The 144,179-nt window shown below is 39.8% G+C and overlaps 3 protein-coding genes across 6 annotated transcripts; all 3 read right to left on the bottom strand.

The window, feature by feature from the left end:
- Positions 1-1,549: 1,549 nt before the first annotated feature.
- Positions 1,550-7,963, bottom strand: LOC109986187 (NDUFA4 mitochondrial complex associated like 2). Of its 2 annotated transcripts, XM_065955520.1 has the most exons (5): positions 7,769-7,963; positions 4,139-4,224; positions 2,757-2,820; positions 2,268-2,342; positions 1,550-1,799 (listed from the first exon to the last, which is right to left on the bottom strand). In XM_065955520.1, the coding sequence occupies exons 1-5, from the start codon at positions 7,808-7,810 to the stop codon at positions 1,743-1,745; spliced, it is 324 nt and encodes a 107-aa protein (XP_065811592.1). In that variant the 5' UTR covers positions 7,811-7,963; the 3' UTR covers positions 1,550-1,742. The 2 variants fall into 2 exon arrangements, with proteins under 2 accessions (XP_065811592.1, XP_020492370.1); XM_020636714.3 differs by lacking the exon at positions 2,268-2,342 and having other exon boundaries at positions 1,555-1,799.
- An 18,047-nt stretch (positions 7,964-26,010) lies between these two features.
- Positions 26,011-36,868, bottom strand: fam210b (family with sequence similarity 210 member B). The gene is made up of 3 exons (XM_020636772.3): positions 36,192-36,868; positions 30,737-30,936; positions 26,011-27,017 (listed from the first exon to the last, which is right to left on the bottom strand). The coding sequence occupies exons 1-3, from the start codon at positions 36,696-36,698 to the stop codon at positions 26,801-26,803; spliced, it is 924 nt and encodes a 307-aa protein (XP_020492428.2). The 5' UTR covers positions 36,699-36,868; the 3' UTR covers positions 26,011-26,800.
- Positions 36,869-44,513: 7,645 nt separating this feature from the next.
- On the bottom strand, positions 44,514-135,756 carry ppp1r16b (protein phosphatase 1, regulatory subunit 16B). Of its 3 annotated transcripts, none has more exons than XM_029277864.2 (11): positions 135,564-135,756; positions 105,067-105,513; positions 76,009-76,079; positions 64,456-64,601; positions 61,975-62,078; positions 55,794-55,918; positions 50,198-50,323; positions 49,926-50,001; positions 49,388-49,517; positions 48,835-48,982; positions 44,514-47,985 (listed from the first exon to the last, which is right to left on the bottom strand). In XM_029277864.2, the coding sequence occupies exons 2-11, from the start codon at positions 105,332-105,334 to the stop codon at positions 47,521-47,523; spliced, it is 1,659 nt and encodes a 552-aa protein (XP_029133697.2). In that variant the 5' UTR covers positions 105,335-105,513; positions 135,564-135,756; the 3' UTR covers positions 44,514-47,520. The 3 variants fall into 3 exon arrangements, with proteins under 3 accessions (XP_029133697.2, XP_029133698.2, XP_020492445.2); XM_029277865.2 differs by lacking the exon at positions 135,564-135,756 and adding an exon at positions 106,795-107,018; XM_020636789.3 differs by lacking the exon at positions 135,564-135,756 and adding an exon at positions 106,799-107,018.
- Between the last annotated feature and the right edge of the window lie 8,423 nt (positions 135,757-144,179).

Raw genomic sequence — 144,179 nt, 5'->3', positions numbered from 1 at the left:
TGGAGAAAATACCAGTTCCGCAACTTAACACCATTCTGCTTTATACTGGAGTTAGAGTCATATTTTAGTTTCAACATATGAGCTTTGATCAAAACGTTAAGTCATTGGTCTGTTTGGACTAGCATGTTTGAAGTCTGGTCTATCACCCATGCAGACATTCATCACTCACGATTTCTATTTTTGTCCTCTTCATGTGCAACTTCATATCTCTGCATGATGTGTGTATGTGTAACTTACATGTCACTGCAGCACTGAATTCTAATGTGATGAGCTCGGTTAATGTTTTTTTTTTTTTTGTTTTTTTTTTTACCCTGGAATCCAAAAGCTAGATTTTGTCTTTTTATCACCTCTTTGAGTTTGTTGACCATCTTAGCTTCACTTTTCTAGGTTATATATTGAGTTTTTCTATATAAATATCTATATATTTTCAAACAAGATATAGTGTAAGACAATATCATTTTTATTGATCTAGTTTACGTTGCATTAAAGATATATTATAGTTTCCTTCCGAAGTACGCCAGTTTGACTTTTTCTCTTCTCACTGTTTGTTCCTCTTCACTCTGTCCCGCCTCTCTGCCTCTCTGAGCCAAACTTGAAAATTGCGAGCATTACAAAATACAAAGCTGTATGTATCTTTGTTATTTCTTTTGTTTTATTTAAGATGGATTTTTTTTTTATAATTTTTTTTTTTCACAAAGAGCTATTCTTTTTGTATGGCATTCAGCCCAAGTAGATTTGACTCAGATCTGACATAAATAAATATTGCGATATATAATTTTCATCACCAGCTAAAAAATACCAAAATATGATTTTTGGTCCATATTGCCCAGCCCTTATGTTTGGTAGCAGGGTTGAAAAGTGAGCATTGAGATTTCAGTGTTTCCCACGCAAAGAAAATACCTGGGCAGGCTGCCCAAGTTTATCTGTGGCTGCCCACGTATTGTTCCGAACTGTTTTTTATTCATTCATAAAATTGATGCGTGCACAAGAGATTGAGAGGGTGACCGGGAGAGAGAGAGAGCGCGGTGTTCTGGTGTGTGTGCGTTTGTGAAGCAATGTAATGTTGGTGTTTCTTGCTTGTTTGGTATAAAAATTTACCCGCCATATGGCAGAGAGCTCTATGAAAGTTACTCACCAAAAGGGAAAATCTGCCTTCATTAGACACGGATGTACATTTTGGACCCTGGTCAAAAGCGTTAAGTGTATCATCACTTTTAATTAGGCTATACTTTCATGTTTATATAATTAGTTCCATACCGCTCTGTTTGTTACCGTCAGGTCTGCAGCTAAAATATTAAGTCTTTAACTGTCAGACACACCTAAAGAATATATCTCTGCAACAAATTAACGGAAGGGAATAAACGGCAGATATAACTCAGATCTAGTAGATGAATGATGGACTCTCAGATGGCAGGGTTATTGAAATAAAAAGGGAAAAATGCAAATATTCCCAGAAATAAACTTGGCTATTCTCCCAAAGTGAAGCATTTCAATGCATACCCTGTATGTAAGTAGCAAATGAACTTCCCTTATGCTTTTTAACGACAGTAGTGCATTGACGAACCAGTCTTTTGTCTCATGCGGTCTTTAATAGTTTTGTTTCACTATCTTACAATGTTCATTTATTTCTTTTCTGCATTTTGTGAGAAAGACAAAATGTCCAGGAAGACGTTTTTACATCTCTGAGGTGACAGAAGGAGTTCATTCCAAACTTGGTGTCCCTGCAGTTGCGTGGAGGACCTTTAGAAGTCAGGGCCCTCTTTCTTCAGGTTCTTGTAGTCAGTGCTGACGGCCACAAACTGTGGAAAGCAGGAGGAATACATTTAAATCTGCTTTGCTTAAATTATATTCATCAGTGCTGTCTTAAGAAGACTGCATGGTGAAAAAAGTGGCAGGGCTTAACATTTCTCCCAATACAAACACAAATACACATAAGCAACACAAACATTTTTGCCTATGATTTCATTTCTTTATACTTCCTCCAGAACAGTTTGCACACTGAATGATTTTTTGTGACAGCATGTATGTGTTCTTCAGACATTAAAGCCCTCCGACCATGAAAATCCTACATTTTTGCCCTGGCAGTGACTATTTCCTCCCTGTGTATTTTCTTTAAATGGTCTTCCATTAATATCATCGCCTCACTCCTTCTCCCACCCCTCTCTCACACTTCCCCCTCCTCATTAGGATCATTGTTTGGACTTCAGTGGAATTTCTATGCGAGACCTTTGCCTTGCTATCGAGAATTAAACATCCCGTGTCCTGACCTTTTGTCGGCAGCGACTTTCATTCCACTGGCAAGCAAGGCGGCCTTGAAACCCTTCGGAAAATCCTCTTTTTCTCTGAAAAACATATCATTCACACCTCTTCAGGGAGCTGTCAGTTGGTTGTTTTTCTGCTCTATTTTGGGTCAGCGTTGTTAATATTTTCATTAGTCTGTCTGCAGCTCTGGCCTTGTTCAAGAGGTACAGCAAATTATTACAGATCTCTAAAAGCTCCTGGTTCCATCTGCCTTAATTTGCTTTGATATACACTTTGTTTTTCTTTTGTTTGGACAGGAGGGAGCTAGATAGCAGACATGTTGATTTGAGATTATTTCTCCACTATTTGTTCGTCCAAATCTATTTTGGTAGGTTTTAAGGTTGTTGATGATGAATGTGAGATTGTCAGGGACATGTCAAAATTACTTCCCTGGTCGACATAGTTGCTGTAAGCAGGCGTGTGCTGTGATGTATTGTTTAAAGGAGATACAGTACCTTGTATTGGTAGGTTGGATCGAGTTTAGTCCAAGGCTCTGGGTTGTTCTTTTTATCCCAGAGGCTGCACGTGTAGAAAGATTAAAGACATGAGGAAGAGGAAAAAAAAGAATAAAAAAAGAATGATAGACAGAAATACAGATGAGCAAGTCAAAGAATGGAAAGAGCAACACAGAGAGAAATAAGACTTGTAAAAACAAAAAAATGAGTTAGATGTTACCAATTAGGAGTGAAAAGAGGACAAAGGAGCAGAAGGACAGAGACAAATGGAAATAAATTCATACATGCTGGATGGAGACTCAAGTTTGAAAAAAATAAAGTGAGGTGATTATGAGAGGAGGTGAACTCAGCCCAGTGACTTGGCAGTGCTCCTCTGTTCATTAACCAAAGTCTGGATTTCACAGCTCTCCACTGTGTCTGTCCACCCCCCCTACTCCCCCTTCCACCCCCCCTCTCTTCCTCCCCCTCTGGCAGCACATCACGCAGCAAATGCACAAACAAAGAGACCGGGAGGCTGATGGCGAGGCGGGCACGTCTCCCTCTCTCCCTCCATTACCACAAACACTGGCCGGTCTTTGAGGGAGAGGAAACCACTGACCACAGCACTCATCCTCAGCTGGTGATGAGGTCAGGCATTATGGCTGCCCCTTAGAACAAGTGCCTCTGTGTGGCCCACAATAGGATATGAACAGTACATATGTACTGTTTATGTTCAGTCACTGAGTTCACTGTTCATTTTAAGTATTACAGCTTCTGAAATATGGTAATTTTTTAGAAGTTTGTTACAAACTACAATACAATACAATGAGGAAAGATTTTTTTCAGTATTCAGTATTCAGTTTCCTTTTCTACAAAATCTTTAAAACAGTAATGGTACAGCCTTGAATTTATGTTCTCAATCAGTAATATAGAATTAGTATGCAGTGGTACTTATAAACTTATAAAGCTTTGATTATTCATACACAATAAAAGCTTTGTTTTGGTGTATACCTTACTTCTCACACACTAATTGCTAAAATGACAATAAGTCCTGATTCAAAACTGCTTCACTAAAAAGCGTCTCCCGCAGTTTCCACATAGTCTGTGTGCGCTGCGTACTACAGTGCCGTTTGTTCCCACGCTAGTCAATCAGCGCTACTCTGCTCCATATGAGATTGGTTTATCAAGGAGATTCTGGTGCTGCTTGGCTGGTCTTGATGAACTACCAACACCCTTTGCAAATGAAAATATATCTTTGAGAAATTAAGTTCAGTTCAGTTTGTTGCAGTCACTAAACATTTTTGTGTTTGGCGTCATGTTCGACTGTGTCAAATCTGACAATAACATTGACAAGTTGGAGGATTACCATAATAACTCTAACTGTAGACAAATGACAGTCTTACGTGACATGAGGTCCTCTTGCCAGACGAATCAGATAAAGACTGGCCCCTGTGATGCCGAGAGTCAGGAAGAAAAATTGCGGGATTAACTGTGAAAAAGAAGAGAGCAGCAGAGGAGAGGAGAGAGGAGGGGGGAGAAGAGAGCAGTTGAATACGTTAGTCCCAGACCACAGAGACTCATAAAGGTAAACAAACATATTCCATCAAGTGGTTGGATGTGATATGTACCATGAACATACACCTGTGAGAGAACCCCCCCCCCCACACACACACACACACACACACAGACACAGACACACATAGTTGTTATTCCTGTTTTTCTTCTCCCTGCCCTCCTCCATATGCATGAGGTCCAGGCCATGTGTGCGGCGGCTCACTGTCAGCCTGGGTTGAATGGGCAAGGACACGGTGGAAGAAAGAGCTGCTGTATGACTTTGTGTGTGTGTGTGTGTGTGTGTGTGTGTGTGTGTGTGTGTGTGTGTGTGTGTGTTTGTTTGTGTGTGTGTGTGTGTGCGCCAGTCTCTCCTCTTCTACACTATACCTGTCAGACTGAGCGACAGCATCACACACACACATGCACACACTCTCTCTCACACACACGCACACACAAAGCGAGACACACAAACATGCAGGTCTGAAAGCATGCACAATCGCTCACATGCACACAAGAAGACACACTTTTATTTGATGTTCTGGGATGTGATGATGACAGGAATTAAAATAGAAAAGCACATTAAGGGGACAGGGGGATAATGTGATATGTCATCTTAAACAGCCAAAGCTTAGCCGCGTCAATCCTCTCACTGCGTAGCATCTATTCATCAACACATATTTGCTATTAGAGACTCAGTGTATGAGACAGAGAGAGAGAGAGAGGGGGAGAGTGAGTCATGCCACCACTGAACAGCTGTTCTCAGCCCACACAGATCCAGTGAAGCTGTAGAGAGATGACAGTTTGATCAGGTTGAACTGAAGGATGTCACTGCTCAGCTGTATCCAGACATCTGTCTTCTGTCTGATTGCGTTGCCACTTGCTTTGTTGTTGATTAAGAGAACGTCTTGTGATAAAACTTTGATATTCACAATCTTAAAGCTGCTGCTAAGAGATGAAGAAAATTCTCGTCCCTCTGCTACACACTCATATACTCAAAAACAACTATTCGACAACTCTTGGACTGAAAAAATCAGATGCCAAAATATATTTTGATAGCAAGCTGCTGCTCATATCAGATTGGTTGAGATTCTGAATAAGGATGCCACTAACCATTTTTTTGATTGCGGACTGGGGCGCTTACAATTCAAATCCCCCAAAACTTCCTGTGTACTTTCTATTGATGTTTTTTTCCCCTTACCTCTGAATTCTTGATTTATTTCCTGTGAACATGAAAAAGGAAGCAAAGCACACCAAAGCTAGTGAAAAAATTGGTACTGCAGTCCAAATTCAAAACATTAGAAAGAGCTGTCTCCCTCCCCGCCTCCTCCTGCTTAGAGTCCATGTGCACGCAGGTTGCCATGTCCGAACACTGAAGCTTCAGTATTTAACCAGCTCTGTATCAGTCTTGAAACCTTTCTGTGTTCTAACCTGTCTATTTTTCAAATGGATCTCAAATATTCATCTCAGTTTGATCACGTTTCTGGTTGTGGAGCTTATTAGAAAAATACTGAGTCCTTTTAGGTCGGTTAAATCTGTTGTATCTGAACCACTTTGCTTGCCCGCTTCCATTGCTGTAACTCTGCCGTTTGCCTGGCAGACCGAGGGGCGTCCAAAACGGCTATTGGGGGGTTGCCTTAAAACTGCCTACTCTGCCATCCATCCATTTTCTTCTGCGTATCTCTTCTGAGGTTGGGTAGCAGGACCCAGACTTTCCTCTCCATAGCAACGTTTTCCAGCTGGATCTACCCCGGGGTCAACATTTTGAGTCCCCCAAACTGGAAACCCTCCTCCCCAGGCTGCTCCTTGAGATCCTGACAGAACCAGTTAAACAGCCCCGGGATCCCATATTCCCGCAGTACCCCCCCACATGATCCATCGAGGGACATGGTCATAAGCCTTCTCCAAGTCCACAAAACACTTGTAGACTTGGCAAGAATCGTCACCTCAACGTGGTGCAGGAGTTTGCGTGTCCTGGTGAACCCGGGAGCTGTGTTGTCGGGGGCACTAGCCCCTTGTAGGTTCTCCCAAGGCAAAGTGGTCCCGGGGGATGGACCAGACTAAGAGCGGTTCACAAAACCCCATATGAAGCAGAAAAATGGGAGCCAGTCACCTCGCCCGGGAGAGGGAAAGCGGGGCTCCGGAACAACATAGATCCGCCGCCCTGTAATGCCCACCACCCGCAGGGAGAGACATGGGAGTCGGGTACATGACAAGCCGGGTGGCAGGCGTAGGTGAATTCCTGGGCATGCTAATCCCCAACAGTGCAGACTAGAAAAACGTCCCTACGTCTCTGGTCAAAACAAATACAGACCATTCAGGACATGGACTGTATCTAAACTCAGAAGGAGGACATACTGATGCTGCACTGCTGTCAGAGAAGCCAGCACATAATTATATGTTTCCTTAATGTCAGATATCTTACATATTGCTCCATAAATAAGCCTCCGAAAATAAAGTTTACAATGCATACACACACACACAAACATATTAACATAAACACTCATACACCTACAATACACACATGTTATACCCTGACAGCAGACCCCCAATTTCCTTAATTGAAACCGTAAACAGCCAAGCTTTAACACACACAAACAACTCAGCTTGGATGACTGACACATGCCTACACACACCAACTCTTTCTCACACACACGCGCACGCGCACGCACGCACACACGCACACACACACACACACACACACACACACATACACACACAATCACACACCTCACACATGCAAACTGACACACTCTAAGTAAACAGCAGGACAGGCCTGTGCAGGGAGCTGTCTACTCTCTGGTTCGAATATCTTCATATCCCTCCACACAAGTGTGTTTTTCACCTTCTACAACTCAGCCTGACCGATATAGAAGGTGTTTTATACTTGCTGGAGTTCGATACTGTTGCTGCCCTTATTACTTTTCTGGTGCTCTGCCAAGCCAACTCTGTCAATCCATGAATTTGGGTCATCCTCCACATAGCTCTGAGGCAAGAGGAAAAACAAGCACTGACAGCTTATTATGTGACTTTCTTTTCCTTTCTTTCTTCATTCATTACAAAGCAAATTAACAGTCCTATGATACAATTAAATAATGTGAAGGCTTGGTACTTTTGTATTAGATTCAGACAACCAGTATTTATAGTTATTTAAATTTGTATAAAATGAAAACGCAAAGATCCACTTTCTTGTTTGAAAGCTTTCAGCTCCAGCTCTGTGTTTTCATTCAATTAACAGAGTTTTATATTACTGTCAATAGCTAGTCTGCCTGAATAATATTTTTTCAATGTCTGATCTGATTAAAAAAATATTATTTCATGACCTGCCAGTCTGGGTTAGGGTTCGAAAAAGTTTTGTTTGTACATTAAATTAATTTAGTTGCAATCTCGTATTATATCCTCTGGAAACACAACAAACATTTTTGAACACTAGACCACAAAATCCATTCACATTACACATTACATAAATGAAGTGAACCTACCCCTGGATGCTTCTTCGCATGTTGAAACATCATCCTTATCATCTTTGGTATTCTTCAAAGAAATCAATGGAATATACTTGAAAAACGTGACATCTAAAGTGTTATTAAATGAATACCTCTGTGCACATATAAAGAAAGAGCTGTTTGTAAGCTGGAGTAAATTATGTTGTCCAGTGAAACCTGTTGCCAACTGCCCTCTCCGCTCCATCCCTCCCTCCCTCTGATGACTGAGAGGGTCAGAGGGGACGGGGAGGATTGGGGGGAGATAGGGTGAGACAGTACTAATCCTCATAATCACATTTGTTGAGGACAGTCTATGTTTCCTCTGAGGCTCAATGGGTACTCAGTGTCCCAAACTGTTTAGTTGCACAACTAAAACAAAACAGTAGATGCTGAAATTCAGCTTTGTGCTGCCACAACAGATGCACACTAACATTTTTCAAACAGTTCCTCCTGAAAGTGCAGCAGTAGAGGAACCTTAAAATATCCCATAATGGCTTCATATTTAGACTTCACATCCAGAGTGAAGCCTTTGTGTCATGTTATATTGATGATTCTAAACAACAAGACCATTTTTGTAGATAACCATCACTAAAAATCTTTAAAATAATCCCTCAGCTGCAATTCAACAGTGCTGTGTCTGCAGAGCATCTTCAGTCTAAATAGGAGGAAACTAATAGCAGCGTCCAACACGTCCCTGGGGTCGAGACCTTTGTACAGTACATGATAATAGCAATTGATTAGCCAGTGATGCGGCACCTGCAGACCTTTCAGGTTCCTTAACAGCACTTTGCAACCTAATGCAATTAACACCAAAATGCTACGCTGTGCAAAACAGAGGTCATTACTATTCCTTACTTAAGGTGCCCGGCGTGTTCTCATCATTTATCACGCTTAAGTGGATGAGACAAAGTGGTTGCATTTTTAGAAAGAAAGTGTTATCGCTCCAGGGACGGCAAATCAGTCCACATGTCACTTTGATCCGGACTGAAATGGCTCAACAATTAGTGGACAGATTGCCATGAACTTTGTATGTTGACATTCAAGGGTGATCTTCTGACTCTTGTGGTCTTCTTCTAAATTTTGATTTTGTGAAATGTCTCAACAGCACATGTAAGTATTGGCATGGAATTTGGTAGAAAACAAGATGATAAAGGATCCTAATCATAACCCTCTCAGTGTTAAAGTTAAACATATCCACCAAAATATGTACCATGTGGATCAAAACTAAATTATGTAGACGACGCCAGATGATGTTACTTCTAGTTTTACTTTAAAATAGTGTATTGTGTGAAATTTTACATCAGCAATTGGTAGCATTGGCATTATACCATAATGCTCGATCTTATAAAGGATTACTATGATTATATAGAAAATCGTAAGTGTTTTTATTAAGGGCTATTCCAAATTAAATGAAATAGCATTTACTTGAGAAATTAACAATCTTTTTTTTCTGAATTAACAAGATCGCTACCTCGGAATCACAAGAAAAGTATTTATTGAATCTGCTCAGTTTCTTCTGAAATATAGAAATACCAGTATCTCAAAATCCAAACAGACCCTGTCCTTCAGGCTACTTAAGGAAACACTTGCCCCAAATGTTTAGAGTAATCCAATGTTATGGGTTTGAGACATTTGGAGATACTGGTGTCATTAGGTAATATGGATGGTATTGTGTTTGCAGACTTTGCACAGGCTCCTTAAGAATCGCCAGGATCAGCTGAGCCAATATGGCATGCTTCTTGGAGAAAAGATGACATTGCTTTTATAAAATTATCATAGTCTGAGGCGCATTCAAGCTCAGGACACTTTGGATTGTCGAGAATAAGAGCCTTGATAAAAGAAGTTAATTTCTCTAAAGAGAATCCCAGTTATTTTATATTAAAAAGAGCATTTCAAACTACCGTGGGTCACAACTACATGTCTGACATTTGTGAAAAACTAAACTGCTTTACATTGTTGTGTTGTGGACATGCTAACAATAGCTTTTAGCTGACTTAACAGCCTTCTTGGAAACAACTGCACAAGTGTGTTTTAGACCTAGCAATGATAAACTCTTAAAGTTATCACAAAGTCATTTAAAAATGAGAAGTCAAACGATTCTCTTATGAATTGTCTTAAAATGATTTAAGTGGTACAACATTTAAAGGGCCGCTATAGTACCTTCGGTATTTATCTATCCAAACACTAAACACACCGTTATCTCCAGCAGCAGCCTGTGGGATGAATGCTTCAGAGTAAAGAGGATAACCATCCTTCAGCCATGTGTAGAGGCTCGGTTTACACAGTTTGTATTGTTCAGGATGTGCACACGTTTCCCCAAACTTTTACATTCTGTTTGCAATGTGAAAACTGTCTGATATATGGGATTGAAAATGCCTCAGTACTGTCATTCTGTAGTCATACAGGCAACCTTACTTGCTTTCCCTCATGTATGTCAGTGTAAAGAATTATAGTTCTGTATACTACATGACAAAGGTAATGGATGCCATTTTTCTCCAGCAAGGATAGAGATTGTTGAAGGTTGATGGGGAAGGAAAGGTGTTCAACAAAAGCGGATGAGGGGGAATGAGATGCATTAAGATGAAAGAGGAGAGAGAAAAAGTCAATACATGCTCCCCCCCCTCCCCCAGTAATCTCTTCCATTGTTCCCACTAAAAGATCACAGACAGAGGGTTTAAAAAGAAGAGGCAGAGTGCAACATCCAAATCTGCTTACCTCTGGTGATGTAGCTAAGAGGCAGAGTGGCTTTTAATGAGATTTTCAGTGTAAAAACGGATACAGTAGGCTGGGCCATCCCTTGTCCTGACCCCACCCCTAATCTGCACCACATGTATACTCTTCATCTTTAGGTACACTTGGAGAAGCTTAAATGAGCATTTTACAAAAAATATTTTTTTCAGTCCCTCTCTTGCTCCTGTCACACAGACAGTCAAACACTAGTGCAAGTATACTCGTGGATAACTACACACTTCCCTATACTTAGGTCATGATACCTGATATCCCAGAAATCCGCCCCATGACCAGACACACAAACTCAGGACTCCTATACATTTTCAACAAGTTTTCCTTTCATTCCCTCGAGAGTGGTGAACAGTCCCAAGATCCTTTGGTGACATGACTTTGAAACATCCTGGGAGTAAAGCAGTGTTCTCTAAGCTCACAGTGCCACCCCTAACATGTTCGTGGTGACCCGACGTGATCCCAACAGGATAGCTTCAGAATAATAGATGACTGTGTTACAGATTTCCGTCTCTTGGAATTTTGGCTCGTGATTGTACAGAGATTGACTCTTGGGTGTTTATTTTGAACTTCAACCTCTATTTCCACCTCAGATATAGGACATATGACCACAGGTTCAACTATTGAATCCTACACACAATTACAACTCTGCTACACATGTGTGAACTGAATATACAAATATGAGGAATAGCTTTCTTCTTAAGTGGCAACTTATCTTAAAGATTAAAAGATTTCAAAGTTTATTTTTTCAATTAATTAACTTGCTTGGAAATCAATAAGAGAATTTGGGTCTTTACCTGCACTAACTTCAAGAAAAGAGTCAATGGGCCTCATTCACAAACAGTGCGTACGCATGAATCTGTTCTTAAACCGTTCGTACGAACGTTTGCCACACAAATCTGGGATTCATCAATATGTTTTTACTTGAATTATTCTTAATCTGTGAACCAAAATAGAACTTCCTCAGACCATGTGTACACACAAATTATTGACCAGCTTTCTCAGAAAATGTTAGCATAACTCATTTAACTAAATGCATGACATATTATAATCCGTCATGAATCCAAAGGTTTTGCGTATGCACTTATTTTATGTGCAGTGAGAATATTTCTACGCACATATTAGTGAACGAGGCCAAATGTTTTTAGCACTCTGTGAATTTAGTGTGGAACAGTTGCACCTTACATTTTCACCCAAAGGAGTATTTTTACTTTTGTCTTGCCACTGATGAAAAAGATGTGAAATTTTACACTGTGTGATGTTTCTTTATTTCACTCAGGTGTTACATTTCCCAAAGCTGCAATATAATCAGTACAGACTAATTACGCTTAAGTCTTAAAGATCATACACTTGTTGTCTCCTTAGGAATAGTAAATCCAAATACACGGTTTATATAACTATATAAAAAAGATCTGGGTTACTGAATTAGTTGAGTTGTGTACACAGTAAAACAACATGTAGGATTTTGGTCTGGTGCGCTTTGGCGCCCACTGAAGGTCTCTGAGTGCAACTGCACTGTTATAAAAAAGTGCTGTTCTGCCTCCCCGCTACTCCCCCTCACAGACGATGTGCATTTTCTGACAAGCAGAGAAGCGGTGTTGTGAAAAGCCAAAGACCCATGTCGACAGACGAGGTACAGTAATATTACAAGATTTATTTTTTTATATATATTTTTTTTTATCAGGGAGGTCATACATAATCCAGAATTCAAAAGATCTGCACAAATCACTTCACACACAGATGTATAACAAATATATGATGATAAAGACATCATACAGGTAAGTGTATCAGGCCATCTCTCAACAAAAATATATCTTCCAGCTGTTGCTCTCCCTTTCATTTTACTTTACAACAAAATATAAACATCAGAACAAAAGAAACAAAAGATGTCACACTCACTCATTTATCCACAAAGATGCATTCACGACAGTCTCCTCAGTAGGCAATTTAACGAGGTAACTAAAGCGTATCGGGTCTCCGTGGGCTATTGTACTTGACCCATTTTGACCACAATCCCTTAAATTTCTATATTACAATATTTTGTGCAAATATGACTGCTAGAGTCTACAGCCTGTTGTAGAGACAACTCTTGATGTAAGATGGATTTATTTATTTATTTCTTTGTATGCAAGCCTGACACATTACTTTGGTTAGATTAATTTCTGCACCTGGTAAAGCTACTAAACATGCGACCATGATGACACAGATAAAACGGCCCAACGTTACATCACAGCCTGTTATGAATGATATCTGCAGAGATGTACACTCGACTTCTTGCTCCATCACTCTCTCTTTTTTCTCCTCTTGGCTTCATCTGTCACCGTCCTCTGTTGTTTCTTAGTCTCAGCCATCAAACAGTACAGAGACAGGCTAACTGTAACATGGAAAAGTTGCATATTATTGTTGCTTCAACTTAAAATATTCCCAACAATGTTTACACCCAAAGCAATGACTTGCAGTTGAAAAGTCAGTTTAATTCTAATAAGATAATATAAGGCGAATAAAGGAGATTAATAGAAATAAGTAAAAGAAATTACCACCATTACTTCATTTGTGAACATTATTTCTGCTCAAATCACCACATTTAATTATTTAGCAATGAAAACAACAACTCCAGGGCAACATGGGAAGCTACTATAACTTGTGTTTTTTTGATTGAAACATATATAACACACTGTTACCTCATCTGTAGCTAGACAGATGCACAATATGTATGTCACAAAAATGCAACTGAAACTATTTCCTGCATGCCAAACTGGCCCTTTGTCATAAGGACCTTTTGATTTCCTTTTCATTGTTTATTGAGGCTCAGTAGGAATCAATGACCTACTTGAGAGTGAGAGTAACATTAACATCTCTGGCTCTTGAACTTGAATGTTACTAACATGTATAGAGAAGTATAAAATGCTCAGGTTGATTTAGAACAGAACTCAGTCCACATCATTTATATAAACAGAGCAGTAGCTTGTGGCTTTATTAAAAATACGATACACACTGTGTTGCAAAGTGAGTCTTTAAATAGATCAGCAGAGCAGGGGGTGTGATGGTGATGATTGGCTACTGGCTTGACATGACATATTGTCCTGCAAGAACTAGTTCATTATAATTAAAGCTGATACATCAGCATGGCTGATGTTATCAGCTAACTTTAGCTTGTCACTGATTCACTGGTGTTGGCTATTCAGCTGCTAATTTAAAAAAACATACAGGGGAGGAAACTATGCAGAAAGCTCATTGAGGTAACAATCAAACAAACACATTTTTTAATTTGTTTTTTCTACTTCCTGCTGACTGCATCTTGGCCCTAATTCATTAATAACCAAATAAAGATTTTCATCTTTAAAGGTGATAAACCCTTAAAGTTTTTTCTTTATGTTGTCTTTATTAACAAAATATCTTTAGAGCTTTCAAGATAAGTCGATTGTATGGTTGAGTAATTCATAAGGAATTAGCAGCAACTTGACGATTGATACTTGTTTGTATTCATTTTCACATTTTCTAGATCATAAATGGATAAAGGTTCATTTCATTCTAATATATAATTGTAAACTGAAAGGGATTGTCAGGCACTGTAAGGGGAGAATACATTTAATTAATTTGATTAAAAAACAACAATCCAGCAGGATGATTAAAAACAGTTATCATATCAATCGATCATGAAAATATATGAAATATAGATACTTGCAGTCCTGCATGCAGTCAAAATGTCTGATTAGGCCGGCTTAACGAGAGCAGGCGTAATAATAGTAGCTGTAGTAGTAGCAGCATGAGCTTTGCTGCTTTAAACACTCTGAGAAACAAACTTATTTTTTTCCAAGTCTTGGCCAAGAAACACGAAGCAGAAGACGAGTGAAGAGTGCTGTATCTGTGGGGAATTATCCATCTGCAAGTGATTTCGTTTCAATTCCTAACCATCAGTGCACATGTTAAAAAAAAAAAAAAGAAAAAAAAAGTCATAGTCATAGTCATGCTGTAGCCGTCCTTATTTGCGATTTCTCCGAGCAGAAGGTGGAAGAGAGAGTTTTTCTTAAAGCAGACGGAATTTCGGCTAATAACCATGTGTGAGTGTAAGCATGAAAAACAACACAATCTGTTTCCAAGTTTTTCGAGAGGAATAAAAAACACCAAGCACCACCGACGACAAATTGTTTCTGTACACAGCGGCACATGTTCACGCTCATACACACACAGATCAACACACACACATACACACATTTTACATCTAGCAACATGCACATCAACAGAAATTACAGGCATCTGTGTTAGCATGGTCTGGCAGGGCACTTGTTTTTATTATTAAGTGGCACAGTAGCGCGTCTGTAACCCTCCACTCCGTTCCATCCTCACCACTGAGGTTTGGATGATGGTCACGACTTTGTGTGCCCAAACACAGTCCCACGAGCTCTGCAATTGCTTTGATACATTTTTTAAAAGGGCTGTGACATGAATGCCAAAAAACACACACAGCTCCCAATTCCTCCAGACAGCACACAGTATCCTCCCCATTCCTCCTTTGTCACATTTTCTTTGCAATACTGGAATTGTTGTAACAGTAATATAAGTTCTTTAGAGAAAGCCCTATACTTTACCTCCACACACTGCCAGCCGGCAGAGCAGTAGATGTGCTGGAGTTCTGTTTTGGTACACTTTGTAATGGCACTCTCTCTCTCTCTCGCCCTTTCTCTCTCTCTCTCTCTCTCTCTCCTCCTGCTCTGCTTTTCTCTTTATCTCTGACTCTATAATGTTTTGTAGGTTAGACCTTATTTTCTAGGATGGTTTTTATCCAGGGCCAGACAGAAATACAGCTGGAATATCTGGATACTTCACAATATCCATGTTTATTTACAGTAGTATATAAGGGTTTATCAATCAATATTTTTTTTGTATAGCTCCAATTCATAACAAATGTTATCTCGGGACACTTTACAAAAAGCAGTGGTCCATAGCAGCAGGCCGTCCCCACCAACAATCCAGAAGAACCTACAAGACCTGAGAGCTCAGGAGCTCCCAGGAAAATATGTGGTTAATATCTAAGGCAAGGCAAGTTTATTTATATAGCACATTTCAACAACAAGGCAATTCAAAGTGCTTCACACAAGACAAAAGCATCATGAGGAGAGAAAAGAAAAGAAACATTCAAATAGAAAATGTAAAAATCACTGAAATTATTAAATCTGAAAATATGTTAAAATAAAAATAATTAAAATGAAATTAATTTGAATAAAAAAAAATAATAAAAGTAAAGTAAATAAATTAAAAGAGTTAAACAAATAATAATAATTACAGTGCAGAGTAAAAGTTTAAAATCTATTAAAGCTGTTTAATTTCAACCTCGATTTAAAAGAGCTGAGAGTTTCAGCAGACATGCAGTTTTCTGGGAGTTTGTTCTAGATATAAGGAGCATAGAAACTGAATGCTGTTTCTCTGTGTTTGGTTCTGACTCTGGGGACAGAGAGCAGACCTGTCCCAGACGACCTGAGCGGTCTGGATGGTTCGTAATTAATCAGGAGGTCACTGATGTATTTTGACCCTTAACCTTCAAGCGCTTTATAAACCAGCAGCAGGATTTTAAAGTCTATTCTCTGACAGACTGAGAGCCAGTGTAAAGACCTCAGAACTGGACTGATGTGATCCATTTTCTTGGTTTTGGTGAGGACTCTAGCAGCAGCGTTCTGGATCAGCTGCAGTTGTCTAAGATTTACAGATAGCGACATGCAGTAATATGATGTGAATGCACAGGGAGAGGGAGAGATAGGTGCCTGTTCCCCTGGTGGTAATAATAATAATAATAATAATAATTTATACTTTATTGATCCCGCGAGGGGAAATTCGTAGTCTAAGCCTACTGTATAGCAGCATAACTAGGAGCTGGTCCGAAACCTGCGCCAGCCCTAACTATAAGCTTTATCAAAAAGGAATGTTTTAAAGTCTATTCCTAAAAGTATTAAAGAGAGTGTCTGCCTCCCGGACCCTGACTGGTAGATGATTCCAAAGGAGAGGAACACTCATAACCCAAGGCTCTACCTCCCATAGTACATTTAGAGACCGTAGGTACCACGAGCAGGCCTGCGTTCTGGGAGTGTAATGTCCTCGAAGAGTAAAACAAAACTATCAGCTCTTTAAGACGAGGTGGTGCCTGACCATTAAGAGCGTAAGGAGAACGAGTTTAAATTCCCTTATGATTTATTGCATTTTTTTATTGATCTACTACCACAGCTTGGTAGCTTGATGGCCTTTGGACTATGACTGTTTTTTTTTTAAAGTTGACACTCTTAGCGAAGAACCAAACTAGCAGTTCCAAAAGGTTTTCTGTGCTCAGTCACAGACCGCTGTTTTCCTCCAAAAATAACACATATCAAACAAAACAAGAGTTGTGTAATCTGCTTTACTTCTAAGAGGAAAACAACCATTCAAGTCTTTTTTTTCAGTGTGTTTGGAAATGGTGACTTCATCTCCTTGGTAAGAATGCTGCAATCCATTGCAAGTCAGAAGTTATGTTTTGAACAGCAAGTTTTAATATTCTTGAAAAAAAAAAAGTGCGATCACACTGTCTCAGGGCACTGTTTTACACCTTTGCACACTTCTGCAGGTACATTATTTGCTTGCAAATTCCTCGCTAACAGGAATGTCACACCTGCGTTAGCTGTTATAAGGAAAGGCAAATCTGAATGTGTACAATGTGGAGGGGGTTGAGAAGAGGTATCCTCGTATGAAACCTTTCACTTTCTTCTAACAGAAGGATCCAAGAAAAACAGAAGTCTTCATAAAAGTTTGTGAAATCTACCTCCACAGATACTTCCTCATCCATGGACGCAGCACACCGCACGTCGGAAGTGTCTGGTATTATCAGTGGGGAAACTCTCCACAAGCATTATGGATTGACTTGAGTGTCATAAATTCTGCCAAATAGCCTCATATCATAATATTAGAGGGGACGTCATATCTGAATATGAGAGGAATAATAGCTTTTCCTCCCTCTGTCTGCCCGTCTTGATGAAAACCTCATTTTATTGCCACAATCATAATGGAATTATCTCCAGGTGTGATGAGGGCATTTAATGAAATCATTACAAAGGATTACTTGCTCTTTTTCATGGGCTTATTAAAAGGGCCTTTGAGATAGGAGGCTGAGTAGGAGAGAGGCTGTGTGTGTGTGTTTTTTTTTCTTCCTTTTATTTTTTTCTTTCCTCGTCACTCTGAGTGATTGCGTGCTTGTCAGGCTGGCAGTCGCACCATTTGTGGCTGGCATAAAAGCCTGCAGGGAGCCTTAAGATCTGATTGGGAATCTTAGGGAGTTAAAAAAAGAAAATAAAGGGGGAAAAATACATTGGCCGCTGCAGCGTTGTATTGATGTGTTTTAACATAGGGCTCTCATTTTCATGCCCTCAAAGCACACATAAAAATGGTTTTTCAATAAACGCTACACTTTGATGCATAGTTTATCTGCCCTGGCTGTAATAATGGCATTTCTCTTTCTTGTTCCCTTCCTTTCCGTCTCTCTTTATGTGCGCATCCTCCTCTCCTTTTTCCTCTTTCCTCCTTTTTTTTTTAACTGTTTCACTTCCTCCCTCTGCTTTCTCTTCCTTTCCTTCCCTTCTTCTAACTAACCCACCTTTATAAGCCATCATGTGACTTCACCTCTCTTAAGTATTGAACTGTGTTTAACCTGCCTCTGTAAATCTTATTCCTACATCGCCTGCGGTGGAGACATACTCTATGGATGTTAAGCTTAATGAGCAGCACAGGCAAATCACAGCAGTACTATTGCCATCCATAATTCTCTTTGATTGAGTCCTGAATTGTAAAATCGATGTCTCCATGCCCCCCGTTCACTTGTAGTTAATATTTCTCTCCATGACAAAGCAACTTTGTTTCTTCCCTCATCAACGAGCGGTGGCCTCAGGATCCTCCATACATCAGTGTGTGATGGCAGACAGAGCTCAAATCATTCATCTTTATTGTTGTTATTGGCATTGCTGTTATGTCAGGTTTTCTAAGAGGAAAAGTGGTGTCCAGTATTTTCTTAATGCTTATTTCTTCTCATCTAAACTAAAACCAGTTGTTAAAGACAGAAATAAATAAGATCATCAGCTGAAGGTACTTGTTCACTTTAGTTGTGAAGTTTGACACTACTGTACACTTTAGTTATTACTGCATTTTAGAGGGAAATGTTGAGCTTTATTTGGCAGACATCGTTGCAACCTTTAATCTAAAAAGACATTTGTTATAGATGAAAAAATAAATGTGCTGCCAACGCTTAGTAAAGGCAAATTCCACTTGAAAACGTAGGTACGTAAAACGTTCTGTATGATAATCTAACAATCATGTTTACTGCTCAATCAGTACTTTTGATCCCTTTTTTTAATACTTAGTGAAACCCCCGATATTATGCATTTATAAGACATCATTTACATTATTAATCCTCTTCTATGACATCCTTTGACGTAATCTAAATGGATATTGGTGTTAATATGTACATTTCAACCTAAGTGGTGTTTGCTTTAAAAGTAGAATTGATTACAATAAAGTAAAACAGCCTTGTATTATTATTCAATATGTATTCAAAAGATAAAACATTTGCTGAAAAATTCTGTGACTTGAATTCTAACGAATAGTTTACATTTAGTTTAGTCTCTCAAGGATTTTATCACTGATTTTATAAACTACTTTTTTGTCAATAACTTTTCTGCACTCTTGTTAAGCACTTTGAACTGCAATTTAATTTGTCTGAAAGGTGCTATATAAATAAAGTTTAATTGAGTGATTGAAATGTTGTATAAAATAAAAAGTAGTTCTTTGTAACTTGTAAATACAATTTGTAATCAAACAATTATTAAATTGAATTATAATATTTGTATTTTTGTGAGATATTCTAAATAAGAGAATCTGTAATAGAGCCCTTTACACCTTTTTTTTTTTAACAAAATGCTGAAATAAAAATGTTAAAGTTTCTCAGAGGTACAGGATCTTAATGCTTCTCTCTCTAAACACCGTCACAGAAAAAAAGACTGGAAGATATTAACCCTCTACACTCAGTTTTAAATCTAAATTGCAGTCCTCCACTACATGACACAGACTTTAGATTAAAAGAAATCTGGAAGGTGTTCAGCAGCGAGCTGAGTGTCTGAGTCTCACTCTGCAGGCCATCACTGGAGCTGACATCGAGGGTGAACAATGGTTCCGTTCACAGCTGTTGTCAAGCTGTGATGAATAGCTCGCCTTACTACTAATGCTTAAAACAGAAAATGAATCCAAGTCGTGAATAAATGTATTAAATATTTGTGTTGTGCCTGGTCAGCACTGACTCCGGTTAGCTTAAAGAGGAAGGAAAAAAACAAAACAAGGAGCGGACGAGTGGTACAAAATCAAGCACTCAGCAGCTCCACAACACCCCATTAGTCTTCATTTCAGCAGGACATGCAACAGGGCCCTTACGTCTTCAGGAACAAACTACAATTTATTGGGTCGGCCGTTTCGAGCTAATTGAAAGAAATTGTGTGTCTGTTTTCTTTCCATTAGGTTTGTAGAGGGTGGTGGGCCGAGGCGGGGCGCTGATCTGGGGCCCAAGCTTGTTGAACTCGGTTCGTCACTCCGACCTGCTTCCCTGTTAATAGTTTGATCCATGAGCGCCCTCCACTGAGCAGACAGTCTGAGCTGTGGGTATCATTTAAGGAGGAATCGTTAAGGGAGGATTTATGAGATGCATTCATTATGAAGTGTGTACAAGCGAACACTCTTCGATCGGTAATGGCAGCTCAGCGGTGGTTTACAGCGCTGCTTCTGCACTTGCTGTAGTTTTGGTTCATTCCTCTCTCCCAGAGTGCAAACATACTGATTACAACTGATCATCAGGGCTCTTTGGGTTTGACATTTTGCTCTAGATTTCACACCACGATCCTCAATAAATGTTGATTTGGGATTATCGCCGCTTTTACTGCAAGTTGTTAGCGACATGTAGCATTTCATTGTTATATGGTCCAAGCAATTAGAGGGAACCATGATCTTTGTGGACTTGAAATCTGAAGGTCACACATGCAGTTTCCATCTTTGTCACGGTCCTTGAGCAACACAGTGCAAACCTTTGACCTCATCTTAATGAGCATCTATTGTCCCTCTGTCAAGGAGTAAGGTAGTGTGATTTATAAGAATGGAATAATTGAAGATAGAAGACAAAGAAATCCATCCTCATGTTTTCTTTATGTTGGCCATAATATGAAATTTGATTCCCTGAGACCTTTTCTGTCATGAAGATGACGTTAAAGACGTACAATTTTATCTGCAGCTTTAAAATCCAAACAAAAAATCGGTCAACATATAAAACATATACTCACCTCTGTAATGACTGATTTTATATCATTGCTCTTAACATATTCTTGCTGCAGATGTGTGTGATGTAACGCTCTGTGTTACTTTGTGGTATTTGTGTGTTGTCTCGTTTATCCAGTTCTAACTGCAACCTGCCAATGGTCTCTTCACATATAAATATAACATAAATAAATTAAAAAGAACATCTGCAGACATTTGTATAATGCACCCGATACATAAATAAAAACAAAATGACAGCATTCAATACTCATCCAAAATAATGTTTTCAGCTTTAAATGTTCCTTGAAGTTTTCATATCAGCGCATGTTGGAAATCATCCACTTAATACCAATATTACTTGTTTATTTTTTGATAGCCCCACATAGGCTGACAGTATGGACATATGACATATTCATGTTGATCAGAGTCCAAACAAAGACGCATTTCACCAAAGAATATCTATAAGAGCTCGTTCTTGATGAGATGCACTTATTTTTGAATCACGTTTTATTTCATAGCACTTTAATGACCATTAAAAGAGATGTCAGTTCAACGTATTCTGGATGGAAACATTACCATGTGCTTTTTGGCAAAAAGCCGATCTTCATGAACTAGCGGTTTTAAAAACCCTGTTGTGTGATTTAGAGAAAATTCTTCTTATAATTTGAGGTGAGGTGAGTTGTAGCATGTGATACGATGTCTGTGGCATTAATTGGACTGAGAAGGATTGAGAAGCTCTTTATTATTGCTTGTCTCGGTTCACTTTATCTACTATAAAGTGAAGTATTGCATTAGCAAAGCACAAACTGAATGACTCAGCTGCCTGTTAGATGGCTGACAGGCATTCAACTAAGTTACAGTAACAGACAGTAAAAAACATAATCCACAACTGCCAGCAACACTTTGACGACTTATACCTGCTCCCTCCTCCACCTCCTCTTCCTCCTACTCCTCCTTCACCAGCTAGATCCACTCCCTGCCTCTCCATCTCCACCTTCACCTCCCTCTCTGCTCCATTATAATTGCTCACATTTAACAGTTGAGCTTCTGAATCCTGAGGAGCAGAGAAAATAAGGAGGGGGCGGCATGTACAAAAAAAGAATTAAATATATAAAAGCACGCATCTCTGGTGGAAATTGACTGGCACCGATGTTTAAAATAATAAGATGCAGCTGTTGATAGTAGCGACTGTCTCCAGGTTTACTTCCCCGTTGCCCCTGTGGCAGCAGAGGAGCCGTGATGAAGGAAGACAGCTGACAGGTGCTCCAGGATGATGCTGCCATCAGGTGCATCTGCTAAACCTAACTCGGAGACAGGAGAGGAGAAGTGGAGAGGAGGGGAGAGAGAGAGAGGGAGAGAGCGAGAGGGAGAGAGCGAGAGGGAGGCGAAGAGAGCGAAAGGAAAAAGATGCTCAACGTCTTAGTGAGAGTGGAGGAGGAGAGGAGTGGCCAAAAAAAAAAGAAGAGGGATAAGAGGTTTAAAGCATCAAAAAAAAAAGGGGGGGGGGGGGGGGTGGAGGAGGATGAGTATGTAAGAGAAGCAATAAGTGTGTGTGCAGTGTTTGATTGCATGCACCTTGAAACTTTATGCCAGCCCTTTCCTGTAAAGAAATTCACAGGGTGTCTTTGAACCTGTGAGGTTGACAGGATAGGTCCCTCTCCGTCTAGACTGACACACACTCTGAAGGGCTAACACGTTTGCAGAGCAGGTCAGGAGATTGAGAGGAAAGGTGGATGAAAAGGTAATAAGTGGAAATAATAAGCCGGTGAAGGAAATGACAGAGAAGTTGTAGGAACAATTAAAGAAATAAATACAAAGTGCATAGGGAAAAAAGGCAGCGAGTCAGGAAGCGAGTTTGAGCTAGTGTGCTGTTGCGATATGTATATATCCCTGCATGCATCAGCACTTTGCAGCTACGATACATACACACACACATGCCTTCCAACTCCTGTGTCAAAAATGCAGCCTGAATATACAGGCATAATGGATTCACTCTGACAGTGGCGCCACTGACGGTGTTTCTGACTTTAATGAAAAATGGTGCAGCAGGCAGAAGTCAGGAGCTGAGTTAGGGATTTGAACCCCCTTGAACCCCTCATGCTGGGGGAGGAAAGAAGGATGGAAGGCACACCACCCCCAATCCCCCTCCCTCCTCATCAACACGATGAAGTGCTCACTTGTATCATGACTCCGTTCTAGGCCAAGCAAAAAGGGACGAGGGAGTGTGACCAAGTAGCCCTCTCTTTTCCTTTTAACATGTGCATCTGGCTTTATTCAACACACACACACACACACACACACACACACACACACACACACTGTCCACACAGCCTGACAGAGACCAGTGCATCGCAGGTAGCCCGACAGAGTGGCTGGGAGCGCTGTCACCAATTTGTTCCTAGCCATGGGGGACATGCAGGGGATGGAGAGGCGATGGCAGCTCCCTGTCCTCATCATGGCTAATGAGGCCCAGGCTTCTCCTGCTTCCTGTGTGTGTGTGTGTGTGTGTGTGTGTGTGTGTGTGTGTGTGTGTGTGTGTGTGTGTGTGTGTGTGTGTGTGTGTGTGTGTGTGTGTGTCTGTATGTATGGGTGTGGGTGTGTGAGATCAGTTTGTATCAACTTGTGTCAGTGCTGCTAAAGCTCCTATTCCTGAAAACACCAGGGTTGTTATCTTGGCACAAACCACCACACACTCTTAGTTCTCATCACAAAAATGTCCTGGCTGTATTATTCACCAGGCCAAGAAACACTAAATACACACACACACACACACACACACACACACACACACACACACACACACACACACACACACACACGCATGCACGCACTCACGCGCTCACACGCACACGTGCGCGCACTCACACAGAAAGAGAGAGAGGAGATAAAGTCTTGTTCATGGCAGCTACCATACAATGAACTGCAGATCTTCAGGGGCACCGCTCCAGCTGAGGGTTGCCTGCTGTGCTGGCTGACTGGAGGCAGGACAGGAGAGAGAGGAGAGCGAAAGCACCAATACTTGCTGTTTTAAATTCAGCCAGAAATCATGAATTGGTATGAAATGATGACCTAACCACTCAGGAAACAATCAGCATCGCCATAACAGAGCTTTAGTTAAGCTTCTTTGGCAATATGGCACATGTTTGAGGTTAAAGTATTATAGAGCATTCTTTATGGCTTCGTGTTTAAGGTAACTTGACACAGTTTAAAAGATGACTTTGTGTTTTCTTCATAGTTACATTTCTGTGTAATGAAAAAAAAAATGAAGCAAGTTTAACATTTGACTTTATCATTTATGTGAGATTTATTCAAAGAGCTGGTGTTTGTTTTGAGGACATTAAACGTACACAGACATTCTATCTCATATAAGAAGTGAATGAAGTGGTCGATGAAAGTAATGTAGAAAGAACAGCGTTGCATTTGTAGTTCAGGAGCTCCTCAGTGTGGTTTATGAGGAGAAGTGCAACCGAAGGGAGGCTTGTGTTCTCCCACACACCTTCACGTGCATGCTTAAACATAGAGTCATTAGCTTTAAAAAAAAAAAATTATATATATATATATATAAACTTATACAAAGTCATGCTGCTCAATCATCACTTATGGGCCACCATACATATGTGGTGATGACTGTGTGTGCAGATACACTTTCCATTTTGATGTTTTATGTGTCTTGGTTTACTCAGAATGTTTCTGGGCGAGGAGCCCGGGTGTGTTTCCCCCAGCAAATAAATATTGCTGATGCGGACATAAAAGAGAAAACATAATCATAGTGAGGTAAAAAAAAACAAAAAAACAAGTGGATTGTTCAAAAATGAGGATCCTTGTGTAAGCTTTCAGCCGTGGAGTTGGTCTGCTTTCTGTTAGACAGACAGATGCCAAACACTGGCAGTTAGCTTGTGCTAGCTTGCTAAATGATGGCATTTCCCATAACAACATGTGTAATATTCTCAGGTAGCTTGCAGTGTAGCTACAGGCAGTATTTAAGTACATGCCAATCCTGTGGTTGGCGTGCATTTTGGTGGCGGTGAGCCCAGGAGGAGGATCCAATTTACAAGCTGCAGCAACATTTTTTACTGATTCTACTTTTAAGTTTGAAAAATAAAGTAAAGTGTCATAAGAATATTTGAAAACTGAAAAAATATATTTATTTCCCTCTCTATTTAGTTATTGGCAAAGCCTGCACAAATGTGTTCTCACTTGTGTTTACTTTTGGATAAATATAGAATGAACTACAAACTTAACTTTGCTAAAAAAAAATCTTTTAGGTTTACTTCCATTTCTACTAAAAAGAGAGATATTATCAGATTGGAGTTTACAGCAGGGTTGGACGGCCACCAGCCAGATAAAAAGTATGATAACCTTTAAATATGGCTGGAATGTAAGATAGGTGTTTTTTTTCTACCATGACATAAAAAGACCAACATTTGTTCATTTAGAGGAGTGTATCTGGTCAATATTGTCACTTTATTCGACTGTATGCTTTAATCTCTACCTGCTGCAGAAGAGCTTGTCACTACTTTTCTATATCTATGGTTTTGTGTTGGGTTGGTAGTGTACAGTGTGTTTAGTACACATATCTCACATACTGTATTGAAATATGGGGAAGTGCTTGTAAAACATTCACCCATTCAATTTTCATTTTGCAAAAAAGAGCCATAAGAATCATCAGTAGAAGTCGGTATAGAGATCAATCAAACCCGCTATTCATTCAGTTAAAGTTGTTAAAATTTCATGAGTTAGTTGATTACAGTATTGTGCAAATTATGTTTAAAGCTAATCAGAAAACATTACCAAAGAAAATCCAAAACAGATTTGAAAAAAGGGAAAGCCATTATAATTTAAAAGGAACAAAGATATTTAATACACCGAGGTTCAGAACCACTGTTTGTTTGTTTTTTTCCTAACTTTATTGTTTGTTTGAATGAAATAAAATTTACAAATAAACAAAAAAATAGTAGAGCCAAAATAATTCCTGAGTGTAGTGAGGGTGAATCTGAACAGTTCAGATGCGGGTTGTTGAACTCCCAAAAGTGTAGTTAAAGGGTGAAGCTGAGGGAACTTCAGAGGCCATCATTTGCAGTGGGTTTGTCACAACAAGCTGTTTTGCCACTTGAAACTTATTTGGAGCCAAATTAACTTATCAAATATAACCTTAATGAGTGATGATGGTATTCATAAGAAAAACACACCAAATATAAAAGACAACATTCCTTTTTTAATAGTTAAATAAGGTCCATTCAATCTGAAAAAAAACCATCACAGACCATTTTTTTTTATCCAAAACCTGCAATAAACCACAGTCAGCTTCACTCATTGATTCATGTGCTTGAAGTAACTCCTTGGCCAGTTTCATTTTTAGAAATCAGGAATAAGAGGGAGGGGAAATAGAGATATAGGAAGGGAGCAGCGGCAGGGAGATATAAGGGGAAGAAAATAGATGCTGAGGAGAGATATAGGAGGAGGGTAAAAACAACAGCAGGAAATAACAACAGGGTAGGAGAGAGAGGAAAAGAGAGACAGTTCAGAGACAGAAAGAACCCGATATATTCTGCTGACTCATAACATCTGAACATGGACGAGTCAGCTATCGGCAACAGTGGAGGAGGAGAGATCAGCTTTTCCCACTTGCCCCTACAGAGAACTTTCACAGCATTAAAAGAAAAACCTGCCTACTCACAGAAACAAAAAAAATCCCTGATCGCAACTTCTGATTGTAAATAAATACTTTGGCTTTTTCTACCCTTGTTTTATGGACTTTTAAAACCTACAGTAAAACAATTTAAAACTTTGATTATGTTACAACTGATACTAATGCAGGAACTGTTTCACCTGGATTCACAACAACAACAACAACAACAACAACAACAACAACAACAGACGAGGCATCTCAAGATGAAGGCAATGAGTAAAGATGTACAGGCGGTTTAATTATGGCCATTAACAGTCAGAATGTTTGTTGTTTAATGAGGCAGACGAGGGGGACCATCAGGGCGCAGGTGTGGGAGGTTTAAAGAGACCAGTCTTTCTGAAGTAGCGCACTATGAGAGGCACACACACCAGAGTGACGCTCATGCGAACTGGCGCAAAGAGCTTGTGGACGGCGTAGGCCAAGACGAACGTGCTCGTCCCTGCCGCCATTTTTGAGCGGACGATGGCTTCACTGAAGCCCACTTTGCACAGCAGAGCCGCCATGTCGATCCCGCTGAGGAGACAGAGGACACAGAAAGCAGGTTAGTATTCACATGTTTGGCAATCACTCGTTCTTCTCTTCCTATATTTTATTAAATGATCGACTGCCCATAATCACACACATGCAGCTGTAAAAACTAAAAATATTTAATGACCATCCCTCAATAATTCACTCTTGTTTACATCTTATCTGAATGCACTAAGTAAAAATAAGTCTACAACTACTTTGGAAAGGATGAAATAGGATAATACAAACTTAAAAGTGAATAATTTTTTTAATGCCACAATGAGATTTTCTAATTACAAGAAGCTATTTGTGTCTTATAACAAAAATAAAAATCACATTAAAATACATTTGTACAACCTAAACACAGAGGATATAGTTACATAAAATCAAAAATAGGATTTTGTTCCTCCCATTCGTCCCTTTCTGCTGAAATGGCTAGAGGAGCAAGTCTCTTCATGTCCACCAGAGGGAGCTGCGATCAACAGAGAATGTTGTATAATAGTTTATTTTGCAGCATTTTGACCCATTTAAAATCATCAGCATGGGAAGCTCTGCAAGAACGAAATCACATAAATCAAAGAGGTTTCAACTACAGCTTCTTTGTGAGACACTTTAGGAGAGTTGTGTCGTTTATCTGAGCTATTCAAGGAAAAGGTCTATAAAGAATATGCTAACATGAGGCTTAGATCTGCTTACATCAATACAGCATCTCTCTCCTCTCTCTCTTTCACACACACATTCACAGCTCTGTTAGCAAACTCAAGTCAGCTAAATATAAAGATCCATCTGCCCCCTGACAACTGTTTACACAGCACACAGCTCTGTATTAGCAGGCCGCATGCCTGGGCTCTGTGGACACACAGTGCTAATGCTCTATGGTGGATAGCTACAGAATCACTTTTCACTTCAAGGGTTATTATCGGCTATGAGGAAATCCCCAGGCTGTCAAATGATCCCTGCCAAGTCTCTCTGGTATTCCAGCTCCTGGCACATGGCCACACAAAGCTTGGGAAATTGTCTTGAATGATAGACTTGCTGCCCTGGTTAAATGTTTTAACTGCCTGTCACCATCAACAGAGAGTTACAATAATGGATGAGAGTTTGAAGTGTCAAAGACTTTAATCAGTTTCTCAAAATTTCTAAAACAAACTAACAAGATAAGAAAGTGGACCCATGCTTTATCTAAACTTGTTTCAAGTGTCTGATTCAGCCAGCAGCACTTTTCAACAGCAGGGCTGGTGTACTGTAGTGTCTGACAGACTTGAGTGGAAATTTTCAAGAGCCAGTACTTTATATTTCTCTTTCATAACTGCTCCATTTGCTGAGAATCTGCATCAGATGTTTTGCGTTCCTCTGTATAAAAGCAGCCCACAGTTCAGTGGCTGCATGCATTTTAAGGTCTAAAGGAAATTTCACACTCAGTTCCTCGTACATTGCTGTTTTACTGCATATCAGTGAGTCATTTTTTGAAGCATGTCAGTGTTATTTAGAGATTGAGTTTGTTGTCATTTTGCATTTCACTTATTTACCTTCAGGCTGCATCCCTCACAGCTTTTCTCAGTCGCTTTGGTACATTTCTCAGATCAGAATTGAAATTCTCAAAACTACTTGTTCAGTCTTCACATCATTGTGTCACTTGTGCACATCAAAAAAGAGCCACACTTGTAGACCACGTTCTCAATCATGGGCTTACAATGGCTGAGGCTGGTCGAAGGGTGCAGCCAAATGTTGGGAGAACAACTGTGTCCTCAATCATTCAGACTTTTCGTCGACAGAACAGGTATGTAATCTAACAATAGGCACTGTACTGTAATTCTGTATACTTTCTGTAATGCTTCATACAATATTACAGTATTCCACTGGCATTTTACAATATACAGTAAGTATACTTTATACAGTGACATTTTATCTTACTCAATTTTGTGGTTTTGCATTAGTATATTTTTTCCACATATGTAGGACTGCAAGACAACTTCACAGGGGTGGCAGAGAGCCCCTTTTCACACCTGAACAGGAGGAGGCTATTTGCACCATGGTAGAAAACAATGGCATAAGACTAAGGGAGATAAAGAGTGCCATTATAGTGGACAACAACATCTTTGAAAACATCTAAACAGTCAGCATCTCAACCATTGACAGGGTGCTGAAAAGACACCAAATGAATATGAAGCAGCTGTACACTGCTGAGAAACACTACAAGAAATGGTGAAAGAGTGAAGGAGCTGCGCTACCAGTATGTACAGGTAAAACATGTATGAGCATGCAGTAACTGTACCTCACAGTAAACAGTACATCGTATAGTGATATACAGTACAGTAAGTGTGACCTTTACACATTTGCTATGGCTGTAGAAAAGAAGATGCAATATGTGCTGTATACATTTGATGTAACTGTATCTTGTCCAAAATGAAAATGCATGTAATTCATAAAACTCTTTTTGTGTCTTCTGGATATAGCGTATAATGGAACTGGAAGCTCCGACATTATCAGGCAATGGTCTACGACCCACAACAGGATGCTGATGGAGTTCCTCTCCCCCTACCCCCCATTCCATAACAAACACATACACAGATGACCCTTCTGGCTGCCATGGATGCAACGTGTGATGACATCACAGCAGATGCCTGCAGAGGCTGGATAAGACACTCTAAAAAGATTCTTTCCACGCTGCATCGCAAGAGAAGATATTCGTTGTGATGTGGATGAGAATTTGTGGCCCAACAGACAGGAACTTCAGGAGGTGTAAGAAGACTGCACTGTAGTTCCTACAGCACTGCATGTACAGTTTTCCCTCAGGAGATTGTCTTATGTTCACATTTCTACTTTTGTTTTTTTTTCCTTTGTGCTATGCAGTGCTGTCTTTTCCTTTCTGTATCGCAATGACATGGTCTGTCAACAAATTACAGTACAAACAGTAAAAGCGTAAATGTGAATCTTGTCCAGTCTCTTGCAATCAATCTCCCACATACACTAAGGTGTAACCTACAATTTACAATAATTGTCATCAGAACTTTAGCCATAGTTTATATCAGAACACCCCTCCAGAGTACACTGTTATATTGACAACATGACTAAGCAATTTGACTGTCTTATCCGTACACAATGACACAAGGACTTGCCATTCTGATAGCACTGACATGTTCATTGACACAGATATTTACTTTTGAGAGATGAACTAAGGATTTTGAGCAAGAGACTGGCTTTTGCAGGTAATCCATGGTGCTTTGCTATTTGTACGAATTGTTTTGAGAAATGCACTTACTGTTTTGCAAATGTCGAGGATGATTCGAGAAATGTACCAAAGCGACTGAGAAAAACTGTAATATGTTTTTTCCTTCAGTCAGACATTTACTACATTTCCCACAATATTCAGCGTCACCTGTAGAGATTCAGTATATCCAGAAAGATGCCGTTTCTCTTGGGGAGTAATCCAAAATGTGTCATGATTTCTGCCACTGCTTTAGAAGCATCATGAATTCAAACAATCGATTAAAAAAACAACAGAATATTGGTCCCATTTTACCAAACGTGTTTCTGAAAGATGTGGTTTTAGTCATTTTGCACCTATAAAGTCATCTGATCTTTCTTTTATCTTAGTTTAAAAAATAAACAAGAGGAAATGTTGTCTTAAAGAATCAATCCAGCTGCTAAAAGCTGCTAATAGGAACTATTACTCACTGGTCCTCCTTCTGAAAAGAAAAACAACAACCTGATGTATTTGTTACCTGGATATGAGGAGGTAGAACATTCCAAGGGACATGAGCGAGATCGTGATGTGAAAGCTAACTCCCACCGCTCCGTACTCCTTGAAGACTTTCTTTAGCTGTTGGGCTTTGGTGGGTTTGCCCCCCTCTGGCTCTGGCTCCTCCGTGGTCTTTACAGTAGAAGAGGCGGCGCTAGAGACATCCTTTAAATTCTGTTCCTCCTGGCACAAAAATAAGTAAAAAAGAAAGTGAGCAGAACTAAATAAAGAAGGGAGGATGACTTACAAATCAATCCTTGGAGAATGTGTCTGTGAGAAGACGAACACAAACAAAGAGGAGATCTGAATGGCAAAGAGGAAGTTGATGAACACGCAGGAACGGTTTCCACCTGTCATGAATAAACTTGATATTTTTGACATTAGTATTCTGAGGACTCCCTCAAACAAACAAGCTTCACAAAGGAGTCTTCATAGCTGGTTTATTTGATGTCAAAGTCTGGGATTAAAGGGGCATCTGATGCAGAAAAGCATTTTATTAAATAAAATATGCTTAAGATGAACTGAAGAGGTTTGTGAGGTGTTAGAATACTGTACACTCTGCTGTGTTGACAGATACAAGATGTTTCATTTTGCAAAACATCTTCTGCTCAAACTGCTTTTTCTGTGAAAGGAGTAAAACCCTGAACCTTTCTACCTGATCCCCTGAACCTTACTGTGAACTTTACCGCTTTCAAGAGAGCCACCAAATCCTGGTAAGTTCAACAACAGTCTCGTACTCATGTTTATTTTTTTGTAGCTATAGTACAGCTAATTGTGTGTCTTAGTTCTTTCTGTGTCCAGTTTACTCTTTCTTATTCCTTTTTAACGGTTTTAATCTATTATTTACACAAAAGCCCTTCTAGGGACGAGTGTTGCAAATTAGCATCCGCTATAATCACTATGGCACTTGCATTGTGCTGTTTCCAGTTTGTCTATGCATAATTGTATCTGTCCACATCAAAAAACCATGAAATAAAATAAATGACAATAAGCTACCTGTGTCACCACAAAACACAGATACCATATAAATAGAGATATACATGTAAGATATATGATGTGTATTTTAAAGTAAAGCATTTAGATGTTCAGTAAACAAGAAGAACCCCTATTTTGTCCTCTGACCTGAAACATTTCAAGGTTATTGCAGGTTTTATTTCTAGGTCAGGTTTTTAGAGAAGCTCGAGTCATCAAAACATGGGGGAAACTGAGTCATGATTGTTTAAACTTGATATTGTCCATGCAGGTCCAACAAAGTCTGAATAGGAGAAACATTTTCATACGAGCTCTTTGTGTAGTCAAATCAGCTGATTACACGGGCCTGACTGCTGCTGTGTGCTTTAAGTAGTTCACTTCATCACTCACCCTTTCACACACTAACAAAGTCCAACACTCACTCAAGACACACACACACACACACACACACACACACACACACACACAAAGGGCCTCTCATAAGTACACAACCACACACTCTACTCTGCTCGTGACCCCCAGCAGACTACTCTCTAAGATGAACAAGCAGCAGACTCAATCCAGCCGTCTGACATGCAGCGGGTCACTCCAGTGCATGCTGACAGTAACACAGATTAGCTCAACAACAACAGACTAGACAACAAAAGAGCGCTACAGCAGGGGACAAATTGCAACCGAGTATGGATGGTGTAAAGGTCATGCAGAGAAGCACGAGAAGCAGATGTCTAGAATAACCACAGAAAGCCTGCAGTGTGTAAATGTTACCGCATGTAAATAAACACAATACTCTCTCTTACTGATTCCTAAAGGGCTGCTTTACAGTAGTCATATTTAATGTAGAGACTGTGCAACTGGTAGAATAGTGTATGAAGTGTCCCAATACCATTATACGTCCTAGATACAGATTCAATACCTGAACTTGAGAAACAACTGATACTGAATACCTGTGTAATCAAGAAAAGTACATATTTGTAAAACTACTAATCCTTGGCCGACCTATATTCTTACATTTATGTTTGGAAAACAAAACTATATCTAACCAGGAGATACTCGTTGAGATTAAAGATCTCTTTTTGCCCAGTTAAAGTTTGTGACAAACAACGAGCAGTCATACAGATTTCAACAAGAAAACACGTGATTATAATACATGAAAAAGACATGGAATAAGTTTAACAGTATTTGTCAAAATCACATCATCAGGCAGAACATCTACGGCCAGATGTTCCTTCCTCCAAGTGATTTTAAAACACAATGCTAATGTGACCTTTGTTTTCATGTTGGTCTATATTTGATGTTTCATTAGAGCAAATTAAGAATAAAATGAGCAATGTTAATTTAAAAAGAGGTCATTGCAGTTGTATAGTAAAACGTCTAAAGATCATACCTAGCTGTTAGTTCAAACGCTGCTGGACCACAAACAAAAGACAAACTCAATCCCTGAAGTACTTTATTAAATACTAAGACTCGGGAATTCAAACATATTTACTTTAAGAACAAAACAGCCCTGAGAGAGACTGGTGTAAAAACTGACCTGATGAAGAAGATGGACAATGTTCAGCTTCTTCTTTTGGCACAAAACAATGAAATGGACAACAAATGACTTCAATCAGGAAATATCTGATGAAAGTAAATATTAGACCAAACACTCTGAGCCACAGTTCAGTGCTTAATGTTTTTTGATGACCAGTTTTAAGAGCACGAAACTTTGGGTGCTTAACGTTCCTGCTGGTACAGCTATAACAACAAACTATCTTTTATGGAAGCTTTCAGGTTAATTAGGTTTTATTCTGATTAAAGATCCTGATGAAAAGATCATTTCAGCTTTATTGCCTTTTTAAAGGTCATTTTGAAAATAAGGGCTTTAATGAAATTAAAAGGGTAAAAAGATCAGCAGACAGGAGGTGCGTGTCTGACTGCTGAGGAAATAAAATCCTTCTGAGAAAAAAACAGGAAGTAGCTTGGGCCTTCATGGAATGATTGATTTGAGGGCGATATATTGAGATTATTGAGACATCTTAGTAAAGTGCAAAGAATATTGACTGACGTCTTAAAAGGGCTATTTCTTATTATAGTAGACTATCAAGTTAAGGTCATCTGATACAGTGAAGAGTACAAAATGCAGGCTGATGGAAATTGTCTGCATGAGCATACTTTTCCTGATGGTATACAGAGACATATGGTATGAAAATAATAATTTTTTTTTTTTTTCAAAATGGAATTTATAAAAAAAAACTACAAAGCCAAAGCACTTGGTGAAATTGTTAAATCTAAATGTCTTGACTGCATGAGGCACATCTGTTTCAAAACCTGTTCCATAGTTTGAAGTGTGGTCACTTGATTTGCAAAGTGCTGCAGGGGCTCAAACAGCCACCTTGAACAGTACCTCCACATTCAGTTGGTGTTTTGATCTTTGACATGTTTGCCTCAGTGACATTTAGCTGAAAAGATCAGAATTTGAGCCGTTTCTGAAACCAGGACTGTAAAACACAGATGAAGCCTGCTGTTGATTCTACACACTGTACAGCACTTTGGCCTAACATACAGAAATCTCTATTCATGTCCTTTAACATCCTGTTATGCTGCACTGATGTGCTGCTGGCTTCAGACAATGTTTCCTTGTAGGAATGAGACAGACAACTAATCAAGTGGATAAAACAAAGACAAAGTTGAAGTAGGGGACCAGGAGAAAACAAGATGATGTTGTGTTTTTGGGGCGATTCGTGTTGCTCAATTTAGCCAAGACCTCCAGGAAGAAGCCATAGCCTCTGTGACGTATTCACTGAGCGGCCAACAATGGACAATAGAAAGGCCAGAGTGGGCGAGGGAGCCGGCCTTTGCTATGCAAGGGCGACTCAGGCCAGGCTTAAAGAAAAAGCAGACAGCAGTGTGGGAGGGTCATGTGTGCAAGCGGCCAAAGGGAGTTGTGTCAGAAAGGCTGTTATGGGAGGGGAACAGTGAGACTGCTGTGTCTGATAACAGCTTTTCAGAGGCGGAAAACACATGTAGATCTGTAGAGTCACAGTGGCATGCAAACACGGACAAATGCACACAGACAGCAGGAGCTAAAACTTACTGCGTGTCTGGTCTTGGGGAAAAAAAAACTCTAGCAGGTTGCACACTGCAAAAGAACCTTCTGATGTTGTTTTCCTGTGAAATCATCTGCATATGTAGATTAAAGTTTGTCTTTAATGGCTCAGATAGAGTTCCCCAAAGTCTGACAAATTTCTGATGCCACTTGAGTGAGCATCTGTTGGGAAAGAGAACTACAACTTTGCAACTTTTGTTAACAATGATTTAGAAACAAGTGAGCTTGTAGACGTTTGTAGCATCAACGTTTTGGATGCATGATAGTGGCATGATGAGCAGTCCATCACTTCAGGTCAATCTGTAATATTGCAACTATGACTCAATTTAAAATACATAGCCTACATTTAAAACTGATTTTGCCTCTGGCATCAGCTACAGTTTTTAATACTTTGGTTTAGTCATATATCTTCATGGATAAACTTACAATTTTATCAGCTTGAGCTTTACTCTTTTGATGAGAAATGTTAGCATGCCAATATGTCTAAGACTATAGTGTGAAATATTCTAAGAGAAAGGGGAATTATCTGAATGCAGTTTCTAACAAAGGCTATCAGTATTTTTGTTTATGTAAAACGGCTATTGTGGCCTGAATACACTTTTTGGCAACATCATCTATGACTTAGGGAATCTCTAATCAACATTATAAGAAAATATTATATATCATATCTTTACTACAGGCTAACACATATTATAGCACGGCTTGAGACCAAGTTTTAGTGTAATATTACAAATTATAACGAGAAATGAACTACAGCTATTCCTATATAAATGAAGCAAATACAGGACACTCAGGAAGAGGGCTGTTTTTGTAACTTCTACGCCAGGCTGCTCATTGAGGTTGCATTGCCAAATTCACCCACCTTTCTTTTTTTTTTTTTTTTTCAAGTAGGCTACTAGACTGAAATGACTCAGTCCTATTCTGACTTTCTATGAAGCAGGCAGTTAGCAGCCGTGTGTGTGTGTGTGTGTGTGTGTGTGTGTGTGTGTGTGTGTGTGTGTGTGTGTGTGTGTGTGTGTGTGTGTGAGCATGTGAACGGTGACTGACACTTCTGCTTGCTCTGAGTCAACTTGAACATTTAGATCGAATAGGCAACAACTAAGTCATCTTCCCTGCACGTGCATACAGCGCACACTTACGTCACCAAACACTGTTTGTTGTGTAAGCAGCCTGCCAGCTTACATGACCAGGCCCGGGCTGCTTCTTTGCATATTTTATGATTTCGAAATGAATCCTCCCGCCGCAGGGACACAAAAACCAGTACGGGGTGTCCCCCACCAGTTGAACACCATGTAGGCATACACCTAAAGCTGTGGGCTCTTATGAACTGGGCACTGGGGTTAAACAAACACTCAAACTGAGTAAATTAGCAATAAATTACCCCTTTGTTGTTGTCACCCGTCTGCTCCTCTCCGGCGCTGCTCGTCTTCTTCGTGGCCGCGGCGGTGGACAAGGATCTGGTCTGCATGGTCCCGTTTGAAACCCTCCAGTTACCTGTAAACAAACCATTCCCCGCGGGCTCTCCTCTGCCGCTGCAGCGCCTGTCCGGGTGCCTGATAGTATCTGAAAAACCGCCTTCACTTTGCGCGCTTCTCGAAAGAGTCACAGCTATAGCAGAAACCCGGTCCGAGTGAGCCCAGTCCGTGATTACGAGACCAGCCTGCGTGTGCCATTTCTGGGCTGGTTGCGTGTCAGGTTTCTGTTTCGCCAAACGCACAGGAGTTGAAAAGACACCCTTGGCTGGTAGGCAGAAACACCGGTAGACCGTGTGGCCCTTGCGTAACGTCAAAGTGTCGTCCCCAAGCCTGTGTGCTTTGACTCGCACCAGAGACGAGCCCGCGGACTTGAAAGCTGCCGCAGACAGCCTCCCCGTGCGGCACAGAAACATCGTCTTCAGCCGTCCTGGGAAGAGTTTGGCGTCTCCGGAAAAACAAACTCTTATAACGCTTGTAATCGCAGAGGACAGCTAGTTGCGTGTGTAAGCTGTAAACATGCTGCACTGTGCCCTCCTGCCTCCCTACGCTCCGTTTGTTGACCGATTATCACCGACAGCCAATGAGGACTGACGCGCAACCGCAGATAGTATGACTGAGAAAGAGAAAGGGAGGGGGGATTTAAAGGTGTAACCGTGTTAAACACCACAATTGAGTTATATCACAGGGCATCACTCAAAGCCTGTAACCTATCCCGGTTAATGCATGTCAACAGTCACTCTATTGTCAATTAGGCTACAGCCTCAAATCACTTAGAAATCCCATGATACTTTTATAACAAGCAAGCCTAGACCGTTCATTATTTTGTACTGTATATTTTAGGACCAATATTTATCCACTAATGAGTAAGCACTTGGCAGCAATGGCGACAAACAAGTCAAATCATCAACCCAATTGCCAGTGCTTCATGCAATGCACAGTAGAGAACAGAATAGTTTTCCTTTGTTGGCCGGTGTTTCGTTGGATGTTACTGTGTGTTGTGAGGAGATAAGCCTGAACAACCAACAGAAAGAAACGATATCCAAAAGTTTTGAACTTTAACTGACCATATGCCAAGGTCAAATACATTGCAACTGTGTAGCATGCATTATTTATTGCATTACTTGTTGATTTCAAAGTTCTACTAGTTAAAGAGCTGTTGAGATAATAACTCAGAAGAAGTACGAACACATGACAAATGTTCGGAAGTTGTAGCACTGTTCTCAAAAAAGTAAGATGTACCTCAAATGTTTTTATAAAGTAGTTAAAAGTGCTCTGAAACCACTATAATACATTAACAAGGCATTACTGTTGCATTCTCAGGTCAAGCTGCCTGCAGTTGAACTAATTTAAATATGTCAAAATACTGTTGAATAATTAATTGAAAATTTTAGCATTATAATGAGTTAATCTTTATTTTATTTGTAAAATCTGATTTTACAAAATAACTTTATCTGGGTAATGAAGCTGGATGTAGAATAGCATAAAATGGAAGAAGTCAAGCACTGTTTATAAAAGTGTACTCAGGTTCTGTACTTGTGTAGTTATGCATATTTTCTTCTTTGTGTGTTTTATATAAATATCATGAGCATATTTAGTGTAGAAAACCAGACAGACGAGTTAACAAAAGCCTACCTCAAAAAGGAAGTGGTTGGAAAACACAAGATGGGAAATTTTGTTCCTTCTCCTCCTCAATATGAGAGCGAGCAGCAACATTCCTCAAAACTCACAGCTCAGCATTCCCTCACCTCAAAAAAAGTCTGTGGTTGTTTTGGCAACATGTGATGAACATGATCTGCTTTCAGATGCACAAGAGTAATTCTTTTCATTGACATTTACATCTTTTCCTCATGTACAGAAATGCATAATGTGACTTCCTGGACCTCTCTGGCTGTAAGTGGTTGGTTTTGTTTAACTTTCTGGTTCAGCAGCCAATAGGCAGAGGCAGGAAAGACATCAGAAAAGTGTGTACACCTGAGTTAATCACGCCTCATCTTATTTATGTGGCTTCCACTTTAACATATCTCTCTCCTCGCTCCAGGCCCGGTTCTAGATCAAAATGACTTAGGGTGCATTTGAAATTTAGAGGGGGTGGAGCTACAGTGACCAGCAACAGCAGTGAAAAATAGCATATTATGGGTCCTGGCATCTTGCATGTGGTCTCCAGTGGTCACAACACTACACTAATCCATACATTGCACGCATGGCTGATTTATCCAACTTGCATGATTGTGAATGTTTTAACTTTAGTTCACAATAAATAAAGTTCCTTTAAACCTGGTTTCACGTGTGATACCCTTTGTTGTCACTGACTTTGAGCCAGTTCGTGACTATAAACACAGTCAGGGTAAGACGTCAGAGAGAGAAGAGAGCAGTAAGAGTTAGGAGATGTGAGATAAAGACGAGGGTGGATGTTTGGCAGGAAGCCACAAAAAAAATGTCCCACAGTCAGCACAGCAGCAGAGACTCTGACATTTACACAGTAAAGATCACCATGTGGGCTGATTTGAAATAGCTGCTCGGTTTAATCCCTGTTTATATTTTTGGTTTTGATTTAAAAAACTAATTTTCTTAGTTCAGAATTAAACATTACTCTACCACTGGGGGAGATACTAAAAGTGAATGTTTTAAAATAGTTGAATGTTGTCTGTGAATATATTATAGCAACTAAAGGCAGCAAAGTCCATCATAAAAAATAATTGGAACAAATTCAGGTACAATCCAATATTCATGAAAAGGCATGAACCAGAGAAGAACACATTCATGTTGGAGCAGATCCTGAGTCAAAACAATAGACAGTAATCATTAATGGACAACGCCTGACTGACGTCACCCATATGTCACTGCAGAGGCCTTTCTTCCATTAATGGTGGTCACCAAGCCTCTTGACAAATGGTTAGAGTATCAGCTAGCTACCTTATTGTAAACAACTGTTCTCTTTCATAAAATCAAAACAGATGGGTTATCAAAAAAAAATCACCCCCCGTACAGTGTGTGCTGATCGAGGCATGAGCTAATCAGACCAATGTCCTTTTTTGTACTATACTGTAAACATGCTCCTTTCTACTGTAAAAATAGGCTTTTTTGAATGGGTGTGTCTGTGACTTCCGGTGCTTTTGCAACCAGCCTTAAGTGGACACTCAACAAACTGCAGGATTTTGCACTTCAGCATCAGCTTCATATTTCAACCACAGAACTTGCCTCTTGGTCAATGCCAGGACCAAGGCCTTGGCAGCAGTCTGTGCTCTCTGCGTGTCTCTCTGTTTTGTTGTGTTTGCTCTTCTGTTGCTTGTCATGTGAAACCCCTTCTACAAAGGGAAAGAAAATGGAGTCAAACATTTAGACTTCTTGGTCAAAGTTAGCCAAATCAGTCTTACATTTGAAAGTGTTTCAGGTGTTAACATTGAATTATTAAATCATGCTTCAAAACATATTAACATGTTCCGTTTAAACATATTATATAGTAACTGAAAAGCTCTTGAAAAAAGCAATTGTACAAATGTTGGTTTCACGAGACGGTAAAAATCATGTACCAGTTTTTCTATACATTTATTTTGTCAAAAAATATGAACATTCAACAACTTGTGATTGATAATGATTCTCGGTTGAACTGCTTTTTGTCTGTTGACTCTACCAGGTGTCAGAAGTAGGCCATGTAACCTAGAGTTTTCTTTTTCTACTACATTTAGCTGCATGCTGCACTTGGTGGTTACTCGCTCATAGTGAGCTGTAAAGCTGTTGGACATTTGCTTGTGATATATGCTATTATGCTGGATCATAGAGATTCTAAAAGGGTTGGCCCACTATATTGAAAACACATTTCCATTCAGTAAAGTTTTGATTTTAAAGTAGCAGAAACACAGCTGTAACATGGAGAACAGTTGTCATCACAGAAGTGTTGTGTTGACAGGCTGTTGGCTGACAGATTCCATCACCTCAGCTGTTTTCACACATGCACTCCTGAAAATTGACAACCTGTCCCTGAAATATTCCTGAGTTCCTTATTGTCCCTCACAGCCGCAGCGTACATACACAGTATGTTCATGACAACTTTAACATCATGTTGATCTTTGACTCATCAGTTTTTAATCAATCAGTCAATCAGTCTTTATTTTTATAGGGCCAATTCATAACAAATGTTATCTCAAGACACTTTACAAAAAAAGAGTAAGGACATGTAAGTCCTTACTCTTTGTTATATGATGTTACAAAAAAAGCAGGTAAAAGACCTTACTCTTTGTTATATTATCCATATAAGGACCAAACATTAATCCATCATGAGCACAAAGCAACATCTGGCAAAGTGACAGTGGCAAGAAAAAACTTTTAAGAGGCAGAAACCTCGAGCAGAACCAGATTCATGATGAACAGCCGTCTGCCAAACTGTGCTGCATGGGCTTGAAAAATTGGATAGAGGGAGATGCGGGAAGAAGGATAAGGACAAACAAAGCAGCAACAACAACAATGGATAATTTAAAGCTACAATGTCAGTAATAATGTTAAAAGTATGTGTATTAGCAGTAACATCTAAGTATGTTAATTATAGAGGTTGAAGTATGTTTCAGGTGTTATTTTCCATCAGGTCTTTAACTGCTGTTAGTTGTGGTAGTGTGACGTATCAGGATCAGCTGCACCCTGACTCAGCAGCAGGCCGTGTAGCTAAGAGTGAATGATGCAGAGAGAGGAAGACATCCTGAGAACCACACACACAGCGTCGGTTATGTATTTAGCACATTTTACAGGTCGACATGGGTTGGCCGTTGACCGTTGCAGGAAAAAAGGAAGTGTCACAGCCCTGGTGTCATACTCAGAAAACCAGTTTCTCAGGTTTGTCCACACAACTTTTAATCTATGTTTGTTCAAAATGTAATTGTTTAGAGTCAGGGCCAGTTGGTGCCTGTGGTGACTCCATCAGGTGTACCTTTAAAGTGGCTTCTCCCTTTCCCAGAATGTTACGCTTCTTTATAGGGGAGAATGAAGTTATTGAAACTAAGTGGAAATTTTCCCTTCGTGGAAAAACTTAAACTGAGTTAAAAAAATCACAAAAACATAATTTCTTACATATTTTGAAAGATAATTCTTACTAGGTAGGTTAAGTTATGTTACGATAATCCAACATATTGTGCAACTTTAATCAGAATCTGTCGAGTAAATACTGTATTCTCAGCCAGATGACAAATTTGAAATGTATTTCTATAGATCAAGACTATAAGAATACATTTAACTACAGTAGGGCTGCTCCATTTTGGCAAAAATCATTATCATGATTATTTTGATCGATAGTGAGATCACGATTATCAAAAATGATTACTCATTGACTTTACAACATCTGGATCACGCGATAAAACGTATCATATCTTAACACTTTAACCGTCTGAACACTGAAAAGAAGCATTACATTAAAATGAATATCTGAAAAAAATACATTTATAAATATAATCATATATAATAATACATAAATAAACTATACTATAAATAAATGAACTATGTTTTTGAGGTAGTGGTAATGTACTCTTGTGGCCAAAATATAACAACAAACACATCATAGTGCTAATTGATACTTTGAGACCCTTTGCACACTAGTCCCTGATACCATTTTTTGGGGGGAATTTTGTGCAATCTTGATGTAAATTTAAACTTGTATCTGCACTAAACAAGCACTGAATTGTTTAGCTGCTACAAGAACTATACTTCTGTTGCCTTGCCACTTGTGTCGCTTAAAATAACTAACATTTGATAACACTTTGAATACATTCCTCAGCATTCAGTCAAAATGTCAGTAGCTGTTGAACTGACGTTAGAGTAAGTAAATCACTTGTCTGAATGGAAATTATCCAGTGGATATACTTTTATCACAGTTAGGACAGACAGACATTGACTCGCCCCTCTCACACGTCTTAAATTCAGGTCAAACAGGACACTGACGCTTTGTTAAGTCCAGCAGATCCTGGGAACCGGGCACAGGTTCTGACCCACTGAGCCATCCCTCCATCTGTCCACTCTATTGAGCAGCTTTTCTATTCGTCTTCAGACACGCTGGCAAGATAGTCAATAGCTGTGGCTTCTTTACAACGCAATGCTTTCAGTCCCGCCATCCTGCCTTCATTTGCATGCCGTCTTTTTTTCACCCCCTGCCTTCCATCCCTCCATCACTGTCTAAAAAAACTCCTGGCACTGGTTCATTTTCCTACTTTATCCTCCTCTCTCCCCCTGACTGCTCCTCATTGCCTCCCATCAGCATCCCTCCATTTTTGTGTTTTGCATGGTGGTCAGTTTGTGTCTGTATGTTCTCCCTGGCACTGGTCCACTTCACCCTTCACTGAAGAGGACTGAAGGACTGGGACCAGAGCCAGCTGGCCTACACTCAGTGTAGCTCTGGCACAATAGTAAAGTCAGGCTATGCAGAGGAGGTTGATGCAGGCCTGATCATGTGCTTTCAGCTCTTTTGTCCTCCTCTCTGTCTATATGCTTTAGACATCCTGACCGTGCACAGAGGGGGATTCACATTAAAGAGGGGTTACTCCTTAAGTTTGCTCATGAAGCTGAGACACGAAACAGTAACCTAATGTAGATGTTTGTTGAGTTAGGTCATGATTGTACTCTTGGTGTGTTCTTTTAATCTCTGTGTCAACAAATAGTTTGGGCAAGCTGTTTTATGAAAGTGCTGGGTTATTTGAGTACTGATAAGTTTCTCCATAAAAGACAGGCAACTATATCAGAGCCAAATGGTCAGCCCCATAAAACAAACAGCAATGAAAGAGAAGATTGAAGAGACTGAGCAAACAGCCAGTGGCTTCTGATTTTCCCTGAGAAGAATGTGAAAGCAGAGGGAGTACAGTATTTTAACAAAGTTAGAAAAAGGAAAAGTCAGGTCCAAATGTCCCCAAAATGTAGCTCAGAATCAACTTTGTGAAACATCCTACTTTTACAAGACTGTCTTCTTTCCTTGTCTCTCTAACCCAACTGCTTTCATCTGAGCAATGACCGCTGGGCAGCCTGAAGAAAAACACTGACCTCACTGACCCTGCAGACAGTGAATGAGAGGAAGGAGTTCAGAAAGAGAGAGCAGCAGGAAATAAAAACAGAGAATCATTGAAGGAAGCAATTGATGCCGGGCCAAGACCCTGACAGCTGTGTGTTGAAGGACGGTCTAGCCTCTGCCTTTCAGAACAGAGAGGAACTGTAGATGTAGGACAGAGAAAGCAGACATCTCCGGGTGAAATAAAACGTAAGCGACCTTCATATGGCTGCTGATGATGCTCATGTTAACTCTTTGGTACCCTTTTTCCTTAGTTTAAATAACAAACCGGCTGAATTATGCAAAGAAAAAAACATTGGACTGGAACTCATTGTTGTGCTCATCTCATCATTTTTTTCTGTACTGTATCTTCTCTTGACCTCCTGTCCTTGTTTGGAGGACAGATGGACACCAAGGTCATCAAGAAAATTAAAGCACTAAATTATTTCTTCGTACGCAATAGGGGGGGAGCAATCAGAGGCGCTGCTTGTCAACAGGCAAGGCAGTCAACTGCTTGGGGCCCCAGACCAGTAGGGGGCCCCTGAGGGATCACCAACTTAAACCCAAGCAGTGGCCTAAAATGTGCAAATTTTGTAATGACAGAAGGAAACCTCCCTAAGGGGGCCCCATTTGACAGCACTTACTCTTGTTGCCCTGCTAAACTTTGCATGTATTATTGCTGTGAAAACCAGTTTGTCAATGAAAGTCAACAAAGAAAAATGAAGAGGAATTAGATGTCGGTAGGAGACGGAAAAAAGAAACAGGAAAAAAGATAGAGGAGTAAGCGTTGGCTGGCAGACATGATGGTCATTAACGCTGGTTGGAGGGCCCCAACAGACTCTAGAATCGCCCCTGGGAGCAAGATTTGAATGGTATATGATGTACGCCAATCATTCAAGAAGGAGCCTCTTTCTGACTTTCTTGGACTTCTTTTTGCAACCAAAATGAGTCGCCCCCCTACTGGTCATTAGAGTGATTGCAGGTTTAAGACACGTCCATATTAGCATCATCTTTCTTCACCAGAAGGCTGCGTCCACTTGTTTAATCCAATCTCTGTTTTATCCAATAAAGAGTAAAAAATCAAGCGTTTAAACAATCAAACTTAATTACAAGAATTTCTGAATTATGTTAAAGCATGCAGAGTATAGTCTTATTGTAACAAATTCATCAAACCTGCAAACAAAAATTATTTACTAACTCAGAGGAGACAATATAAAATTCTCAAAATATACAATTTATTCAAAATATGTTAATGCAACCATCAATATATTCCAGTAATTACAAAATCAGTAGTTTTTTGTCTTTTTAACACCATATCCTTATAGTCAGCAAGGCTTGCAGACAAACAAAAGCTTTGATCTGTTTATAGCATGAAAACACAGGGTACTTTTCAACAGGTGACGTTGAGCTAATACTGACCAGGTAGTAGTTAAGAATTAATACCTAATGTTATTCATTAGTAAGAAGGCAAAATTTCAATTGGCTTGATTGCAGCGGCCAGGACTTACATGAACTTGGGTAACCTCAATGAACTTCAGCTAACTCGAAACAAGATGATATCACTAACTTCTTAATACTCTTTAAAATAAAGAAGGAACCAGAAATAGGGGAAATAGAAATCTCTTTGACTGTGGCTTAATATTGAGTTGAGTAACAAAATTAACAGCAACATTTTCACAAAAATATTCAACCTCGGAAACAGAAGAGGAGGAGGGGGATTATGATCCTGACACCTGGATGCATCAATTTACTGATATACTTTAGACTGCTGGAATACTTATAGAGTCTACATAGAATCACAGTTTCCCCTCAACAACGTCACGTCTATTAACACGATTCATTGTGTTGGTCAAGTTCCTCAACAGTATCAACACAGACATGTAAATGCAGTTCATGGGAACAGATAAAGGGGATACTGATACAAACAGATTTACAAACACACCTGTACAAATATTTGACACTGTACAGTCAATGCTGTGGGGATAAAGTGGTCGTTGCATTGTGGGTAATCACATGTTTAAAAGAAACACAAATGATCTCTACACTGGGAGAGAAAGCCTTTCCCCAAAGGTTTCGAATGTCCTTCAAAGTTAATTTTGAAATCATGGAAGACTCTTTGGCACTCACAAGGAGACTGAAGAAACTGTTTGACAAAAGGAGTTCACCTTTGTAGGGAAAATGCATTCTCACTTGCAGAGCGTTAAATGAGGAGATTGACAACACAAGCGTGATCCATCAGTTAAAAATACTTAATGGAACAGAGCCATTGTTAATATTTGAAGTGTCCACTGTTTGTTCTTTCCTATAAGTAAACATTTCTGACAAGAAAAAGTATGTTATTATGTTATAAATAGCTGGTTTAATCTGTACTAACAACAGACATTTTACAGCAGGGTATGTGCCAAATGGGTTGCCAGGCAACCAGTGCAGAGTCCAGGAAGTAATTGAAGATGCAATGAAATAAGTTGATGATGCGAAGAAGAAAAAAAGTTTGTGATGTGGTCTGCAGGGTTTTTGACTTTGGGCAGCTCTTTATGCTATGCTATGCTATGCTATGCTAAGCTAAGCTAAGCTAACCAGCAACAGGCTCCATTTACATAGTTAGCATATAGGCAATAGAGTAGCATCAATCATCTCATGTAACACCGAGCAAGAGAGCAAATAGCATATTTCCCCCCAAAAAAACCAAACATTTTAATTCAGCAGAGAAGCTAATTCTGGTCCTTATTTCGGGTAATGGTAAGTCTATATTTCCTGTTGAACTCATGATGCATTCAGGGTCACAATGCTATGGGCTCACTACAACCAAATGTGTTAGCAAGCATAGAGTCTCATACTATACTTACAGTTCATTACATAACATTTACAATTTCTGTTAAAGAGACAAATACAGTGACTGGAAGAAGATAGAGCCACACAATGGCCAACAAAAAAAACAAACGAAAAATAATACATAAACAAATAACACTGTTATTTGTAGTGACACAGATCTGAATAACCATTCCAGCAGGATGGTTATTTTGTGTGATTTCATAACATGTACATTAAGCTGACTGTAACCTTTATCTACTTCATCTGTTGAACGTTTGATTCTCGCTGTCAGAAGGTGCTTCGCTGGAAGTCTCCCCAGCTCTTCTTATATTGCATTCACTCTCTCCACACACCATCCAAATAATAAATACACTCAACTTCAGGAACCATCATATGTTTTTTTTTTTTTTGTTTTTTTTACCATATTACATTAATTTCATAAATAAAGAAATGATCATTGTAACCATGTTTTGCTTAAATTATCTTAACAAGAGAGCAACATTATGCATCAAATGATCTGTCAGTTCAGCTCTGATATGAGAGGACGGTGAGGTGACATATTATACTAACTCACTACTTCTATCTTTCCTGTCATCTCTAGCTGTACAAGTACACTTCCTGAATGTTATAATACTGTTTATGGCGTTCCTTCCCTTTGCTTATGCAGGCAGCATTTCAACATGAAAAGAGACGTCACTCCTCTCCTGTTGCTTCGTTTCGTTGTCGCTGATATGATGAATAAAACAAACAAACATCTGGACCCTTGTGTGATTGCATTCCTGCTCTTCTGAAAACAATGAGAAATGTGGCTTAAAAGCAGAACAATGTGGTTTGACAAAAAACGTGAGTTTGTCTTGCAGAAAAATCTTGTTTAATTACATGATAACCATCCTTATGTGGGGTAATAAGACTCTTCCGTCATCAGTCCTGAAGGCAGATCATGCTTCTTGTACCTTTTTGCTGCTCTCTTTATCACAAATTCTTCACTGTTTCTGGGTAAAAAGTTTTAAAAAACTGTCCACATCTTGATTCTTGAAGGTGCACAGAGACAGCAGAGTAACAGTTTCTCGCACTCTTTCTATCCATTTGGCATTTCTTACAGGGAGGCTCCTTATATGAAAAGGAATTTGAATCCAGGAGTCATCTTAAAGGAAAAAAGTGGCACTGCTCCATTTCTTTCTTCTCCTCTGCTACATTGAAACATGCCTGCATTTGGGGAGAGGGTCATTTGATTCTTTGTCTTCTTCAGGCCGACCATCAGCGCCAGAAGACGTTAGAAGAAGGGGACGAGGGGACACTCAAAGATAGGAAAACACCCCCTTTTCCTTCCTTCCTCCTCACAGCATCGTCCTTGTTTCCTTCCTCTCTGTGCAAACACTTCCTGTTCTGTCTAACAGTCACATGACCAGCTATGAAATGCAGCAGCAGGTCCGCATCTTCGGAGGCTCCTCTTCTATTGGCTGTTTCAGTTTAAGCAGGGGCGGGTCGCCGCTGGCAGGCGTGTAGTAAACTGCGCTGCCATTGGAGGAGACCAGCGGCATGCGGGGGTCATCTGAGTTGATTTTGGCATCAGAGAAGGAGTCTGTGGAGCCGTTCCCTAAGTGACCATTGAACAGCGGGTGATTCAATAGTTTGGCGGCGGACCTCTGTTTCTTGAGCTCTGACAGAGTCTGAGCGCGCTCCCTAGGCAAGGCTTCCTCCTGAGTGGAGACGACCCCGGACTTATCGGACGATGGTGTGTTGCCATTGGATGGCTGCTGTGGCGGCACGGACGTCGTCGTGGAGATGAGGCCGTTCTGTTTGCCGTTGCCGTCTTTGAGGATGGTGGGCAGCATGGGCTTGTCCAGCAGCTCCACAGCTACAGCCGGCTTGACCTGCAGGACATCAATAATGATTACTTTAACCCCCTTCTCTTTAGGATGTTTAAATAACCAAAGACAGACTCTGTACAAAGAAGATCACACTTCTTCTGGTGGCAAGAATATTCAACCAAATATTTTACTGCAACTGTTACAGGGAGTCATAGTTCATTGTAATCAACAGTTTCTTACCTGAAAAAAGATTGAATTTTACAAACACAGTCCTACATGTCAGAGCTTGGTGTATTACGTTTCAAGTGTTTTTATAATCAGTCAGTAATTGCTTAACTTTGCTGCAGTCAGTCTGTGGAAGCTTAATTGAGCTGACACTCCTGACTTCATAAGAGCGAGACAGTACTTAAAGTTAAAAGTGTGAGGGTTGTCTTTCCTCTACTGGCAAGAGAAGTAAGAGACTGCGAGTAAGAGACTGCGCTGCATTCATATGTGCTGGCTCTACTGTTTGTAAAAGATTCTGTGTGAATAATTTTTCCGTTGTGGTTTCCTACTGTTTGACTTTCTTTGAGGTAGTGTTTTTTTTTTAAATCTCAAACACACCTACAGCAGAATGTGACATTTAGACTCCTGATGTGTGATGTGTGGAGGAGATGATTATATGCCGAACATTAAACACCTTTCTGCCTGTGCTAAAATGATCTCAGAGTCGTGTCAGGTCTCATAGCATGCAGGTTAAGCACAGTTGAAAAAAAAACATCAAACGGAGGATGACTTCACAAATGTAATGTATATGTAGGGTTGTCATAACAACAGGATGTTAAACTTGGATACTAGTTTGACACCTTAATATGCTTCCCTTATCCTGTGTAGAACACAAGCAACAAGAATAAATGAAATCTGAGTACTTACATTCACCACCTGGTGATTCTCCTGATCTGACTCCTTCTCTTTCTCGTACTCCTCCTCCCTCCCTCCCCTCCACACGATGGCCTCCGTCTCGTACTCTTTACGGCACAGGTTGTGTCTGTCCGACAGGCTGGCTCTCCGCACCACTTTTCTGTTGACCCAGGAAAACAAATAAATTAAAGCATTCTCTAAGCACATTAACACTTTATATGATACACATTTCTAGATTATACTAAATGAAAATACATATGGACACATTTGAAATGAATGATCTGCTCATGTATTCGCTCTTACAGAGTTTAAAGAGTGCAGATGAACAAAAAACATACACAATACAAAACAATACATAAACCAGAAGCCAGATTACATAACACACAATAACTCCCTTCACTGATAAATCATTCTGTGAGATTGATATTCTGCCCTTTTGAATTAAATTAAGGCGTAGCCATCGGTACTCTGCATATTTTTTGTTTAAAAAACGAACAAACAGAAAAACAAAGCATTACTACCAGGTGTAGTAGCAGGTGTAACACCAGCAGAGGTCAGCACTTACCCGCGGCTCCCTGCACTGGATGTTCGCCTGCATAGCGAGGTCTTGTGTTTGAGCTGTGACTTCATGATGATGTCATGTTTGTGTTTCAGGTCAAGCAGGATGGCTCTGAACTCCTCATCCTCACACAGATCTGAAGATGAGGAGGGTGAAAGCAGAACATATCAGCATGTATTACTTTCAAATGTAAACATGCATATTGTGCTTAATAAGAGATATTAATAAAAAAACTGATATATTTATATTTGTATTTTTGTAATTCCAGTCTCTCATTCTGAATATTAACTTCAGCTTAGGTTGTAAAATATCAAAAATATAAAATCTACAGCAACTAGCAGTGCAAATGGCCCAGGATAGTTTCAAGTTGTGGGTTTGTTCTGTTTAAATGATGATTTAAATTCTGTTTAGGTAAATCTAACACTTGCAATGACTGAACAAGCTGGAAATGAGACCCTGCTGGGACAAGACATGTTGTTTTCTCAGCACCCCACCAGGTGTATTGATAAGTGTGAGACTGAGGAGTGTCGAGGTGTTAATGTACCGATGGGGGTCTCCTCTAGGAAGGTCTTGGCATTGAGACTGGCTCCATGAGACACCAGCAGCTCTGCCACATGCATCTGAAACAAAACAGCAGCAAATTATATAAAGGGTTAGGAAACCTTAATGTGTGTGTGTGTGTGTGTGTGTGTGTGTGTGTGTGTGTGTGTGTGTGTGTGTGTGTGTGTGTGTGTGTGTGTGTGTGTGTGTGTGTGTGTGTGTGTGTGTGTGTGTGTGTTTTTATGTCTTTCCTGTTTCCTGTTGTGTTCACCTTACCTGACCCCAGCAGGCTGCAGCATGAAGAGGCTGCCATCCATCCGTATCTCTCAGGTCCATGCGAGCCCCCCCCTCCAGCAGCAGCTCTGCAGCCTGGACGTAGCCGTTTGCTGCCGAAATGTGGAGCTGCAAGGACAGAGCAGGAACAAGGATTAGGCTACATTTCTCCAGAGCTCAAAATCTGCTGTAGACATGCTCTATGCATAAAAGAGAGGGTGGATTTTACTCTAACGTTACAATTCAGATGTCAAATTATACTTTAAAATGTCCATATAATAAGGACATCATGCTGCACCTGCAAAAATATACTTTAGATAAACCCTTGTGTCCATGTTTGGCACATTCATTCATGGATGTTTCCTCCACAACATTGTTAAATACTCTGCAGGTTGATGAGATGCTGGATTCTGCTGGAACAGTAAATTAATACTGAGTAACTGCCATTAAAAGATATAAAGTGATCCTGCTGGCCTGAGATAATCCACTCTGCAGGTCACAGACTCACATGTACTGTATAAGGAAACAATTACACAAGGAGCTGATCAGATTAAACCACTGCAAATCTTTCTTTTTATCATATCTAGTCTATCAGATTATTAACCTCATTACTTGTTTGTACTCAAAGTCTATATTTGGTATGAAGCGGAACAACAGAAGTGAATCTGATCATATTAAAGTCTGTTACAGACATTCAAGTCTTTCTCTTACAATTCAAGTTCTGTTTTGGAATCCACACAAGGACATTTACATTTTCACTTGTTCACACAAATACATCTTTGAACCACTTGTATGTCAGCACATCATATTATCTGCATCTCCCTATATCCCATTTTCCAAACCGGCACAGTTTGGGCTGTTGGCTGTTCAACATGAGTCTGGTTCTGCTCATTCATCATTTGATTGCTGTGTCAATAACATCAAACTGATCACAAAGTAAAGATAAGGCGGTTGGAAATATTTGAAGTTTTAGCAATACTTACTCGTAAACATTAGTAGGCTAGTGAACAAACTTTTTTATATACCCTCATGGTGGCACTAGTGCAGAAGTCAGGAGGTTTATTCATTTACTTGTTGAGATATTTCTGTCTGGACCAAAGCGGAGGAATGAGGGCTAAGCTGCAAGCATCACAAATGCCAAAAACCACAAGTTTCATAATGTCTGGATTGTGTCACCATGTTATGGTTTCCTCAGGGCGATTCAGTTGCCTCTCGCAATATCACTGGCAGCCTGACTGAGAAGTATGCTGGGATAAGCTCTCTCTGACTTATCCAGTTTTTGGCTAAAAACATGTAGGTGTAGTGGAAAAGTAGAACTGTAAATAGGAGGTCTGAGGTCTGGGGTTTGGGTCTTACATGCACTTCTGAAAATTTCTAAAAGATTTCAGGACAGGCTGCCCCTGAAACCTTCCTGAGTAGCCTGATCAAATATGCACCTCCCAGCGGGAGAGTTTCCTTTTTAGGACGGCGAGGAGATCTCAGGAGGCAGCATAGAGCCTGACCCTTTGATGACATCTTTTTTGAACCTTTTTTTCAATGCTACATGCTACTGAGTACATTCACAGTCTAAAGAAATGTGAGGTTAAGAACATACTTGCTAGCAGTAAAGAGGATTAAGCACTCTTATAACATTCAAGACGATCACACGATCACACACCAGTCGCTCATCAAACCACATCTCACAGCCCTGGCAGGTCTACTCTCCAACGCACAGGACTGGTATATTATGGCCAAACTGGGCAAGCAACTTAATGTTCTGGTAGACATCACAGCAACATCATTGTGACCAGACATCATCATCTTGTCAGAGGCCTCGATAGGATTGATAGGCCCTGGAAAGACTACATAGAGGAGGCTTTTGAAAGCTAGCTTGCCAAATACCAGGGAGGAATGAAACAGGGGTGGCGAGAACACTGCCATCCAGTGGAAGTATAGGCTACACAAGCTTTGCAGGCCGCTCTCTCTACAGGCTCTCCAAACTGCTGGGAATGAGGGGGCTGTTTAAGAGAACAGCCATTAGGACTGCAATAGAGGCAGCAGAGAAAGCCTCCAGGTGGCTGTGGATAGAGAGAGGGGGGGGGGGGGGGGGGATCCATGGCCTAGCGATGCGAACCCTGGCTGGGTCACCTTGGTGAGAGTGTTTGATATTTTTTAGAGACCTGAAACATCCAGGGAACCCAGGAAACATCGCCTGATGATGCGTCCCACCTTTTTGTTTGTATCTCTTTTGTCCAATTTCTTGCAGTTTCACACCAAAACACTATATGTTATAATTCCTTATTTTCTCTCTCTCCCTGTTGAAGTGCTGGATTGTTTGTTTGCACTACAGTTTGATCAGCAACTACAAGAGATCATAATCTGTGTTCCTGGCTGCACATCAAAACTGGAACTCAGATTGTATTTGAGCAGAAAACAAAAGATTAGCTTTACATAACTTCCTACCAGTTCCAGGTCTCTTCTTCTCGTCTCTGCCAGCAGTTTTAATAAAGCATGCTCCAGTTTGCTTCATCATGCTCGAATAGAGATTATCGGGGACGGATAGCGCAGAGAAACAAGCAGCTCAATCAGACAATCTGTGGTAAGACTTTAAAGCTTAACAGGTTATTTTGGGCTACTACCATGTAATGTCCCCTGGCTATTTTGATCCAGTGATCTGTCCCTGTGTTTCTACCGCAAAGCTAAATCCCTGATAAGATAATAAAGACTTCATTAAGGCATCTATGCTTGAGAAATTTTATGCAGATGATTACTTGACTTCAAAATAATCAGGTCACTGGCCTAAAAACAAAACAAATTCACTGACCACTTTAGCATGGGGCTATTTCGAGGCTAAACGAATAATCCACACAGAAGCATGGGGCACAAAGTACTTAAATATCATCTACATATATGCCTGAGTCATTTTCTCATACACTTCTGATAAAACAAGAGGGATGAAAGCAGCCCCCAAACCAAGAACGTGATTGACCCATTGATTTGAAATGAAACTGTTTGCCAGTTTATCATGTTTGCATGTCGAAAAAGGCATCAATAATTTAGTGCATCTAAGATTGAAAGCAGATCACCATGTACACCAAGTATTGATTAACTCTATTGTTCTAGTGTGAGTCTAATTCAGATTCATGAAATAATGTGCAGAGGCCCATAGCCCCTACGCAGTAACTTTGGTACACAGGTGCACAGGGTTAGCACACAGGAAGTACCAGCATGACAAGAAGGTGATGAAGGTTGTGAGTGTGTGCAGTAGCTGGTAGCTTGTAGTGCTGGATGTTGTCAGCATCAAGCATATACAGCTACAGTAGATGAGGCCAAGATGAACAACATCTGCACTACGCAAAGATTGTTTAACTCAGTCAGAAGACACAAGTAAGTTGTAGCATTGTAATGTTTACATTTAGCTTTTTAGCAGTCTCAAAGCAGCTTGTTGCAGAAATAACTCGTGGCATAGCCACATTTTGGTGGTTTGAGCCCTGAACTCAAGAAATATTTGAAATGTCAACCAACAGCCTGTTTTTCAACTTCATTATTAACTTTTCTCTGAAAGCAGTCACTGTTAACTCTGTCACCTGCTCAACCACTTCCTGTCTACGCACTGCTGTACACAAGTAACCACAGGATGAGGGGAGACTTGATCTGGCGTTCATGTGGGACCAGCCCCCGGTTTCTTGATAAACTCATAAAAAACACAGATAATTTCCTATCAAATGTTTTGATTCTTGGTGCCATGGTGTTTTGGTGCAAAAATGATTAATTCCTGGATCATAATGTTGTAACTCTTTTGTTAATATTCTAATCTGAAGCTTTCTGCTACTTGTTGTTAATTGTGTTTTATTTCAGAAAGCTACAGCTTTCCTCAAACACAAGTTATGAAACCACTAAAAGAAACTTCAGGTAAATTTCCAATCTGATTTTTAAATTGTTTTTACATATCGTTGTAATTTTTTTTGTTTGTTATTATGGGTCTCTTTTTCTTCTTAATCTAAGCCAAGTTGATTTTAGTTATGAATCCTAAAATAACAGATCATTTTGCCTCAGACGGATCCACACTCTGTGCAGTGTTGTGCATCCATATGTATTATTAAAGATCTTTTTCAATTCCTCTTCACATAGTTTTTAAATATGACTGCAGGTGTATTCAGTGCTCAGCAACAGATCACTTTTATATCTGCAGAGCATTATGAAATCACACAGCTGATTATCCTTTAAGAAGACCATAAAGAGTTTCTTAACGCCTGATTAGCTTTCAAGATTTTATAGCCTCATAAAGCAGCCTTAGATGAGCACACACGATCATTAAAAGGTGGATCTACAATCATTAAAATCCTCTAAATATGTACAAACTATTCCCATATTTTCCTCTAACTGAATGCCTTGCATTTCTGCTGCTTTGTGTCACAGTAAACACAACATAACAACCTTAATCCCTTACAGAATCAGCCGGCCTGGAGGCAGAAATGATGGAGTAACCCAGCCGTACTTCAAGCTGTGTGGTTTTTAAACCATGTTTTTTGGTCTGATAATAAACTGATGAAAGTTTATGACTAATGATGTCATGCATGCATCAGTGAACAAAACTGCACAAATCTCAGTCAAAACAAGCAGATAGTTTTTTTCACCTCTAAATTCAGTGATGTCAACATGTTGCTACCCACGTAGGTTTCCTGTTTTACCTTTTTCAATAAACACTTTCAGTGCAATTTTTGTAATTATTGATAGTACCAATATCCTAAAGGTCACATATCATACTCCTTTTAGAGTTTAAATAAGCTCCCTAAAGCATGTCTTTGAAGTTTCTTGTTAAAAATCCTCTCTGATCCTTTATTTAAGCATGTCTATAAACCCCTCTATTTTCAGCTCAGAACAGGCTGTTTCTGTGTCTGTAGCTTTAAATGTAAATGAGCTGTGTCTGACCACGCCCCCTCTCTGGAAGGGGAGGTTGCTTGGGCTTTCTTGCACCATGCCCTATTGTTTACTGTGGAAACACAGACTCAGGGGGCAGAACCAACACCTAGCTGTGGGAGTGTCACCCACCTTGGGGAGGGGTTACTGCCCTTTGTGATGTCACAAAGGGAAAATCGGCCTGTTTGAGCACATTTTCTGAAAAGTGGAGCAGGTAAAAGACGGAGAGGATGGACTTTTGTCATAATTGGGAGGTTGGTAGAAAGGCTAGGGACACATATTAGTGTGAGAAAAAAATGACAAAGTAGATTTTGGATAATATGTGACCTTGTACTTGTTGGTACTGGTAGCTTTGTATTGGAGGAAGTAGAATAAAAGCAACACCAAGACTAAGTCCTGCAGCGGCTGCAAAGTAAAAGCAAAAACCAAGTTTGACAAGGAAACTTTGACTTTAAATGAATCATCAGGATAGGATGAGTTTGTATTTTATATAACAGTATGTACTTTTCTTTTTTAGCAAACTCAACTGTTTTTATGTTTGTTTGTGATGTTTTGCCAGTTTTCTAGAAATCCCGAGCCTATAGGAGAGGAAAGTTTGTGATTCAGCAAAACTTTCAAGTGTCTGATTTATAAAAAAGAAAAAAACATTCAGTCAGCTTATTTTAGATTAAAATTTGTAATTTTTTAAAATTTGTTTTACCAGTGTTGCTCCTTGAGAGTCCTGCTGGTTGACCTCTTCTCCCTGTCTCATCAGTTCCTGAATGTCTCCCAGCATCTTCCTCTCTGTCGATGCTCGTGTCTCGTTGATCATCTCCTGAGTGATGCCTGTCAATCAAATGCACAAGCAGAACCAACGCGTTAATCTTGAGGGAAAGAAGTGATATGTGATCTGACACATTATAAGGGAAAGATAGGCAGCTTAAATATAGTGAAGCATGGATCTTTTACATAAACCTTTGCATGAATCTTTTAGGGAGAAAAATCTTCCTTTTTGATACCAACAGCAACAATATTTTAAAATAATGTTGGAGGTTTCTTTTTTTTTTAAGCAATGGTCCATGGAGTCCTAAAAATAAAAACACCTTCTCTGTTTGTATTGAGAATTTCAAGGAAAGTAGCAACAAACATATTGCACCTAGTTATAAAGGGTACTAGTGACTCATCTAGTCTCAAAATTAGACAATAGTAATCTATAAAAGTAAAAAAAAAAAATAGTTTAAATGGTAATGGACAAGGCAGTCTTCATGCATAATTCTACCTTTCTACTCTCTCTTTGCAGACTGAACAGCTTTGTATGTCTACGCTGAGGCTCAGGTGAGTCTGTCTGTCATAACCTCTCTAAATTCCTCTTTTAATCCAACACCTTACTGTCAGGCACAACTCAACCTGCGACCAACACACTCCACTTCTTCTCTCGTAGCTCAGCAGGAACACTTTATTTTGCAGCACTGTCAGTACTGTCACTTCTCTATTATAATGTCTGTGTGAGACTAAATATGGGAGTGACTCTAAGGACGAACAAGGCCTCAAACTACCCCTGCTGTACATGTTGAAACGATTGCCTTCTTTATCCTTTATATTAAAGCAGTTGTCGGTAGAGCACATAATACTAAATCTTGCCACTTTCAATCAACACAACAAGTAGATGTACACTAGCCTCACCTGACTGTGCATGCATTAACGTCCGTATTGCAGCCCTGCTACCTTTCTCGTCTCATAAATTGAACCTGTGTGAGTGAATCTATTCACCCAGCCAACACTGCAGCCTCCAGATCATTTCAAAGTCCTGTTTCAATGTCCCCGTCTTGTTTTGGCCATGGCCCACACCGACAGGTGACGGCCTTAGATTTAGAAGGAGGTGATAAAAAATGTTGCAAAGGAACACTTATTTTCCCCTCTCTCACTCTGTATTCACAATCACAGCCAGAGGTTGTTTGAAGACACAGGAATCAGGACGATGGCAGTTCTCTTTGTCTGCTTTAATGAAGTGAAGCCCCTCCAGCTTCTGTTTTCCTCTGTGTGTGTTTTCTGTTGTTTGCGCTGAAAGCATTATTCTCTGTGGTTCTGATGCCTCACATGTTGCATACCTTGTTTCTGTCAAATTCTGATTTGGCAACATCGATGCCCCAAAGCTAAACAATGTCCTAAATTAATGAATGTGAAATTTTTCCAAGCTACCACAAATGAAGTAAAAAAAAACAGAGCAAAAGATATCAATAAATCTTTACATTAATAAAGAGACAACGGTTATTCTTAAACTGAGATTCCTTCTCTTCATGACCTGCTAAAGCAAAAGCACTGGCCTACAATAATCACTTTAGTAAAGCTGAGTTGAATAATGACCAAAATTAAATACAAATTTCAAGACACGAGGTTGCTTATCGGCGCGTTGGCAGTTCTAAGGAAGGGAACTGGCATCTCTCCAGCAACCAGTCCAAAATGTCCAAACCAGGAACTGAATCAGTGACCATCTGGTTTCTAACCCAAGTCCAAACAGACTGAGCCACTTCTGCCCCCACATCAATCATGTTCCTGGGAGTTTTGTTGATTGACAGTTGTCCTGTCTAATAGATTTAGCATCACAATAAGGCACAAATGCAATTTGGTTGCAATCTTCCATTTTCAGTCAATGATGATGTCAGTCCAAAACAAAACAACACTGATTTGACAATAATTGAGACCTTTGCTATCTGTCAAATTTAAATGAGCGCAAACAATAATTGTTTTTTTTCCGCTGAACCGACTGCCTGAACAATTGATTCACATAGTCATTTATAAAGAATGCCAACTCTTCAACAAGCATACTTCAAGCAAACTACGAGCTAAGACGACAAATGCTTTTAGTCTTCCTCCTAATTGTAATTATTTTCCCCTCCATCAGTGGGGGTAAAAATGACATTCTCTTATTTTGCTCTGTGTCCACTGGGTCTGACTCGCCTGCATTCCTGGCTCTGTTTCAACAGTTCAATCCCTGCTAGAGTTCCTCTTTATCACTGCAGCTCATTACACACGAACCGGGCTCTACAGGGGAGGATCAAGGAAGAGACGAGATCAGTCGATGCTGCATATGAGGTGCTGCGCGCGCGTGTGTGTGTGTGTGTGTGTGTGTGTGTGTGTGTGTGTGTGTGTGTGTGTGCGCGTGTGTGTGTGTGTGTGTGTGCATGTGTGTGTGTGTGTGTGTGTGTGTGAGAGGGAGCGAGATAGAAAAAAAGATTTTGTGCCAATCCCTGCAGTGTCTCTAAAGACAGAAGTGTCATCCAGCAGTACAGAGCTGGAAACATTACGGTGCAATTAGCAGCACCACGCTCCCTTTGATCGGCTTAATAATCATTCTGCTCACCTACAGTACCGCTGTCTGCAGTCTGCTGCTCCAGAGACACTATTGTACACTGAGAACATCATTTTTGTCTGTCTGTAATTTCTCTCCCCACGTCCCTCATCATCTTTGTTCATGTGGGTTTGTCATATTGTCTCACATCCAGGACAACACCCACACAACGAGGTGCCAGGTGTCTATTTGCACTTCCAAAATCTTTAACACTGAACTTGTTTATGATACAGCACATATTATAACAGGTGTTGTTTGACCTTTAATTACCAGAGGAAATGAGCACTCGTGATTCTCTCCAGCAACACCCTGCCTGCCTCCACACAGCTCCTCCTGTTAATCACTGAGCAGCTCCACTGAAGCATTTGGGATGTAGGATGAAGTCGAAGGGCACCTTGAGCAAGACGAAGTGAAATATTTCAACCTGTTTTCTGCTTTTTCTAGCCTTTAGATATCCAAATTGGACAGTTCCTCTTATTTTCACGTTTAAAAGAACCTTTGTGGAAAGCAGATCTCAGTGAGATTTGTTATAACAGTGAAAAATGGTCTTACAGCTGAAGTTAGTGCTAGTTGGTATTTTTTTAAACAATCTAACAATATAGTTTATGTAATTTTTCCGGTTTGAACAACATTTAATCCCAACCTTTAAGCCTCCACAAGACAAACGTCATGACTCATGGCTCACATACAAAGAGCAACCTATTACAGGTTTGAAGACAGCAGAAATGATGGCTGAAATCAGAAGAAGAAGAAGAAAAAGAAGTTGGAGGGGGTTTGGGGGGGCTATTGGAAATGATCTGCAAAATAAACAAGTTAATAGAGCGTATACAATCACCATGCTTGTTTATTTTAACAGGAGTTTAAAGGTGTTTTTGTGTTCAAAAGCAATTATCTTCAATTCTGTTCAATCAATCACAAAGGGCTGTGTTTCTAATGCCAGGTACCGGCTGCAGCAGGAAAAGCAGCCGATTGAGCTTATTTAGAGACAAATGAAAGAAATGCAGATCAATCGTGGGAAAAAAAGGCTTTCTATGCATTTAGCTAACAGCTAATGCAGGTAATTAGCTTCTGTTTGTACTTTCAGTCCGCCTCAGACACGACCTATAGAAATGTCAAACTCAAGTTTATTTTAAAGGCTTTAAACTGCTGGTCCAGAAACACACTGTTTAGCATATCAGGTCCTGATTTGAGCCGTCTGGCAAATTGGGATGGCAAGAGCAAAGTCTGAATAAAACTGTTATAATTCAAAAGTTAAATAATATCTGATATTTTTTCTTGTAAAAATAACAAGATCGATACTTCTAGCAGGTTAGCTTAGCTTTGCATAAAAACTAAGAAAAGTGACCAGCTAGCCTTGCTCTTTCCAAACATAACAATATTGGCTTGCTAGCACCTTAAGGCTTGCTAGCTTAAATTCTATGCTTTGTGAATGGAATTGACGATTCAGCACTTTCAATGAGGTTTCAACACTGACTACTTCATGACTTATCTTTTTTTTAAAGTATCAGCCGCAGACTGCCAAATTAACTGTCAACATAACCCAGTAAAAACAAAAAATGGAAGTTTCCGACTCATTCATCTCATCTAACGCTCAGAAAGAGCAATGAGCATGTTTTCCAAAACGTTGAGCTGTCTTTTCAAGAATCCACATTTCAGAAGCAAATCTTGGCTTTCATACTTCAGTATTTAACTCAAAGCCCCCGCAGACACAGATTTCACTGCTTCGTTGCCAACTGTGTGCTCACACGTCTGCCTCTAGATGTAACTGTTAGTCCAAACCGAAAACAAAACAGTGACAGGCGCTGATGCTGAGAAGGTTTAGTGTGATTAATTTCCAGTGTAAATAAAGCTGTGTGTCACACTGACGCTCTTGGTGTCAGTGTCTCTTTCTATCACACAAAGATGGAAATGCACACACCTCTAACCCGCAGCGGGAGTCCCCTCTTCTTCTTCACTGATGTGCATTTATGAGCCTGTCATTGCTGATCTCTTGAACTCTTTCTAATAGTTCACATCACACAGACAAACTGATATGATTCAGCTGCCAACAGTGAAACAGCTTGAATACATGCTATATTCCAATCTGTATAGGGACTGAGAGTACTGTGAATATCTCAGAGCTCCCTGAAGTGTCAATACGAAAACTGTGCGGGACACAGAGAGCTTTCTGAGGTCACAACCCTGCTGCAATCTTCCTCAGCAATTTATTCTTGTGGTTCACATAGTTTTAACTCTGCAGGAAATCACTCTTTAACGCTGCTGCAGAGGTTAAAGCACCTTAAAACTGTACGCCAAGGTGGGGAAGGAGCCAAGTGACAAGACAGAGTGTGCGTCTGGATTAAACTGTGTCTTTTATCCTCTCTAATGTAAGCTGCATTTGTAGCAAGTCCGGCTAATTAGCTTACAATCTGCTGGAGCCACCCGGCATGACAAAGCAGGCACTTGATTAAGGAACGGTATTTGGTAACAGGGTTACAGCAGAAACAACCTGTTCCCGTCCGTCAAATCCACTGCGTCATATTCGTGTTCTGTTTAGAAGCAGGACCTGGGTGCTATCACAGTTTAAGCTAATGTTGGCAGCTAGCTCTGGACCTTATTGAATATCTGGAAGTTTATATACAGATGAACAAGACAGTGTCATGTTTGGCTTAAGAATGACTTTATCTTCATCCTAAAAGGTTTTTTCACTAGTTATCAAGTCATAAAAAACATGTTACTAACAGCTAACTATTGAAGCTAAGCACTCATTCAGCACCTTTATTAAAATTAATTATTAGTCTGATCCTCCCCTTGTATAATAGGGATAAATCAAGTATAACTATTTAGCTCTACACAGTATTTTAAGGAAGAACGCTTTTATTTTTCAATATGTCTTTTACATGGAACATCAACTTTTAAGGATGGTGACTTTTCGAATCATGTACGTTGCAGTTAAGTATTATTTTAGCCTCATTGTTTTAGGGTTAGGGTTATGCCCAAGAGACATGGCTGGCTCTTGGGCATAAAACCTGCCAGTAACAAATGTTAAAATGTAGAATAATTAATGCTGGAAATGCAAAGCCTGCTTTTAAAAAAAATACTTGCCTGAATTCCAGGACATAAAACTTTATTGTAAATATTCCTGAGGGTTTTGAGAGGTGAACCTGCCCCTGCTGTCATAGAACAGCACAATGGTGCTTCTTTTAAAAGGTGCATGTTGTTCTCCTGCTCCCATCGTATTCCAGTATATGACTCAGAAACATTTTGTACAAGAACTGTGAAACTAGCGTTAAAAGAATAGCTGTATAATTTAAATAGAACTGTCATAATCTGAAATAAGGTGGATACAGCACATTCCCTACAATAACATGATTTCTGTACATGGAGCAGCTACAGTACATTATCTACTTTTATTAATGTCTGCAGACATTGTGAGGCTGATGGCTTCCTAAACTTGTTCCAGGCAGCACAGAAACTTTTTTTCTCTTATCAGCTGAGAGCAACAGACTTAATATTCTGTTCACGGAGCTCGATTTGTGCAGTCATGTTATATCTTTAAACATTTATATCCTACCTCTGTTGGCCATGGCTGTCTCAATAATGTCCAGTGTTGGGTCGTCTTCACACAGGTCGTAGGGCATGTTCCCATCAGAGTTAACCGCCAGCAAATCTGCACCGCTGTGGGAGACGAGCAGATGAATTATTAATATTCATTTTCATCCGATAATTACTGTATTAAATGTACAACATTTGCTAATGTGGTGAATATGTGAGGAGAAGTCATTAGTAACATTTAAAGGCATGTCCATTAATACAAAATGTAAACTGTGCAATAGTCTTAAAAACGTGTATATAGTCTATATTGTCCTCACTCTGCGTTTTTGTAAAGCACAACTTATTGCTTATTGCTTGATATTTTAATTTAATAACTGTTTTATTAATATTTGATTGTATATAACTATATTTTTACTGCTTGTGTTTTAGTGCAACTGCAACGACTGAATTTCCCTCCGGGATTAATAAAGTATTTTTTATTCTGATTCTGATTTGTGATTTATAAGAAAAGATCGCCAAAAGCTAAAATAATAACAGCACTGATGAGCTCTTAATCCAAAAATACAAGACAGGAAAACAGTTTGATATAGTTTGCAATATTTTTTGATTTTCTTTTTTGTTAACATCAGCCATGTTTTTACCTAACCAACAAAAAAAACCCTTCATTTTATATTTCTGATGAGAAAAAGGCCGACAAAATGCTGAGAAAAGATCTTCTAGTCAAGTCTTGGGCAGTAATGACAAAACAAATCTGAGGAAGAGCACTCACTGATGATGGTAATTAAATGATTTCTGTCCAGAACAAGTTGTCCTGCATTATTTAACAGTTTTTGATCAGTAATTTCACTCTGGAGAATGAGTCGGAGAGATATGACGTAGGGCTGTCAGGTCCTGCATGTCAACAGATGGTAGCTGTTAGTCTGCATATTTTCTGAATTTATTTGATACGTAATATAGTAATCAAGTCTTTATTATCCATGTCTTTATACCCACAGACAGAAACAACATCAGTATGTGCATGAACACTTTCTCCATCAACATGCTGTAATAGCAGAAGATAATTCAGTCTTAATTAAACATGACTACAATGTATATGCCTATGTAACTCTGTACGGGACTTACACCATATGCTCAAGTGTAAGTGAAGGCTTTTATAATTCTGGAAAAACAGGGAGAGTTTGATTAAGTTTGAATAAAATTTACTTCACAAAGATGGCTAATGACACCTCAATCATTAAAGGTCCTACAGGCAGAAGATGATTCAATATTATCCTGTAATATCTTCCACTGATATTGTACCATTGTTATGTGATCTTATCAAGTGTTATTAAATCTGCTCTCTTAATGTACGCCTCTAAGCACACTCTGGAATTACAGCTGTAGTTTTTCTTCTGTATCACAACAAGGCTGAGTAATGCTCAAATGATTTGAATACAGCTTCAATTATTTTCTTTAATACAATGGTAGTGCTTTTTCTTTCTAATACAATAAGTGTGAGTTTTGCATTTTTCTATGGCTAGGTGAATTAGCACTAAGCTAACATGTGAAGAAGTTATGCAAAACTGTCATAAAATATTGAAATACTTTTGGTTTAATCAGACAATATATAAACTGTTGAACGCAGCACAGCGGTTTATGCATGCCATGATATTTTCTCATTTATCATAGTGGATAAGTGTTTGAGGCCAGTGCAGCTTAACGACTATTATACCCATCAGGTCATCATGTAAGCAGGTACTGAAGAGAATAGATGATCAAAAAACAGTTAGATGTTACCTCTACCTCATTCTAAAAGAAATATACTGAGTTAGAGGGGAACGTTTTGTCAACGTTTCTTTTATAAAACTGGTTTTAAGGGTGTAAACAACCTCTCTCCAGAAACAATCTGTCAGCTTACTACTATTACTATTATTACTTCTATGTGTCTCTCAAAAGTCTCCAGTGGTCAAGTGTTGATAATGAACCTGTGAGCTAAAACACTCAAACAATCCATCTGGTCCATCCAGTGTATTTGTGACGTCCATGTCAAAGAGAAATCCATCTTCAATTTTAATAAACCAAACAGTGGAATCAGCACGAGGGCTACGCCGGGTGAAAACTGTAGATCACAAATGCGCAGAACTAAATTGAATCAGTCATCATTCTGAGTAAGAGGAACAGATCTGTGAAACACATTACCATCGGAAATTTAAAACAGTGGCTGAAACATAGACAAGTCTGTGAGCATTGACTTGTCTTCCGCTTTAATCTTTATTCTACTGTTTGTCCTAATTTTAGTGTCTTTCTTGTATTGCATTATAACGTCTGCATTTGTAAAGTATAGTATCACTGCTTCTGTATTTCTGTAGTCTCATGCTTTTGTTTGTGGTGGCAAATTAGCCCGGGCTAAAAACCTGTACTACTGTACACTGTAGGTGCCATGCCGTGTCTGCATGAAGCAAAGCTGTGTCCCTGTTATATAAACATATGAAATACAATAAAATAAATCGTCATGTCTTACTGTGTGATGAGGATCTTGACGAGTCCTGCGTGGCCACAGGTAGCAGCGGCGTGCAGCGGCGTCCACAGCTCGTTGTCCTGAGCGTTGACGCTGGCTCCTCGGTCCAGCAGGATCTTCACCATCTCCTCGTAGTTATCTATACAACACTGTGACAAAGAGAGAAGAAGAAACTAGTTTGATTTGTATACTTCTAGAAAGAGATAAGAACATAGGGTTAAAGGGAGTGAGAAATTCCTGGACAAAAAAGAGAAAGGAAAATATGATGTAATAAATATGAGGCTGATATGAAAATAAATATAGCATGACTTTGTTACCAACTTGCAGGACATGATTGTTTTTGTCAAGAAATGTTTTGGCAACCTGTTGAGATGCACAATTATTTTATTTTGTTGGCTGAACAAGAAATGTAAGTCTGATCATTTTCAGTCGGATGTAGCATTTTAAACACACAGGGAGCACTCAGCTTCGCTTCTATGATACTGCACGCTTCAGCTCTTTAATCACGAGGCTGACAAGAAACTAATTTGTTAAAAATAGCAAAAAGAGAAGCCAAACTGTTCCCCTACAAAAACCGTGTTATATCTTACTGCAGGGTGCAGAACTGAGAGCACATTAAACCAATTTGGACACCGTCCTCCCGACATCTCGCCCACTGTGTGGGTTGTTCCCTGGATCATAGACAAAACGAGAAATGCAGCCATATCTCACGCCCATCCACAGAGACAGACAAACAAAGACAGAGAGGGACAGAGAGTATTTTCCTCGTTAAACTTGGGTGTGATTACAGGGTGGGGAGGAAGGAGAAATGTTTCCATGAGAACCATCCTCCAATCTAGCTGCTTTCAGCGACAGCAGTTTTCTCCATCAGATCTAATTGGTGTGAATGTAGCAGCACTGTGCGAGTAAAGACACAGAGAGAGAAACTGAGATAAACATCGAGAGAAGTAGAAAGTACAAAAATAGGATGAAGTTGTCACAGTAGGAGGTCAGATAGAATCAGAAAACTGGAGGTCTTAGAGCAAAAGTCTTGTTTTGAAAGTCTGTCACAGGCATTTCAGCTGGTGTTTGTTATTAAATGTGAGTTTAATTTTTGAACATTAAAGTCATTAAATCCCTCCTTTGTTCCAGGAGACAGATGCATGTTTGTACCAAAGAGCATGGGCACAATGTGAGGCTACACTGGAGTGTTTTGAAATGAAAATGAGACATCTGCCATGCTGAAATGTTAAAATGCTCTGACAATTTAACTGCTGTTTATCACATTAATATTCCGCCCCCAGAAAAGTCATTTTATGAGGTTTTAAAAGATGTCGAGAAGGATTCGACACGATGTTCATGACAAAAAGAAGTGAAATAGGTAAAGAAAAGAACAAATTCATTCTAAAGTTTTGATTACTATTTATCCTTGTGAGGCTTATAGGGAGATGCAGTCCATTCATTTTTAAATGGTCAAGTATAACCTTGACACAGGGCTTACACACAAGAGTGTCACATTTTCAAATGACTGATTGCCAACTCAACTCAATTCCTATATTGTAAATGTTACAGCATCAATGTGAGGAGCAGTAAATTGTTCACTCATGTTTAGAGAAGTATACAAGCTTAAACTGGTTAATTATCATTCAAACCAGATGAAAATGTATTTTTTTAGGTTATTTTGGGGGGATTTTGTCTTTATTCGTGCGGGATGATATGCACCAAATAGCCTCAGGATGAAGAATCAAACCTGTGACAAGTGCAATGAGGGTTATAGTCTCTTTTTATGGTGCCTGAACTAAACAAAGGCACCACACTATGAATATGCCATTTCACAGTTGGAGGACCCTTAAGAAGTAGCTTACATGAACAACCTGTGTTAACTGCATCATGGCCCGAGTGCAACACAATGATGCACCACGTCAACACCACCTCAGCGGCAAGGAAGTGTGGACAACAGGAACGCGAGGAATACAAAGGAGAAATCCTTCCTGCATGTTATCCCATATGCTCTTTTGTAAAGCGTCTCCAGATAACATTTGTTATGATTTGGGACTATGCAAATAATGTTTGATTTATTGATTGAATGAGCAATATGAAAGCAGGGACTCCCTGAAACACAACCTTTTTTTTAAACCTATGGCTCAGCGAGCTCTGATAATGGTTGTGATGAAGGTGCTCTGAATATAAGGAAGTACACTAGTCTGGAGTTTCACTTAGTATCAATTAGCTAAATGATTTTTTACACAGTCCCAACCCTTCTGGAAAATGACAACCAACAACAGCATCCATTACTGTAACACTATAATATTAAAGTTACACACAATAATGAAGGGACTGTCAAAACTGTCATTAATAATAAATAACATGCACAGGTGAATGAAGAGATCGCAAAATGTAAACCTTGTGTAGTTCTTTCTGTCATCTTTAATGATGATCCAGAGTTTGTCTCTTTTCAGTAAAAGAAATATAAAATGACTGGCTTTTTTGCTATTTTGTCACCATGTGCCCAACTGCCTGTAGATGGTGGAAACCTGCGGTTACACTTCCTTTTCATAACAACGTCTGCCTCTTGCACCTTTCTTCAAATATTCCATCTGTGAATGCTCACCATATACACCTTCAGTAGTTGAGGTATGCATGCCAGCAAGAATTCTTCTGTTTGAGGATTTGCATAGAGGATGAGCTCAAGAGCAATCTCTAGAGGTTTCAAGTACGGTATCTGAGAGCCGGAGTGAGAGTGAGTCAGACGGTAATACAGAGAGGAGCACAAACACAAATATAAACCAACAGGATGGAAATGTGAAGAAGGAGAAGTGGAGGGCAGATTGAAAGGCAGATTAAAGTCACTTTGGAAAATGCAAACAACATCAGCATCCTGCCTTTCTCATCCTTTATGTCAGTTAGATTTATACCTTTCCTTTTAAGTGATTTAAGCAAAGTTTGTGGTCCTGTTTCAGACCGGTTTATCAAAAATGAATGAGTAGAAAATGACTCCTGTGATATATTTGTTTCAGTTGTCAGAAATCTGAGAGAGAGCGAGAGAGAGAGAGAGAGACAGAGAGAGAGAGAGAGAGAGAGAGAGAGAGAGAGAGAGAGCGAAAGAGAGAAATGACTCTTTTCATGCAGGAAAGGAGCAACAGGTGGGATTCAAACCTGGGCCTCCAGTTTGAGGACTATATTCTCCGTACATGGGCCGTGCGCACTAACCACTACTCTACCGGCGCTCTGACTCATTTCTGACCATACATTTTTCTTGTGGTAATGAGTATTAAGTGTTAATCACAAATCTCCTCTCAGTCACCTCCTCTCCAACTTCATCTTGAAAAAAAACAACTGAATGCTTAAAGATTTAAATCAAGAGACCATTGGCCCACACTGTCAAAAGGAGAAGTGAGTTGTGTGAATTCTCTGGAGTTTTGTAGCTCTGACGACCGAGGCTAGTCTGATAAGGAGTGTGGGGGAGTACATAAATTAATACACAACACAAGAGAGGAAATTAAATTACTTTACAGACGCAGAGGTAAGATAGCAGGAGGAAAGATATGAGGTGAAATGGATGCAAACACAAAAAAATAAAAACACACACCCAATGACTGACTGGAAAAACCTTCAAGGCAATTTTCTGACCCAGATAACCTTTTGAGTGTTCTTGCTAATTTATCTATTATACACATAGATTTGATCTCTATACTTTTCTTTTTTTATATATATTTATTTTAGGTTAGTTCCTTCTCTTGTCTTGTCTTGTCTTTGTTTATTTGTTTATTGTTAATATTTAATGTAATATTTTTGTACATGCAGAATACAGTTTATCAAAGTCAGTTTCCTTGTATTGGTAAGCATATATGTCCCATTTAGCGTATTCCTACTCCCCCCCTCTTTATTCTCCTCTTCTGATTGGTTGTACTGACTTTATAGCTTGTGCTTAGTTCCAACCACTTTTCTATTGATGTAGTATCACTTACTTGTTTATTAATTAATGTAACTCAGCATAGGGCTGAATGCCAGAGCTGACAATGGTCGTGATGAAGACATGAGTTGGTCACAAACTGCAGGCTGATTTTTAATATTGAAGGACATTTTGCAGTTTGCATTTTTTATTGAGCTTACTTTTTGTGCATGCAATTGCTCCTTCATAATAAGAGTTATGTAGTCTCACTTTGACAACTGGTGTACGACAGCTACTGCAACTTGTGTACAACAACTACAGCAACGGTGTACAATAAATTCCAAACAACGAACAAGAAAAAGTGTGCGCTGTTACACTGATGAGACTCTGCTATTCTATGCTTTTTGATAAATGTCTCCACAGAGCAGAGGAGGAGGTTCAGGTGTCCCTTTCTTTCTATCTGTGCTTAACATGAAATGAAATGATCTTGCACATTAGTCTCTCAATGATTTTATAAACTACTTTTTCGTCAATAACCTTTCTGCACTCTTGTTAAGCACTTTGAACTGCAATTTAATTTGTCTGAAAGGTGCTATATAAATAAAGTTTGATTGATTTGATTGATTAAAAAAAAAAAGCACACTTCCCTTTTTGTAAACAGAAAAGTAATTCAGTTGAGCTTGGCGTGAGAGGCCTGTACTGTCTGTGATGATTAGATAAGGACGGTGAGAGAGAGAATAAGCGTGTCTTTATAACCGTCTGCTTAAGCTGCAAAAAGCAGAAGTTTTACACTGTGAAGGCTGATTTATTTGTGTCAACTACTTCCTGCTTCAGTGAGTCACACATTCCCTTTAGTTTGATATTCGTGAGCTGGTGTGTATGACTGTAATACATTTGAAAATTGCACATCTTATTACACAGAGATGGTAATGCAGAGGGTGAGTTATAGATTTCAATTTGTGTCAGTGTTTGGTAATTGGCAAGCTTGATGAAAGTATTCACTAGACTTGAACCGCCTCATAAAAGTGACAAGAACAAGACCCTTAAGAGACACAAGCCCGTCAGAGATGGATTAGTTCACATCTGAAGCTAACGCCTGCAGCAGTGGCATGACAGATGTCGTCAGAAAACCCCCAGAGGCTGCAACCTACACACTAGCTAACAACAAGGCTTATCTCTTCCAACTTCCTTCTGAATAAACCCACATCCCTCGGCCCACCTGCACGCTAACTAACCCACTGAGCTAGACTCCCAGCCTTCCCCTATAGATCTGTTGTTTACCAGCCTCCACCCGACTTATCTTGGCAACAGGACAATGAGGCAAACATGGGAATAATGTGCCTTTCATGACAACTATTCACACAAAGACTGGAGCGAGGCTCTAACAAAGGCTCAGATTGTTTCTAATGTGACAGGAAAACAACAGCGACAGTCTTTCAGGGATCCAGCAGTGGGCTGAGAGGACCGTGGTCCAGGTTGAAGAGCAAAACTACACGGAACTAAGGCTGTAAGACTGTTGGGCTGGAATTTGGTTGGTGCTACTGTCATTTTTACGTAGTGATATTATTTCATATAGTTTGTTTGGTCAAATATCTTTGGCCCCTGCTTAAAAAAACAAAACAAAATCCAGCCCAACAAGTAGATTACCCAATCATAACCCCTAAAGTTGCTACTATGTGAGACTGAATTACTGAAGGGGTTAACTGAGTCCAGACCAGGACCAGGTGGCTGAGACTGCAGGAGGTTAACGGATAAAAAGGCTTGACATTTCAGCCAGCACTGATGGGATTGATGCAAATCATGAAGAAGGAAAGTGTGTAAAGGCGCACAATGACGGGTTCAGCCGTCAGGAACTAGACCTTAAAGGTTTCATAGATTGAATCCAGGCAGCAGGGACACCAGGAGGACTGTGGCTGATTTCCTGGCTCAGACATACACAGCCTGAGCCGCTGTTGCATGACATTTCTCTACCTCACTTGTCACCTTGACATACTGGCTAACAGGACCTCGATTAGGACACCTAAATGTTCAACTCATTGACATAGTAGCAAAACCTCTGAGAAACAATCAGAAAATGAGGTGATACGATTGAATGTAAAAATTAAAAGTATCCTATTATATAAATTGTGAGAAAGAAAAAGAGTTGATGAACAATACTTTTGAGAAACGATTAAAATGCATCAACATTTAATCACACTGAAAAAAATGAATCAAAGCACACTACTAAGACGAGATACGGGTCAATGCCACAGCTCCTGGGTTAATAATACTACATTTAAAGGTGAAGGGTGTAAGAAAATGGAACTGAAAGGCGTGCTGGTCTGACTTTAACATCCTCAAAGGCTAACAAACTCAAGAACTGAATGTAAAGTCTGGGCCCACACATGAATGCGGTCTCAAAACATCACAGCTGAAATCCTGCAGATGATCATTAAAGCTTGAGTTAAAAGCTCGCCTCAGTCGTCTCTGTACACTTCTCTGTCATCTCTGCATAAATATTTGAGTTGTTGAATCACTGAGGTTGATGTTTTTTAAACGTGTCGAGACGAAGTTGATGTTCTGGGTCTTTGTGCCAACTCAACCAACCACAAAATCTTGGAGCTTGGAGTAAAAATAGCAACTGCGACTCGACACAACCCTCAGACAACAGGAGGCAGGTGTGTTTGAAAAAAAAAAAACCCACAGGCAGGGTTACCGTCTCTGTCAACCTTTAAGGTCACCCTTGTCCTTGTGGTGTCACAACCCAAACAGGTGAGAAAATAAATAGTCATGGAGGCTGTATTCTTTTACCATATTTAGACAAGTTCACCACAACTCCTAAACCTTTGGCCTCACAGCAGGGGACAGACACTCAAGTCCACGGTGCTGTGGCCGCGCCAGGGAATGTAACTAACCGATCAGCTCACCAGGCAGCTATAGAGAAAGTCCTGACTTTAAAGCACCTTCACTTGTCGATTATCATCACCCAAGTCTAGACATCAAGGTCCTGGATATAAGACATATCTCAATCTTAAGACATATCTGTGCTTCATTTCAAACTCAAGCCAAACATGAATACAAACCTAACATTCCTTGTTCCTTTTGATGAACACTGTACCCTTTATTGGGGGCTTTTATTGTAGAGCAGCCATAGAGAATACAATGCACCAATGAATGATAATGAAAAGAAATAACCTGAATGCTTGATCCCTATAGTGAGAGTGACTCTGCTCTGCTGTGACCAACATATGATGCAATGTTTCTCTTCAGTTAGCAGTGGTCTCTCAGGAAGACAATTCCCCCCGTCTGAAGGACACGAGGTGTCAGCAAAGATATTGATGCACAGGAAGTAAGAGGTAATCCTGCAAAAGATCTCAATTTACCTGAAACCCTAAGTTTGATTTTGGAGCTTTTGGACCATCATCACAGCGTGTTATCCTTTCAGTAGAGTTCAGACACTGTTGACTCTTGACAACTTGCACTGAAGCTGCCCCTGCAGCACAAATCGACTCATGACCTTACCGCAAGGACTTTGTGATCGAACCATTAAACTGCATGAAGCACACGTTATCCTGCTGCAAAATTTGAACCAATGACTTTATTCTGTCATGTTTGGATCCCCCTAAAGAACTCAGTAGTGTCGTTGAAATGAATGATGGAGGAGGTTGTATTTTTTGGCCTTACACACATTCATCCAAACACACACGTGCGTGCATAACCTTGTCATTGAACACAAGGTCTCCATTCATCACTCTCTTCATCTCCAAAGTAATTCAGACAACAACAGTGAAATAAAGCTGCTAAGGTGCTTTCAAAAAGCTTTAACTTCTTCTCAAGGGCTTACCATAAATATTAAAGGTGTATAGGTGAGTTTGTGTGTGTGTGTATTTTATCACCCACAGCAGGCCATCTATTGATTAATGTGTCATATCAGTGAGGTGAGACCAATTCCGAAAAGGTAAGACATCTCATTTAGAGAAACATGGGCCCCACTTTTCTATATCTTTCTCACCCTCTGCCTCTATGTCCTTATGTGTCTGTCTGTGTGCACATGTATGAGTTCCACATGTGTGTTTCTGTCTGTATTGTATACGTGGTGCTATATTTGAAATGGTAGCAGAAGTGTAAAGGTCTCATCTCGAGGACAGTGTGCAGGCTGACCCATCCAAATAGCAGATTATCTGGTACACACACATTCAAAGCCCAAAGGTCAATCTGATCCCTTGGCAACAAACGGCCGACAGCTTTTAGAACACGAGCCACGCCGGAGGTGACTGATAGGCTTCAATTTTCTCCACCTCATGTTCATTTCTCTGCCTCCCAGCAGGAGCCTGAATATTAGGCTCTGAGCAACCGAGAGGGGAAGAGGGACAGCGGGTGTTTGTTGAGGCAAAGCGAGGAGAGGCGAGAAGGAGAGAGGACGTGAGGGGTCTACAGAGAGAGAAATAAGAAGAGAAAAAACAAAGAGGCCACAAAGGATGATCAGCAGAGAAGAAACTGAAGTATTATATGAGCATTACGTCCTTTTTAAGCTTTAATGTGAGAAGAACCTCAGAGAGTCGGATTTGTTTTTATTTTGGTTAACAGTGTGAAGTCACTAGTTTATCTCTATTTACAGATTTGCTCAAGGCCTGGATTTGCATGCTGGAAGTGAACTGGTTTTTGTTTACAGTCTGAGTAGAATGAATCACTAGTGTTTCACCCAGCGTTGGCTGTATGAAGAAAAACAGTCAGTGTTGAGAGAAAAGGGATGGAACACAATCTGCTGTAAACCTGGAACCCAACACTGAAAAGAAAGCTTCATGTCCTTTATTGTAAAGCGCTTGCTATATCTAGAAGCCCCATAAAGTAGGCTGTCCCTCCCAAGGTTATATTATTCACTATAGATATTTTTGTCCGACAATAACAGATGGGTTACGAGATTGTTTGTTCAGAATCTTTGGTGTATAGACACCATTCATCTTTTTTAATTGTCAAAAGAAACAATCCAGAGTCACACTGATGAGTTAGCAGCAGCCACAACCTCCACATTTAAAATTCACAGTTTCTCAGCCCTGTCATGGGTCTGAAACTTACTACGATTTTACACTCCTGGAAGCTCCTTTTTTTTTTTTTGTAGCGTTGCACTCTCTGCTGTATATTCCCTGTAAAATGTTCTTGTAGCTGTTGAATTCTTCCTGAAGGCAAACATTTTCTGCTGGAGCCGAGCAGAGCAGTGTGAAGCTGCTGCTCAGTCAGACGTGCTTTTTTGGGGTTTCAAAATTGTTCTTGCTACCCAGAAAACATTACAAATTAGTTCAACAGAGTAGCCAACAACTGTAGTTATAATATCTCACTATTTAAGAGTCTAAATTGGGTACATGGAGACGGAATAAAAGGCAGAATAGACATTTTAAATCAAAGGCTGAGTGATTGGTGATTAAATGAGACATGCAATGATCAATTATTTACACAGACAGCAGAGCAGTATTGGATGAAGAGTGATGTGTAGCATTGATTGCAGTGAGGTGGAAGCTTATCATTCCAGTAATGGCTCTAATTAACAAGTGATAATAGGTCTGATTTCCTCCATATATATTCCCAACATCAAAATTGACTAATTTCCCCCCAATACAGAACTCATTTCCTCCTCCATTAAAGGTCTTCTTTTTTTTTTTTCAATGTCCGAATGACTCAACACACAGGCCTTTAATTTCAGCGCTGCAGACTAATCACACAGGAAATGATTTAATTATATTTCTATTAAGGAAGAGATGCAAATGGTAAAGTTGGACTTTATTAGCAAAGTTAAAAAAAAAAGAAAAGAAAGAGAGAGTTGTCATGTCATACTGCTCAGCAGAGGCAAAAATAATGAGATGTGTTCGACAAAAATGAAACAAGTTAAAGGCAGGCTTTGCAACCTTTGAAAAAGACATTATGTTTTCTGTATTTCATATTAACTGTGAAGCAGAAGAGTACAAGGCTGTCATTGTCGGAGAAGGTGCTTTTTTCCAATTTGCAGCAAAATAACAGAGAAAATAAGTTTTGTTTTATATCCTATTGTCCTCTTACCCAGCACACCATTATCTGAATAAAATAATGCATTGATGTCATCCGCTGTACCAAACATTTAAACTTTCAGCTACTTTGAAAAAAGCCAGTGAAATGAGGGGAAAGAAACCATCAGAAAAGACAAATAAATCCTTTTAAAGAGCAGTTTCCTTATTGCTATCACGCTACTTTGTGCACAATTTGTCAAGATATTTTGTGCATAAACATCTGAATGGTATGTTTAGCTGCCTAAGGAGAATGTAATGGGATTCAAATTGGCTTCAAAACTGCATATAAATGAGAGTTCATTCACCAGGATGTGTCATGCAGAAGGTTTTAAGAGAATAAATGACTGCATTACTTTTATTTCCTTTTGCCCACAGGAGGCAGTTTCAGCTCCAGCATGCTTTGTGACTTTCAGTGAGTCACTGTGGTGCAGAGACACGGGGCTGGATTATCAGTCTGAAGAGTCTTTATTAGATGTTTAGGTTAATGAACAACAAAGTATTTAAACGCGTTTCAGTCCGTTTTTATTTCAACCAGAGCAGGCCACGGATTGGATGACGTCATGACGGCTTTGCTACTTCTTTGGTTATTATGACATACAGATCAAATTTGGAATTGGAGGTCGAACTTAACATTACGTTAAAATCATGTTTACATGGACGGGAAGGCCTTGTGTTTAAAGCTGTTTTAGTCAAGGACTAGAGAAAAGACGAATAGCATACTCACTGCTTATTTGGATGTCACCTAAGTGTTTTTATATCACGGTCATTCATTGTCAATACATGTGCAGTGTTTCCCCTAGGTTTACAGCGTTGGGGGGGGGGACATGCCGACACGAAAAACTTGAAGGAATCTTGGTGTTCATGCGTTACTTTTAATGACAGCTGTCCTTCGGAAAGGTATCCTTAAATGATTTATTTCCCTGATTTCCGACTCTATCCACTGTCCTATCTCTACAATAAAGGTGGGGCGGGCCGTCCCCCTAATATAATACATTAGCCTGCTAACACAACAATGCAGCTCGAGCAAAGGATCATTTTGTCCGCCGCTTGCACTTAATGGTGCCTAATTATGGTGCGTTCTAATTGATTACTCCTTTGTGCGAGTGGGGGGGAGTTGGAGGTGTGCTGTTGGAGGAGAGCGGAGGCTTCAGAGTAGCGGAGGGGTCGGCAAACAGTCTGTTTTGGTTTCATGCTGGGACTATATCTACTGGATCAAATAGGCCCATCATTCTTCCTCAAACAAATGAATGTTGTTGTTCCATATTTTTGGCTCTGCATGTTACCCGAACTATGTAATCACCACTAAAAAACACTAATCCTCAATTTCACTTTGAGATAAAACTCTAGACCCTTTCACAGTCCTATATGTATCCCTCACCCCTCCCCTCACAGCCGGAGATTTTTCCCTGTATATTACCTTCTGCATTCACACATCGGCTCATTCGGTCTTCTTTCCAACACTTTAATAGGGGGCTGGCAGGAAATGTTAGAAAAAGACTGGCTGAAAAATGTGGCCCTCTCTGTTCAACATGCAGCTCATCCGGAGAATTTCGGGGGGATTTTCAGAAGTGAAGCCGATGTGCCAAGGGGGATACTGATAAGCTACTGGAGCTCTAGATTCAGTGGAAAGTGCCATCTGAGAGAGTCAAAACAAAAAAAAAGTCTTACCTGATGGAGGGCGGTGAGACCATCTTCATTGCAAAGATCTGGACTCACATTGTTCTTGAGCAGGTAACGTACTGGTGGAAAGAGAGATGGAGAAATACATTAGCAAAGAGGAAGGTCTAAAAACAAAACTGGGAAGTACAAAAATAAATTCAGGATTTTGTACAGCTGGCTTGAGTGACTGCATATCCTAATATAAAATTATAGCAGATTTAGAGGCCTTGCTTTGCTGCATGAATCACTTTGTGGCTGAGAATACAAAAACATCAATTTTTCTGTCTCAGGCTGCGAGTTCAGAGACTCACATGATACGTCTGTTTGGTTATAATCAATATTTCAGAGAGAATAGGATGTTCTGGATGCTGCAAACAAACAATAGATGCAGGATAAATTAAGCATGATGAGATTCAGAACAACCCAATTCAGCCTAAATGCTCTCACAGCCTGCAGGTGCACATCAGCCTAACCTTTTGTTACCCGGTGACATCAGCAAGCAATCAATCTGCAATCCATTAATCTTCCTGCATCATTGGGATGCATCCCTGCCGAAGCTTCACTCTCTCAAATTATCAACACAGCCAGGATGTTACCTAACTGACCTTGGAACTATGGATGATTGATGAGTGAGGAAGAGGAGGAGGGTGGGGTTTTGATGACACAGGATGATGTAATAATGTTCAGGATTACACTGTTTGTCTGCCACAATGTCCAAACAGATAATCGCTCTGCCCCAGGACCCCATTTCACTAAATATCAGCTACCACAGTCTGCACACTGGCCAACTGCCTGAATGCTAACACCGCTAAACCTGCTGGCCTGAGCAGGAAGTGGCAGTGACACGTATGGCTGCTGTCCACGTTATTTTAATCCCTTGTTTTTGGCAGAGCAGCCAGATGTCCTTATTTCACAGAGACAACAAAAAATAAATAAAAACAGAACAGTGCAAGAGGATAAATCAGGTTACAGAGACGAGTGCTCAAAGGGAGATGAGAGAGATTTGGGAAGATGACTATCACATCCGTCTCTCAGACTGACAGAGAAACGGCCCAATACACATGAACTAGAAACACAAAACCACACACACTGTGACAAATAAACATACACACACTCACGCTGCTGGAGAAACAAGCAATAAATCTGAGTAGCGTGTGGATGGATTTACAACATCCCTGGTGCAGGTTTGGTTTCTACCGTACAAACCAGGAGGTGCTTTAAAGGTGATGTTACACAACATAATCACTCATTGGCTGATAGAAAGATAAGAGTTCTGAAAGTTAAGTCAACACGACTCCTCTTCATATTTGAGAAGATCTTTTGCTTTCACCTGTTTTATGCCCTGGTACATTTCATATCGCTGGATTTGGAACAACATTTTCAGACCTCACCTGGGGCTTCTGTAGGATTAAGACCTCTCTCATTATTTCTTCTCATTATATAGATCAAATGATTAATCAAGAGCATGCAGATGAACAAAAATGGATAATAATCATTAGTTTAATGCACCTCCTTCCTTTATTAAGAGCCACTGATGGCTTTTATTCGAACTTTATTAGACTTCAGGAGAACATCACTGTCTTTATCTTACTCTAACTTTTCCAAAACATTTTTCAAGCCACATGTCCATCATCAGCTTAGTCAAAATCCAAGGCCACCAAAGCAAAAGCAAACAGCTGCATGAGGCTGGACTCGTGCCCTCCTGTGAGAGGGGATGGAGAGAAAAGGTGAAATATGACCGTGAGTGCTGAGAGAATTGGACCCAAGGTTATACAGTACCACATCCGCCTGACTGCATCTAATAAAAGTCACAAACCATCTCCGCTCTCCTCTGTGTGTTCTTTTCAGTTATGTTGTAAATAAATGGTGCACCTGGATGATTGTAAACAACACATCTCTGAGGAGCTGCAGCACTAAGCTGACATAAGCTGAATCATCTGTGATTTTCTTGTAATTAGACACAGAGGTGTTTTTCCCTACTTAACAATTCTCGGGGGACCTTTAAATGTCACATCACACTTCCTAAGGAGATTATCATTTCATTTAAATTGGCTTGAGAACTCTGTTTAAATAAAACTCTTACTCAAGGAGGCATCAAGTACAAGGTTTCCAGAAACTGATGGCATTTTTTTAAATCCATTTACAGAGGAGACAAACAAATGCTCTGGACCTTCAAGACTCTAAATTAGTAACTGAATATTTTAGATTTCTTTTAACTTTATTACATGCACTATGAGGCTCTCAAAGAGGCACTGGATAATATTGACAGCTTTTTAAAACATGTCTGATATGTCAAAATGATTACTCAACGAAGTAACACATGAAAACTTGAGACAGAAGAGAATGACTTTATCTAATATTCATCTGCTCAGAAACAGTGTTAGTCAGGAAGGAATGCTGAAGATGAAAATAAATAAATGTTAAAGTTAGTTTTTAGTTTTCATAATTCTCCTAATGATGCAGCCAGGCCACTTGTTTGGGAATCAACTTCTCTTTTACATTTGGGAGTCAAGAAAAATGCCTCAGATAATCAAGACATAAATGTACTCAGGATGTAATAAGACCTTCTCATTTCCTGACACCGCTGCTTAGCACACATTACAGGCCTCTAATTGAAAGATAATTTATACAGAACTCTGCTGTTCCAACGGAAACTGATAAAACAAGGAATTAAAAGCTATTTCTTTGTTTTTCCTGCTTCTTAATTTCCTGTAGCATTTTAATAACTACACCCAGAGGTTACAGGCTTGGTGTGACTTTCTCTATATCTAAAATGAGAGGATACCAAAGGATCATGACAGTCTTCTTTGTGTATGTTTAATCTTTTTTTTTTTTCTTTCTGTCATATGGACAGTTATCAGAGTGAAGCTACAGTTAAACTATAGCTGCTGGTAGGAGCTCAGTGTTTTTAAAGGACACTTCAATAATACAGAAATCTGCTAGGACAGGAGTATAGGAATCAAATATGTTTAGAATTTCGATATTGTATAGTGTGTAATAGAAATGCAACATGCTCACTGTATTATCTGAATCTGTAATCTGTAATATCTAAACTGACCAAACTGCATGATGCTCTAAACATCTCTGTTGCTCCCCTTGTTAAAAATCTTTATTTTAACAACAACAAAGTTGTAACTCACATTGATTATCCATCCAAACCATTAGAATGTTAAATCTGTATGGATTTAGTTTCAAGGCTTGTCAGGTCTTTAAACCTTTGTATCCTTAAACATGAAGTAATTGTTTCAATGGATCCACAGCAAGAGAGATACCAGGCCCTTTAAGAGCGCAGAGGGGGGTTTAGAAACACAAGAACAAAAGAGTTTTTATCTGCTCTAATGTCAAATACAATTGTAAGAAAAAAGCATGTCTAGGTAACTACATCTGTGCCTGACAGGAAAAAGAAAGCAACCACACAAACAAATAAAAAAAGCATGAGAGAACACAGAGAATACACAAAGGCTTTAAAAGAGAGAGGATTGAAATGCCTGTTAATAGAATGTAACACCTTTATTCCCCTTTGTTCTCAGTATTTTTTGCATAGTCTTTCATGGCTGTTCATATTTGAACAACCTCAGCTTATACTAAAGAGCTAATAGATGGGTAAAATCTGACCAGGTAGTTAAGGTAAACCACAGTTAGAAGTCCTAAACACATAGTGTTTGTTTCACTTCAGTTACTGTACATTCAGAAATGCCTACAGTATGCACTGTCTGCCACAAGTTGCAGTTCCTCAAATGGACACTTAAGGCAGACTCCATAAGTGAGTCATTCCCCATTATGTGTACAAACAAACAAACAAAAAAGTGTTTAACCCCCAATAGGATGCACTTTATATAAGTTACCAGTTTAATAAGATTATGGCCTAATGCATAATTTAGTGATAGGTTATTAGTACCAAACCATTTTATCGTCCAGAGTAGGCTGAGCCTCAATAATCATTAACTCCATTCAAAGTATATAGTATAGTATATTAACAGGAAGTGTAGGATGTTGGTCAAAGGGGTTATGCTATATGTTGCTATTGAAGGACATCTGAAGAGCATATGTGCAAACTTTTACATGAAAGTTACACAATATTGATAAGTTAATGTTTATCATTGTAATGCAGTATGTTAATTCTATATACTAGAAGGATAGCAGGGCGAGGTTCAGAAGAACAGAAGAGGACAATCTAAATATATTTTAAGCCTTCAATTTGGCCAAATTAATGCACTGTGTATTTTTTTGCAATAGTCTCTGTATAATGGTTGCAATATTGCAGTGGTGGGCACATGTTTTTTTCAAAGTGTGAGACAGGTCTTTGGTATCTGAAAATCAGATCTCTCTTCTATCATTTTTGTTTCAACCAGCGTGAAAATAAACTCCATATTTCCCTATGACTGAAACGTATCCAGAGGTTTTGCAGTTCAGTGGCGTGAAAATAGAAAAATCAGTATGAGTGACAGGCTGCGTGCACAGCAGCATTACAGAACCACTACCCTGTCACTTTTCACACACCCTGCTGGACACCCGTCTATTAATCTCCATTAAGTACTGACGGATAATAAAACACAGAGCTCTGTGAGCAGCGAATGCAGACACCTGTGTGCCAACATAAGCAAACTATTGCTGAATATACCTGAATGCAGGTATATAGAAAATATCACATTTTCTTGTTGGTTCTCATTTATGTGCGTTTGTATTTGTGTAAAGATCCCCCTCTGAATGCACGATGAGAGCCATGAGGCTCTGCTCTTACATTGTTTAGGCCTGCAAAAGTAATCAGAAGGTGACAGGTGTGTAATGGCGTCTGTCAGAGGTTGAAGTCAGACAGCTGTACCCGCTCTTCAGGCTGGAAATCATTTATTTTTAAACACGAGCAGCACAATCAGGCCGCACGGACACACTTACAACCACCAAACAGATTGATGTTTGATTGGTTTTTAGGCAGTCATGCACCAAATTATATGCACTGGTGCTGAATTGTTTTCTCAGGAATGGCGGGCGGTGATGCATTATAAGAAAAAAGATCTCAGTTATGATGTGTGCTGTGAAGCAGGGGGACTGAGCTGCAGCAAAAAGAGAGACATGGCTCAATGTGGAAAAAAAGACACTTTCATATTGCTGCATTCTCACTTAATATTTATGAGTCTGTCTGTTTAGATTCTGCTCTCTTTTAATGCATATTTCATGTTCTGTTCTGTTGTTTGAATTTTTGAATGAACATTGGGAAATCTGATTATTGGTTTCAATCTTTCGTTCTGACAAAACCAATTTGGGTAAACTATGTTCAATAAGTTGCAGATGGAATTCAAATGCGTCCTACCTTTTAAGCAATTTACTGTGGTTACAATGTGATAGTGAAATGCTAAAGGCTCTGGACATTGTTGGGCTGTCTTGGCTGACACGCCTTTTCAATGTCACATGGAAATCTGGGACAGTGTTTGTGGAGTGGCAGACCGGTGTGGTGGTTCCCATTTTCAAAAACGGGGGACCGGCGGGTGTGCTCCAATTATCAGGGTATCACACTTCTCAGCCTTCCAGGGAAAGCTTACTGTAGGGTGCTGGAAAGGAGGCTCCGGCCGATTGTCGAACCTCGGATACAGGAGGAACAATGTGGATTCCGTCCCAGCCGTGGGACAGTGGACCAGCTCTTTACCCTCGCAGGGCTTCTTGGGGGAGCGTGGCAATTTGCTCATCCAGTCTACATGTGTTTTGTGGATTTGGAGAAGGCTTTTGACTGTGTCCCTCGGGGGATCATGTGGGGGGTACTGTGGTGGAATTTCTGTAGTTATTTAGATTATAATGTACAGATGTAATTAGGTGTATTCACTGTCTCTAATGTCAGTCAGACCTGACAGAGTTCAGTTGTTATTAGAACACCAAGTACAGATTAGAGAGTGTCAACTGTTCTTCCTGATATCTGCAAGGATGTTTGGTAGTCTTGTTGTCTGTTCCAGTGTTATAGACGTAACAGTTTAGTCTAGGTGGGTCAATGTGACACGACCCTGATAATGACAATGTCTTTTAGGATATATGCGATGCCTTTCGAGAAGTTCGGCAGATGTGATTGAGCAAGACACGAGTACAGAAGTGTGATGTTGAATCATGTCTCCTCATGAGTATTCATCTGATGTATAAACTTTCATCAACGAAAGCCATCTGAGTCAACTGAGTCTGATTGTGTGGAGTCAAGTCTTAGTCATTTCTTCAACAGGTACTGCAGGAATATGGGGCCCCGGGGCCGTTGGTACGAGCCATCCGGTCCCTGACCAAAGTGGGAGCTGTGTCCGCATCCTCGGCACAAAGTCAGACCCGTTGCCAGTGCGTGTTGGCCTCCTCCAGGGTTGCCCCTTGTCACCGGTCCTGTTTGTGATGTACGGGATCTCAAGGAGCAGCCAGGGGGAGGAGGGTTTCCAGTTTGGGGACCTCTAAATCTCGTCTCTGCTTTTTGCAGATGATTTTGTGGTTTTGTTGGCTTCCTCAAGCTGGGACCTCCAGCAGGCATTGGGGCGGTTTGCAGCCGAGTGCGAAGCGGCTGGGATGAGGGTTAGCACCTCCAAGTCCCAGGCCATGGTTCCAGTTGAGGTGGTTTGGGCATCTGTTAAGGATGCCTCCTGGACGCCTCCCTTTAGAGGTTTTCCAGGCACGACCAACTGGGAGGAGACCCCGGGGCAGACCCAAAATGCGCTGGAGGGATTATATATCCCGTGTAGCCTGGTAACGCCTCGGAATCCCACAGGAGGCGCTGGAAAACGTTGCTGGGGAGAGGGAAGTCAGGGTTGACTTACTGCTCCTGCTACCACTGCGACCCAACCTCGGATAAGCGGAAGAAAATGGTTGGATGGATGGACAACGTGATAGTGGTGTGTGAATGTGGATATATGTTTGAGGTGTGTGTATGACAGAGTGAGAGTGTGTGTGCAGGGTGCCAATTTTTGTTTTCATTTTTGTTCCGCCTCAGCAGACATAATCAAGAAGCAAACTGTAAACTACATTTTTTGAGTAAAAGTGTATCTCTTACATTCTGCACATCTTACAGCATAATGTGTGAGTAAAGAAAGTCCAATCCTTATTCATTCAGTTCAATGCTTTTATCTTTTTGTGTGGATTAATCCTGTCACACATTCATGTTCTGTGATCTATATCACATGTCTGTTAGAGAGTCATGGGTGCTGAAGTGACAGAATTCCTTAAATGTATGAAAATCTGTCGTAAAAATCCCTCAAGGTTGAACCTCCAGGAGGAATTTTTCACACAAACTCAAACAAACACAATCCCTGCTGAACGATCAAAGTCTAAAATAAGCCTGTTAAAATAAAATTAAAATACAAATTACAAATTATATCAAAGCAGAGAGAAGAATCAACACCGATCTTTCAGAGACATTCACTTATTAGCCAAATGTAATCAGTAGATAACTTTCTGGGCATATTAAAGGAAAGAAGAAAAAACTAAATAGAACTTCTTGTAACTCTCCAAGTGTATTTAACAACACATTCACTTAACATAATTCTGTTTTATTTTTTTGTTGTTGCCTTTTTGTCCTTTATGGAATAGGACAGCTGAAGAGAGACAGGAAATGTGTGGAGGAGAGAGTGAGCGGTTGAAAAATCCAACCAACAAAGCCCTCAAAGCTTAGTTGGTTGTTTTTACATCCAAGCATTATAATGTTCACTAAATTAGTTTACTCCATTAGTCCAATGACCTAGAGTTAGGAACAAGACACAAAGGGTCTGAAGTTCATCCCATTTTTAAATGTGAATCAGCAGGGGGTTATGTTGGCTTACATCACTCCGACACATACTACAGAAAGAGACCCAGAGAAAGAGGGAGACAGTAGAACAGGCTTTTAGCTGGTGACACGGACCATGAATGTGATCCCTATCTGTCTGTACCACCTCCCTGAGGGACCAGCGGACACATACACAAATCTTTAGAAAGCAATCCGTTACATCCGAGGGTCGCCATGGTGATTATCTATCAGCACAAAGCCAGTAAGTGAACGCTGCAGAAATATCATGAACGTCTTCCTGGGTAGGTCCAACAAATTCCCATCGAGGGAGGACATGGAGCCGCACGAGATGCTTCGAAAAAGATAAAAGATACATCAACAAATAACAAGAGAGGAAGAGGAACACACCCTTCCTTCCTGTTATCTTACTGTGCCTCGATAGGACTGTGTGTGTGTGTGTGTGTGTGTGTGTGTGTGTAATGGAAACAAATCCCATGTGAGAGAACTTTGACTGTACAGGAGTTATTTAGGTGGAAACTTTTCTGAACTACTGATTAGGGTGATTCTAGAACAGCTATGTGTGCTCCAAAGTGGAACCAGGGTCATGAATATCATGAATACTAATACTGTGTTAAAGTTTATATAGTCTTATAAGTCAGCTCTGATTCAAACTGTACATCCTCGCTACTGTAAGGTACATTCAAACAAAGGAGAGAGGTCATTAGACTAGCTATTAAACCGTTTAGATGGTGATTTCCAGAGACTATGTTGCACATCTCAGCTTCCAAATTGTGAGAAATTTTGGATCCATTTTTAGATTATTCGTAAGTTATGACAACACAATGAAAGAGGTCACTGTGGGACATTGCACCTTAGGAAATAGTAATAATAATTTGTATCTTTTGCTTTCTAACATTATCATGACAAGTAGTTATTAATTAATTGAGAAAATAATTGCTAGATGAGCAAGGTATGGCAAAAATAATAAGTTGCAGCACTTTCTTATACCAGCTGGGCCAAAAAGAATTGTAAGAGAAATTCTTGCACATAATATAAAGAAACAGAGCAGCAGCCCAAAATGTGACTTCTTGTGACAAGCTAAGTAACTGTTTTATATATTTTAATAAAATACAATGAAAATATATATAATTTCTACATGTAACATGTTTAAATAGTGAGGAGGGTAGTTTTTATTTTTGCAGGGAGCTCTGTTTGATGCAAACATTCATTTTTTCTGAATCAGAAAATATGAATCTGAAATCTGAAAAAAATCGGAAATTTCATTTAAACTTATTGAGGATATACAGCAACAAAGCACTGTCTCAGGAATAGACCAACATCATTGTTTATGTTAAGGCCACTAAAGGCATTGATATCATGGCTTTCTTTCAGCTTTGTGTTGGGGACTGCTTCAAATCCTACAACACCCATCAGTATTTGCCACCATCCTATTCATGAAGAGACAAATGATGGGTGCTAGATAGAATCTGCTGTTTTTGAAGCAAATGTACATATGATTTGTCATTTTTGTGTCATCTCTTTTATAGAGATACCGACATTAGACTGCAGAATCTGTGGGACCAGATTTTTGAATGGGAAGTGTTTTTGTCTGTTTGTAGTCAGAAAAGCATCATCCAATAATCACTGAACAGACTGGGAGAGCAGAAATGGCAGAGAACATTGGCAGAAATGCAACTCCTCAACCAATGGACTATCTTCAGACAGTTGAGCTTTTTATTAATTTCTCTGTGAGTACACAAACACATAAACACATCCAATCATCTCTCAATTCCAAGTCCACACATCCTTTATCCACAATCTGGAAATCCACTGGATAAGCCAGAAGCCACAGAAAAAAAATCAGCCAACGGCTTCTTTCTTTTTTTTTATAAAATAAATGGGTGAGATGTTCCTAAACTGTTATCAGTGAGACCTTTATCGCTCAAGTTCAAGAAGTGATGCTCAAAAGACAGTTTTAGGCTCTGATATGGATTTTTTCAAAATAAAATGCAAATCAGAAGTCTTTGTTTACCTTTGTTTACCTATATAAAGGCATAATTGTATGCCTTTATATACACAGGTTTACTATACTTTTGACTTTTGATAAAGGAACCTTATATGATCTAAATGAGATGCTCATCAGTTTTGAATTGCTATTAAATTCAGGAGGGTTTCATGTCTATCAACACAGTAGAATCGAGTCCACTGTGAGTCATGTAATATTAGTCTCCAGTTATGAACGCCACATCATCTGAAATAACCCCTCTGCTCCATAAAACTCTATTATTGTAAAAAAAATCTCATTGCAAACAGGAAGCCAGCACCATAATCCTTTTTCTTATCTTTCAATTGGATAAAAGTTTTACATAATGCTTTAAAAAAAAAAAAAATCACCACTGCAGTTAAACCTATTTCACTGAAAACAAACAGAGCTGCACTCTGCTAACCTGTGGTTGAATAATAGAACAATAATATGACACATAATACGACCTGATGTTGTAGTTTCCATTATAAACAGGGTATAGTCGTGTTATTCTCATCACACATAGTTTTTATTGTGACTGATTTTTCTTTGCTATTGAATATGGTCAGAAGTTGTCGATGATATACTGGATCCTATTAAAGGAAACGACTTGTTTATCTCCGGTTCATTTATTTCCAGGGAGCAAATCAAATCACTGAGAAAACTCCAGAGACGTGCTTTATCATAACTTTTATTTTTAAAGCCTATCACAATGAACACTAAGGGTAATCATAGATTAAATCAGATCCAAATGTGAAATTGAGTCTGGTGTAAAAGTATTAAAACCTTCCATCTTCATGTTTGTACGTATTAAGATAGATTACTCAAAGTTCTTTTAAAGGATTCATTTGTATGAGCTGACTTATTCATGCTCAGGAAATCCTTTACAGATAATTGATGAACCAGCCTCAAATCTCAGAGTATTTCCTTAAAAGACAAAATGAGCTACAAATCAGTTGAGAAAAAAAAATGCTGACATATGACTTCCTGCGATTGAAAAGGAGCATTTTGTGAGTAAGTAGGGTACAGAAAATATTATGGATGATGTTAATGTTGGGGGTTACAGTAGCTCAGGATGCTGACTGATACCAACCCCCCTGCAGACTCATATCTGACCGTCATTGATGACTGATGGGGAACAAGCAGTGAAGTGAGCATCAGGTAAAGATGTGATACAAGAGAGGCTGTGTGAGCACAGGACAGAGTACAAGCAGAGAATTGATTTTCTTGCACCACTATCTCTCTCGGCGTTATTGAAGAGGCAAATATTTGTTGTACAGCAATAAAAGCTGCCACAGAATCCCTTTAATCTCGCAGACTGGCTGATACCTGTAAGAGAAAGCTTTATGTAATACACCTCAAATGTCACTGTGGTGTAATCCCTGAGAAACAGAGATATGCTGACGAGTGGGCAGATTATAATATACTGCTGGAGAGAATGATATTTTACAGTCCATAAGTACACTATGAAACATTTTAAGATGGTCAAATAAAAAAGAGATGAGTGTGACTCACAGGAGGAGGCTCCCAAAGACTGTCTGAAACGTTCACGTCCAGGGAGGATAAAACCCTGGATTTTTCGTTTTTTCTGTTTTTTCATTTTTTGGGGAAGGCAACTTTCTAGTTTCTGATACTTAATAGAAATTAATCATATGCCAAACATATTGTAAAAGCAGATATCTATTTAGGATACAGGATTAAATAAAAAAGATACATTTCCTGTTTTTGGCATTTAAAATCTTAGAAAAAAAGTTTTTAAATCCTACATGGCTTTAAAAGTGCAGCGAGAGGATAACTTAATTGGATACAATTTAGTTAAGCAGTTAAGCTTTTGTTTTTTTTATTATTACCTAAGTAAATCTGTAGAAAGTTATGCAACACATTTTCCATTATATACATTTCTTTTGTTTTGTCTGTGATGACAAAGAGGATATTCTTTTTAGTAAAATGAATTTTATTAATGCTGACCTTTTTTTGGTTATATAGCTGTAAACAACGTAAGTTTAGCTTTCTTTGTATTAAACACGGAAGAAAGTCAGAAAATTTCAGGTACAACAAAGTTTATAATGGCATGTGATGAATTGAAATTAAATGTTTGATGAAGTTACTTTTTCTAGAGTCGCTTGTAACCCATAAAGGTTGGCCATTCGTTGCACAGGCATGAAATAAAAGACAAAATAGAAAATAGCCTTTGCACACTCATTTCACAAGACAGGTGCGTAGGAGAGCAATGTGTCCAAAATCTTAAATGTCAACTAAAATGTCCCGCACACTGTCTAACTTACAAACAAACATCGATTAGCAACGCATCGGAACTAGACCTTCATCAGGCAATGAAGGTGTAGTACGTAAATGTTGCCTTGCCAATACGTTTTTGTTTGTAAGTTAGACAGTGTGCGGGAGTTTACCTTTACATTTTTGATTTTAAAAAAATAATATTTATGAATTAATTAAAGAAATGGAAGATGTTTCTCACACCACCACATTTGAGGAGTATTTTGAATACTAGAAAGGACATTTAATTAAATATAACAAATCTGAAGAAACGTAATGAAAGTGTAAGTCCTGAATTAGCAAATGACATAGTTTTAGGTTGGCTTAACCCATGTCTACAGTACTTACATTAGTGATTAAAGGTTTATTTAACTGAATTCCAGTGAAATTATTTGTCCTTTTCAGCTTCGTGTCGGCACAGTAAGTAGTGACGTAAAGGCCACTTTGTTCTTTGAATATTCATTTCTCTTTTCATAACGCTGAGGTAATTATTCGAAACATTTCTAGCGCTCATTTCTTTCATCATTAGGTTTTGCACAAACCCAATCTCCTTCATTTTTCACTAATATACTGCAAATGGGAAAAGGTTGATGTTGCACTCATGCATCAGTGCGCATCATTTCCCACAAATGAGACACTTTAATCCTGAAACAATCAAAGTGCAACAAACAAATCAACAGTGCAGCGGTTTCATAAAAACATAATTATGATCCAAACACTCTTCTGGCGAGGTAGCTTTCTCTGCTTCCTGTGGGCTGTGCAGAAAGTAGGCCACTCTGCACGTCCATAAGTAGCAGCTAAATGACATTGGTTTTAGTAGGACGTTGGGAGAGAAGATCACTGGTATAATTAGCATTCCTCTCTGTGTTATAATTATCATCCACATGATGAGTTATTAAGGGCATTTAATCGTATGTTAGGCTGCTTTAATAGATGTAATTTGATAGCACGGTAAGGAAGGCAATGAAAAAAAGGCAAACTGTGGATTAGGATGCAGCAGGTGTTTCTGGGTCACTGTGAGCAAATTAATGCTGATATAAGATAAACATTACGTACACCAATGAACTCGGTTTGTTGAACGGGTTTAATGGAAAGATGATTGGAAGTCTCCCTACAAGCTCGACTCTTAATAATGTTATTAACTGACAAATCCATCAAGTAGCCCCCTGACAATGGTGAAACACTGGCAAATATAAGACAATGTTATTTTGGTTCATCAAGGTTAGCTGACACAATCAACAAATAAAGCTCACCTCAAGACAAACATTTCCTCAGATTAACAATTCATAGCCTATAAACCCAACATCAAATAATGGAGCCATCTCACTGTTTGTTTTAATAAGACACTGCCAACAATGCCTGGTTTCTTTAATGAGCTTTGACGCATAGCTTTTAATGCATATTCAAGCTAATTAGGCCAAACATCACAGCAGGATCATTCAAATATAGCTATATGCTCTGTCCACTTCATAGAAATAAAGAAAAACATTGTTTTGCCTTTTATAAACACAAACCTTAAAGTGTACTGCCATGTTCTGTACAGCAATGCATTGAGCCGTCGGCATGCTAGCATGCTAGCTATAAAAAAACGAACATAATAATGTCCACTATTTAGTTTAGGAAGTTAGCACGCAGGTTAGTCTTTGCAACCACTTAATATTAAGTGCAATGGAGGTTGATTGGCAACTATCGTAGGTTACGCAATTAGCTTATGCGTTAAAAGGACAAACTTGGACCTGATGATGACACTATGTCAGGGAAAATTAACATTTTGATGAATCCTCTGTGATCAAAAATATCTGTGCAAACCTTTGTAGACATCTAGGAGGATGAAACTGACCATCTGGTTACACAAGAGGAAATATCAGGAGGGATCCAGAAGTTGTAAGATTTGCCTTATTGGAACCAGGGGTGTTTGTGCTAGGGGTCTCATTCTGGGGGGAAAAGGGACCAAGCGTACTGGGTCCCCCATTTAAGGAGGGTCTACAGAGATACTAGTATAAAGGGAACCTAACATACTGTCTTCTTACACTGTCCTTCATTTTGTTCTACACCCAGTCTGTTCTCGATGTCATATGAATCCAACAGTGGCTGAGTTGTTTCAGTTACAAATTGGTAGATCAACAGGCAGACCAACTATTCCATCAACACAGCCGTCTGTCTCCAGCTTGACCCTAGGGACCCAGATCAGGTACCAATCAAGGCTTCAGAATCAGACCGATCAGTGCAGAGTCACATCACATCACACTTCAGAAACAGATGGGATGGGGGAAAAAATGTACCACAAAAACATTAGCTTTTATAATTGTGTCTTTAATTCTTCTTGTATGTTTTATTGTTTGTTTTACAAACCTAACTCTAATAACTAAGAAACTCTGATCCAACTCTGTTGACCTAAATACATTCAAAGCAGTGTTAAAGCTTGTACACTACTAATGATCTACAGGATTAAAATGTAAAAGAGAGCGCTACTTAAATTTACTGAGACAATCATCGGCATTGTTTGTCTCGGTAATGCTCAGGATTATGTAGCAGTGCGTCGTTAGATTGGCTCCAATATATTTGCTTAAACCTCATTTAAATAGCAAGCTTCCATTAATGATTATGAGGGAGGGGGGGGCTAAATGAAAATCAGACTGCCAGGGAGTAAGGACAAGGAAGTGCAGCGGACTGCAAGAGTGTTTTCTTATTTTCGCGTCACTGTAACAACTGCTGATATGTACAATATACGTTCTGTGTCTATCACTAATGCCGTGTATTGCTTTCAGAGAAGATTTTCAAACCAAAACAATGCTCTCTTCAGACACACCTCCTTCAGCAGATGAGTGCTACTAAACAACTAAAAAAACTAAAGATTCTGCGATCAATTTCAAGTGATGACATGCATCTCAAAAGTTGATTCGATTATCTGTTTGTCTATATAGGCCTAAGAAGAGATTTTCTTTGGTTTTGAAAGTCCATTTGCTCTTCTTGAATTGTACTCTTGGGACACACTTCGACATTGTGCGTCTTCATACAGCATCCCTGAGTGGACAGGCCATCTCTCTCTCCCCACATTGTGAATGGGCTAACGGCTGGAGAGGGAGGAGTGTTCGTAGACAAACTTATTAAACAAATTTGAGCCTCTTAGTGAAACATAAACAAGCTGAAGGAAGCCACCCCTCAATGTGAACAGGGTGTGTTTTGTGACTTTTTGCTCCATTAAGTGTATCTGAGGTGTAAAGTCCAGTGTGATTTTAAGCCTTAACTGGTTGCCTTGATTGACAGCTTTTCTGTCTCTAACCAGCTTCGCTTGTTGCTGTTTGTTCTTCCCAGCTCAGCTCCACTCCACTGCTTCACTGTGGATTTTATGGCTCACGAAATAAATGATAAAATGGCAGGGAGAAGGGTTGTGTTATTATTGGGATTTCATGCAATCTGGAATAAGTATCTAATCTGTTTTGTGACCCTCTCAAATCCCTTTATCAAATCTATTCAGGTTAAGTTTTCATGACCTTTAAAAATAAAATAAAATACACAATTTCAAATCCTTAAATGTCTAAATGATTTCAACATTTATGTATATGTGAGTTTATTTTCTTTATATTTCTCAATCTTACGCTAGGATGACAATTTTCTCCCCTTCAGGTTATTAAAAATGTTCCCTTATTGTGTATTAAATTCATTCTCAAGTGTGTTGGCGCAATCATCCAATGAGAAGATCAACCATTGTGCGTCAAAGGTAAAAAATTATCAATTTGAGTGTTTGTTAATAAAACAAGTTGCCCCTGTGTAGGGGGGCCTAATGTGAGTGAGGTTTAATCCTCGCTGAATAATCCAAAATCCTTTTGCAGGATTAACTGTATTGTGGAGGGCTGTTCATTCTCTCTGAGGGGGAGGTGGGTGGGCAGGTGGGGAGACACTGGAAGACGTAACTAGCTGATTTAGAAAGAATGAGGGGGGGGCAAGGTGTTAGACAGGCAGTAGCTGGATTGGATCTTTGCAGACTCACATCACCACTTAAGCCTTCATCACCTAAAACCTTGAGCAGGCCAGAATGCCGGCAGGTGGGCCGACATTATTACTCCCTTGTGGATAAATTACAGAATCCTGAATGATTCTTAAACTTAGAGGACAACATAATTTGTCTGTTCTCTTAAAACCTGTTGCATATCCAATGATTCAAATAAATATGTACTTGACAACATTATGGTTCAGGTTGAGTTAGATTTAGACACAGATACATCCCATTTAGAGGAAAGCTACATGTATGATCATGGTTTGAGTCAACGTAACATCAGGGTCATTAAACCTTTAACTCTGTGGTTTCAGTAAAGAACATGAGTTGATCTAAGGGAGTGATTGTGGTCATGCTTAAAAAAAAACCATTGCAGATCACGTCAGCAACTTAAATCACATCCTTTAAAAAAAAAACCTGTTAATTCCTCACAGTTGACCTCTACTGTATATAACTGGCCACTTTTCGCCTTGGTCCTTATAAAAGGATAATACAAGATTAGAGCAGGAGAGTCTTCTCTTAATCTGTTAATAGTTGGATGTATGGTGCATCCTCCACAAGCTTAGCCAATCATTTTCTAAATGTCAATGCTAAGCTCTTTCCTATTGCTCTTTAATGCATCCAGTTTATCATTTTAATAATATAAAAGGTCACTCCTTGATATTATGCCAAAATTGTTTTCAGTGAACTTGTCTTTCCCCATTCATTAAAGTTTTACATGATTGCAAGATATCCCACATCATAAAGTCTCCCACATGCTGTCCCATGCAGATGCAGCAAGGATCATGCTCAGTTTGTGCCGTTGCAGCTGAGTAGCTCTGGGCCGAGGCTGCCTGGACCTCCCCATGTCTGCCTCAGTAACCATGGAAATGGGAGTTAACTTGAGAGTCGGGGCTCACCAAGGAGATTTGTACTGATGTAGAAGAGAGGAGAGGGAGAAGATCTTTGCCGGCTCATGGTTCACTAAAGACTAAACCGTCACTGAAAAATATCACAAACGATATTAAGAATGATGAACAGCATATATGAGCCAAAAGGAACGCTAGAAAGAGAAGGAAATGAGAGAACTGAGAGTAGAGCAGAAAATGAAACAGTGATTGGAAGTGAAGTGTTCAAATTCAATAAAAGATCACTTTGTATTTGTGAGACGGTTACACGGCCAAAAATGTGTTCAATTATGAAGCGAAACAAGCCAAGAACCTGATTACTCCACAGTGCAATGCATCCTGTTCTTTCAACAGATTACACCAACCCGTTACATGATATCAGAAACTTTAAGCTGCACTAAACATTGTACAAACAAGTCTTTCCTTTCACTATAATTCCACTTTTGTGTTTCCACAAATCCAGTAAGATGTCACATGTTTAGGATGAGTCAGTCCCCTCTGCCTAGGCTGAGCACGAGAACCAGCATGGCGAGACGGAGACAGCAGTGCCAGTGTGTGCCAGGCAGAGTAGCAGCAAACGCTCCGAGGAGGAGAGTCTGACGAGCCCGTAGAGGAATGTTAATTTAGACAGACAGAGCAAGAGAGAGGGAAGAAAAAGAGACTGACAGGAAAATAGTTTTGTTGACCTGGTGGTCTCCTCAGACTCAATGAAAACTGCACTTATCACAAAAGGATGACAGGGGAGAGAAGACAGAAGAATAACAAATGATTACATTCATATGTCGGCCATTTTCCTCTGATTCTCTGCCCAGGGTGGGATGCTAAAATGCTGTGATAATGTCATGCTGCTGGGCTACAGGTTGTAAGTCATATAGATTTATGGTATATTATGAACTGTCTTTCGATCAGCAGCTGACAATACAATGAACAGAAAATATCTGGAGGAACATTGGAAAACAACATAATATTCAACAATAAGCTACAGTCAGAAAATAGCTAATGTTAGCATGTAGCCATTACTAAATAACATTAGCATTAGACATACAGTACGTTAAAACTATACCATTTGATAGTGTCATACAAAACAATAGGAGAGACTTAAAGAAGCTAGCATGATGATGGTTAGAAAGTTACTTTGTAGTTAATGAAATGTTTACAGGATATTTAAATCACTTGCTAACAAACTATACACCAAGCATGTTTGTTACTGTAGCTAGTGTATAGCTAGGAAATTACATCCTGGCTCACGTAATGTTTTATAGGACTTTTTGTACCACTTTCTAGCAAACAAAACAATAACAAGGAAGTGGCTTAATGCTAGCTAAAAGCCGTAGTCAAGGGCAGCTGAAAAAGTTGCTGTACATTGATTTAGTGTCCAATGGAGATTAAACAGCAAATTAGCTTCCCACGCTGAGCATAACATCGGATAAAAATGGACGCCATGTAAATATGGTGTAGCCTATAGATGCTTTGGTAAGGGTGGGGATTAGCATCGCAAAAGACAAAAAAAAAGCTTCATGAACCTACTGATGTCAGAAGAGAAAGACTAGTCCTCGTCGTCACAGAATGATTTGATAAGATACTACCCGTACAAGGATACACTTCACCCTGTCATTCTTGGAGCCCACTCAGGGCATGAAATGACAAATCCCACTTAAGTAATCAGCGGCTCTGAGATGTTGCATCAAATCAACGCTGATAGAGCAAGAGGAAAAATGCAGAAATCTAAAGAGACTGTAGAGAAGGAGCCTTGATTTGAAGTGAAGCAGCTTAATTCTGTCACCAGGAGAGACGGAGATAAAGTAAAACTGATCGCATTCATCTTTGGCAGTTTGATTGAAATGACTACAGCAGAAAGAGGTGGATGGTATAAAACCACATAAATGCAGAAGCTGCAGACATTTTGCTTGTTTGATTTACCCAGCACTAAAATGTATGATCTCTTCTGCAATAATTGTATCCCCTGAATATTTACTACTTTGTTCTGTGTAATCTCCAGGCTTTCTGTATTTGAATTTGTCATCTGTATTTGCAGTGTTTTTTTCAGATCTGTACACATACCTGGTTTATAACAGACTGCTCACCCTTGTTTTGATCTGTGTGACAACACATGATGCACAAGAGAGTCTGGCCCAGCTTACACCAGAGTTGTCAAAGGTCAGAGCCCACATCAGCTTAGCTGAACATGTGAGTAAACAACCCCCTGTCACAGCACACCGGTCAGTACTGAAGAACAGAGCAAAACAATCTCTTTCTGTACCAATGGGTGGCTTTCAGAAACGCTTTGGTTGAAACAGAGGTTGATATTTGTGTGTTCAGTTATAAAAACAAGTTAAGGCTCAGTCACTCACAAAACTTATCCAGCAGTAGTTTTCAGATTATGTGTTATGTTTGATTGATTGATTGACTGACTGTTTGGACTTTATTGTAAGCCAAAGTCTGAAATGTGTCTTTCTTCACAGCGGCTCCATTTGCAACATCAAACGTAAAGACAAGATACAAAGATACAAATATCTGTCACTATATTCACAAACCAAACAAATATTCAGAGGCATTCAACGTGCTTTGATCTGGGATTCAGGTCCATATTCACTTTTGGTGTAGAAAAGAGTGTTTCAGTCTGACCTTATTAAAGCATGGGACCTTGTGTTGTAATATTTCAAATTCACCGTTCAGGGTGTGGTAAGGGTGAGATACAATGCTGTTAGCCATCCTTAACATGTTGTTCTTGTAGGCTGATTCATAAAGTGGTTGTCTTACAATCTGTGAGCAGATTTTTAATTGGTGGAGCAGCTTAGACTTTAATGTAGTGGACAGACACATGTACCATGTAGTGTTACAGTACTGTAGGACACTGAGAATCATGAAAGTTAAAAAAACAACAAAAAACAAGAATTTATCTATTTGCCCCAAAAGACCTCAGCCGGCAGAGGAGATAAGTTCTTTGTTTTGTTTTTTGCAGATATATTTAATGTGGTCTCAAATAGTCGATCATTAAACTCAAATATGTATAAGATGACACTTCCTCGATTGTTTCATTATCAATTACAAAAGGGGCGTCGTGAGCATCAGATAGTAAACCAAACACAATTTCCTCTGTTTTCTTTGTATTGATCTTAAATGCATTAGTATCACTACACTCGAGCACTTTGTTCACAGCATGTTGGTGCAGCCCAGGGCCGTCAACGTTACTTAAAGATATCAGAGCTGTATTGTCACAATACTTCAGAATGTACTGACTTTGTGCATCTAAATTCACGCAATCCTGGGGAGCCCAAACATTAGTCGTAAAGGCAGATGAGAGGGTTTTATTCACTTTGATGAACTGCACTCTGTTGGTCAGAAAATAAATATGCCTACCAACAAGTCAAAAAAGGGATTCAGTTCTTGTTGAATCATTTCTGACATCAATATGTCTGCTTTTATAGTGTTGACATACTGGTGTCAAAAATGATTCAACAAGAGCTGAATCCCTTTTTGTCTCTTTGGTGTGCTTCTTTTCTCACCAACAGATTACTCATTAAACAGACGAAAAGAAAAAGGAAAGATAAAAAGGAACAGGGAGGCCGAGTTCATATTCAATTCAGCATATCGGAAACAAGTCTTTGAATATGTTGACATATAACTGGTCTTACAATCAGATCAGATGTTTTACAGAATTTGAAAGAAGTGGTGGATAACAAGCACCAGGCTCTATTTCTTGTCTCTCCTTTTATGTCTGCAAGAGCAAACTCTTCAGAGTTTAACAGTTCTCTTGTGTCTTGGTATGAAGATATTATTCCAGCTCAACATAGACAGCAGTGACACTGATTATGTTGCAGAGCAACCTTCATCTTCATCATCATCATCACTGCACAGCAGGGTTTGATCTAATTTCTGTAACCTGTGATTAGTTAGCCTGTTTTCTGTGTGAGCTCATTACTCTTGTATTGAAAAACATGACCGCCTCTGTTGAGCATGGCAACAGAGAAGCTAGTTTGTTTAAGGTGCTAATTTGTTTGTAAATGGTTAACACTTAGGATTTTGTATGTTTTGTCTTATAAAACTAATAAAAAGGACATTGAACCAAAAACTGCTCGTTAAATTAGACGTAATACAACGAAAAATGACATCCTTTCCATCCCTTCATCAGGCCATTATCAATACCGCTTATTCTGTTTGGGGTTACCGGGGACTGAAGCCAATCTCAGCTGTCATTGGAGAGGTTGACAGTCAATCACCGGGTTGACATATAGAGACAAACAATCATTCACCCTCATGGGTTAATAAAAGTCACCAGTTAACCTAACAAGCTTGTCATTGGACTATTGGGAGGAAGCCAAAATCCACACGCTACAGCTCTGTGAAGCTCTACTTAGGTTATCTTTAAACTAAACACTAGTGACAGTGTGCTTACACATCAACAATGACATTGCTAAGAATGGACAATGGGGCTTTTTACCACGTCATTCCATATTAAATTAGCATGCTAGCATATTAACATTGGCCCTCAGGCCCAACGATATGTCACCAGTTTTGCAGGTATTTGGTCATGATCAACATTCCAGACAAATATATTACCTGATGGATCTTAGCCTCAGAAACATGAATGCATTTTATGGCAATCCATCCCATAGCTGCTGAAAATGTCCACAAACATGTCAACTGCAAGATGAGAAAACCACAGCTGCTCAGGTTGTTTACCATTAATACCACACATAGCAAAAAATGCATTAGTCTGTGTGTCAATCACTGCACCTTTCTGAGTTTGTCTTATAACAATTTTACTGCTGTGGGCAAAATAAAATATTTAAGGGCTTCCTGTGTAGACTACATGAGACTCCAAATACCAAAATTGAATCCAGAGCCTAGTTATTTCTGTTTGAGAAATCATAATTAGTTATAAGTGTTGCTATGGCACAAAGGCAGTATGGTGTTTAAGTTCTACGATTACCTCTAACATCTACAGAATACCTTCAATACACAGAGAAGACACAGTGAAAACAAACACTATTGGTCCTATTGACTGTCAATCTCAATTCCAATCAAGGTTTACAAACACACTTGATCTTAATATGTTTCCAGCTTAAGGTAGTTGGAGTCTAAATGAACAGATGGATGTGAAATAAAGAGACCTAGAACAATGTATTGAAGGTCAGTGTTTTCCGGACAACATAAGGTGACCATTGTGATGTCATTTTGTTTGTGCTGCACGTCTCTTCTTCTGTTTTTGCTCTCGTGTGTCTCTTTAATGCCACTCTGCTGCTGCCATATGCCTGGGAGCAGCTAAGCCTATCTCAGGCCTCTGAGGAGAAGGCCTTACCTCTCTAATAAGACAGCAGAAGAAGACAAAAGCTCCTGTGAGACCTAATTTGCACACAGATAACTAGAAAGGGAAGAAAAGGAGACAGAACCACATATGAGTTTTCCTTCTGAGAGGCGTTACTCATCGCTGCCAGAGAAATCTTTCTGTCCTGAAATCAGGAGTTATTCCTCCCTTGTGTTTATATGGTGATGATATGGCAGAAAAACAGGCGGTGAACCGAAAGCAAAAGCCACAAAGCTAAAAATGGAACAAGAATTTGAAGCTAGGCTTCTCAAACATGAAGTTACAAGCTATGATTTTAAGGGGGGAATAAGCAGCAATTAGTGTGCAGGGTGTTTCCATGCGAGTGGGAGGATAAATAGAGTCCACGGGTGGGAAAAACACAGAGCTATAAACAACAGACAGATTGAAGGAGGAGCAGCTATAACAGACTTTGTCATTGGTGCAAGAGGCGTTATCAATGTTTTGTAACAGACCTTCTATATTTGAAACTATTCCAGATATTTCACAACACTGTGAATCACAGTTTTATATGATGCCATTCATATCTTTACTGATTCAATTCGGTCTGACTCAATGAAAAGCTTTGAGACAGACAGCTAGCTAGGATAGCTAATCATGTCCGATCAAAAAGGCTCCTTCCTTCTTTTTATGTCGGTGTCTTAACTTCCCTTTGCATGTGTTTAATTGCTCTTGAATGATCTTATCTTTTGAACTATTTCTGAATCCTCAAAAAACGTGCCTCTGGAAACAACTACATGTCATGCCTGATGAAGGACGTAGCGTCGAAAGCTAAACATCGACAAAATGATTCAGTTCGACAGTCTGAGAAGAGAAGATTTCAAAGTGTTGCTGTAGAGATGTAGAAGTATGATTATGTTGTTTTTACATTTTCATTAGATAACTGAAATGACACACCCTTTACAACCTTAATAATTATTTTACTTGGTAAACTTAAACTATATAACGGGCCATTTAAATAAGAGCTGTGTGAAGCATTAAGGCACCGATATACTTGATCAGAGCGGCTTACTGAATGAATGAAGTGCTGCTGAACAACATGTAGCAGTGTCTTACCATTTTTCAGCTTTCCAAAAAAATTACAAATCAACATTCAAAACCCACTTAATAAATCGACCAGTCAGCTGTGAAGGTTAGAAAGCAGCCAGGGTCTGACATTCTCTCTTCAGCTCTCTTTGTCACTCGTTCTGAACAACAGAGTGAAACTCTTTTACTATCTTCTAGGATAGACTATGCTGCTGTTACCCCCATATTTAAACAATTATAGCACCATTTTCTGTGACAGGAGGCTTTTTACTCTGACTTTGAGTGTGGCCATGAAAAACAAAGCTTTTACCTTTAGTCATACAAACTAGTTCTTCTCTGGCTAATGCTGACCCTGACAAAAGGCTGCCGCTGCTGGAGGAAAAGAAATGGGCTCCTATTAGAAGTGAATCCATTTCTAGCCATGCCGTTCACTGGAAGCAGCCTGAACTCCATGCTGTTCTCAATAATTCTTTGCCAAGCATTTAAGATTACTGAACAGCATTTCCATCCATACTACATTAGCCTACGTAGAGTCGTGCATATACACAGTAAAGCTCCTTCAAATGCAACGTCAAGAAGTAAAAAGAGATGATGATTTTTACTTTACTATCCGACACTTTCAGCACACTGATGTTGTTCACACTTTTATCAGTTTTCCACGGGGATTCTTTGCTCCTTCAATCATATCCGAGTTGTTTGACAGCTTCATCAGATTACAAAGCGATGTGAAGAGGAAATGTGAGGTCAGTCCATACTCTGTGTGTGTGTCTGTATGTGTGTGTGTGTGTCCATGTGTGTATATTGGCTGTCCTTCCTGACCCACTGGCTGCTCCTCTCTGCAGAATAGCAGCTCTCTGGGGAAGAGAAAACTATCAGTCTCAATAGGCAGCGAGACGCTCACAGAGAGAGACACTGAGGTGCTTCACTGTAATTTCACAGCCATCAACCCTCATCACAGTGACGGGCAAAGGGTTCATGACGGAGGCAGCCGGAGGGTAAAGGAATGGATCCTTTCCGTCTAATCCTTTCCAACCTACTGAGGCTCAAGAATGAATCTTATTTTTTATCCTCTTCAGAAAACGAACAGTCGCAATGAAACCACTGGAACAGGCTGCCTGAATCACAGTGAATAATATATCAATGGACATTTGACCAATCAGACAGCTTATGCATGGACCCTACATACACTGGTCATGCAAAAACGTAATTTGGCCAATCAGGGGAAGACCCCGTGGCTGAATTATTTGGAATTATTTTGGATTCAGGTGAAAAAGACGGTACAACAGCAGAATGACTGATAAACTGTAACGTTGTGGAAAAAAAAACTAAAATGTTCCTTCTTTTTTTTTTATCGCATTCCATAAAATTATCCCAATTATCATGCAATCTCAAATATTCATAAAAGCCAATGTTACTCTTTTTGCTTACTCCATCATGAAATACCCACACACACACATACACACACACACACAAACTTCAGCTCGAGTAGACATAGTGTCCTTTGCGGCTTCACTATATCTGCATCTCCTCACGGCCTGATGAGTCTGCTCCCACAGCTCCCAGCGAGGAAGTCATAATGACAGGGATGCTCCAGCCTCAGAGAGGAAGGAGTCACACACTCACACAACATATATACACACTCAAACACAAGATACAAAACACACACACATGCATTGTTCACGAATCTTAGTTTCAATGACACCATCTTCTTTAAAAGATCAAATTAAGCTTATTAAAAGCAAACACTCCATCTGGAGAACATGCATACCAATGAACACATGAACACACACACACACACACACACACACAGCTCACACACAGCATGTGCTCACACACATTGCCTCCGGTGGACCGCGTGATGCTGACTGCAACCACAGAGAAGACGCAGGACACTTCTCATTGGATACAGCCATTCAGGGATTAAGCTGGAGAAAATGCAGCGTGTCCGGCTCTCTTTTTTTTTCAAAGCCTGGAGGCCGGCAGAGTCAGCCTCAGGTCAGAGTCAATGTCTGTCTCTGTGTTTATGTTTTCATTTTCACTTCTCCCTGGCTCTTTCACTTTCTCTTCATGTAGGAAAAAAAAATCCATAGATGGCTCCCTTTATTAGATTTTAAAAAACACTTCCTTTTGTGTTTGCAAGTAATTGTTTTTGCACATTTTGACTTTAACTGTGATTTAGGAGATGGAGTCGGACGCTCAGATTTATTTCCCTCATTGTCTTCATTCTATTTTCGTTTCTGTTTTAACATAACCTCCTTTAGAATGACTATAACAGAGAGTGCATGATGATGTCACATTACATTTTTGGTGAAAGAAGCCCACAGAGTGTGACTAGTGTGCCTGGAGCTGCATAGCGTGTGGAGTCATGATGCTTGAAGGAGCATTTGGGGACCAGGGGGAGTGAGAGAGGAGATTATCAGACTCCGGAGCTAGCCAGCTGCCACTGGAGCTGTGTGGGCAACACTACACCCTGCACTCGCTCTCTTTTTTTTTTTTTTTATCTCTCTGCCCCTTTCATGGTCACCCTCATTAAACAGCCCTGAATGCTGACGTTTCTGCGCCCTGGCACTGTCTGCAGTGAGAGCAAAACTGGCAAAGCTTCTGCATATCAGTCATGCTCAAACCAGGGTAAAGAAATGTGTCCTCAATGTGTCCAGTGATGCACTGCAACAAAAAAAAAAACCTGGTTGGTTTATTTTTAGAGGTGTGTGAAAATTTCCCTAAAGTGAACAGTCATGCCGACACTAAATAATCATGGTTATCATATATGATGCAGCCACATGGAAACAAGACCAGGATTCCACAGCCATACGAGCAGCTTTGCGAGGCTTCCCGTCGCGCTGCTAACATGATCACAAAGACGAAGGTAGAATATAAATAATGTAGCATGAGTAACGTTTACATTTTAATTTCACATGCTCACATTAGCTGACAGAAGGGTGAATGTGATTACTTTTGCAGGTATGAAGACATGAACCTCTGAGTCTGTCATTGATATTAGAACATCAATTTAATATGATTCATTCTCTGGGATCAGGTCAGTATTATTTATACTACACTTTTTACATGTGTATAACTTTTCTCCTTGCTTAGCCTTCTGTTCACTGTGTAACTCTTCCGATCATACTTAACATATCGCTCTTTTTGAACAATGCTGCAGACTGAAAAAAACAACAGTTGAAATATTTGCCTGAATCATTGGAAAGTGTTGCACTTTGCAAGTGGCCATCTAGTGATTGCAAAATATGTAATTTCTTATTTGTTATCTGTGTGTTGTTACTGTTGTCTGTCTGCATGTTGGTAACAATGTGGTTTTCTTTTAATACTATTTTCACTTTGTTTGTCATTTTGATAACATGCTGTAAAATAACGTACAACGGTTAACAATAGTGAAATAGTGATTTCTGGTACGAATATCAACTTTATTCCCTTTATTAGACTGTATTATTACTCGTTACTTTATGTGAAACAGCCAACAACAAGCGGGCGAGGTTACACTAACGTCAGCACAGTAGCATCCTGGTAGAAAGAACGCTGTAAACAAACACAGGTGATCATTGAGCTGTGAGCTTTCTGTCTCATTAATACAGACTCATTTTCCTTTGCTCGAGCTTAACGACAATGATATAGCAGTGAGTTGTCGTCTATGTGCAGGAAGGAAAACGTCTCGTTCACAGCGAGCGACACAACAACACGCTTCTATTAAACTAGCTGTCAGAGAGCCCCGTGCTGCAAACACTGGAGACCTCAGCTCACGTTAGCTCGGCAGACCGAGGAGGAGACTCTCCATACAGACAGCCAGCTTGATTTAAAACACCGCCTGCTCCACGTTGTGTAGGCCGGACTATAGACTGATAGACTGGTTTGTTGATGGCGATGTGCTTCATCTCAACTGTTGAGTCTGTTGCCTTCAGAGATCTAACTGGTAAATTACCTACATGTGAAAAATGACTACAGTGTTATTTGAAATTTGCGAGTTGTCAGACAGAGCGAGTTGTCTCAATTCTGCCGCGGAAAATACTGAAAATGTGAACATTCATATGAGGATTGAAGCAAAAAAAAGTAACGCTCGAGTTACTTTCCCCAGAAACAAGATACTCTTATGAAGCAGTAATTCCATTAGAATCTCAGTAACTTTTTGATAGTAGTAACTTTAACTATAACTAGTTACTACACTGAGTATTGGTTTCACTCTCCATGCATCTTGGTAGTTGGTGAAGTTGTGCCAGAAAACCCTTCTCTGCTCTTACACTGATTGTGGTTACTGTCAGGATCTCTTGAAAACCAGACGGTGCATCTCAAAGTGTTTACCCTAATAAAAGAAAAGAAAATGATCAAGATGTAATCAGTAATCTCAGGGCCAGATGGTCCGGTAAGATGCAAGGACATTGCTGTTCTGCTGTAAAGGTCAAAAAGATTTCATGCACTCCTGCAGACTGCAGACTCAAGCTTCGTGTATTCTCATAACTGGATAAAAAAGCAGACACACGTATTAACGCCTTGCCAACATGTAAGTACTCATCTGATCCTGAATATGCAGACGATAAGATAATATGTTGACAATAATGCACCAAAGTGACAGTACTCTAGACAAATAGTTTATCAGCATCCTGTCATGAGATAAGAGATTGTTGTACACATTTCCTGGAAGTGACAGTTAGTATATAAAACACGCTATGCTGCATAATGACAGATACTGGATGTGATTTAATGAAGAGATCTTAACAGTTTCATGATCAACAACGGCTTCAACATCCTGAGTCAAGGAAGTGGCTTAGCAGACTTTCTCAGAAGTACAACTCTTCCAACAGAACACCACGTCCTTCAGAGTGTCATGAAGAATGAGCAGCAGCAGACGCATCCCTGATAAAAGTCTCTAAAACCAGAACAACTTTCATATTTACCTATTTAAGTGACATCCTGCTGGACTCTTTTTAAGTTAAGTCGTTATGGTAAAATCCAAAAGGCACAGATCCCGTCACTTCCACTGACTCTCACTCCCAGCTGGTTTTAAAACAAGCAAGTTCACATCCCATGTGCATAAGTGTTTCTGCTGGTTCTGCTCAGTAAGAATAAGTTGAATATATTTAAGCCTTGTGGCTGTTTCTATATCTGCAACAACAGTCTGCAAACCCAACAAAAGTACAGCAGCACAGCCAAGGGCTCCATTTGTTCCTATGAAAAGAGTTCATTGTTATTTCAAGTTGAAGTGAAGATAAATTAGATGTCATATCAACAGGATAAGCAGCCTGTTATCATTCCTGCATCACTGACACACTGTTAGCACAGCATCGAGGGACTGTTTGTACTGGAGAAAAACAATTATTATCTCCAAATAGGAGGGTTGGGGGGGGGGGGGGGGGGGGGGGCACCATCCGTAGAAACTTTAATTAAAAGACTGGCAGAGTTTCATCTCCCTGTGACAACTCCATTATTTCCAGATGATAAAACATTCTCCGAGCAGAACAAATGGACTCGGCTCCAATGGAGTAAGTTCCAGCGGCGGTGTAAGTACGCCGGCCGTGCTAATCGTTTCCCTGACCTTGGCATTTTGTATCTCGCTGAAGTAGCAGAGTTGAGGCTGAAATTAGAGTAATTATTCAAATGTGGCGTCACTGAGCTTTGTACTTGGTTTGACTCTGAGTGGATGAAAGAAACCCCCGGTACATACTTTCACTGCGTTGCCTTGTTACACAGGTATAAATCTACAGTGGCTATATTCTCTGTGCATTGGTCACTTGTGTACAAAGAACTTGGCAAGTCCATAAATCTACCTTTGAGTTTTTCTAATTTGCCAGAACCATAAACATTCTTTACCTTCATCCGGATCGTTCCTGGCCGACGCCTCCAGCAGAGCCACGCTGGCAGCGAAAGACACTCGCCTCTTGATGTCCGACTGCTGCAGGTTGTTGGCGTTGCGTCCCTTCTTGTCGGCCTTCCGCTTCTTGTTTTGCATCTCCTTCTCGTACACGGCCCATCTCTTCAGCTGCTGCGTTCTCCGCTTCTGGGCCGCCCGCAGCCTCTCCAGACTGGGCACCTTGTCCAGCTGCTGCAGCTCCTGGATCAGCTCCAGGTGGTTGGCCATGGTGCCCGGAAGAGGAGGGGGAGGGGTAGTAGAATGGATGATGGTTGGAGGGGTGGAGGGGGAGGGGGGGAGGAAGGGGGGTGTTGGGGGAGAGATCAGGAGTCTAGCGAGGGCTGCACCTTCCGAAGTGGCCTCCTCCCATCACAATCTTCTTCATCATCCTGTTAGCTGCAGTAAGTCTGGGTAAGAAGACAGAGAGGGGGAGAAGGTACGTAAAATATCAGCCACAAACTTTTACGACCTGCAACTTCAATAAATACATCAGCCAATAAAAAGTGGTGCAGAAGTAGTTTGATGCTGTGTAAAACGTCCTGTAAATCCTTCGAAAGATGCACAGAGGCAACACTGACATTCAACAGTAAGCATCATCGTGATGCACCACATCAAAGTGCTCAGAGATGTGTTTTAGTGGCCTAGTTTAAGAGACAGAAGATAAAACCAACCAACCAACCAACCAACCAACCAACCGAGCACTGAATGAATGCTTTTTCTCGTTAAATGTTCCACTCTTTGAACCCGATACTGCTCATGTGATTTCAGTTTAGCACCTAAAGATGTCAATAAAATAACATTTCTGTTCCTCACAAAAAGGTGACACAGAAATGAAAGCAAATGTCATTTTCATAACGGCTCCACTTTCTTCAATTCACACGATGCAAACTCCATCAAAATGATGCCTTTGAGTGTTCAGGGAAAAATGGACAACTATGGTTCTATCAAGAATGGAGGCAATTTTATTTTTTCAATTTTTTATTAAAATGTCCAAACAGGTGTTGCAGTCTGAATTTTCCATTTGCTTTGTGTGCTCTCTCTCAAATCCTCCAACAAGGTTAACCGCTTCCTGAATGCTACTGGTAGACACCAGCGTGACGAGCCGCTGATAAAGAGGAGAGAAAGAAGCAGCAAGCCGGTGAGAAACTGAGGCGGGGATTTTTTTTTATGTCACTGTTACATTGATGTACTGAAGCCACGCTTTCTTAAAACAAGAACAAATATCCTGCTTTTTCTATTTCGCTCTTACAATTGAAAGCGTCAGAAAACTGTTAGAAAAGCAAGAACAACCCCCTTTAGTTTGTTGTTTTTGTAGACGTCCAATGAGAATGCAGCACACGTGACTCATTGACAGTTTCTTCAAAAATGAACTCGTAGAGGAGGAAAAACAAACGGTGATCAATTAGCACGACCAAAGCAGAAACGTATACATGTGGAACCTAATATGAAAGATGTACTGTGCAGTTTCTAGGACATCATCTACTCAGCCTCTCACCTCATTCAGACCACTTCTGTTAAGCACTAAACAATGTACATTTATTGTATTACAGCTACAAACACTAAATCACCTTTTGGTAAAAGTCGAGCCCTTTCAAACCACTTAGTATGCAAACAGATGCACATACACACAGCTCCATAGTTTAAAAGACTTAGCTCTGCAATGTTTTATGTATGAAGCATGTTCTTACTTACTCGTTGATAAATGCCAGGGAATGTTTCTTCAGTTCTGCCGCCCTGGCATTGAGCAGCATGGCCTCATAAAACGCCTCGTATAATCAACCTGTTGCTACTGGCAGTCTGTCTGCAAACCGACCTTAAGCTACATTTCCCCTGCAGCTTTAACGTCTTCATAACTGCTAAAACATGGACAGGAAACCAGCTGAATAATCACTTCCGACAGCATCTCTCTCGGTCCTCGCGTCACTCGAGCAGTGTGTGTCTGTGTGTGTGAACAGAGGATGGCCGTTGAAACTCGTCTGTTTCAAGTTGCGTGAATAATAAAAAATAAATAAAAAAGCGCCCGACATACACTTAAATCTCTGAGCTGCTGAGTTTGACACCTTTAGATGCATCAAATGGAACAACACAAGGATTTAAGTATATTTTCTCTCAAACATAAGCTCTTTAATAAAGTTTGTGTGAAAAGAGGCACGAGCTAAAAACATCTTTAACACAAAGTAAATTGCTTTAAAGCTAATGATTTGTAAAGGCTGGATCAGCATCCAAAGGTTGATCACAAGAGGATTAGCAGCAGGGTCTCAAATTATTCTGGACCCATTTCAGACTTAATCTGTCAGCACATTTTTTTTCCCCTACTCAGACTTTTCAGGAAGACAGACAGCAGACACACAAGTGTGGAGTTTTTAACCCACTCTCAGCACAGTTTAATTTGCATGATGGGTTGCAAATATTTAATAACTTCTGGGGTGATAAGAAAATGTGTGCCAAATGTTTCTGGGAATGGCAGTGAGATGTTCAAGATTCTCAGAACTCAACATTCTTTTTGAAACTTCCTCAATTCTGATGATTTTACAGTATCAAGCTGTGTTGTGTTGTTTAAGCTCTTTCATCAAATGACTTGGTTGAAATGTGGTACTTTTCATTTATTTTTTTCAGCTTTTTAATCAACTTTGATTTGATTTTGTTCATCACAAGTGACACCCAGTTTCTGTAAAAACTGCTGAGGTTTTAAAGGAGAAAAAAAACACAACTGCGATCAAACTTTTTTTCACTCGGTTATTTTGAGTTCAAATATTGTTTCAAAGTAATTCTCAAAAAGAAAGTGAAAAAAATCACTTGTAAAAAATAAAAGCATGTATTTTTTTTATGAATATTTAGTACAGGAAATGTTTTAAATATAGAACAGCCACCTCCACACATCATACAAGTAGCTTCACCAATTACACCAAAACTTAAATAATAGGATTATTAAATATATTTATAATATAATCAAATATTTAGTCCAGCTCATTTGTTGTCTCTCCCTGGTCGTCCAGGCTTAATTAAAGGGAAACTCCACCATTTAAACAAGCACAAAACAAATCTACCTTCATTATACTGAACTGTCTTGCAGGTAAATATGTTGTGATATGCTAGATGTCCTCAGAATAGTTGGGTATTATCAACCAGGGTCATAAACACTGTGATGTAGTTTGTTCTGAAAGTATCACCAGTTCCTTACACTGAAACCTCTAACAGAAAAAAAAACATCCATTAAGGTCCTGACAGGAAACAGAGCCTCCGCTCCTCTTAATGCACCATCCAAGATAAAACAGGACACACACCTGTCGGAGTAAATGAACACTGTTTGGATGATGTGTGAAGTAAAGTTAAGGTTATGTGCAGAAGCACATGTTCAGGAGCACAATCTTTAAAAACTTTTTGTTATACATTTGAAAAAAACCTGCAGTCCTGATTGGTACGATCATAAAAATACTTTAAAGTTTACGATTATTAACGTGGGTTTAGTTGTAAAATATTTACTGCCTTATTTTATCAGAGGAGGGAAAGGGCACTTGGCTGAACGGCAGCCAAAAAGTTATCCTCCTCTCTCTGTGGTTTCTAAGAGCAGCTTTTATTGAAGGTACTGATAAAAAAAATAAAGGCGCTACCGAGTCGAACACACTCATGCACACTCACAAACTAAACTGAGGTGGCCACAACTTAACCACTGCTGCCGCGGTAAGAGATAAACGCTCATGGAAAAACAATATTCTAAAAGTCTCAAAAGACATTTCACAAAAAGAGATATAGTCAATTTAAAGAACTTGTAAAGTTGAGGATATGTGCAGTAACAGACTCAGACAGACAGAACTGAAGTGTTAGTGCATGGAAGTTACCATACTATTCTTTAGCTTTTTAAGCCTTTTAATTAGAGAGACAGGACAGTGGGTAGAGTCAGAAATCAGGGAGAGAGAGAGTGAGGAATGACATGCAGGAAAGGAGCCGCAGGTCGGATTTGAACCGGAGCTGCCCGTCTGGAGCACCACAGCCTCCGCACATGGAGGTGTGCACATCAACCACTACGCTACAGCGCCTCCAATGGAAGTTATTATTGTCTCAAACTTTTCTTACATAGTTTGTTACACTAATTGTTCTTTTTATTTATGAGTCATTTGTGAATCTGATTCTGGATTGATCAATTAGTTTTTTTTAGTCTATAATAAGACAAAGGATGGAAAAAATATATCATCACTGAAAGTGATGGAAAGGTCTTATTTTTCCCCAACCTGAATTTATTCAGCTACTGTCCTCGAGGAGTATAGAAAACAAGGATTCTTTACAGAGAGAAGAGGCTCTAATCAGAGCCTTTTCCTTTTTCTTAACTATTTATTCAAAGCGATGAATTGATTTGTCAATTGAGGATTCAGTATTTCTGAAACATTTTCACATTTTACCTCTGGATGATTTCCATTTAAAAATATATCACATTAATGAGTTAGTCCAGAAAAAGGCCACTGAGCAAACTGGCTTTGACAACAACGATGACCAAACTGGAAACATCTACAATCTCCTTTTTACATAAAATGCTTTTTCCCCCAGCAGGCTGAGTTTAACAAGGTAACCGTTTCCTCTGATGCCTCCTGGATGATTCCAGGCACAACATGTCCCTGTCTCTCTCGGTGAGATGTGAGTGCAGCAGTTAAAAGTGAATTATCTTCAGGCAGAATGTGTGACAAACAAGGAACACTGTCCACTGTTCTCTTCAGCCGTCTTTCATGGTCGATGGCGATAGAGCGGCAATATGAAACCCAGGAGCTGCTGTTGAGCAGATCATGCCGAACATGTTCTGTCAAAAGAGATGACTGACACATAAACACATTTGGAAAAACATGAATGACTGAAGGCGTCTTATGTTCCATGTAGAATAATTACTAACGCTGCACTTCAGAAAAATCCTGTTACCTTCGTACCCAACTGGCCTCCTCTACTTTTATACTTTTACTTTTATTTACTCCATAAAGTCTACCCACATGTGTCCTGACTGTTAGGCTCCTGTTGTTCTGATGAGGGAATCACTTACATGATAAAAACATTCATCTGGGTGGCCTAAATATGAAACATGTTGTTTAATATAAATGCAGAACAGAAGCCAAGAACTGTTTATAAAGCATCGCCAATGACAATTTGTGATTTAAGGGACTCAAATGTGAGGAATCACAGCTTCTTGTCTTACAGTTTTCTGAATGGAATATTTGAGGTTTTGGATCATTAAGCTGTTATAGTTAGACGTGTGATGTCAATGCCGTGTTCCATAATGTGGTGACAACATTTTTCAAAGACTTTGGTTTCATTTTACAATAAACTATGAATTGATAATGAAATAATACTAAGAAATGAAACAGTGTGGTTTGTAAATGATCTCGATTTGCCTCAGCGGCTGGTATCGTTGTTACCTTTCTGTCTTGATGCTGCAGCCGTCTTTTAGTACCCTTCACGGCTTCACTTGATAACAATGACACACCTGGGAGCCAGAATCTGTTTGTTTGTCTTGCAGAGAAATGGAGAAGACTCACCAACAGAACATGACGCATCTTAGCCTTTTTTTTAGGTTTGGAAGCTGTATTAATTACTGGAGAGAGAACTATTCTATTATGAATCTATGTGGAAGTTATAGCCAAAAGGGATCCGTCTGTGATATCCCCTTGATTTAGTTACACTAAAGGGCGCATGTTTGGTTGTTCATCTGAAGAGGCCTCCCATAGCAGCATTGTTGCACTGCTCTGACTGAGATACGGTTCAGCATAAACAGCTCCAATTTTTAGACTGATTGCATTTTCCTACATTCTCAGAGGCCCCTGAAAGCCTCAAAACCACACGTGAGAGACAGCCGACAAACTGCTGTGTATGACATCTCTCTCTTGATGGGAAACTATCGCCTGAACAAGCATGCAGTGGTTTCACGGACTGCCATCTTACGCTTCTGAAATGCATCACTCTGAGGGGCATTACAAAGAAGTTTCCATCCGACTTTATGATTGACATATCGACTGACAACTCTCTGACAGATGATCATGAAGCTACAGCCGGGGCAGGCCTCATGCCGATAGGTAGTCTCGTTTCCATAACATCACACCAGGTGAACAGTAGAACCCCATTAGCGCAGTGTTTTCTGTTTTGAAACAGCTGGAGATGAAAAGAATAAATCATGTGCAGCCCTGAGGGGTGATCGTCTCGCTCATTTTCCACAGTGTGTGATAAATAGACAATATCAACACGGTGCACTTGATATGATGTCCTAGCAGGAGGCAAAGACAAACTGTTTGAAGATATGTACAACACAGGCAGCTGAGGGGAAACTATAAGCCCTTTGGTGATATCACAGCCAGTCCCCGGGGCCAAAGCAGCAAATCACAGATTGACCTCAATCGGCTCCCCGGCTGAAGATAAGAACGTTTCACTTCTCTCACATTTCACCGTTTTCTGAGAAAAAGGCACAGAGGAACTTTTAAACAGATTGGTTGAAATAGTAGGTGAGACATTGGACATCAAGCAGGTGCAGCTAAGAACAAGAATCTGAATTACACCACAATGTACTAACAATGACTCTTTAGTTATTACTTTGTATTCAGGTTTAAGTTTTCAAAAATAGCAGTTGTTTAAATAAAACCTGCTTTTTGTAGGTACAAGGTAAAATAAATTCCACTCAGACACATATTAATAAAATATAAGTAGTCTAGACACATGAGCAGACACAGCATCTTTTCCATTTACCTTTCAGCCTCCAGTCAAAATGATTTAATGGTAAAAATACATAAAAATCATCTGCAGCTAACCCAGAAAATGACCAAAAAGCTATGTCTTAAATGTTACAGATAACAATCACAATATGCTATCAAATCAGTCTATACCGTCTGAGGTGAACTTGTTGAATCAGGGTTAGGCTGCTTTCAAGAAACCAACACATTTGACTTTCATTCAGAAAGGATGTAACACCCAAAAAAAAAAAAAAATATTATTAACCTGCACCCTGCCTGTCTTTAACTCAGTAGAATGCCAAATGGAGCAGCAAGAAATTCAGCCAGTCTCACAGATGACTGGAGTACTAATCACGTACAACTAGCTCGATAGCTTTCATTTATTACATGGCTGATTGGCTAGCCTTAGTGAAGACTGTGGTCATGTGAGCACCTCGACAATCAGATTTTTCCCTTTTATATTTTTGTCAGAGTATGAGATTTTTGATCCCTCTCATGATGTAAAGAGATTTTCAACAAATCTGCCAAAGAATGCTTCAAAAATAAAGTTCATACCTCAGCTTTCAGAATGAATTGTTACCAGCTCGTAGCCTTTTGCTGTATGTCACTACTCTGACAGCCCAAAGAATTCAGAACATTTGACATTTTGGACATTTCTCCTGTCATCACTGCCTTACAGATCGCTATGCAGGTTGTGTTAGGTCCAGGTTTGGGTATATTGGGCCCATTTTTCTTCTCCACCTCAGTAAATACTATAACACAGCTGTGTGTGCGTCCCTCAGCTTCCACACTTAACGGAACCTCAAACTATGACGGATTTGCAGATCTTTACTTCTTTCAATGAGCTTGGAGATTGAAAATTGAGGAATGTTAAAGAAGGGAATGAAATGCTCAGGAGGAAAGGGGGCACTGGTAGCCTAATGGTTAGTGTGCGTGCCCAATGTACGGAGGCTATAGTCCTCCAAGCAGACGGCGGCCCAGGTTCAAATCCGACCCACATGTCATTCCACACCCTCTCTCCCTCATTTCTGACTATCCACCGTCCTATCTCTAAATAAACCCATAAAAAGCCCAAAAATAAACCCTTACAATCCTGCTCAGGACATTAATGTTTCCAATTAGCATCTTAAAAATATACAATATCAGGACAAAAACACTGTTTTTCACAGAGAACCGTCTTAATCAGCTTTAATTCACTAATATCTCCACAAACCTGCTGGATTGAGGTCAGTCTGAACCTTCATCATTACCAAGGAGGTTTGGCAGAAGTAACAATATAGCACACACAGGATAGATTTTAGTAGTACACCATAGTTTATGAAATATACAATGGACAAGATGTCATGGAAAGCTCTTCTAAACACTAAAGGTGACCCTGCAAAAACATCTCCAATGTTACATTCTTCTCTTGTTTAACAACCTGTTTGTTCAACCACACAGAGAATAAAATGTCCTTTCACTTGGCAAACACCAAGGAGCCAGCATGAGGAAGAGTTCGATGACATTACATTACATCGAACAGTATCTATTAAACTGCTGCTGAACATTCAAAAGCTCTGGAAAAGGTACGATGACAGATATATCCCTGAAGCCCTCTCAGACGGAATATTTAACACTTCTGCAGCATCTGTTACGGTGATGACATTTGTCATTTAATGAGAGGGGACTTTTATGTTAATGTGCCTTATGATTTCATTCAGATACTACAGCACTTTAACGGAACGATCAGCACACTCTCGGCACTATCTGGCATTAGCTGTGAGAGAGGGAGCAGAGAGAAATAATGAGATAATGTCAGGAGGAAGACATCAATAACGACGGGATCCCTGTTTTTTTCACAAGCTGCTTCACTTAAGGATTTTAAACATATTGTGCAGATTAGACTTTTATGTCCAGTATGACCGAGTGATGGAACACGGAGGACAAGGTGATAGGCTGTGCACACTTTTTGGACATCTGGCTGCAGGAGCTGGGGTGCGAACCCCTGACCTTCCAGTTGAAAGACGACCAACTCTACCAGCTGAGCGACAGCTGCCCCACAAAACAGCAACCCCACTCTGGGTCCTATCCTACATTTATTTATTAACGGTTACAGTGATAGGGTTAGGGTTTGGTCACAAACTGTATGCTTAATGGTTAATTAAACTCTTCACTTTCTCTTATTCTAGAAAAAGTCCCACAAACCAAATCGTCATTGTGGGTTCAATAAAGACCGATCAAGAGGAGTTGAACAAGTCAACACAAAGTTAATTCCCCGAGCATGAAAGCAATGCAAGCTAAGCAGTCTCCTCTGTTAAGATCCTCGGCATTTAAAACTGCATTTCTATGTGTTTGTGTTTTCAAGTAGAAGTCGACCACTTGTGTTTAATATTTCTGTCTGAGAGCCAACAGAGCGAGTGTTTTCATGCAGAGTGAATACATTAAAACTAATAGGACAGGAAGCTCAAAATGAGGCACAAAAATTGCCAAACATCAAAAAGCTTTCAAATTGATGTTACCTCTCGAACTCCTGGCATGGCCTCATAAAAAAAACTTAATTTAATCTAATTTACTTTAAGAGGAGAACATAACAGGGAGATAACCAAAGCTGTGTCGATAGAGCTCGACCCGAAACTGACAAAAAAAGTGAAACTACATTTTGTTTTTGTTCAATTACAAAATCCCAGCTATCCGTCTATTCAAGCAGCTGATAAAAGACACCTTCATTAAAGAGCATATCTTTTTAAAACTTCCCATTCACTCACTTTAATCCCATTTAAAATGTCAAATGTCTTTAGAACTGTCATAATAACCCTTTCCTGATATGCTTTTCATAACAACAATGGTGGTGACATCATCACCTTGACAGTTTATCACTACAGCTGTTCAACTTCTGACTCTGACAAAGACAAGGATAAAACGGTTTAAAGAATTGCCACAGTTACCCTCTAAGCTATTACAGCCAGCAGGAGCCCAAATGTAGAAGACGCCAACCCATGATGACCCCATTAATCAAGAAACAAGGAGAAGGAGAAGAGCAAAATGGAAAGAAGTGGCAGAGGAAGGGTTAGAGGAAGATCAGAGAGAAGACAGAGAAGAAGAAAGGGAAAGAAGAAGCAATGCAGAAGAGGAAAAGGAAAGAAGGAGAAGAAAAAGGAGAAGGTTAAGAAAAAGTAGAAGAAGAGTGTAGAGAAGAAGAAGAGAAAGGAGGAGGATGAGGAGGTAGAGAAGGAGAAGTAGAGAAACATTTTTGAAGTAAACAGAAAAAGGATGAAGAAGAAATGAGAATGCATAATAAAGGTACACAAGTAGAAATAGTAAAAGAGGGAGAAGAAAAGAAAAGAGATGGTACAGGAAGAAGGCGGCAGACACTGATGCACAAACAAGTGAATGTCTTCTGCTCGTTTGCTGCTGCTCTACTTTCTCCGTTTCTGTCACAGTTCAATCGTCTGACACTATGAAGAGGAGATATCTGATGCTGCGGTCAGTCTCTGTCTGTAAGAAGCATGAGAAGATCAGTCAGAGACTGACAACCAAGCAGCAGGAGGAGAGACATCAGGGGAAAGAAGAGGCCTACAAATAAGTTACAGGATCATGCGTTGACTGTTAGAATAATTATTCAAGCAAAAGTGCCCAAAATTTCTCAAGTGAAATCTAAACTTTCTGTTTCATATTCTTCTATAAGAGTGAAGGTCGCATTCAGCACGCATATTGAAAGTGAAGATTTGAAGATCTCAAGAGAATTCAGACTAAACTAAACACCATCAAATAAAATGTTTGATTACTAGAATCATTTATGAATTTAAAAAAATTATAGCCAGTTGCAGCTAAATCAATGCACACAATGTTTGCGGCTGTGGGTCAGTTGGTAGAGTTGGTCGTGTCCCAACCAAAAGGTCAGGGGTTCGATCCCCAGCTCCTTCAGCACAATGTGTCCTTGGGCAAAACACTTAACCCCAAGTTACTCCTGCTGATACGTAGGCGGCGTATGAATGTGTATAAATGGGATTAGTTACTTATGATGGTCTCTACATAACAACCTCTGTCATCAGTGTGTGAATGTGTAGGTGTGACATGCGGTGTTGTAAAATCTCTTTGAGTAGTCAGAAGACCAGAAAAGCGTTATACAAGCTTGAGTCCATTTATCATCCATGTTAAACATTATTTTCATTATCAAATGTCTGCTGTTGTTTTTCTCTGTAAATGAATGAATCACATCTTCAAAATACAAGCAAACTATAAAAATGCCAAAACATGTTGAACTTCTCAAAAATGTCCTGTTTTTAATAGTCAAACTGCAAACTATGCAGAAAATAAACAAACACACACTCACACAGCTTTGCACCACCATTATAGTCAGTAAAGGAGGCGTGTGCTGTGCCAGGACGCTCCACAGAGACAGTGGCTGCAGTGATACACACAATGGCCCATGTGTCTGACAGAGTGTGTGTGTGTGTGTGTGTGTGTGTGTGTGTGTGTGTGTGTGTGTGTGTGTGTGTGTGTGTGTGTCTGCATTTTATCAACATGTGTGTGCACTCATGTGAGCTGTACAAACCTCTCAATGCCATGAGAAAGTGTGATGTGTACACTTTGTATGCGATGCATGCCTGCTTGTTAAACTGTGGCCTCAGCACAAGGACAAAACTGCCCCCCCCCGCCCCCCCCTCATAACCACCCTTTCCCAATCCTGACCTCCTTAGTCCCTGAGACCCCCTTGTTCTAGTGCTAATACTCCCAGCTCCTGCTAATACATTTAATCAGCTACTAATAAGGAGGACGGGCCAAGCAGCTGGTTAAAAGCCCCCCCATAACCATCCAGCCTGATGGGAGCAGGAGATACAGCTGTGCTTGAAGATATTCTGATAAGACTTCTTTTTTTTTATCCTTCCTGATGCTGATTCTGATATCTAGACTTAAGTGCCAACACAGAGTCCCCCTGTGCCACAAGTGTGATTAAAAAAAATAAACATAACATTGGTGGAAAAACAGATTGTTGACATTTTGTCAGCTCTGACTTACATTACACTCTCTGCTTGCACTGCAATGTTGGTCTTTGCTATCACCTCAATACTTCCTTTCAGACACGCACAGCCATCCTGAAAAATCTCACAACATGCTCTTTGAGCGGTGAACAGTAAAACTCCAGAAAACTTCATGAGAGATTTGCAGTGAGCTGCATGTGTGAACGAAAACAGCCGAGTGTTTCTTTTTTCTAAATTTAGCTGCAGTTTTTCCTACCAGCCCCTATAGTTAATTCTCCATGTGAAGTAGGGGTCTGCTGATGTGGCAACACAGCAGGAAATATTCAGGAGAATTCCCTGCTAGCGAGCATGAAGGGTATACTTGGATATAACAGCAAAAAATCTCATCATAGTGTCACTCTGTAGCCTTGTCCAACCCTTCCCTTCTGACAGGGCTAGCTGCAGTGAGGTGTCTGACTGTGAACAACCAAGTCAAGAAGATTTTAGGGGGCAGCCTGCCTGAAATGTACTACAAATTATCAGGAATGCATTTGTGTAACCGGATCCTAACTTTATCCAGTCAGCCCCCAAGTAAACGATTGTGAGGTCGGTGTATGCAGATGTGTGAATGCAGCAGGTATCAGTCTGGAATATATTCCCCTCAGGCGAGTGGGTGAAGGTGGATGACGTGTTTATATAGGGCAGAGTTTTGCTTCTTTTTTCTCTCTTACTTCTCACCTCAATTGTCTGTCTGTTTCCAACTCTTGTGTTTGTATTTTGGATTCACAGAAACAAGTCACCATGGTTGAAGTCTCCGCCCCGTCCTCCCACATGCAACCGCAGAGTTGAGCATGTGCAGTGAGGGATTTAAAGGTTACGAATCACAGAAGTCAACTTCACTGTTAATTACATTCAAAAATGGGAAAATATTTAAAGACTTCTTTGAGCCCTGATGAAAAATGATTATGGTGCTGTGTGAGTCTGCACTTTCAATCTATTTGGACTTCATACCACTTCTGTAACAGCACAATGGGATTATTCTGGAAAGACATTTCCAATGAAAGAGCTCAATCCAATTTGATGTGTAAAATGAGCAAAGCGAAACCTCTCTCAACAAAATGAAATGACTTCTTATGTCATGGGTTGGTTAAACTATGAAGGGAAACAGAGACTAAACTGAGCACATGACATCAGACTGTGGACTTTATAGTCTCATACTTTGTGTCACTGGTGCTGAGATGACGACAGAGTATCGACAGAGTTATTTGACTCAAGGAGAAATCAATGCACGGCCCACTCACTGTGCATACCAGAGATGTTTCAACAATGTGTGGTATTTATCACATGCTAATAGGTGCTTGAAGAATGAAGAACACAGAAATGTCTCCATGTTTAATGTGTTATCATTCTTAACAGGCAACTTTTACCAGATCAATGATTATTTGTTAATTCAAGCTATGGATCTAATTTACATTTTTTAATTTGGATCCTTTTTCCTTTTTCTGCAAGTTGGGTCATCATTTCTATTTAAAGTGTGATAAAATGGTGCTTGTCAAAGTCAAGATAATATCTACAATCATCTTGACTAACCCTGCTATTAAACACCCACTTATAACAATAGATTTGGATAAATACATTTTGCACGATTGGTGGCTTCAAAAAAGGTGTAGTTAAGTTAATGTGATAAAGCTGAAACACCTTATATAAATAGTTTTTTTTCTAAGTGAACACAGTGACCTGAAATGTTGCTAAAGGAGTATGAAACATCCCCTCATTGGACACTTCTTTCTCCCACTTCACACAAAAAATGAGACAAGATGTCCGCGCCAACTTCTACCAGCATTTACTCAGGAGGTGAGAAACGAGAGATGGTTTGAATTTGTCTTTTAAGACACACTTTTCAGTGTGAAAAACTATATGCACACTCATAAATAACTTTAAGTTTATACATTTGTCCTTTTATCTCCATTTTAAAATACTTGCAGCAGTTCGTCTCATACCGTGGCAGTTCGAATCACTTATTTTGTCTTGAATCCTGGTGTCATGATACATTACACAAACTCTTTTCATTCTTTATGAAGTTCCTGTTTTTGTTTGCTTTGGTTTTTTCTCCTATGAGAACATTTGTTTAACCTGTTGGATTGTTGAAAGCTCAATGATCATCTATCTCTCTGCTCAGGTTTCATCACCTGTTGAAGACCATTATCCCACATAAAGACAAACTGCGAGAAAAAAGAGCTTAGCAGTAACAAAAACAGAATGATCTTGAACCGGTCGGAAGCTTTTAAAGTGACTTCACTGCAGACCAAAATGTCAGAGCTTCAGGTTCACCCCGAAGTCCTCATTATCCAACACAAGCAATTATTTTTGGGTCTTGAGCCAGTGTTGAAGAAACACTGCGCAAAAGGCTAATGACACGGCTGCACACACGGTCATTAAAACAGGAAGCAGTTGGTTTTGATGGCTTAACGGAGATGTGACATTTGACCTTTCTGACAGCCATAGCCATTAACCCAAACACGACCCCATAGCCAAGTCAGACTAAAGACAGTGCATTCAGAGTGACAGAACACACACACACACACACACACACACACACACACACACACACACACACACACACACACACACACACACACACACACACACACACACACACACACACACACACACACACACACACACACACACACACACACACACACACACACACACACACACACACACACACACACTACATGAGATTTAACCCTCGCTGTGCAGAGCTTGAAGTATTGCTGCAACTCCCTTCAGAACATTTGACTTTTTTTTGTTGCCTTTTCAATGCTGCATATGATTTCTGTCATCTCCTGTGAAGTATTCTGAACTAAATACACATTTTCAAACACTACAAATCAGATTAATGTATTTTTAATATTCACCTATCACTCAATAATTATGCCGCTCACTTAAGTAATCATATAGATGGTTTAACTCACATCTCCCTTCCTGTTTTCTTATCTAATAGAAGTGGTAATCAAATGAATTACAGGGAGTTTCATATAAAACATTCTCCTTCATCTCATTATTACACACCAGGAGAAGCATCAAGTTCAAAGTTCAAAACATTTTATAATGACATTTCTTCAAGAACGTGTCCTTTTATTTCTCAATCGTGTTCCTCTGAGATATAACTCATTTGTTAAAGTTGTATTATGTTACTATTATATAAATTAAATTAAATGTGAATGATCTATTACAAATAAGTACTATGCTGTGTTATTTTTACAAAATGAGGGAAGAAAAAAATAAGCCTTATTCAGCAGCAGAGGAGAGAAAAAGAATGAAACAAGCAGAGTAGCAGCTGCTGCTGTATGAAAACAGATAAACAACACAGAATGGTTTCTTTGAGCCACTGAGCTCATTAATCACACACACACACACACACACACACACACACACACACACACACACACACACACACACACACACACACACACACACACACACACACACACACACACACACACACACACACACACTGAGTGTGACATTGAACACAGTATATGAAGACAGAAACAGATGAGGCATTTTATCTCAACACTCTTGTCTAGTTGTCTTTCAATTAAACCATTTTCATACAAGGAATTGACTAACACTGTTTTTCACAGTTTGATGGTGCAATAACAATATCTTGACGATGAGAGTCATAAAAAAACATTATGATTAAAGCTTCAGTTTTGAAATGCTACATTAACAGATAGTTGATTAAAACAATTTAAAAAAAAAATGCTTTGATAGATGAACACATCAGTACCACTCTCATGGTAGTTATGAGGCTACAACTAGCAGCCGGTTTGGCTTAGCTTAGCATAAAAACTGGGGTGAAAGTAGTAAGACTGGCTCAGTCCGAAGGTCACAACATCCTCGTTACATCACCTCCAAAGCTCACCAATTCACACATTTCTATGTTTTTTGTTTAATCCCCACAATGGCCTTCATTAAACAGCCTCAAATTTCAAACGTTGTTGTTTTTAGCTTCATTGTTCATTCTTTACTTCAAACAGCAGCTGGTTAAAGAATCGTAGCCCATGAAGCTCAAGGTCCACTAACTCTCTTGTTCTGATTCTTTTCTGCCTCACATGGCCTTTAAGAATGAAGGCAGAGCCCAAAAGAATACAAGTCTTGAAACTCCAAAATTAACACAAGTACGGTTTGAATCAGGATCTACATGATCAAGAAGAACAAGATGACAGATGTGCACAGATAATCAGTACCACCTGTTGCATTTTTTACATACAATAATGTTGTATAACTAATGTTTTTCTACAATAATTGTGCATTGATGAAAAAGTGTGCTGTATCTTCATCTAACTGTCTTATTTACTTTCCATGGAACTACTCCAGTCTGTGTCCCCTGAGATAACTTGTCTTTTGTCAGAGAGCCTGTCGTTGATGCAGCAGAACATCACTTCTCCATGTTGATACGGTCAACAATCCAGCTGCTCTTGCTCTCTCTATTTAATATTTGTTTCTTAGCCTGCCACTGTCTTCACTGCTACATACTTTTCTCCCCCTGTGTCCTCTTAGAGGACGATTTTATTCTGTCTGGATTACTTGTCCTAGTTGGCTCTGGGTGTGCTGGTGCGAAGAGAATTTATTTCCTCCGGTGGAGCCTTGATTTAAAGCACTCAGGTCAACTTGATTCTGGGTCATTGTCTCCCCTGTCGTAATGAACCAGGGCGGTGTTAGGCAGAAGACTACAAATTGACACAAGGGAAGGGCCGGGGTGCTAAAGGATGCTACGAATGACCGGCTGCATACAGAACTGTTGGTTGTAGTTTTGTAGCCCAAAAGTCATTATTTTCATACCAGAGTGATAAACAAATAGCATTAGCTCCTAACAACATGTGTTACATTATAGATTTACTGTTTACTTAATGCATGTAAGCCAGAAATGTTACTTTTTTCTCTGCAAGTCCAACATATGAGTCACTACTATACACAACACTGCAGGCCCTACATTCATGCACAGTCCATGTTACAACTGTTAACCTCTAGCCATGTCAACACTGCAGGACCAGCAGTCCCGCCATTGCATGTGTCTTTCCAATTTAGGAAAAATGGAAAAAAGATAACTTGCCTCCGAATAAAAGACGGAGGGTTTCAACGACAAATCATTGTAGCTATAGGAAAGATGCAGCCAAAATGTTAGTTCCAATTTAAGCCCTTTCCTTATTAGAGAGCCAAACATGTTGCAATTGCTTCAAGAAGTCTAAAATAATACATTCATACTGCATATCTTTAGACATATTTCCTCTTCTTTTTGAGTATTTCTCATGTTAACTGTATCCTAGCAGAGGCAGCATGTGTGATTCTCTGTTTGTGCTTATTTGGCCAATTCTAATAAAGCTACTTAATTATTTAGAGAAGCAGCTTTGACACTCCAGCAAACAAAATCTGTTGTTTGACGTCATCACATATTTCAGCTTTGCTTGTTGCAGCCAGCTTCTACAAAGGTCCTGTGTGAGGCTTCTCTTTTCTCCTGCTGCATCAAGGAGAAAGCGCCAGAGAAAAATGGCGCGTAATATATTTCATCCTAAAGACACGGGAACACACACAACAGCAGAAATGATCTGACACCTTCACTTAGCCATACTTACCCAGTATTTTAAAGCATCAAGTAAAAAACTCCTCGACCAACACAGGACATTCGGTGAGGGGGCTGCTAGCCGAGCTGCCAATGAAGTCAGCATCAATGATGTCATGGTTTAAATCTAGGTCAAATAATTCCAACGTAAAGACACCATTCTCATCCCTGACCAGGCCCAGCATATAGAGTCATAGCAGGTCAGAGGGAGGCCGAAGCCTCAGAATAGCCGCAGACTGCGAGTAAACTGAAGGATTTAGAGCACTCTTACACTCGTAAGCTTCTTGTTTATCTTGCACGTGTAGACTGAGGTTTCTCACAGGGAGAGCCTTATCAGCTGAAGAGGCATGTAACATAAATAGTACTTGCCTTTAGAGTGGTTTAAGTTATGCAAGGTACCAGTCAGAGATAAACTTTAGGCAGGACTTGAGGTCAGAGTCTGTCCTATCAAGTCCGGGGATTAAACACTATCTCAGAGACGATAAATCAAGACAGAGAGTAAAACAGAATTTTGCAAACCCAAGATGACCGACCAGATAACCCTAATCATCCATTTGATCAAAATCTGGAGGAAACCCTGTCAAGTTTTTTTGATATGTTAGGGATGTTTTGCCTCTAATTTGCATACTACTATTGTTATATTTCCATGTATTTGCCTCATGTGCTAACAGAAGTTGCATTTTTTATGTGACACACCACTGATTATATAGTTTAAGACCTTGTAAAAAATACCACAAGTCTTCTTTTACAGCTCAGTGGAGGCTAAAGAAGCCCCGGGCAAAGCATGCATGGTTTCCTTTCATGTTGCAGAAGTGTGCCACTGATATGAGAATTCAAGTATAGCTGTCGTGTAATCATGTCAAAGAAATGTTTTACTGTTTCTCAATTCAACACATTGTGTGTCCTTGATTCTTTTCATGTTTGGCTGTGCGAGGACTGTTTTCTTGATTAGTTGACGAATTGATTGGTTTGAAAAACGTCAGAAAGTTGTGAAAAATGTGAATGTCTGAGTTCGACCAACCAGCAGTCAAGACTTTAAAACTTCTAATTACTATGTTCTGTTGGGGTGCCAAGTGTACCGATCCGACCATAAAGGGTCCCTTACTGCGTCCCTGTTCTTCTTCAACTTTGAACTTAATTAATAGCGGGCTACACCGTGTTGGGCTGCTATGTTGTCACACTATTACATGACGCGACTATCTCCATCTAACTTACATTCCGCTAATCAAATAAGGGTGAGTCTGGCTGTGGAAACGCAAGAAAGCTCAGGGCTTACCGTACCGACATGTACTGAACCAACCTGGACTGCTTAGTGGAAACGGAGCTTTAGAAGACAGAAGACCAAAAGAAGAGAAAAAATACATACTACCTACCAGACAACTGGTATAACTAACCATTGTCTAATTTCAAATCCTGATGGGGAAATGGTGCCATCCCAACCGATCAATTCTGAGACTAATCTTTGGGATTGTTTACGTCAGTGTTTGTAGCTTTCTTCTTCATTTCCTTAGCAGGCACATTTCCCTACTTCCATTCAGAAAAACAGCATGAATCCAGCGGCAGGAATGTGCTCACACTTTCATAGTGCAAAAAAAAAACAAGGAAGCCCTAAAAAGCACAGCCTCACTGCGCTGCTGCTGCTCAAAACCTCCACAGGGTACCTTTAAACTCTCGCATTACCTTGCCTCACGAGCCACATATCACTTCTTGCACATGTATTGCGTAATCTATCCAACACAGAAACACCATGTGGTATAAGACATGAAACAGCGCACAAAAGAAGACCTATACGACTGGACTAATGTGAACATCTTATTTTCCCAGCTGCAGGTTTTCCTGTGTGTAAGATGTCTCCTCCCTTAGACTCAGTCATCTGTATTCCTGTCTCACAGTCCATTAGGCTGACTTTAAAGAAATATTATTCACCTTTTCTCCCCAGAAGGCACTGTGCTGCAAAGATTCATGCCCTGCCATGTCCAAAACCTGTTTAATTATTCGTCTGCCTCTGCTTTGTTGTTATGCGAGTGTAGTCTCCATTTGGCTGCTTTTATTCCTTTGGATGCTTTTTCATAGAAACCGACGGCTTTTATTTCACCGTGCCCCCGTGAGCCTTTTGCTTTCCGTTACATCAGCAGAGCGGTGTGCAGGTTAAGGAGAGATGATTGCGGTCCTTTTCAAACGTGAACTGCCCTTTCCTGACATTGTCCAGGAGAGGTGCATGTGTGAACACAAACAGCAGAATCTGTTTACACTGACTTAATGCAGACTAAATCCTGTCAGTCCTCTAGCAGAAGAGTCTGCATGAAGTAGAGGTGAGACCGAGTGGAACTTTAACCACGAGAGAGAGGGCGAGTTGATGACTTTGTTCAGGGAGAGTTTCACTGCTTTATACTCTTTAATGCTCGCACATGTTTCTGTATCATGTTGTCTTCAGCTGGGTTTGTATTGTGGGAAAGTCCTGTTAAGTTGTTGTGATATTAACATTGAAACAGTGATCATGGAATGCTCCTTCTCCTCCTCCTGCATTCTCTACTCAGCCTCACCGAGTAAAACAGAGTATTTGGAGTTGTGGGATAGTGTGAGACTCTGTCCCTTTACATGTACGCACTGATGAAGACTTTCGACCAGTCTGCCCCTGAAATCTTCCTGAGATGCTCATTCACAAATGCAAAACCAATGGCGGCAATTTGCAGGAGTTGTATGCATGCATGAAACGGCCACCTGACAATCTCATGCTGTGTGGTGCACGTGTGATGGGTGATTCCGGAACCTCATTATCCTGAAATTGACCCGAAGTGTTCAGTGTCCTGTGCGAAAGGGTCTCAGATTTAGAGCTCCAGAGCCTTGCACATGTGTGACCTGGTTTGTGTACATGGTCTTTTTTACAACAGGCCCTAACCTCCGTGCGGGTAAAACTTGGCTCGCAGCCTCTCTGCACAACAGCAGCAGCAGCAGCTCATGTTTAGAGCCTGCTGTCCTGTCCCTCTTCTGGGTGGGGTTTACTCGTCCATCTGCTCTGCACTGACACGAGCGCTTCATGTTTATTTTAGACCCATTTTTCTGTTTATTTATAAAAAGGTTTGACCACAGCACGCCCTCGCCTGCACGTTTCTAACTACCCCGCTGACTGCAGTCATCCGGTTCTCTGTATCTCCAGCAACGTTCAGAAACATCCTCTGTTCTTGTGTTCCTTTTCTTCTCTGAACTCTTCCTCCCACTCTCTTCCGTCTGCTCTCTTGCTCTCCCTGTCTGCAGCTCTGTCCTACAGTTGAGTCATTTCGCTGCCTAATGATGGCTTGAGACCCTGGCAAAGATCCAGGAGGAGTAAACACGGCTTAGACTCAGCCAGCCTGCAGTCAGTGTCACTTCTAATCCACTACTACAGTGAGACGAGTGCACAGTGAGCCCTGCACTGTCCCAAGTTTTCTTCAGGCGTCGGCAGAGTTAGAGCTATTTTACTACTACATGACGGAACAAAGATCCGTCTGGGTTTGTTAGTGTCAGAAAAGCTAAAGCAGGGAGAAAACAGACGAGGGAACAGTAGATCTCCACAGTCTGTTTTTTTCCTGCAGGACAATTTGGAGATTCTCTGAGCGTAAGCCTAGCGGGCTTATCGAGGTTCAGTTCACGTAAAAGGAAAGGTCAAATAGAAAAGTTGCACTTACGTAACGCTGACAACTCGTACACAAACTCCGGATTGGATTTAAAATTTTCTTTCAACAAATTAAATTTTTCATATTCTATGCAGTTTTACCTTTTAACTGCAGTTTAATCTGGGACAGTTCATATAAAGTATGAAATCCTCTTTCAAATCTAATGTCGTAAGTGGTTGGGATGAGTTCCTGATTCAAAAGAAAATGAAATCTGTTCTCGCAGTAGAAATAAGTCCAGACTCCAGAGCATAAGTCAAAATAAAATGATTTAGTTATGGCACATTTTGCAAGAAAATGTTTCACTAAGCCCAACGATGCAAGACCACCTTCATGCCACACAGTATTGTCATCTAAAGAGTGTGGTGGAAGCAGAGCATTATCCTTTCATCTTTAGCATAGACTGTATTAAATATGGACGTAACCTCTTGGGTTCTGAAGATGCGATCTGAAGCTGAACAATGGCAGTCACCATATTGGAAACGTTGACTCCATATAACCTTTGATCAATCTAGAAACAGGCACAGAGATGATGTAGAGGCGTGTCTTAAGCCTCCTGGCAAAAGGTTACAATGAGCTCACCTTCCACTCAACTCAGTCTTGTCTCTGATTATGCGACTTTATGCACAAGTCCTCAATATAATCAAACCAGATGCGATATTAAATATGTTGAACTCCCTTTTGTGTTAACCAATGAAGAAATTAGCCAAGTAGACCAAACCTGCTTTTTTAACCAGGTTGTAAACTTTTCTTTCTGGGCTTTTTCACATGGGAACTTAAAGGGATTCCTTGGCCTTTGGAGGCAGCCTTTAACACCAAGGTTGGCACTTGCTCTTAAAATACGCTTGCAGTAACATCTTGATATGTTCAAGGTTTGAGTGCATGTTTCAGCAGCACATTATGTTCGAGTGTGAATGTCTTTGGAATCAAATATTTAACAGACTTTATTATTCCCCCATCTGTTGTGAAATAAAATATGCAATGTCTGATTGAGCCAATGTTTGAACAGATAGGATTATTCTTACAAAGGCATTATGTGTTTTGTCAATGAAGTTTTTTTTGTCATCAATTGGCCAAACTCTTGAAGAAATTTATTGATATCATTGCCCAGATTGTAGTCTCTTAACTCTTTTCTGCTTGCCTGTATGCTTTTGTTTTGACATCCTGGATACGTACAAATACATATTCTATTGGAAATCAACATAAAATTAATAATTGTTGGGGCGTAGATGGCCTAGTGGTCAGATCACGGCCCATTTAGGAGGCTAAAGTCCTCAAGGTGGACGGCCCTGGTTCAAGTCCGACCTGTGGCTCCTTTCCTGCATGTCATTCCCCACTCTCTCTTGTTTCCTATACTCTATCCACTGTCCTATCAAATAAAGGCAAAAAGACCCAAGGTATTTGAAATCCACTAAAGGTCTGCAGATGAAAATCAGCAAAAAGCTAACTCTGGTAAAATGCATCAAATGGTATCATTTAAGCGTTCATATCTCTTTACAAATCAAAACAAAGGAGCGATAAATCCTCCTCCTCTTTCTGCATGCTTTATACAGGCACCACCTCTTGCATTTACCAAACACAATCTCTAGTCGATTGCTGCGTAAATTGGTAAACACATCTTAACAGGCACTGAAGATACTTCCAGGAAGTGGTTGTCAACAACTGCAAGAAAAATACAAACAGACCACAGATTGGAACAGCGGTGGATAAACATAAAGGCAGACTAGCAGGATGGAGGGAAATTGGGACAACTCAAGGTTACCATCAAACAAACCCCGTGTGAAAAATGTATCATTTCCATATTATCTCCTGTTTGCCTAAACCACTGTCACATATAGCCATGGGATAAACCTACTTTATACTTTTCATTTGAATATACATGCAATAATTCATGATAAACATTGACTAAAAACACAGAGGAGATTCACTCGGCAATGTTATGAAACCATTTCACGATTCATCAGACATCCTACTGACACCAAAAACCAACGCTCTTTCAGACAGGTAACTGAAACTGATTCAGAACTGGTGCAACAGAGAGCCACAAACTGCACCCGTTTGTGGATCGTAACAACCGTATCCACTTAAGTCAATTCTGCAAGTGCAGATCAGCAAAGACAACATGCAGGGGGGAACCACCATCCTCGTGTCTAGACAGTAAAACACTTCAAACATGTTGTCTCTCTTTAGGAATCCTCAAAGTAATATGTCAGACTAAACTCATCATGTAAACAGAAACAGAAGTAAAAGCTTTGACGGAATCAGAGCTGAAGAGCATCAGGTCTCACTCATTTATAAAAACCTTCATGGGAAAAACATTAGTGGTTAACAGAAAGTGGCGTGTGTGTTCCTGACAGGAATGTGTGCATGTGTGCATTTTTTTTTTACATTTTTTTTTAAAGAGTCAAGCAAATTCATTAAAGGGCACACAAACAAATGATACTTGAAGACATCGCTATGCCCTCCGTTGTGCACACAGAAGGAGCAACATAGAAGGAGCAACACAAAGGGCAGAAACCACAAACTACTAACACACACACACACACACACACACACACACACACACACACACACACACACACACACACACACACACACACACACACACACACACACACACACACACACACACACACACACACACACACACACACACACACACACACACACACACACACACACACACACACACACACTGCAGCCTTGGCACGACCAGGCACGACCAAACACGAGAGTGTGTGGACCAATGAGAGCAGAGCGCAGGCAGAGATGGAAGACACAGCAAAGCAGACATTAAAGGCCTCATCTCAAACAGCTGAGGCAGAATTCATAAGCAGAGCTTTCAAAAAAGCACACGCACACACACAATCACACCTAAACACACACTTTCAATGTTGCCTGAATCTTGCCTTTGAAGTTCAACAGCTGTGTTGGTCTAATCTCAGAGAGGTTTTGAGAGAGGAATAAACGCACGAGTCCTCAGAGGTTCGTTAAATTTCACAGGTCTTATAGAGAATATTTAACACTGTAAAAAAGACAGATGCACATGCTTACATACAATATGACGAGAACCATAACTCTTTAACATTGGTGTACATATGAGTAGCCATGTGCTGAATTTGAAAGAATCACAGAGGCTCAGTGTGCTTTCCAAAACAATGTAAGGAAAGACCCTCAACAATACCACCCCCGCCCCCTCCTCGTCCTGAGACAAACCCCTTCCTGAACACAGCGTGCAGACAGAGCACAAACTCTATGAGCTCACTTCCTGTTCACAACACTTCACTGACTGTGATTGGAGGTGGAGACACGGTCTGAACAAGGTGTGGGGTTTTAACACTGACAGAAACATGCAGCACATGGCCGTAATGTCTCTGTCTGTATGCATGAACGAATCTACAGACGATTGTTTATGAACGACTTTTGCTTGAACAACAACATACTGTGCTTTTTTGATACCAGACTGCACACTTTTCGATTACAATTAGAAATGTGAACATTATGTCGAATCAAAATGCAAACCTGAAATAAAAAAGGAAAGCTTTCCTCTTCGCTTGGTGGTGTTGGTTACACTTTTTAGACAATACAACAAGGATTCAAGGATTGTAAAATCCAAAGTGCAGAGTAACACCAGAAAACAGCAGAGTTCATTCTTCCTCCTCACAAAATACAGATTACTTGATACTTCAAACTGTACTGTGATACGAAAAAACATGAAATCAATTATGAAAAACTAATTGAGGAAGTTTGTGTTGATAACTTCAAACATCGGACATGTGGCTGCATGAGCTGGGGATCAAACCCTCCACCTTCTGGTTGAGCGACGACGACTCTACTACTGGACCACAGCCGCCGTAAAAATCAAACAGTATAGACATTAGATTAGTAATGCTACCTCGAAATGCCATAATCGACAACTGCAAATTAAATGTTGTCAAAGATTCATTCTACTGAGCTGTAAAACAGTAAAAAGCACTAAATAATTTAAACAACAATTTCTTACAGGGAATGCTATTTTTACTCCATGCCCCCCCCCCCCCCCCCCCCCCCCAAAAAAAACAACTAAGATGCAGTTATTTTGTATTATTATTAAACTAATCGATTTTTGTAATTTATTTTTTTACAAATTGTTGTTTCTCTTAATTGCTGATTTGGACCAGTGTCCAGGTCTGTCATGTCAGCTTTGATTGTTGATGATCTGAGAAACGTTCAGATTTGGTTATGTCTGAGGTTTTCCAATTGATCTGCATTGCAAATCACATACGAAATTCCCTCAAGTTGAACTCTGCAAAAGCAGCACAAAAATTGCAGCAAATCCCATGATCACAGAAGTACAGACGTTCCACTGAGATGAGTTATTGATGTTTATATACTGTATCAGATGCTTTTAAATGTTCAACGCATTTCACTGAGATGAGTTATTGATGTTTATATACTGTATCAGATGCTTTTAAATGTTCAACGCATTTCACATTAGAAATACTTTGACTCGCTGGGCCTCGTCTGGAAACTGTCTGAAGTCATTAAGGAGGCTGTAATCCTTGAATTTATCTGAAACGTTTTAAGTCAACTATTTGGAGATAAGTGCTTTTAACTGAGCATTCTCACGCACGCACGCACGCACGCACGCACGCACGCACGCACGCACGCACGCACGCACGCACGCACGCACGCACGCACGCACGCACGCACGCACGCACGCACGCACGCACGCACACAGCATTGATCGATTTGGACTATGCTAAAGCTTTTCTTGAGAAAACAATACCGTTTGTGGTTTTATCCTCTCAGTGAGCAGCCACACAGGGGGATCAGATATCGCAGCATCCATGAGCAGGGGATAAACCCTCAGATTGTAGATCAACTGATCACTTAAGTATTAAATAATCCATTTCAGGGACCTTACGAAGAATAACTTTCAAGCCGACTATTTAGTTTGAAAACATTTCAAAACAGTTAAGAAACACTGCAAGGAATGTTATATGTTACAATAAACAGCCTTGTCAGCACAAACACATGAATTCATAGAGGTGAAACATGTGAATTAGGCTGATGTTCATCTTATCAACAAATTGTTTTCCCCAAATGAATTTTGTGACTTTTTGAAACCAGGTTTACCGGAGCAACTGTGAATCAGGAAATTTAGACGCCTGTCCTTCATATGAAATTCCACATTAAAGAAGGCTGAACTCAACAAGTGGTGAAGAAATGGAACATTGGACTTAAAGTGCACATAAGGAGCCTTGATAGCTGACCTGAGATTTGCCTGTCTCCGTATTAAGAGTGCAGATTATCAGGCGCTGCCTGGTTGCTAGCTGGAATCACAGTGCTGATCTACTGTAATCGCTTTCCGATAGTAAACAAGCAGACTGGTTTTAGGCGAGACATCTTTACCAGCAGGGGGTCCACAGACAGATTTCCAATTCAAAACATGAGAAACTTGGGTCCCCTGAGGGTCGGGAAAGAGGTTTTTTTTTTTCAAACAGAAATATCATTAAGGAACTTGTACGTTGCTTTGATGTATGTTATAGACAGCACCCGGCCGTTTTTAAGGATAAAATGAAGCTGATGTCTTTCAGAGCGCCTCCTGAGCCGTTTCTGTTTCAATGTTTTATGAGCCTCAGCCAGATCAACGCGTCGGAATAATTAAACATCAGATCGGAAACACAACTACAGAGAATATGTTCTGGAGGCGGTGTGTCGTGAAGAGGGAACGGTGAAGGAGAGCAGAGGGGCTCCTCAGAGATCACCAGCAGCCCACTCACACACACACAAGTCTCATTTATACAGCACACTTTACACACACTAATGATTTACTGTCGGAGGAACGGCCCGCTGTAATGTGAAGGAGTGGAGTGGTAATTTGGCTGTGTGTGTGTGTTAATGTGTGAGTAATAGCTCCAAACTTCACGGGAACAAGACAATGCCGATGTTTTTGAGTGAAATATTTTGCAATGCATGAAAGAACATCAGTGACTTGGCTTTGTATGCAGCTAAGCTCCATTTGTAAATATGATTCCTCCAACGATTAGCTTGACAACTTGCGAAAGACGTTACAATTTCATTCAAAAGTAGACTATTGTTGGCTATATTAGCTAACCAGGCTAATGTCAAGAACATAAATATGTGAAGATCAATTAATGTGGAGATCTCTAATCTAACCAAGTCCTTTTTCTGTTCAAGTTTTACTTCTCTGAATGAGAAAATAATACCTATTTTACAGTCCAAACAGTCTCTTAGCTTTCCTGCTACCGAGCACACATGGTGAAGAATACCTGCTAAAATGTGCACAAACGGCGGCTCTTCTAATAGCTTCACCTTCAGATGGCGAGCTTAAACTTCAACAGCCAATATTTGTTGCTTTTCTTCTCGTGTCTTTCTTTTAACGGAGGAATGTATGACTTTTTGATCCGGTAGATGTCACCCTTGAGTCCCAGCATGAAACCAAAACAAAACAAACAAAACTGCTGTTTGGCGACACCTCGGCTATTCTGAAGCCTTCTTGCTTCTCAAGTGACACACCTTAAACCCTCCTCCATTCACGTTTGCACAACGGAGTTTAGCGCAAGCGGCTGACAAAATTGTTCTTGACTCGAGCTGCAATTCCCTGCGGCACGCATAGCTAATGTTACTATTCTTTGGTTAGCCCGTAGCTTCACATTCATATTGCATATAAATTGACAAAGAATGACCGTGATCTAAAAACGACTTTTCTCTAGTCCTTGACTTAAACAGCTTTTATGCGCAAGGGGTGGAGTCAGTCTTCCCGTCGATTTAAACTTGATGTAAACACGGCTCTGACAACAACACAGCTGACAGGACTTGTGCTTCTCACCCATTGTTGACAGTCATGACTCAGAGACACAGATACATATAGCAGTGTTTCCCCTACCATTATATTAGTGGGGCGGCCTGTATAGGATTGACTTGATTTAAATGTTGCACATTCTTCCTTTAATCTCGTAAAGCCAATGCACCAAAGATGATTTTAAATGTGTAAAGAGCTTTAGAGTTTGCAGACACATCTTATTAGTAACTGGTTTGAGGTGAAAAAAATCAATAGAGTAATGTTAAAGAAGGCAATATTGTATCTGGGTTACATTTCTGTACTGCATGATCTTTTAAAGTAATATTGCTAAAAACCAATGTAACTATTAGCACTTGATTTATGGCATAAATTATCAAAGGTAACGCTTTTGAGTTCACTTAATACACTGAGTTTTTCTTGGGTGAGGTCAGGAGAGGTATTAGAGTTGGAACAAACAAAACTTTAGGCAATCTCTATTTTTGCTGAGCTGCTGAAGGGGCTGCTGAACTGTATTGTATTGAACTGTATTAAGTTGTATTGTTCAATATACCTGTGAGATTATAGTAGACCAAACAGTTACATTCCTTAATGTTGGGCCATCTACATACAAATTAAGTTATCGCAGGTTTTTACAACAGAGTTGGCCGATTGGTCTGTGTGCTTTGCTTTCCCATTTTGCTGCAATAATAATAATAATAACAAAGGAAGTGAGATGAACAGACTGAAAACGATCTTATTGGAAGATGACACTGAAAAAGAATTACTTTGGTGACAGAATTTGCAGTTTGAAAAAAAGATTTTTAATCTAAAAAATATTGTGTCGTGACTAAAGCATTATGGGATAAAATAATTTTGTCCGGGCCCCTGGTGACTCCAACTCCTCTCTATGTGTAGAGTCATGATTTCACTTATAAACATCATATGACAAAGCTGAAACCAAACACAGTATAGCTCAAAGCCTCGGACATTCAAATCAAGGTTTATGTAATCAAACTTACAGTCTGGATGCTCGTTTGTCATGCAGGCCTGCAGGATGATTTCAGGTATGCATGTTTGCATGCACAGATATACACTTCCTCGCTTGTCTACTTTGTTTGTACCTGCCTGTGTGTGTTTGTGCGCTTGTGTATGTGTGTGTATGTGTGTGTGTGTGTGTGTGTGTGTGTGTGTGTGTGTGTGTGTGTGTGTGTGTGTGTGAAGACAGATTGAACCGTCTCTCTCTAATGGCTCATTTCTTCCAACACGAGCTGACAGCCGGGTGCAGTTTCTGAGAGGAACAGCAGGAGAAAGCGTCCAGGATGTCTCCACACATCAGACATTTAAAGGCCAACGCAGCCAGGCAGGGGATACACCAGCTAGCTTAACAAAGTGTACCTCTGGCAGACTAACAAAGTGAAACTAACATGCCAGTACTGTTGTCAGCCTTCTAAGTGAGTGAACATGAAAGACTCACCAGGGCACGAGATTTGGAGCAGCCACAGCAAGTAAATGGCATAGATTCAGATGTTGTATCTCATTGAAGGTGCTTTTCCTTAGTAGGCCTTTGCACTGATTTAACTGGCTGTCTTAAACCCATTACCAAAAATGTTAATTAAACAAATTAATCAAGAAACGTATTCTTGGTCAACCATACTTTGCTGATCCCAGCTGATCCCTGTTTTACATCATATAGGCCACTTAACATGTTTAGTTTAACATCTTCGACATTTGAATGATGTTTCCTGAACCGTTTGACCGATTCTGATATTAACGATCAACCTCGACTTTGGTCTTGAGATTTATTGGAATCCTTTCAGCACATTCCTGCTTCTCAAATGTGAGAATTTGCTGTTTTCGGGCATTTTCTAATCAATAGGCTATTTCTTGTGTTTTGGACTATATTGGCCAGTTAGCTCATTGACAGATGGACAACAACTAGACAATCAATGAGCCATTTGTCAATCGATAGGTCATGATGGTTCTATCCATTAATGCGTCGTGTCTTGTTACTTGTTTCTATGTTTTATGTCATTGTCAGAGATAGCAAGCACTTTGTACCCACAACTTTGTATTATCATATCCTACCAACTAGATGATCAGATCAATCAAGACTGAAAAAACTACAAGTCAGCAGCACTTCCAGAACACATCCACGCATCTGAACACATCTCAACTTCTTCAGAAAGAATAGTTCTCCACGTATTTTGCATTCAAAAGTTTGAATGGGTTGACCAAACTGAGAATATCCAGTGCCTCACTGAACTCGAGGCAAATCGACAGAGTGCCATTTAAAGTATCAACAAAGTAAACCACTGCAGCTTTCAAATGTTTCAAACTGTGTTCAAGTGGCCAAAGTGTCTGGTGTAGAAATGCTGTAGCGGATGTAGGAAAAGCCATGTGTGTGTGTGAGCAACAGAGCAGCGGTGTAATGGCAACATCCCGGGGAGGATGTAGAAGCCGCTCTGCTAATCTCAACCCGTGGAGCTGACTTTACGCAGGCATCGAAACAACCGCGTTTACCGGGTTAACGCACAGGTTCAGTGACCCTACAAAGGAAGCTACCTACAACTGCTCCAAAAAGAACAGAAGTCGGACATGCCTCTCCTCCTCCTCCTTCTTCTTTTTCTGCCTGCCGCTTTTTCCTCCGCTGAGGCAACAAAAAAAAAAAAATCCCCTTTTGCCCCGCGTTTAGTTTCAACCAGCCGGCGTCTCAGCCCTCAAAACTGGCAACACGTCCACATTTCTGCACTCACCTCACTCCGGATCGAGATGATCACATGAAGGAAGAGAAAAAGCGGAGAACCGACAGAGATATCCCGGCGGTTTAAACTTGTCCCGTTAGTAGAGAGCCAGCAGGGCTGCTAAGAAAAAGCTGAGTGTGTATGCGTGTGTGTGTGTGTGTGCGTGCGTGTGTGTGTGTGTGTGTGTCTGCAGAGTCTCTCTCTCTCTCTCTCTCTCTCTCTCCAGCACGGAGTCACTCCTGGAAGGCGGGGCTGAGAGCGGGAGGAGGAGACTGAAGCGCAATGTGTTTGGCAGGAGTGCTTAAAAGTGGGGCCTCCAGACCCCCCCCCCCCCCCCCCCCCCCACCAGTCACCCTATCAGATGAACACCTTATAAATGTAATATACTAGCATACCTCAAAAATGTTGTGTCTGCAAAAGGCTATTTAGGATAGAAACTGAGATGAGCCGAGAATAGCTATCTCATTTCTACAGACCAGGGGTTCCCAAACTTTTCAGGTCGTGACCCCCAAAATAAGGGTGACAGAAACTGGGGACCCCCCCCACTGTTCTTTAAGGTGGTTAGTTAGGTATATAACGTAGCGACAGCCACGCACACACTAATAAACCTATCCAAAAACTAGTAGCACAAAATAATACAACAGCCTAAAAGAATTAAAAATGTCATTTCCATTTCACTTAATGATACTGTCTTATATGACATTGGACTACTTTTTGTATATTTACAAAAATGGTAAAAAGATATACTTTACCACTTTTAATTTTTATGGAAGGCATCTCGCGACCCCCCTCTTGGTGGCTGGCGACCCACCTTGGGCTCCCGACCCCCACTTTGGGAACCACTGCAGTAGACCATAGCTCTGTTTCCGCCAAGTGGTCCAGTTTGGTTCAGTTTAGTTTGGAACGGTAAACCTTGATCTTGCTTGCAATTTCCGTTTTCACAGCCAACCGTACTCTTAGGCTACATGGTAACCAAAGAACACCATTAAGCCAGATGGCGATAGCTGCGTCAGCTAGCCTACGTAATAGCATGACTTGAAGCAGCGCGACACATTGTTGCCCGCCAACGAAGAAGAAGAATATCGTGATACAGTAAACAAAGGACAACAATGGAGAACGTCCAGCAGAGGTCTGCACTTCTGAGCTCGTCCATTGGGCAGTGCTCCAGGCTGACATTAGTTGCAAAAAACAATAACAGCCTTGACATTACTCTGGTTCGGATCTATATGCTTGGCATTGCAACAGAATGGTAGCAGAAAAGTAGGAAGGTATGGATTGATTATTTTGGTACCATTCCCAACTTTTGCCAGGGGAAACGCCAGTTGTAGTGCGGGGTAGGCCTATACACAGGTTTATGGTGTTCAGTCTCCATAAGGCAGGGGTTCCCAAACTTTACATCCCACGACCCCAAAATAACGATGCGAGAGACGGCCTCTGTCCCTGGAAGTGGTTTTATGCACAGCAGCACACACTAATAGGCCTATCCAAACACTGACCTTAGAACAACACTAAAGTGCTGTGTGTATTTGTATTTACAAAGAGCACAACAGATGCCTACATTGTTACAGTCAAACTTTCATTCCAGCACAAATCTCACTTAATGACTATCTCACAATAATGGTATTATGCAATTTTAAGTAATTTCAAATTTGTATTTGTTTTTGGAAGGCATCCTCACTTTGGGAACCACTGCCATATAAGGGTATAGACCTACCCTCTTTTTAATAACTGATTACTTAAAGTAAAAAAACAATGCATTATGTAACTTGTTACAACAAAAGAGTAATCAGACTCTAGTGCATTGCTTTGTAATGTATTACCCCCAACACTGCTTAATAAGAAATAGTTCACTCAAAATCCATACCTATGTACAGTAGTTGTCTCAGCCATTAGTCTGTTGGCTAGTTACTCACATATGCTCCTCTTCTGGGGCTAATGTTCATTTCATAACAATCCCTATACTCCCCTAAGTCAAGAAGTGGAGGTTAAGTGTTAATGTGCAACTATAAAAGGCCCATTTATCCTCTGCTGGACCGGTCACTTTAAGAATACATTTGGGGACAAATGTTGTCATTCCTGATTGTTGAACCTTTCTGTCTCTCCCAGGATAGACTCCCAACTCCTATGGGTCAGTACAGCCACGACAACTACCTGTTGAAAACTTGGTTGTCACCTTCAAGAAGAATCCCACACAAGACAATTGCAGTATAAAAAAACCATAAGGGATAGAAACAACAAGCCCTTCTAAATGATCAATATAATGTTGATAGCTTTGCATGAGCCAGCGGTTAAAGATTTAATAACTCCAACTCTTGTTCTGCCACTGTCATTATGATTGAAATAAATATTTTGAACACTTTCCCTCTTGAATGTTTTTTTTCTCAGACCTTGTTTGTCATATTTTATTAAGCAGTAGTTTTTCTTACTTCATCTTAATACTCACTATGGCTTTTTAAAAAATTGAGGCTGAAAATAAAACGAGTTCTGTATCTGTACTGCCTCTCTGGTGAGACAGCTGACCTTGGAAGAAAGTTTGTCTCTAAATCTCTGAGATTTCTTTGACACTCTTTGGGGTTTCCTCTTCCTTTTTTCTTTCTGTATCTCTTGCCGCTGTCTACTCGAGTCTCATTTCTTTCTGTAATTTATATCCCCTTCTTGTTTTTACTCCCATTTGTCCTGTCTGTTTTCCGTTGTTGTACCTCGAGCAATCTCCAACCCACTGAAAAAAGTGATCTACCTCTTGATCTCTTCAAGGTTATTAATGACTGATGATGACTTTGAAGTATTGAAGCGTCAGCTGGAAAACCTGATACTTTCACTGTATTCTGAACTATGTATGAGACATGAGATGAGACTACTCTTTAAAAAAAAAGGAAGAATATTAAGGATTAAGATTTTAATGTTGTGTTGTCTCAACTTAAATGTAGAAAAAATGAAAAACTCTCAACTCTGTCTGTGAGAAATTAAATTACAAATTACATTACATTCATATGCTATGATTTTCAATTTGATTGAATTATAATTCCAGCAGAGCAGCTCTCAGACCAGTTCATGATCCCTCCTGTTAAAATTCTCTCCACAGCACCAGAGGTCTTTAGGAGCCCCAGAGAGACTCTGAATAACTCAAGCTGTCTGAGTCAGTGAAGACGCTGCCTCACTTGTCTTGTCTCTTTTCAATTATTAATCATTCAATGATTCAATTATTGTCAAGTATAGAGGAATGCTTTATTTTCCCCTGCAGGCTTCTGAAGAAACGTATTTCCCAGCCATGTTGATCATTAAGAACTGTATGCTTCAAGTTGCTTTCAGTCGGAGTAAAAAAGACTCGAAATTAAGATATGGCTGAGGTTCAAACATACGACAAGTAGGAAATTCCATCTGCAATTCTTATGATTAATTGTCCTCATGGGAAACTTAATGATCACAACATTTATATAGAATTCAAGTCTCCAGATTTACTTACAGATCAACTTCAAAATTATATCTAATGTGCACAAAATGACAACGCCTCAAACAGAAGTTCGCGACCTGAGAATCTGGGTCAGCAGTAAAGCCTGATGGAGTATTTGTTCATACACACTCTTTCTCCTCTTAACCCTAATCTCCTTGGTCCCAAGGCGGTTGGAAATGACAGGCAGGCTTAAGACTTACCCTTTACATATTTCATGGATTTGCACTTGCCCCACTTCTCCTGAGGAGCAGAAAGGAGTCGTTGTTTTGGCTGGGAGTGGCACAACTAAACAAAAACCACAAGTAACATTTCAAAAGTGAGGCTAAGATCTCTGCAGGGTCATTCACTCTGACCCTTGTGTTGAGTCTGGAGACATTTGAAGAGTAGTTCCACAGATTGGATTGGCCTTCTCTCATGTTTGTTCAGAGACACAGCAAAGTTAAGGCAAGCCGCAACATGCAGATAAAATTAAAATCATTGCTCTTTGTGTCGCTTTAAAGAGCCACTGTAGTGAACTTTATGGACTTTATTATTTTCAATATGGTGATTGAGTGCCTTGCAAAAAACTTGCATCAAAAAGTCTATGAGACGCTTTTTAAACCCTTTTTAAAGACACTTGGGTAGTGACTTCTCATTGAGGAGTTAGTGGTGGGTCCTGAGGATAGGGCAGATCATATTGAGACTAAATTGAGTTCTCACACTTCCCTAATTTTTCTTTAAGCTCAGAGCTATGAATGAGACAACCGAAAGACAATTTAAAGAACCCTGGACTCATCTATTTCTTAGCTGTGAGCCCGCTGTAGTGTCATTTGTCTAAGATCTTGCAATGAGACAACTGTAAGAAACATAAGACATCTCACTCAGGACTCACTTGTCTCAGGATCGTCTTTGAGACGAATAAGAAAATGGACAAAATCTGCTTTTCTTCTTAAGTGGTGATCATATTTGTCTAAGAGACATTGCTGAAACAGTAACAAGATCTTATTCTAAACTTTACTTTGCCATGAAGTACCATAAATCATTTTTACACTTCTGTTGTTTGTATTGAAAATAAACAATTGACTAAGTCAGTATAGCATGAAAGTGCCCTTAGGAGTTGCTGATATGTCATTTTTGTCACCTTAGAACAGAGCAGTCTAATTGTTTACCCGTCTATTATTTATGCTACACCAAGCGAAACATCTCCTGGCTGTAGCTCTGTATCTTATGACTTGAAATAAATCTTCTAGTATTAATTTTCTCATTAGAGGCTTGTCAAGAGAGCACAGTATGGGCGTTTCCAATTCAATATATTCCTTTAACTTTTCGCCAGGAGAAGCTTGAGATGCTGACTGCAATGTGCATGAAAATGATTGATCTGATCGTTAAATGCTTGATTTGAAAGTGAGTTTAAAAGTCAGAAGCTTTCCATCGTCAGTGTTTATGGTTGAAATGAGCAGACAAAAAGACTCAGTGTTTGTGACTAACGAGATGAGAACACAGACGGAAAATATCCTCCCCCTTCAGGAGAGACAATCTGTCTTTGTGTGATGCTATTAAAAACTGTATTATGAATCTACTCCACAATACGCAGCGCGTCTTCCCACCCTGCATTGATTCACCCTCTCCTTCATCTCTGTCTCGCTCATCCCTCTGTGCTGGAAAAAAAAACTGGATCAGCACCAACGTGCTGCTACCAGAAACGAGTCCATGTTGTGAAATCCTCACATTAAGATACAAGCATATCAACAGGATGGAATACGAGCTTATTACAAACCACTAACCCTAACCCTAACCCTAAATCAATCAAACTCCATGATGTCAAGGTGCAGCAGCAGCTTGTGTTATTGAGCTGCATCCTGTGGTTAACAGTATTGATTGAACAGCCATGCCCATCAATAATATAAATTGCTTTCTACAGGCTACTTGAGTTGTGCAAGATGTTTATTTTTTTATCACTTTCTCTGCAAAACGTGTTTCCTATTTGGATTCAGTAAAACCTCAGAACATATAAGTATTCACTGTTATCCTTTTTACAACAGTGTTTGTATGTATCACAGAATGCATGAAGACAATAGGGTTTAGTATTTGTGTATTTACTTAAAGGTGCACTATGGAGATTTGGTAGTGACATTTGAAAGTTGGAGAAGTGAAACAATTCTATGTTGTATTTTCTGAACTAAATACACAAACTTTATTCAAAGGAAAAAATAGATCCCTGGACACTGATAAGAGCTAAAAAGCTACCAGGAGAGTTACACTTTCACTGTTGCAGGCCCACCACCATAACTTCTCGCGAAGCATTTTATCTTCAAACAGTGTTCCAGGGACCAAATTTTCCTCTGAGGACAGTTTGTATTTAGTGTTATGAACATAAACCACATAATCTATACATTTATCCAACTTTCACATTTCTCTACCAAAACTCCATAGTGCACCTTTAAACTTTACTACCCTTAAAGTAGACATATTGTCCTTTTGGCTTCCTTTACTGTTCTTGTGTTTTAATGTATTGTATTGTGTGTTGTATGTTTTAACCTTATTTATTTATCATCTTCATCCTTCTGGTATTCCTAACCATATGAACAAACGGACAGCTCAGAGCCTCTCAGAGAGCGAAATTATCCCTTTGTAAATGAAGATTTAAGAAATCCTGCTTACACAATACACTGTGAGCAATAATCCAATAATCCATTACATAAGACAGGAGAATAATTAACACTAATCTTAAGACAATTTAGTCAATGATGCTATTATTCTTGGCCGTTATATTTTTAATGCACCACTCTTACTTTTTCCAGAGATGTTGCTAAGTGTATGTTATGATATTTTAAAAAAAATCATATTTGTGCTTCATATCATTCCAGACAGGTGTTTTCTTGACTCTGTCAGTCAATATGTGCATCCTTTGACATCCAAAAACACTCTGTCTGTGAATTCATATTTTCTGTTGATACTTCAGACTTCAATATGTCAGAATGATTGCCTGATCATGATTTAATCAAATCTAGTTTCAGCAAGAGAAGTCTGCCTGGTATGCTGTGAAGTTTGTAAGTAAGTAGTTAGATTGAAAAATGTAATGTCTATGACTGGTGACGTTTGAAATCATCAGAATAATAATGTGTGCCTACATGTTTGTTTTTGCACATAAATAATATTAATTGAATCTACTCCCTCTCCCTCACTGATAAATACAGAATCTGTGTATAAGAAAGGATTTTCAGGCAAATAAAAGGTGTGTCCTAAAGGCAAAAGTGTTGAAAGGAATAGTTCATTGTCTGTGTATGTTTGTGTTCACAGCTTCAGGTTTCACATCTGGTTTGTAAAGTGGATACTGAACTACAGTAAGGTGTAATCCAGTCTGGTGCTGATGTCACAAATCATGCTTGTATGAACTAATATTAAACTCAGATTTAAAGCTCCTAAGAATTTTAGGTTGGTGTCGATTTTGGCGCCCCCTGTGGACAAAGCACTTTTTTGTAATGTTTGCTGATCTTGCTCTGTAACGTGCATAGATAATAAAAAAAAAAACCTACAACCTGTTTTCTACAACAGTCAAACCACTTATTAGGAATCATTGCCGTCAAAACTGTAAACAAAGGCTGTTTGTGACGCATGGTGTGAATCACCTTGTCTGACACCTACTCAGCATTAGCAGTTATAGGCATTCAATATAACCATATAGAAATAAACGTTCATCACTGATGGTCTCATTTGCATTTGTGACTCACCAATCATCTGTATTCATTTAATTCTGTTCGTATCCTGCTAAAAACTCCGCAAGAGCTTTAAGAGGATCAGAGAGATTTCCCACAAATCTTCCCACAAGCTTTCCCACAAAAACATCCTTTTAGTTTCAAACTCTGCACATAACTCATTGAGCACACAGTGAAGGTCACACCTTTAAGTGAAGAAACAAATGAATCACATTTTTAAGAGAAGAGGGACTTTGAAGTGTGCAAAGACCCTCAAAGCAACACACTTGAAGAGAACATACGCGTCATAGAGATGCAAATGTGACAGTTGGAAATGACACTTGTTGTCTCGGGCTTCATTCAGCCAGGAAATAAGAACACTTGGCTGGCACAGGAAATTGAAATAGTGTTCACTGTTGTATTGCTGCCGGGGGGTCCAAGGAGGGGTGCATCTCCTGGGGACAGCAACACTTTTCAGGAGAAGACAGACAGAGGCATTTGAATGAAGTGGGAAAGCAGAAGAATGGAAGCAGATGAAAGTATACAACCCATGTCTCATTTCTGGTTACCCTCGCATACTCTGCAATGCACCATGATGGGAAATATGCTTTCAATATGTGTGTTCAACATTTGCAGGTTGCTGAAAATTTCTATATGTATGAAAATAAATTACTACATTCACTTTATCCAGGCCGCCCCTACTCTCTCAGCTCTGGCATAAAGGTGGAGAGAGGATTTACTACACGCAATTTTCTGCTAAGACGCCGAAAGAAAAATTACATCAGGCCTGAACCTGAAAAAACCTGAACACCTACAAATTACATTTTTTTTGCAGTGGCAAAAATCCAAATGTAGTGCATTTCTTTTTGTGCAAGACTTGTGCTTTGCAAGCCATTCTTCACAGTAGAGAAGTTTGTCTCATCATTATTAGATTGGAGGACAACGAATGACACAGATACATGGGTTTGCTGGGAGTATTAGACTCACTCCAGGATGTTTGCACATTGTTGATGTTAAAGTCGAAGTTAGGCAACTTGGATGTGGCAGCTGCTAAGAAACATATAAGCACAAAAAGAATGGCTGACTTATCTGATCTTTTAAAACACTTTAATTTTTTTTTTTTTTTTTTTGTCTGATTAATTGTGATTTGTAGGTTTTCCTGAAAGTGTAAGTTCTGTTCTGTTTCATAGTGACTTATCTGTGTTGCAGCCTGAGGTGTAAAAGGACACTCTTTGCTCTCTTTTTTAAAGATTTTTTTTGGAGCTTTTATGCCTCTACTTGATACTAGAGATAGGACAGAGGATAGATCCAGAAATCAGGGAGCGAGAGAAAAGAGGAAATAAAGCATGTCACAGGTCGCCCGCCCGGGTTCAAAGACCACAGCCTCTGCACATTAGGAACACTTTAAACCAAAAAAATTTTTAAAAAATCTACAATCTGTTTCAAACATCAATGCAAACACAAGAACAGAGGTGGACAGATTAAAGAACAAAAATAGAGACG

This window comes from Labrus bergylta, chromosome 5 (assembly GCF_963930695.1).
Source record: "Labrus bergylta chromosome 5, fLabBer1.1, whole genome shotgun sequence".
In the NCBI taxonomy this organism is placed as follows: Eukaryota; Metazoa; Chordata; class Actinopteri; order Labriformes; family Labridae; genus Labrus; species Labrus bergylta.
The sequence above is the reverse complement of the archived record's forward strand: the minus strand, read 5'-3'. Positions and strand labels throughout refer to the sequence as shown.

Coding starts and splice junctions, on each gene's coding strand:
- ppp1r16b (XM_029277864.2), bottom strand. CDS start 105,334: ATGGCCAACCACCTGGAGCTGATCCAGGAGCTGCAGCAGCTGGACAAG. Junction 50,002..50,197: donor CTGCAGCCTGCTGGGGTCAG/GTAAGGTGAACA, acceptor GTTTTGTTTCAG/ATGCATGTGGCAGAGCTGCT. Junction 47,986..48,834: donor AGAATCACCAGGTGGTGAAT/GTAAGTACTCAG, acceptor GATGTCCTGCAG/GTCAAGCCGGCTGTAGCTGT.
- LOC109986187 (XM_065955520.1), bottom strand. CDS start 7,810: ATGATAAGGATGATGTTTCAACATGCGAAGAAGCATCCAGGG. Junction 2,821..4,138: donor GCAAGAGGACCTCATGTCAC/GTAAGACTGTCA, acceptor CTACACGTGCAG/CCTCTGGGATAAAAAGAACA. Junction 2,343..2,756: donor ATCCAACCTACCAATACAAG/GTACTGTATCTC, acceptor TATGTTTTTCAG/AGAAAAAGAGGATTTTCCGA.
- fam210b (XM_020636772.3), bottom strand. CDS start 36,698: ATGTTTCTGTGCCGCACGGGGAGGCTGTCTGCGGCAGCTTTCAAGTCC. Junction 30,937..36,191: donor CGGGTGACAACAACAAAGGG/GTAATTTATTGC, acceptor TTTTTGTGCCAG/GAGGAACAGAATTTAAAGGA. Junction 27,018..30,736: donor TTCTACCTCCTCATATCCAG/GTAACAAATACA, acceptor CTGTCTCCTCAG/CGGGATCGACATGGCGGCTC.